General features: G+C 53.0%; 4 protein-coding genes and 1 long non-coding RNA gene across 12 annotated transcripts; 2 read left to right on the forward strand and 3 right to left on the reverse strand.

Moving 5' to 3' along the window:
- Positions 1-27848: 27848 nt before the first annotated feature.
- Positions 27849-36549, reverse strand: LOC111151475 (CDK5 regulatory subunit associated protein 3). 2 transcript variants are annotated; one of them, XM_022509486.1, is made up of 14 exons: positions 36469-36549; positions 35749-35794; positions 33425-33556; positions 33059-33159; positions 32635-32683; positions 31866-32044; positions 31646-31782; positions 31287-31431; positions 30824-30934; positions 30362-30437; positions 29670-29758; positions 28857-29062; positions 28305-28476; positions 27849-28193 (listed from the first exon to the last, which is right to left on the reverse strand). In XM_022509486.1, exons 1-14 carry the CDS (start codon positions 36547-36549, stop codon positions 28128-28130), a joined length of 1590 nt encoding a protein of 529 aa, XP_022365194.1. In that variant the 3' UTR covers positions 27849-28127. The 2 variants fall into 2 exon arrangements, with proteins under 2 accessions (XP_022365194.1, XP_022365195.1); XM_022509487.1 differs by lacking the exon at positions 36469-36549 and adding an exon at positions 36021-36178.
- A 6798-nt stretch (positions 36550-43347) lies between these two features.
- Positions 43348-48211, forward strand: LOC111151212 (proline rich 15 like). The gene is made up of 3 exons (XM_022509009.1): positions 43348-43369; positions 43635-43864; positions 47582-48211. The coding sequence occupies exon 3, from the start codon at positions 47612-47614 to the stop codon at positions 47912-47914; it is 303 nt and encodes a 100-aa protein (XP_022364717.1). The 5' UTR covers positions 43348-43369; positions 43635-43864; positions 47582-47611; the 3' UTR covers positions 47915-48211.
- Positions 48212-50845: 2634 nt separating this feature from the next.
- Positions 50846-58037, reverse strand: LOC111151776 (pyridoxamine 5'-phosphate oxidase). 3 transcript variants are annotated; one of them, XR_002640873.1, is made up of 8 exons: positions 57806-58033; positions 56817-56941; positions 55302-55401; positions 54426-54479; positions 53845-53973; positions 53477-53547; positions 53016-53234; positions 51673-51735 (listed from the first exon to the last, which is right to left on the reverse strand). XR_002640873.1 is itself a non-coding variant. In XM_022509976.1 (7 exons), exons 1-7 carry the CDS (start codon positions 57941-57943, stop codon positions 51660-51662), a joined length of 693 nt encoding a protein of 230 aa, XP_022365684.1. In that variant the 5' UTR covers positions 57944-58037; the 3' UTR covers positions 50846-51659. The 3 variants fall into 3 exon arrangements, 2 of the variants coding, with proteins under 2 accessions (XP_022365684.1, XP_022365683.1); XM_022509976.1 differs by lacking the exon at positions 53016-53234 and having other exon boundaries at positions 50846-51735; positions 57806-58037; XM_022509975.1 differs by lacking the exon at positions 51673-51735 and having other exon boundaries at positions 52419-53234.
- Positions 58038-58217: 180 nt separating this feature from the next.
- On the forward strand, positions 58218-88999 carry LOC111151274. 4 transcript variants are annotated; one of them, XR_002640849.1, is made up of 6 exons: positions 58662-59184; positions 73502-73623; positions 73773-73968; positions 76914-77041; positions 80404-81049; positions 88868-88999. It is a non-coding gene; the product is annotated as an uncharacterized LOC111151274 (long non-coding RNA). The 4 variants fall into 4 exon arrangements; XR_002640851.1 differs by lacking the exon at positions 58662-59184 and adding an exon at positions 58218-58267 and having other exon boundaries at positions 73502-73968; XR_002640848.1 differs by having other exon boundaries at positions 73502-73968.
- Positions 65134-90310, reverse strand: LOC111151273 (Sp2 transcription factor). Of its 2 annotated transcripts, none has more exons than XM_022509152.1 (7): positions 90176-90310; positions 76444-76520; positions 74735-75709; positions 69423-69735; positions 68011-68185; positions 67592-67785; positions 65134-66363 (listed from the first exon to the last, which is right to left on the reverse strand). In XM_022509152.1, the coding sequence occupies exons 2-7, from the start codon at positions 76504-76506 to the stop codon at positions 66263-66265; spliced, it is 1821 nt and encodes a 606-aa protein (XP_022364860.1). In that variant the 5' UTR covers positions 76507-76520; positions 90176-90310; the 3' UTR covers positions 65134-66262. The 2 variants fall into 2 exon arrangements, with proteins under 2 accessions (XP_022364860.1, XP_022364859.1); XM_022509151.1 differs by lacking the exon at positions 90176-90310 and adding an exon at positions 89675-89726.
- Between the last annotated feature and the right edge of the window lie 18956 nt (positions 90311-109266).

A 109266-nucleotide genomic window follows, 5' to 3' on the forward strand; every position in this document is an offset into this window, starting at 1 on the left:
GGCAGAGGCTTAACCCACTGAGCCACCCAGGCGCCCACAAAATTATTTTTTTGCTCCAACCACCTTGGACTTCCAGGTTATGAATTAGCCTGGAAAGTGGAACACACAACCACAGTCTCATATCCCTCTTCCACATGTTTTGCTCTGCTTCCAGGCTGGCCTCACCCCCTAGCTCCTCTGTCCTCTTTTGGCCTGCGGCCTCTGTTATCACCCTGTTTCTCCTGAAGCCAGAGATGTTTGGAAAGGGGTGTTTGGGTCTCCTAATGAAGCCTCCGAGGCTAAAGAAAAAGATTCTCCTCTTTCAGGAGAAAGACCCCAAGGTACCCCAAGGCCCTGAGGCCTTCCAACTGCCTCTTGCCTACCACCAAACCTGGAGAGGAAACAGAATGCTTGGCTTGTGAGACTGCCTGCTGGAAGTGCACGAGAAATTACCCATAAACCTCAGCCTGGGAGCATGAGAAGTGTATTGTGTTTGTGACCGCCATGAAGTCAAAATCACCATGGGCCAAACTCCAGCCAGGCCGCCCCATTTGATTACCAGACCCTGTGTGTCTGCACCCCTCCCTTAGTCTGAGAAAACACGGTTCTGGCACAAGAAGCAGAGCTTGGAGGAAGGTTCTGATGGCTCCAGGAGCCCACCTCACCTCCAGGCTGTGCGGAAGAAATTTCTAGCATGTTCAGAATCAGAATGGAAGAGCCCTGCCCAGGTGGAAGGGGATCTAGGGTTGCCTGTCTTACCTCTCTTGGGGACCTCAGGTGACCCGCCCCAACATAACCAAGAAGGGGGGTTGGGGGGCGGGAGTCTCCAGGGGACAGTACTGGGAGCTGCGCTGCGGGGTGTGGGTGGGGATGGGGGGAGGCCAGGGCCGCCAGAGATGGCTTCAGGTGCACAGAACCTCTTCCCACCTGGGGTCGGCCATTCCTGGACACCGGAGCGCGGGCATCTCTGCCGGTGGGCGGTGGGGGTCGGAGGGGTAGTGCGCGGGGCAGAGGACGGTGGGCTCGGCCGGGCCGCCGGGAAGGGGGAGGGGAGGGGATCTGATTAGGAGCCCGGCCGGCCGTATGGCGAACGCTGCGGAGATGGAGGTAATCACTGAGCGGGCGAGACAGCGTGCTCGGCGACAGCAGGCGGCCCGGCCGTCGCCATGACAACCGCGGCCTCCGGGGCGCGCGGCTCGGCGCAGCTCCGCGTCCGCAGCGGAACATCTGCTTTGCACCGGGCTGCTGGGAGCCGGGGGGGCGCGGGCGCGGCTGCTCCCCCCACCCCGCAAAAGAGAAACAAATTAGGCCAACTGTCCAATGAGGGGCCGCAAATGTATTTATTAATGCGAGGGAAAGGTTGTTCCGGAGCGCAGTTTGATTAATGTTTGAGTCTTCAGGTTGTCAGTCTGGTTTTGTCTCCCGCAAAAGGGGAAGGGGAGGGGTGGGGTGGGGGGCTGGAAGGGGAGTGGGGAGGAGAGAGACAACAAAGCGGGAGGGGATGTTAATAGCCAAATAGGCTCTTTTTCATGTTTCCCTCAGCCTGCCATCCTTGATGGATGGCTCAGACAGAGACCGGAGTGCATCGGGGAGACGCGAGCCCCTCCAGAGAGCTGGGGGAATGGAGGAGAGGGGGGTGGCTGGAGCCTGGCAGGGGTCTGCGGGAAGGGAGCTCCCTGAGGGCTGCAGGGAAAGGAATGGCCCCGGGAAACAGGCAGCTCCCCGGGAAACCGGAGGAAAATTGCACAAACTGTTTACAAGCCTCCCCAGTTTGCAACCGCTGGGCCTGGAGGGACAGCACCGGAAGTCGGAGGGTGAGGGTCTGGATCGCCTCGGGTTGACAGGGAGGGGCGAGAGGCCCTCACCCGTGGGTTTAGGGACAGGTGGAAGGGAGGTGGGCAAAAAACGATGGGTTCCAATCGTCCCCCTTTCTGTCCTCCACTCTTCCCTTTGCTGTCACCCCTCTGCCATATTTCCCATCTTCACTTTTTGCTCCTCTTCCCTTCCTTCTCTTTGTCTCTTCTTCCATTGTTTCTTGCCTCCATCTTCCCCTCCTCTCTTGGTGACATCAGCTGGCTGTGCTAGGGTCTGTCTTGCTGAGATGTCTTCTATGAACACGGGCTGAACAGAGAATGCTTCCTGTTTTCTGTCTTCTTTTTTGGCATCATGGGGAACTGAGGTCCCCATTGGAACCCCAGACTTGACCTCCATAGGGAAGAAACACAACTCTACCCTTTATCTGCCATCCTCACCAGGTGCCCCTAAGCCCTAGGTCACTAGGAATTGGGAGAGGTGGTGGAGGCTGAAAATTACAGATTTCTGGCCAGGCTTGGGATTCAGAAACACAGGAGAGGGTCTCTAAACTTAGACTGCTCTGAGGTCAGAGTCTTCCTCATTACTCACCCTCGCCAAAACACAAAGTAAAAAGAAGAAAGTAGGCCTTTAAAGACCAGGCAAAATTCTAATGTTACTCTGCAGCTCATTTTATCTTCTCACACATAAAAGGATTGAATTCATACTTCCAACCAGCTTTACAAGACTAAAGTCATTAAACACTGGAAAAGCTGCTTCAACAGATCAGAGCCCTACTTTCCTTGGAAAATTTTCATTTATTATCATCAATATCATAATTATTATTATTTAAAGTCTTGGGGGTGGGAGGATTGTCCTCTTCATGGCCATCACATGGTGGTTAAGAGAGGGGCTCTGGAATCAGACCATTTGGATTGATTCCTGGTTTTTCTACTCACTAGCTGGATGATCATGGGCAAATCCCTTAGCTTTCCTCAGCCTCAGTTTCCTTACCAGTAAAATGAGGATTATAATTGTCCCTAGATCACTGGAAGGAACAAATGATATCGTCCATACAAAGTGTATAGTGTTCTGTCTAAAGATTACGTGCTTGATACATGTTGTCTGTTATTATTTCTTGGCGATATACCCTTTTCAAACAAATCCCATGGTCACCAGCCCTGAACATGTATCGTGCTCCAACCACAGAGATGGCATTCCCTTAAATATAAGATGGGAATAGAAATGAACATGATATCTGCTCTTGAAGGGTTTATAGTCTTTCTTTTTTTTTTTTTAAGATTTTATTTATTTATTTGACAGACAGAGATCACAAGTAGGCAGAGAGGCAGGCAGAGAGAGAGAGGAGGAAACAGGCTCCCTGCCGAGCAGAGAGCCCAATGTGGGGCTCGATCCCAGGACCCTGGGATCATGACCTGAGCCAAAGGCAGAGGCTTTAACCCACGAGCCACCCAGGCGCCCCATAGTCTTTCTTATGAGAAAGACTTGTGATCTTTGTTCTGCCTACTTGTGATCTCCGTCTGTCAAATGAATGAAATCTTTAAAAAAAAAAAAAAAGATTTTATTTATTTATTTATTTGACACAGAGAGAGAGAGAGAGATCACAAGTAGGCAGAGAGACAGGCAGAGAGAGAGAGGGGGAAGCAGGCTCCCTGCTGAGCAGAGAGCCCGATGCGGGGCTCCATCCCAGGACCCTGAGATGCGAGGCTTGATCCCAGGACCCTGAGACCATGACCTGAGCCAAAGGCAGAGGCTTAACCCACAGAGTCACCCAGGTGCCCTGATATAGATGTTTTTAAAGGGAAACAAACTAGTGGTAGTACACAGAATGAATTGACAGAAGAGAGACCGGAGACCAGCGGGACAGTAAAGTAGGACCTGGACCAGTGTGAGAAGCATGAAAAGGTTTGGTGACTCTCAGGTGTCGGGAAGACAGGGAGAAAGGGGAGCAATTAAGCCTTGAGCTCCAAGGTAAGGCTTGGAACCTGGGGAGAGGGACGAGAGCTACAGAAACGTTATCTGGTCATCACTAACTTGAGTTCTGGTGGGAGCCTGAGTTGAGCAAATCACTGTGCGGCCTATTGCCACGTCCTTGTTGATAGGATTTCTTGCTCACTGTGCATCCATTACGGAGTGAGCATGGCCGGAAGTCAACGTTATCCATCCTCCATCAGCCTGACACGTGTTGTGAGTTGTTGGGAATCGAGTGCCCCGTACATCTTTGTTCGCCCAGCCTCCCCCCCATGACTGATCTTAGAGGGGGAGGGGTCATTCCATGGCAAATAAAAATAGCCCTTTTAGGGGGGAGGGCTAAACCTGGGGCTTAGCTCCAACAGCCCAATACCTCAACAAATGAACCGAGAAGGATGTGCCTATCATACAGGCCTTGTTCTCCAGAAGTTGAAACTCTTGGACAGTGAGCAGTTTGACTATCATGGAATGAGGCAAATTTAGAAGCAAATTGCCCTGGGCGCCTGGGGGGCTCAGTGGGTTAAGCCTCTGCCTTGGCTCGGGTCATGATCTCAGGGTCCTGGGATCGAGCCCCGCATCGGGCTCTCTGCTCAGCAGGGAGCCTGTTTCCTCCTCTCTCTCTGCCTGCCTCTTTGCCTACTTGTGATCTCTGTCTGTCAAATAAATAAATAAATAAAATCTTAAAAAAAAGAAAAAAGAAGCAAATGCCCTAGGAATCCTAGCTCTCCTTGAGCAGATTCCCTCCGTGATCTCATCAGATGTTTCCATGGCTCCAAAACATTGGCAAAGGCTTCATAGGAAGTACCTATAAAGTCTGTGGCCCATTTTGTTTTGCCGTCCTCAGGGTTTACTGGATCTTCCTCCCTGGAAGGTGGGATGGTTTCACTGTTTTTCGTGGGCTGGTGTTTTTCAAAAAAGTTTCCAAACTGCTTTTAGCAAAGTGCTGAAATAAAGCCATAGCCTCCCATGAAAGAGCTTGACTACTGAATGCCATGCATGGTTCTGGATCAGAGCCTGGACTAGGGGGAATAGCTATAAAGGACCTTTCTGGGAAAGCTGATGGAGTTTGAATAGGGACCACGAGTTCCATAGCGGTCTTGCAGCAATGTTCAATTTCGGGATTTTGTTCATCATCCTGAGGTTGTTTGTGTAAGAGAATGCCTTTATTTTCCGGAACGGAATACTAAAGGGACACTCTGTCTCCAGCTTTCAAAGAGTTCAGGAAAAAAATATGTATGTAAACACGTGGACAGAGAAGGATCAAGCGAATTGAGTTAAATGTAAACAGTGGTGAATCTGGGTGAAGGGTATACGGGAGCCTTCGTACTGCTTTCTGATCATCTTCTGTGGTAGAAATTTACCAAAATGGAAAGTTCTTTTTTTTTTTTAAAGATTTTATTTATTTATTTGACAGAGAGATCACAAGCAGGCAGAGAGGCAGGTAGAGAGAGAGAGGAGGAAGCAGGCTCCCCGCCGAGCAGAGAGCCCGATGCGGGGCTCGATCCCAGGACCCCGAGACCATGACCCGAGCCGAAGGCAGCGGCTCAACCCACTGAGCCACCCAGGCGCCCCCAAAATGGAAAGTTCTTAAAAAACCAAAAATGCAGAGGCACCTGGGTGGCTCAGTGGGTTAAAGCCTCTGCCTTCAGCTCAAGTCATGGCCCCAGGGTCCTGGGATCGAGCCCTGCATTGGGCTCTCTGCTCAGCAGGGAGCCTGCTTCTCCCTCTCTCTCTGCCTGCCTCTCTGCCTACTTGTGATCTCTGTGTGCCAAATAAATAAATAAACTCTTAAAAAAAAAAAAAAAACCTCAGGATGCCCGGGTGGCTCAGTGGGTTAAGCCTTTGCCTTTGGCTCGGGTCGTGATCCCCGGGTCCTGGGATCGAGTCCCCCATGGGGCTCCTTGCACAGCGGGGACCCTGTTTCTCTCTCTGCCTCTGCCTGCCTCTCTGCCTGCTTGTGCTCTTTCTCTGACAAATAAATAAATAAAATCTTTAAAAACAAAAACAAAAACAAAAACAAAACCCAAAAATGCAGCTAGGGCATCCATTTGAAGAAGAGAGATTCATTTTGACCTCAATTTTTTCAAAACAGTCCTCTCAGGAGACACCGTACTCTTCTACACGTTATGGATGGTTCGATGAGGGTGTCAAACCTGGGGAGGCTAGAGAGCTGGTTAGGGTTTGGGTGACGGGCTCAGGATCCAAGACCTTGGTAGGAGGGGCACATTGGCCCAAATAGAATGCAGTGAAACACAGTAAGGTTCCATCAGTGTTAGTTAACTTGAGTTGAGTGAGATGAAATTTAAAAGGGTCAAGTGATATGTTTGATATTTATCACTAAAAGCGTGAACTCAGGAGGGATGGGAAGTCATACTCCCAGACAAGTAAGTTTGGTTGACCGAAACCTTGATATGCCAGTAAGTTACAGAGGCTACTGTGCTCTGTGGTTGCCATAGAAAAGTGATAGATTCTGAGCTGCATTAATACAGATAATTAATAGAGATAATACAGTCTGTATTATCTGTATAATAATAACTGTATACGGATAATACAATCTCTGGAACAGGGGAGGTGAGAGTCTTTCCTCTGTCCATTGCTTTTGGACTTCATCTAAAGCATGCATTTTAGGCCTGGGGCAGTATTTACAAAGAAAGACCTTGCTCATGAAAAGAGGCACAAAGAAAGATATTAGTGAGATTTTGAAATGAGAGCATTTGAGGAATGGCTGAAGAAGTGTAGGATGGTTCAACCCTCCAGGATTCCTCCTGGCTGCCTTCTAGACACTGGATTCGCATCTGAAACTGGGGAGAAGGTTTACACATTCTCCATCACTTCACAAGGTGAAAATAGGACAGAAGGTTGGAAATTACAGGGTGACAATATGAGAAATAATTTTCTAAATATTAAGCCAGTCTGAAAATAGAAAAGGGATACCTAGTGGGATAGTGAGTTCCCTGTCACTGGAGGTACTCAAAGAAGGTATTTGCTAGGTTACTGTAATAAGAATTCTTTTTTTTTTTTAAGATTTTATTTATTTATTTGAGAGAGAGAATGAGAGAGGAGAAGGTCAGAGGGATAAGCAGACTCCCCATGGAGCTGGGAGCCCAATGTGAGACTTGATCCCAGGACTCCAGGATCATGACCCAAGCCGAGGCAATTGTTTAACCAACTGAGCCACCCAGGCGACCATGTAATAAGGATTCTTGCAGCAGGAAGGACCGTGGGTTGAAGAGACCTCTCTGGTCCCTTGAACTCTGAAATTCTAGGCAATCATGTGTCTGCTTGGGAAAAACAACATTCCACCAGCCTCATTACTCTGTGGTCCTTATTGTGTCACGTTTATTGCAACTGCCCGCAAACCCACTGCTTTCATAAGGCTTCGGAAGACTGAACAAGGAGCCTCCTTTCGAGTGTTCTCCGCTTCTCAGTCCTGCCTCTATTCCAATCTCCCATCTGCCTCTTGATTGCCTCTGCCCAGAGCTCTCCGTATCTACTTCCACAATGGGGCTCCCCTTGAGAGAGTTCTGATGGTGAAAATTCTAGGGGATGTACCAGTCTCCCTATGCAGACTAGAGAGCGCACATTTGGCAATTCCTCCAGAGCACAATTCCTGCATTTGAGGAATGTAGTTGGGATCCCGGCACTCCCTGCTGAAGGTGGCAGGAAACAGGGATGGGGGTGTGTGGGTTCTAAACCCCAATTGAAACCAACCTCCGAGGAAGGACTTCAAATCTAGAAAACCAAAGGAAGGTAGAAAACAGAGAGAAGAAATAGGCTCCCCTTCTCTTCCCCCCAATTCTTTTCTGTTTTAATCAAAGGAAGAATGATTAGTCAGCTGAGAACGGACGGGGGAAGAAAGCAGATGAGTTTTATCTGGCTGGGGTCTGCCTGAGCCGCAGCCATGTGACTACCTGGCTGACCTGGGGTCTCCATCATGTCCCTGCCTGTCCACAAGATGGATCAGGCTGCCCTTCTCTCCAACCACCCCCCACCATCATTCCAGGGGAGGAGTGCTAGGATAATTATAGCCTACTTGTTTCTCTCCCTCTCTCCTACTCCTTGGGGTCCTAAGAAAATTTCCTTAACTTTCTCAGGGGACTGAGGAACTTCTCTCACACTGTGGCAAACTAGAATCTGGAAATTTCCCTCCAGCAGAAATAGGGAGGTTCGATTCTCCAAAGTCATCCCTAATTTCCATCCCCTGTTAACTGGGGACCTAGTGCTCTGCCCTTCATCTCGGCAACACAGAGCCTGGCCCCATACACTCAGGCCCTCTCTAGCATCCGCAAGGCTGCTCCCCGTCCCGCGATCTCCCGCAAGCTGCAAAATCTCTCAGAGCGTCAATGAACCCCCTGGTAAAATGGGGAGAATTATACCTACTTCACAGAATTTTTCTAAGGTTCAACGAAATAAAAGACACAAAGCTCTTAGCCAGCGACTGGCAAAGGACAGGCTCAAAACACAGAAGCCATTATTCCTGGGGCTCACCTTCGTCTGTACTTTGTGGACAAAACACAAGGAGCTGATAAAGGTTAGGGAGACACCGCAGGGAAGAGACTCAGAGAAGACAGGTTGAAGGTGTGAGTTCAGTTAAATGCAGGAGGGACGCGTGGGGAGCCCGGGGGGAGCTCAGTGGGCTGAGCGTCCAACTCCTGATCTCGGCTCAGGTCATGATCTCAGGGTCGTGAAATTGAGCCCCACTTGGGCGCTGGGCATGGAGCCTGCTTAACATTCTCCCTCTCTCCTCTCTCCCTCTGCCCCTCCCCCCTTCTTCCCTCAAACAAACAAACAAACAAACAAACGCAGGAGGGATGCAGAGAAGGAGAAAGAAGACTAGAAGAAGAAAGGGAACAGGTAGGCTCTCTGGAGAATGGCCTGCAGAGGACAGAAATTTGGAACGGATGGAAGGAGACAGAGCAGGGGGAAAGGGACAGACAGACAGCAGATGGGAAAGGAAGGTGGAATGGCAAAGATGTGGGGCGGGAAGTGGGGGAGAAACCCCAGCTGGTGTGAGACAGACAAGAGGTGCTGGAGAAGATAGACAGAAGGAAAGGAGCCCACTGAGGAGGGGGCAGTGGTCAAAAGGAGAGAGGGAAGCAGGGGCAGGACAGACAGACTGAGAGCGAGTGGGGAAGAGCATGAGACGGACAGACAGATGGCAGGGACAAGAGGGTGCCCCGGGTTGCCTGCATTCTGCTGTGTTTACCAGCTAATTGAGTTAAATTGTTGTCAGAGATGTAATTAAAGGGTAGAGAGAGCTCTCTGGCAGGCCCGAAACAGATGGAGGGGGCTTTAATTGGTAATTAAATTCTTCCCTGGCAGCTGAGGAAGGAGGTTGTGCTTCAGCCTCACAAGGCCACGGGTGGCCTTCCCCCCCTCTCTTGGCCCCTCTCAGGGGCTTTTTGGGGAGGGGGCTGGGCTCCGCACACCAGCAGCCTGGCAGGCTGGGTAACTGCAGGAGAATCCCAAAGCAGCTCCCCCCCCCTCACCCAGGCAAGCCCACCCCGGGGCCTGCCCCTTCCCGACCTCTCCGCTCCCACCCACCCAGCTAGCATTGACCAGTGGATTCCTTCGTGGCCCTTCGCACGTCACCTGGGATCCCAGGAAAGAATAATGGGCTCACGGGTCGGCTTGCGGAGGGTTAGCTGGTTCCATCGTGGCCCCCCCCCCCCCCCGGGCAGACCCATCTGTTGGCATGGCTCCCGTGAGCCTCTCAGCATCTGCCCCCCTCCCCGCTGCCCTCCCTGCCAGGAGCCACTGTGCTAGAGATGCCATTCTGCCTGGCACATCAGAGTCTGGCGCTGACTCGGCACCCGTCCTCGCTTCCCCCCACCCCTGCCCCCTCCCCCACCCCCCTGCTCCCCAGCAGCGAATGAGACAGGATGGGATCAGCAGCCTTCATGGGCAGGTTGTTTCGACTCTCTGAGATGTGAGCATTTACACTAATCAGCTTTCAACTCCAAATCTCAGTCTGACCCGCATTTCATTGGAGAAGGACCGTGGGGACAGCAGATTGCCCCGAACCCCGGATATTCTCAACTTGTTCCACTTCAGAAAGAGATAAGTACCAAGACAGCCAAGAGGCCAGGCTTTTAAAAGGAAAGCTGAAAGGGAAGATCGGCAGAAAGCAAATCCAAGATGGACATTGTGGAGTTACTGTAAAACGCATGGCTGCCCGTGAGGCCAGAATCCGGGCCGTTCTGAGAAGAGCCAGCTCCGCGCTGGAGGCCTTAGGAAGGGTCCTGGGGAATCGTTCTCCTATTATAGCTCAGCTGATCAGACAAAAGTTCTTTGTCTTGCTGTGGGCTCTGTGGGGCCCAGAGAGTCATGGAGGAGCTTAGAGGGGCTTCTGAGAAGGGCCGGAGGAATGACAGAAAGGTTCAGGAGGCACAAAGCCCCGCTGTGTGGATTTTCACTCGGTTCTTGGAGGTCCACTCTGCTCTTCTTAATTCAGGCCCACGTAGGCTGTTCTCTGGGCCAGGAACTGTGATCCCTGCCCTCCTGTCCTCGTCCCCAGGCTATCCTGAGGCCAGGATCCTGCCCTCCTCTCTTCAGGACTCTAACTCTCACCCCACGGCCCCTGTGCCAGGATCCCCACGTGGCTAGCTCAATTCTGATGCCCTCCCAAGGCTGAAACGCAGAGGCCAAGGACCACTGTTGCTTCACTCACCACTGTCTCCCCAACACCGAATGGAGGACCTGGCACTTACCAGGTGCTGAGTCCATTTTTGTAAACTTAAAAAATAAGCCCAGAACATTCAGCATGGAGGCAAGCTCTGAAAGCTGTCGATAAAATTATGCAGGTGTGAGGGTTACAGATGCAGTAAGGATTGAGGTTAGCTGCAAGGAAGAACTTAAAAAAAAAAAAAGGGGGCGCCTGGGTGGCTCAGTGGGTTAGGCCTCTGCCTTCAGCTCAGATCATGATCCCAGGGTCCTGGGATCGAGCCCCACATTGGGCTCTCTGCTCGGCAGGGAGCCTGCTTCCCCCTTTCTCTCTGCCTGCCTCTCTGCCTACTTGTGATCTCTCTCTCTCTCTCTCTGTCAAATAAATAAATAAAATGCTTTAAAAAAAAAGTCTTTCTATATTTGCTAAGAGAGAATGAGGAAATCTCTTTTAGAAATAGAAAGAAGACCAAAAAAAGAAAGAAATAGAAGAAAAAAAAAAAAGAAGACAAAATCAGGTATGCCTGGCTGGCTCAGTGGGTGGATCCTGCGTTTAACTTGGCATTGGGGGTTTGAGCCCCATGTTGGGCATGGAGATTAAATAGTAAAATAAATTAAATAGTAAAATAGATTGTAAAATAAATTAAAAAGAGTAAAATAGTAAAATAAATTTTAAAATAGTAACATTTATTTATTTATTTAAGATTTTATTTATTTATTTGACAGACAGAGATCACAAGTAGGCAGAGAGGCAGGCAGAGAGAGGGGGAAGCAGGCTGCCCGCCGAGCAGAGAGCCCGATGCGGGTCTTGGACCCAGGACCCTGGGATCATGCCCCCAGCAGAAGGCAGAGGCTTTAACTCACTGAGCCACACAGGCGCCCCAGTGAAATAAATTTAAAAAAAACTTTTTTAAAAGAAAGGAGACAAAGTTGAGTTGATGGCTCCATTTCCACTGCAGGCAGCCAGGAGAGTGAATTTCATGGCTCCCAAGAGCCAGAACCCCTCCCCCAGCGGAGATTTTTAAATTAGTAAATTTAGGGACAGGGGCAAGAAATTGCATTTTTAAAAAAATCTTCCTAGTAATTCTAAAGATTGGCAGATTTAGAAACCACTAGATTAAGTGCCAGGCTTCTCTCAGCTACAAATATTTGTTTTTCTTTCCTTTTGCTTGCTGCTTCCCCCACACGACCCCTGCAAGAATGAATCAGCCCTACTGATTCTAATAAACCTGGAAGAGAGCAAGCCTTGGGAATACTGACTCCTGTATCTCACAGAACCTGGACAAATGTAGGAGTGAAACATGCTTTGCTGAGTGGGTCCTTTCAACCCAAGCCAAATGAGGTTATGATCCCCGGTGACCATCCTCTACTTTCCCTGTTGAAAGGACCAAACTGAAAATGGATATGATTTTAACCCTGGTTTAGCAGCCCTATCCCACAAAACGTTACTGAAATACAAAAAAATGTCAAAGTCAGGGGGTGCCTGGCGGGTTCAGTCTGATGAACACACAGCTCTTGATCTCGGGGTTGTGAGTTCGAGCCCCACATTGGGTGTAGAGATTACTTAAACAAATAAACTAATTAATTAAAAAAATTGTCAGGGCATCTGGGTGGCTCAGTCGGCTGGGTGTCCGACTCTTGATCTCAGCTCAGGTCCGGATCTCGAGGTCATGATCTCTGGAGTCATAGGATCAAGCCCCATGTTGGGGTCTGCGCTAGGCAAGGGAGTCTGCTTGAGGGTGTTCTCTCTCCCTCTCTGGCCACCCCTCCCCTCTCTCCTTCTCCCTCTCTCTCTGGAAGATAAATAAGTCAATCTTTGAAAACATATATTTAAAACAAAATAAAACTTGTCAAAGTCTGGGGCGCCTGGGTGGCTCTGTCAGTTGAGCATTTGCCTTCTGCTCAGGTCATGGTCTCAGGGTCTAGGAATCGAGCCCCTCATCGAGCCCCATGCTCAGTGGGGAGTCTACTTCTCCCTCTGCCTGCCACTCTCCCTGCTTGTGCTCTCTCTCTCAAGTAAATAAATAAAATCTTAAAAAAAAAAAAATGGTCAAGATCAGGGACTGCTGGAGCTGAGGGCTGAGCCCTGCATTTGATTTCCGGTGTCTGCCTCTCCTGTTGGGAATCTGCCCCACTACAGATGTATGAAGTCCACTGGGCTTCCCCCACATGGCTCCCCACATGGGCAGCTCTCTCTCTGCCCAAGTCACATCCCTTCCCCCAGGAGATGGGGGGGCGGGGGTGGACAGTTGTGGCTGGGGAAGCCAGGAAAGGAGATCAGAGGAATTCCCCATTCCTCCACTCCCACCCTCCCCCACATGCAACCTCAGCCTTCTCCTGCCTCCTAGTGGGGAGATGTCCTGGGGTCAGAACATCCCTAAGGGCCTTGCCTTCAGAGTCCCCGGGGCCTTGGGGGGCCCTTGGGGTTAAGGAACTCCCCCGGCCCCTCAAAGAGGACTTGCAGCAAGACAAGGCCGAATTCAGTGGTAAAGCCCAAGTCTTTATTGTTCTGCATTTCCCTTCGGTCTCCTCTTGTGGCCTGTGATTGAGAGCAGCAGAATTTAGAGCTGGAATAAATCTCAGCCTCTCTGCCTGCTTGTGATCTCTCTGTCAAATAAATACATAACATCGGGGCGCCTGGGTGGCTCAGTGAGTTAAAGCCTCTGCCTTTGGCTCCGGTCATGATCCCAGAGTCCTGGGATCGAGCCCCACATCGAGCTCTCTGCCCAGCAAGGAGCCTGCTTCCCTTCCTTTCTCTCTGCCTGCCTCTCTGCCTACTTGTGATCTCTGTCTGTCAAATAAATAAATAAATAATCTTTTTAAAAAAATGCATAAAATCTTAAAAAAAAAAAAAGTGCAGAGTCCTTTGTCCCCCCACGCACCCCGCTGCCGTGTGTGTGTTCGCCATCTCTCAAATAGATAAATAAATAAATAATCTGAAGTATAAGGCAGCTAAGGTCCAGAAAGCTAAAAAAATGGCTGAAGTTCCCACAGCTAACCAGGACTAGACTCCTCCTGACCCCTGACCTCTAGATGCCACACTATGACTCCTGGTCGGTCGAGGCACGAGGCAGCTGGGGGCAGGGGGGACACCCGAAATCATCACAGAGAGAGCCAAGGCCACGGATAATGTTCAAATAAAGGGTCAAAAGGTCTTGCAGCCATTCCTTGCTGGGCACCCACTAGGTGCTTCTCCTTACTCTTCATGGGAGAAAACAACGACCCAAATTATAAAACTTCAGACTCAAACTCAAAGAGCCATCTTTTCTTTCTTTCTCTCTCTCTCTCTCTCTCTCTTTCTTTCTTTTTTTAAAAAATATTTTATTTATTTATTTGATAGAGAGAGAGATCACAAGCAGGCAGAGCAGCAGGCAGAGAGAGGGGGAAGCAGGCTCCCCGCTGAGCAGAGAGCCCGATGCGAGGCTCCATCCCAGGACCCTGAGGTCATCCTGAGTGGAAGGCAGAGGCTTAACCCACTAAGCCACCCCACCTCTTTGGTGCCCCAAAAGCCGTCTTTTCTACCAACCTCATTCACGTTGTCAGGGAGCAATGGCTCCCCATTCCTGGCTAGGATCTCAGGAGGCACCCTCTGCTGCCCCTCCCCCCACCCCAAGTCTATCTCCCAGATCAGCTGGAAGACTGGGGGTGATGCACTCTCCCTCGTGGGGTTGGGGGGGAGGGCAGGCAGGAAGGAGCTGGGAAAGAACAAGCCCTTTCAGAAGATTCCAAGAACGATGATTTCAACGGTTGTTCTATTTTCTACCTGGGTAAGAAGCAAGGAGAGAATGAGGCGGGTGCCAAGTTAACGAGCTTGATCTTCTAGAACCCAGGATCCTGGCTCTGGCTCTGCCACTGACTGGGTGGGCCTATTCTCCTCCCTAGGCATCAGTTTCCCCATCTGTACAGTGAAGTGAGAATTGATGCTTTCCAGAATCTCTTCCTTTTAAAAGTCCATAGATTCCCTAAGGGAAAATATGTAGGTGACCGTCCAACAACGTTTTCCACCACTCCTGCATCCCACTTTCCTGCTTCAGAAGGACCCTTTCCTTGTCCTTCTGAAGATGCTCCCCACTCTAGAGACAATACTTTCTAGAGGCAAGGCCCTCCCTCTGATTTCTCTGCACATGGAGAGGAGCCACGAAGTCTCCCAGGACTGCCTTGGGGCTGCCTCAGGCCAGGCAGCTGGTCTCCTGTTTCCTAGCGATTCTTTGTGTCTGCGTTTCTTCCCAAGGAGCTGGGGTCACAGTGCCAAGGAGAAGGAATGAGCGTGGGGTGGGGGAGGTCATCTTTTTTTCCCCTAGCCTCTGCCCATCTCTCCCTGCTCAGTCTCTCTCCAGGGAGGTGGCAGCCTAATCCCGTGGCCCCCAGCCTGTCCCACAGCTTCTCACTCCACTGTCTTCCCCTCCCCAGAAGGAAAATGGGTCACGCTCAGCAAAGGGCCGTTATTGCCAACCTGGCCCGGCTGCTGCCTGATAGAGCCCAGCCCTTCCCCGCCAGATCTCATTAAGGGGTCGCCACTTGTGCTTCCCAGCCGCCCCCCATCCATCTTTGGCTACGGATGACAGACTGGGCCCGGGGGCTGATGTCCGGCAGGTGACAGGGTTAATGGCAGAAGGGGGCAGAGGGCAGAGGCCAGCCGACTCACAGTGGCAGGAGGGCAGCCTGGGGAGGCCCTGGGTCCATTCCAGCTGGGCAGCCCCTCAAATTACAGCACCTGGGGGAGGGATGACTCCCGGACCCATCCATCCCCGGGGAAGCAAGGTGGGCAGTATCGGGCATCTTGGGAGCAGATGGTAGGAGGAGAGAATGTTAGCCTGGGAAAAAGAGGAGTGAAGAAGCCTGGGGTGGGGGGTGGGGGGATAGGGCTGGAAAGAGAAGGGAAAAAAAATCCCCATAGGATAAAGTAGATAGTCTATAAAAAGCCACTATGTATGTGGGCTCAGTGAAAACAATGACCTCTGGGATCCCTGGATGCTCTTTGGCAAGAAACCCCATCTTGCTGATGTGTTTGAAGTCAGGTGAGTGTTTTGGACCCGGTGCCCATCACTCATTTTGCTTTCCCTCCCAGCTGCCTGTTACAGTAGCCCAGCACCGTGGTTAGGAGCAAGGTTCCAGAGTTAAACAATGTGGGTCCAAATCCTATTCCGGTCCTCCCTCCCTGTGCAAGCCCAGGTAAGTTACTCAGCCTCTCTGAGCCTGATTCTCCCTCTGTGCAATATAACTCTAGAACCACTGGCTCACAGGAGGAGGCAATTACATGATGCTGGTCCACTGTGTGCCTGCGGTAAAGGCCAGGTTCTCCTGGGAGGAGTAGGGCCTGGGTGCTCCTGGGAGAAGCAGCCTCTTTGCACTATTGCATTAACTTTGTGGCTTCCCATCCAGCCCCAGGCTTTTCCCAGGCCTTCTGTCTCAGGACCTCCCCTGGTTTGACCTCCAGCATGTTCATGATCACCCCCAGCTTGCTCTCCTCATTCCCAGAAAGCTGCTAAATGCTGCTGCTTTGGGGGCAACCGCCCCCCTCACCGCTCCCAGAGAGGAGGCCCCACAGTGGCAAGGGTTAGTCCCTCTGGGCCTTTGAAGCCTGCAAAAGGGAGGGGTTGCCCTGTGCTCCTGACCTGGGGGGACCAGGCTCAGCCCCCCACCTCCCACCGTGGGAGGAGAGCCAGGAACAATGGGCGGTGGAGGGCTGGTTCCAACACTGGTCAGCTGGCAGTCAGGCGAGGGGGTGGGGCAGAGGTGGGAGCATGCCCTCCCCAAAGCCAGCAGAAAGTCCTTCAAAAGAGCTGACAGTGGCTGGGGTCTCCCCCCGGGGGCCCCGGATATTGAGGGTATCCTCTGGAGAGGAAGAGAGGGGTCACTGTAATGTCCCCTCCTGGACAGAAGTTGTCCAGAGCCCTCCCAGAGGGATTGCAGGGAGCCCCTCCTCAGTTCCAAAGGCCCCCCTCAAAGTGTACCCCAGTCTCAGGGTGGGTAAAGGAGCCAAGGAGCACTGTTCTGCCCTTCTTCCAGAGCCTGGATGGAGTGGTTCCCCCGGGTGCTGATCGCCTCCATTAGGTCCTCAATCTTGCGAGGATAATGCATGGCCCAGGCTGGGCTAGGGGAGGAGGCCCCACCAGCAGGGTGCCGGGAGGCAGGACGCAGGGGCCTGAGCAGAATACCAAGCAGCCAGCCTGGGCCTGTGTCTGCCCCTGGTGGCCAGCAAACCCGGGCCGGGCCAGGAAAGACATGGTGGGGGGGAGGGCGGCACCCCCCCCGCCCACACACACACCTCCTCTGTGTCCTCTTGCCAACTCCACCACCTCCCTACCGTGGTTGAACTCCCAGAGCCTGTCTCTGGGAGATCTTGCCTCCCAAGGCCGTCGTCCCTGTGTGGTGCCAGGGTCCTGGGTGGCAGGAAAAGTCTTCATCTGACCCACCCAACCAGACCCGAGTCCTGCCCAGCTCAGAGCCTCTGAGGATGACCTAGAAAGACCAAAAGAAAAAACCCCCTTCGTGGGTGTGGGAAGACTCAGAACATAAGAATGTTCTCCCTTCATTATCTATCCACAATTGTCAAATGAAACCAACCCTGATGCGTTCTTCCAAAGTGACTCTTGCTATGATGTGGCCATGCTTGTTGTTAAATTCAGTCCCCTTTGGGACGTTGCTGTCTTTGGTAGCCTTTTTTTTGTTTTGTTTTTTTGCAAAGTTTACTGAGTGATAGTACAGAGCTCCCGAAGAGGGAGGGGACCCGAGACGTTTGCCCTGGCTTTGGCAGCTCTAATCTAAGTTCACTCCAGCCCAACCGCTTCTTTTGCCTTTCGTTGGGAAAGCCCTTTATACCGCTGTGTACTCGAGAGCCCTGTGTGGATGACAGAGCCCTTGCTCTCCTGGGGGCACATCTGGCTGCCACCCCCCCCCAACCCCACCAGGCCGGGTAGGAGCACAGGGGTTACTGCCCCTGGAAGGTAGTGTAGCCTAATGGTTGTGGGCTTGCGCCCTGGATTCAGATGAATCCAGGTCGTAAATCGCATCCCTGTTTTCCAGCTGTGCGGCCTCTGGCAGGCTTCTGCATTTCCAGGAGCCTGAGTTTCCTTACCTACCAAGTGGGGATTAAACTAGTATTATCATACACATCGGTTAGGAGAACTTGTTAAAAGGAGAAAAGTGTTGAGCACAATGCCTGGCACACCATAAATACTTAAAAATGACAAAGGGGAAACAAAATCTTAAGAATCTCTATTTGGGGGGAGCCTGGATGGCTCAGTCGTTAAGCGTCTGCCTTCAGCTGGGGTCGTGATCCCAGGGTCCTGGGATCAAGCCCTTCAACATGCTCCCTGTTCAGCAGGAGGCCTGCTTCTCCCTCTCCCACTCCCTCTGCTTATGTTCCCTCTCTCACTGTCTCTCTGTCAAATACATAAATAAAATATTTTAAAAATAAATAAAAGAATCTCTATTTTGTAGGAGAAGAAGAGGAGGTCCTGGAAGGTAAGAGGTTGGGCCGGGTTATGGAACTAGAGGATATTCCAGCGCTTTCTCGACCCCCACACCCGACAGGCATCGCCCTACCCCACCCCCATTGTTCCTTCTCACTCTCCAGTCTCATCTCCCAGCCTCACCCCCCAGAGCTGGGGTAGCAGCCGGAGCTCCAGCCTCTGAGCTCTCCGGGCATGTGAATGGCTGTTTCCTCCTTCCTGTGGGGACTGAGTGGAGATGTTCGCCGTTATGGGAGCAGGAGTCAGAATGAATCAGAATTCAAAGTTCATAATTCAACAGTGATCAGATGTAAGGGAGGTGCCCGGACAGTTATATTAATAACCGTGCCATTAAAAACTCGTAAGTGATGTTCTCATAAAGCCTGTGTTGTTTGGGGTGGTTGGCTTTGTTTATTTATTTATTTTTCCCTTCAGGAGCAAACTGGGCCACAGAGGAAAAACATTAAATTATCTCTTGAAATGATTCCGGTAATAAGTCAGGCAGGTTAGGAGAGCTCCCGCCAGACCTCCCTCGACCTTTCTGAACCCCTTTCACTTGGCCTTGTTTTATAAGAGGCCAATGACTCCCTTCTGGGTTAGCCGTGTCCCTTGTTTAGAAGCTGCTGTCTATACGGGCAAAATGTGAGGTTTTTCATCAGCCAAGCAAGTAAGAGGGATCATATATTATTCCTTGCAAGAAATCAGAATGTGCCGGGTGACACGGAAAAGAGAGGGGACTTGTAGGGACAAAGGCTTTGAATATTTGACATAAGTACTGTTCTGGAAATCAGGCCCACAGAGACCCGATGATCCCAACATCGATAATAAGCACAGCTAATGTTTATATTGCATGAACACCGAGCCAGGTCCCCTTCTGAGCCCCTTTCGTGTGTGAACATACTGGATCTTCCTCAGAACCTGGGCAGTGGCTACTAGCTTCATGCCCACTGAAGGGAGGAGGAAAAGGGGGTGTCCCTGCTGGTCCGTGGTGAAGCCAGGATCCAGTCCCAGCCATTCCGACTTTCCTGCCTATGTTCCCACCTGCTACACTGCCTCGAATATTCTTTGTTGGGGGTGGTGCCTTCCCCACCTTGAACTCTGAGATGGGGAGGCCTTGACCTGAGCTAAGGAGATGACACCTGGAGCCTGGTTCTCCTTCCTGCCTGAGACAGTCCGGCTACGGTATCCCGGGTACCTGCCAGGAGCCAGGAGCTCTGCTCAGAAACCTGTTCCCTGCTCCGTGCGTGATCGCACTTGCTATGCTCCCCACCAGTGAGGCTAGTGCTATTTTCTGTCATTCCCACTCTGCAGATGAGCACAGCGAGGCCCAGAAGTATCTAGCAAGCAAGGACCCAAGTCTCACAACCAGGGCTGATTCGGCCTGCCCTGCTGCCCGCGAACGGCTTCTCCCACTTCCCACGCCAGGATTTCTAGGATTCTAATACTCTGGGACCAGGTCTGAGCAAGCCCCGTTGCCAGGAGTTTAGCCCATTTCCAAGATGCTTAGATGTCCAGGGGGGTCCTAGGCCAGGCGACCCAGCCCAGCCGGAGACAGGACAGACAGGAAAGGGTAGGGAGTCTTTCAATTTTACATTAAAAGAGAAGATCCCCTCCCCCTCCCCTCCCTCTTCTCCCCCTCCCCCTGCCTCAGTAACCTTCCAATCACATCAGAGACCTGAGAAGGAGCCTGACCTCTGTCCTCAGGGGAGGTCAGCCGGGGTGACCCTGCTTGTGTGCAAGGTCCTGTGGGAGAGGCCCAGCTGCAGGCCCCCGAGGGCTGGAAGAGCACCCGGAAACGGGCTCGGGGTCACCGAGGGCGGCCGGTCGGAGGGAGGGGCGTCCCTGGTCCTTTGTGAGCTGATGGGCAGGGGGAGATTAGTTCCACAGGCAGCCCCAGCGTCTCCAGAGAAAGGAGCTATTGTGGAGCGACTCAAAATACAGGGCACGGTCCCTCCCACCTCCCCTTTTATCGCCATGGAGATGGGGGGGGTGTTAAGAGAGCAAAAGACGGAGGGAAAATGCGAGGCAGGTGAAGCCAGGGGAGGAGTGAGCCAGAGGGGGTGGCACTAGAAGGCAGCCAGAGGGAAGGGGATGGCTCTGTGCCTTTCTCACCCGGAGGGGCTCTCGGGTTCACATCTCTCCTCCCCACATCCCCCCCCCCCCCCCCCCCCGAGAGCTACTAGCGCAAAGAAGGCCTGGCCCACTACCCGGCAGCTGGCCCTACGACCTTGGGGGTGTGAGGGGTCTGACCATCTGGGAGTAAATTGCAAGATGGCCGCATGGAAAGCAGCTGGTGAACAGCTGCTAGGCCTTGTCCTGCTTCTGGACATACCGAAGGCCCCAAACCATTGAATCTCAGTGTCATGGACCCCATCTCCCAGCCTCTGCAGTAGCCCCACCAGACACCAATCCAGTGTCCACCCAAGGTCCTTAGTGGCGGTGACTTTCTCGCCTGGGCCCTGTGGGCAGCTCTGGTTGTCAGAAAGGGCTTCCTTACGTTAGGTAGAAACCTGTCTTCCTCTTAGCTCCACACACAGACCTAGGTCTGCTCTCCGGGACAGCACCACAAAATAAGGTAGGCTTTTAGTAAATCCTGGAGAAAGAGAAGATAACAATCAGACACTTCTGGACTTGAGATATTTGGGAAAAGCTGCTGAGAAGGTAACTTTGTTAGAAACACAGTCCATAGTTTAAAAACTGTTCCAAGCTAAAGGGAACTGCTGGCAGGGAGGCGAATCCGGCCATTGCACACTGGGTGGGCAGAAGACAGAGCATCTCAAGATGTCAAGGTCCTGGGCGTCGCCCTGATGCCAACACAGAAGGTCACGGACGGAGCCTTCAGTGCGTTTCAGCAAACTAGGCATTTGGTGACTACCCAGCCCAATGGACAGAGATGAGGGCCAGAGTCAGAGCCTGGTCTTCGGCTGTTTGGGTCCGCTCCAACCTGGAGAAACCCCCTCCATCCAACAGGACCTTCTTAAGAAGAAGGTCGTGTGCTCTTATCAAATACACAGAAAGGAAGAGGCCTTCCTGTTTGGGGCCAGCAGCCCCCAGGCAGAAAGAGTTGTGGTCCCAGAGTTTGGAGAGACCCAAGGATTCAGGACTGAATGGGGTCTTCCAATGAGCAACCTGCACTCTGGGGAGCCCACCCGGAAGGCCTCAGGTCCACTTCTGGACCCCCAACAAGGCTCTTCTTACCAAAGTGGGTCGGCCCTGAGGCTTCCCGGGACAGAGAAGGCAAAAGAGGGACAGGAGGCGACCTGCACTGTGGAGGGAGAACCTAGGCCTGTTTTGTTACCTTTTCCTTCCTCCCCCGACCTCACTGCCTGGGAAGGCCTCGGGAGCGGGCTGCACAGGCAGACACAGAACAGGAGCAGATCAAGCACACCAGGCACCAGAGAAAAGCTGAGGCTTGGGGTCACCCTAACAAAGGCCACAGTCCATGCTCAGGAGCGGTTGTTTCAAAATACCAGGCCTCAGCAGATGCTGAAGACGGCCTTGCGGCTGCCTGGGAGAGAACAAGACTAGTCCATGGCTGCCCGTTTGAACGGTGCCAGGGCCTCAGCTGTCAGGCAAGGCAGGCGTACCTGCTGTCGTCTCGTCCCTTCAGCACCGGGGCTCCTGCCCAAATGCTCCTGTCCAGATTGTATTTATGACTATTTTAAGAAGGAGTGACAGAGCCTTTTAATATCCCTGACAGCCTGGGATGTTTTAATAGATGGCGGAGCTGGGCCGCAGGAGTTAAGGAAAAGGGGCCGAGTCGCTGGGTGAGCTGTCAGGCCTGGTTTCGATGACAGACCCACTGATCCACTCTCCGACAGAATAAAATACGGGGCAGCGTCTCTCCTCGGCCCCGTCAGGCTGACAGACAGTCTGTCACCGTTGTATGTCATCTTTCACCTCCTAATCACTCAGGGTTAGGGGGCCTGCATTTAACGGGGAGGCCCTGCAGGATTTCCACCCAGCCTGCCTCGGGAGCATCGGGCCTCTGCTGCAGCGGCCCCCAAGTTCCAGCTGGCCTTCTCCAATGTTCTCCATTTCAAGCACAACTTTCCTACTTACCGAGTTCCGCCCCACTTGTTACTGTTTCTTGGAGGTGATTATAGGTCTTAGAAAATGGCTCAGTCATCACCTGTGAAAACAGATGGGCTGGGAGGTGGAGATGGTTCCACAACAGTGTGGAAGTATTGGGGACACCTGGGGGGCTCAGTCGGTGGAGCGTCGGCTTTTGGCTCAGGTCATGATCCCGGGGTCCTGGGATCGAGTCCTGCATTGGGCACCTTGCTCAGTGCAGAGCCTGGTTCTCCCTCTGCCTGCCACTCCCCCTGCTTGTGGGCTCTCTCTGACAAATAAATAAATAAGATCTTTAAAAAAACAAAAAAGCAATGTGGAAGTATTTAGTGCCAATGAATTGTACACTCAAAAAGGGTTAGCGTAGGGACGCCTGGGTGGCTCAGTCATTAAGTGTCTGCCTTTGGCTCAGGTCATGATCCCAGGGTCCTGGGATTGAGCCTCACATTGGGCTCCCTGCTCGGTGGAGAGTCTGCTTCTCCCTCTGCCACTCACCCTGCTTGTGCTCGCTCGCTCTCTCTCTCTCGCTGTCAAATAAATAAAAAAAAGGTTAATGTGGTAAACGGAGTGTTAGGAGCTGGGTCATGTTATCTAAACACATACACATACACACACACAGAGTAAGAAACAAAGAGATTCTGTGGATTTCTGGGCCCTTCTAATTTGGGTGTCCCCCCGTGTGTGCCTATAACCTGTATAACCTGTTGTCAGACTATTCCCAGGTTCCCATGAAAACACTCTGCTCCCACCTCCTGCTTCTTTACCTCTTTCCCCATTCCCTGAGCTCATCAGCCTCAAGGTCAGTTTTGGAGTCCAGCATCTAGAGGTTCCTTATACACGTGTTTCTGGGACAGGGTTTGGGGCTGGAAATGTTTGTGGCTAAAGCCTCTTTGGTCATATCAGTGAGGCCTAAGGGATGCTCTCACCTTTTTGGGGGGTGGGGGTCGGGGAAGAAGGGCAGGAAATCCCACGGTCACCACCTGCTCTTTCTGGAGTGGCTGAAAAACCCCCAAAGAGACCACACAGTCCTCCTCCCCACACATTAAGTTTATCTGCCCCCGCCCCCAACCCCAGCCATTAGGGCTTCCTCCTTCCTCTGGACCCCACTGACAATGCCAACCGCGCCGATGGTTAAGGGGCCGCACTCATGCTCCTCCGTCCCAGTCCCTAGGGCCTCCGGAGCAGACCAGAGCTTCCCTCCACCCTCCCCCGGCCCAGGGCTCTGCGTTCGAGTCCTCTGCCAGGAGAGAGTTAAGGGCTTGGGTTTAATTTGCCCGTTAATCACAGTTAAAAGAAGTAATGAGCGTCTCCCCAAAGCCTGGGTGTTTCTCTGCAGATTAAGCAGCAATTTGCATACCCCTTTATTCATTCCCACCTTCCCCTGTGGGCACCTTGTCCTTTACGACACAGCCGAGCGCAGCCCGCGGCGGGAGCGCTTTGACAAATGGCTTTGCCGCACGTGGTCTGGGTGAGCGGGAGGGAGGGGCAGGCTGGGAGGGAGAGGGCAGCTCCCGACAGTAATGGATAGCTGGGCCGTTAAATAGTGCAGAACTTTTTATTAGACACACAGGAGAAGTTTAAATATTCAAACTGGTTTTCTTTGAAGCCTGGGGAATGAGAGGAGGGTGGCAGGCAGGAGAAATAAGAGTTTACTCAGGGCCAGTTTACAGGGGTGTGGGGGGCGGGCTGCTCATCAGCTGAGAGGAAGGGCACCTGGAGGACAGGCGGGTGTGTGGTCAGCTGGCACCCCGGCTTCCACAGTCCTGCAGCGGGCCTGACACCCTCCTGACACCCTCCTGCTGGGCTCCGGGATCTGCCAGGCAGGACGGCTGCAGGGGGCCTGATCCCGCAGTGGGCAGAGCAGCTCTTGAGCGGCCTTCAGTAGTGGGAGCTGACCTTGGCTTCAGAGCAGACTGGGGTCTGGGAAGCAACGGTGTCTGCAGGAGGATGGGTCCACAGCCCTCTGACTAAGCAGGAAGAGAGGAGGGAGGGAGCCCAGGAGAAGCTCAGGGCAGGTGCTCTCCCTGGAAAGTGTGTAAGAGGATTTAAGTTTGACCGCCAGCCCATTTTAAAAGCCTACTTAAACCTAATTTTCTTCCCAACTTCTAGTGTTTTGTGGGACTCTTCCTTTTTGCTAAACCGTGAGCCCCAGGACTGTAATATTTTAGAGGTCAAAGTAGCTTTAGAGATCACTGAGACAATTGAATTTCGGAGAAGTTAATTTTGGGATTCCAAAGGGGACACAGAAGTGAGCAAGACCCGGTCCCTATCCTCAGGCAGCTCAGTCTGGAGCGCAGCTGCAGGACCGCACTGTGACCCCATGACAGGGGAGGGGAGTCTCCTCACGGCTTCAGGGATGCTGAGGAGCGGGTCCTTCTGTTGAGGCCTGGAAATGACCACAGAGATGTATTTGGGCCTTATCTGAGCAGGGGCAGGAAGGCTAAGAGGGAACCAAGAAGAGGACGGGGGAGCCATGTGGGTCTGGTGTCGTGGGTGGATGCCCAGGCTGGAACGGATGGAGATCTGGTTACGGAGGCCTGGCCTCCTACTCCAGGAGCTTAGGGAGCTAAGGGGGCAGGGGAATGGATGATGAGGAGGACAAAGCAAGGGCTGGGAGCCTGCTGGTGGACAGAGGTAGGAGATATCAGAGAGGGATGGAGAGTGGAATGGAGAAGACAATGGGTTTGGTTCGGGACATCTGGGACACACAGAGCCAGGACCCAAACACAAGTTTCTGACTTCAGTCCCGGTGATTTCCAGTCCATCCCCTATCATAACAGCTAACATCGGGATCTGACCGGGCCGGGGACATCTGGGTGCTGTACACACTGGCCGCAGCTCCCTACCCTGAGCCTCGTAATATCTCTGTCCTCATCTTACAGGTGAAGGAAATGAGGCACAGAGACGTCCAGGGACTTGGCCAAGATCACATTGTGGCAAGAACAGAGCCAGGACGTGACCCAGCCGTTCAGATCTTTGCTGGCTTCCTTCCTAACCTACTACCATGATCGGATTTTGTATGTGTGTGTACAGGAGTGCAGAGAGAATGGGCAGCAATTAAAAGAAATAAAGAAATAAAGATTAGTGATAGGACAAGCAGGTGTTGATGAGGAGGCAGGGAAGAGCCACAGGACCTGTGTTTCTAGCAGGGAAACTGAAGCAATGTCTGGGAATTAACAAGGGAGAGAGAGTGGGGAGTGGGGAGGCACGTGCGGGAGAGGGGGCAGGACTCATGTGGGCCTGGCCACAATTAGCTCCCACTCCTAGAGGCCTGGGATGTGCTCTCCTTTGGTCCCCAGCTCCAGACTAGATCTCCGAAGCAGGTAATTCTTTCAGTGGGTGAGGTCTCCCGTCTTGATGACACAGATAATCCCTGCCCACGCCGGCCAGGGGAAACTAGTTCTAGAATCGTAGGACCCCCATCTCCTCGGCAAGCCCTCAGTGGGTGGCCAGAAGCCAGAGGGACAGTTGTCAGCACTCCATGTAGCTCATGGTCATGGCCAGCCATCAGGGGCTGTGGAGCCAAGGGATCCTACTTCTGCTAATGACAAGAAGAGACGCACTTTGAGAGGCCTTGGGGGTCTGCATGGGAGGAAAGCCTTCACGTGAGCAGAGAGATGGTAAGGGGGCTTGGGCAGCTGGAGTTAGCAGCGGGGTGGGGGGAGGGTCTGGAAAAACGGACTCAGCCTCTTTGTCTGAACCAGGGTGACTGGTCAGGTGAGTGGTGAGAGTCTGAAATCTGAAATCTCTCTGGAAAAATGTGGCCTAAAAGTGAATGCGAGAGTTGGGTGCGCTCTTGGCAAAACAAGCCACATCGAACCAAGGGTGAATCTCGGCCCACCTCCTGCCACTGTCCCAGAACACTATTCTGCAGCTCCAGAAACCTGATGGCTCAGGACTTGGTCTTCAAGCTCCACAAAGAGCCTCTCGCTGTTCCCTTCCAGGAAGGCAAGTCAGACTGGGATGAAGGGTCCTTAACCACTGCTTCCCAAACCCAAACTAAGAGCTCCCGTTTGTCCAGGAGCGCGGACTCTGGGCTGGGCACCGTTCCGAGACCTCTGTGTTTGTTCATCCTCACAACGGATTCTGTCAGGCCATCCAGAGAATGGCAAGCGGGACCCCAACTGCAGTCAGAGTGACACGAGGGGAAATCTGGGAGCCCACCTGTGAGAGACAGTGCTGTCCTCCCATAGGGTCCAAGCGACAGGGTTGGCGGGGAAGAGATCTTCAGCGTCTCGGCATGGTCGAGAAAGCGGGCCCCGGGAAGCGAAGGCCAGGCCAAAGGCAACTGCAGCTCAAGGTTCTGGACAATGAGCCTCACGTTACGGGGTGAAGGCTTTTAGGAAACAATGGTCATCAGGGTAGAGTAGGCCTTCGTTTTACCACATAAGCAGTGGACCAGGCCTAATCCTTCAGAGAGAACAGTCCCCTAACCACAGCACTTAGCAACGTGCCCCAAACCTGAGAAAACCCTCTGAACCCACACCCTCTCCTGCAAAGATGGCCAAACCTTGGTCTGTAGGACTTCCTGCCCTTACCCCGGGCAGGGCAGAGCGGGCAGGAGAGGGGCTCCTCTGGAAGGGCAGGAGCGGGAACTTTGAGGCCTGAACCCAGCCGGCTGTGGTCACACGGTCCACAGGGCTTCTCCCCCAGCTCGGTGCCTGGAAGCATCACCCGTGTAGCAGCTGGCGACTGGACAGGGACCCAGAGCGGGTGAGGGTAGCCAGCCTCGGTGAGCTGATGGCTGCTGCGAGAGGCAGGCCGGGAGGCCAGTGGGGCCATCAGCTGAGCAAGTGGGGTGAGAGGCAGCAGCCATCCTCTCAGAGGGACAGGGACTAAGAGACTCGGATGGCTCCCGAGGCCACACGGCTTCAAGGCAATGGAGGGCCGGCCGCAGCCCACTCGGTCCCCTTTATGTCCTTCGATGCTAAGGACAGTTTTACCTCGACATTCTGCACCCATGTTTCTCCTTTTCCAATTCCTAGACTAATTTCAGCCCCCAATCCCTCCAAAAGGAGGTGAACAGGCAAAGACTGGGGGGAAGCGATGGGCTGACATTAATTGATAGGAGCGGCTCCGAGCAGTTCATGCTGCCTTATCTCTCTCTCCTCCGGATAGCGTGTGTCCGCCGGAGTCCGCAGGGTCGGTGATTAATAGGGGCGATCACTCACTGTCCGGGACGGCTGAAAGGCAGCAGGGAGGGGGCGGCCCTCCCCAGAACTGAGATAACAAGCAGCAGGAATAATGAGTGGTGTCACTCCACTTTTCATTTTGATGGAAAGTCATTACGGGAGTCAACGCCAGCGACAAAGAACCATGAATCAACTGCTCTGCTATGAAATTAAAATCGAATTGCCGGCCACCCCCAGCCCCTACCTTCCTGGGAAATGGGGATGGGTAAGTGGCTTGGGAGAGGGGTGCTGTCCTGGGCGGGGCTCTGCCCAATCACCACGCAGGCAGTTATGGGTAGCGAGTGGACAGGCGGCTGGTGAAGGTGACAACTCCTGTCTCCACCTTGTTTATCAGACCCTTCCTCCCCAAACCACATTTTCCCTCTGCCTGGAGGTAAGCTGTGATTAAAAGGAAAATACAGCTTTGCAGGCTCCAACAAGGCTGCCACTTGACGGGTCCCCTTGGGCTTCTGGCCTGAGTGGGGCTGTCTCGCCTGGCCACGGAGAGAAAGGGGCCCAGCCGTCTCAGCTACCCCAGCCCCCGTTGCTGAGCCACTTTAGATACTCAACTGGGGCCCTTCCTGTCACCAGAAGGCAAGGGGGATGTCCTGACCCTGGGGCTCCATAGGAAAAGCCAATGGCCTTGGGAGCCCACTGGATCACGGACCCCTGGCAAACAGGCGCACAGCCCTGACTCAAGGCCCCGAGCAGCAGAAACTGTCAGCAGTGAAGCAAGAGTCTCTTCCTTTTTTATTGAGTCCAGCTAGATGATGAGTGGGCCCAAAACTATGGTTCCAGGCTGACGGGCCATAGGGCCCATCAAGACAGCTCATTGCCAGACAGTGCAGTGGGTGTCAAGGTCACCATCTAGGGATGGCTCCCTCCTGCGGCTTCCTGGCCTCCAGTTGCCTGGTCTCTGGCCAGGAAGGGCCCTGCCCATCGGCCCTGGCTTCCCACCCTCCTTCCTGAAGGCTGGGAAGATGGGCCAGTAGAAACATTGAGAATATCACAGAGAGGTTCCCATCAGGTTCACGGGGCGCCCATTGTACCTCTTGGAAATGTCAGCTTCAATCTGAAAGACAGGGACACCCCATGGGCAGGACGCAAAGGCAAAGGTGCCTCCTTCTGTAGAGATGGGGTGGGGGGGTCCTCCCCCTTGGCAGGTTTGGCCTCCCCATCTCACCAGCTTCTGCAGCTCCCTGGTCTTCTCCAGCAGCAGGTCTAGCTTGGGCTCCAGGGCCGCCTGCTCCTGAAGTGCTTCCTGCTGCTTCTGCACCATCAGCTCCTTCTTCAAAGCCAGCAGCTGGGACTGCTTCAGCTTCTGCTGCAGAAACTCAGTCACACGGTCCACATACCTGCGCAAGGCACCAAGGTAAGTGTCTGGTGCAGCGGAGGAACCTGGGCAGCCCCACTCAGTTGCTGGGAAAGGGGAGGCTGAGGAAATCAGATCCTAATGGGCCTCTCAGCCGCCACGCCCTTTGCTCCCTCTCTGCAAGGCATGTGGCCCCCAGGTCCCCTGTCCTATTTGGGAAGCAGAGCCTGCCCGCACACCTCAGACCACCTCGTCCTGCCCCAAGAGAACCCTTGATCCCAACTGTGACAGAGATGCTAGGGGAGGCAGAGAAGAGCTCTGAGGGGTTGCGAAAAAGGAGAACACAAGGAGTCAGGGCTGCTCAAGATGGCGGCACCCCACCTCATGCTCCCGAACAGCCCATCAACACCGGGAAAGCCAGACCTTGGTGAAGCCAGGATCATAAACAGGTGTTGCATTCGAAGACTGGTGAGCCGGCCAATCAGATCCTGCAGCGCCGACACCATGGTAAGCATCTTCTCTTTGGTCTGGCCCTGCAAGATGGCGGGAGCCAGCTGGAACTGGCTCATGGACAAGATGTCCGCCTCCTCACTCATCTCCACGGCTCTCTGGGACAAGAAGATCTCGAGCTGAGGGCAGAAGAGGATCTGGTTGAAACCCAAGAAGAGAATTCAGAGCCTGAGCCCTCAGACTGCTCCAAATATAAGAATGAGATGGGAGGGTTGGATGCCGGGTGATGAGAGATTATTTCCTCTGAATACTTTTACTGCTAGAGACTTACCAACTACAACATGAGAACCCGAGGCAGCCTCCACTGCCACTCTTCTGTCCCCTCCTGCTATCTCAGCCCCCCACCTCCAGCCCTGATACCTCTCCTTCCTCTCTGCGTGCGGCTCAGATAAACTAAGAGCACAGAAACTTGATGGGTTCTCTCTGCGAGAGGAATGATTCAGCAAACAGGAACCCATGTCTGAGCTGGATCCCTGATTAAGAAAGCGCTAGAAGAATCTGGGAACCAGCCACATATCTTGTCACTCTTATTCTACCAGAGAAACGTGATCCCTTTGTCCTCCTCGCCCTGGAGGCTAAGAGGGGCTTCCCTGGGCAGAGAGAGAAAGAACAGGAGAGGACTGCGAATTCCACTCCACGACGCCCTCACCAGCCAGCAGGACCCTGGGAAGGGAACAGACGGAGATGAACACAAACAGGAAGCCCTCTCCCAGAGGATGAAGGTACCTCCATGAGCTCATCAATGAACTGATTCCGGATCTCAGGGTATTCAAGAAGTGTTAGAGCATCTGGGCCCCTAGCAACACCTTCTGGAGCTGCCGGGAAGAGAGACGGAGACGTGATAAAGTTGCTGGGGACCAGAAAAAAAGAACCTCAAGTTTGAGAGGTTCTGATGGGTTCATCTGGACACAAACTCAATGCACTAAAGCTAACTGCTGACTCATCCCAGAGGGCCAGGGGGGAAGGGTTACCCTCTCCATAGATCCAGCCTGATTCAGATACTAGGACCAAACGCCAGTCTGGGAGGACCATTAAGCTGGCTTCAAGGCCTGGAGGGGTCCCCTCTGCTCCAGCAGGCCACGAAGTGTCATCCTGCACCGCCCTCTAGTGGCTCAGATCGCTGCTACAGCCACTTTGCTGCTGGGCAGGGGAGTCAGGTCAGACCTCCAAGGCCACTGGCCCTCCTGGAACTTCCCACCAGAAAAGATGACCCGTTTTCGCTATCTCAAAAGTTGTGAGCTTCCAGACTTGACTTTAAGAACTTCTCTCCATCCCCCTACTCTCACACCATCATCATGATTTTGAGAAAACAGCTGGATGTGTGAGCAGCCCAATCTTGGCAATGCACTATTTATTTCTGGAGACATGGGGACCTCTGAGCACCCACTTGGGCCAGGACTCCAGGGACGTGCGCTTACCCTGGGTTCCGGCTTCCAGCACCGTGATCTGCAAAGCGGCGTCGTCTCCCCAGTCTATCCCATCACCCCCAGCTTCCTGGGTGGAAAGCAAAGAACCCCAGCAGGGTTGCAAGAATCTTCCCCATCAAAGGCAGCCAGAATAAACCAAAGCCCTAGGTAAGTTCAATGCCTGCACATTTCAACTGTGTGAAGGACGTGCCGCCCTGAGGTCGGCGGCAAAGATGCTACCCTCGTCCTTGCTTGGAGAGTTACCACCGGCTTTTCCCCCCACACCTTGCCCCCAGATACCAGGAGAAAAGGGATCAAACCTCTGATACATCCCTGTGGGAGCTCTGTCTCCCCTTGGACTTCACCTCATCGGAGGGCTATGGACTTTGAGTCACGTCTTTAAAGACAGATACCACTTCTCTCACCCCCAAAGCAGAGATCACAGAAAGTCCTCAGAGAAGAAGGCTTCCTAACCTTTGAGTCTGATTCCAGGGAGATGCCCCAGTCAATCCCAGCAGCCTGGGCAGAGATGCCAGAGTCAGTCCCTTCAGAAGCCACCTCTACTCCAAAGTCACCCCAGTCGATCTAGAAGGGAAAAAAAGTGTTAGCTCCCAGAAAGTGGGTGAAAGAAAAGGGGCATGCCTCCCCAGAGGCCTCAGGCGCCCCTCTAGGGGGCACCGGCACACTGTGTCAAAGGCACCCCAAAAGACAGCCCATCTTCAGAGAGTTCACAGAACTGCAGGATTCCTAGTTCAAAGCCAAGCTCTTCCATACTCTGGGCTCCAGAAAGTTGGAAAAAAGGAGAACCCTCTCGGCCCTTCTAGCTCTGGGCTCTCTCACCAGAATCCCTCTTTCTTCCTTCTGGGGCTCTGCACTCAGGCGGAGGGGGAGTGGGGTGCAGGGGCCAAGGCAGCAGCTCTCGCCAGGCTTGTCTTACCGTGTCTTCTTCCACCAGCTCAGGCGGCTCCTCAAGGTGCGGCCGCTCGACCACGGAGGGCTCGGTCCCTGTCCTCCACTCGTACACCGTGGAGTTCCCCTGCCTCTGCACGTAGCGCAGCATGGGCAGTACCTGCTCCTCAGGGCTGCAACGGAGCGGCAGACTGAGCCTCCCGCCGGGCCCGAGGGAAGCCCATGCCAGGCTCCCCTCCGGACAGATGCCCAAGGCTCCCACAGGTGCACACGTGTGAACTCAAACTCAAATGGGATGTGGGAAAAACATAAGCACAGAAGACAGAACAGCCAAGGAACACAGGTCAGCTGTCCCCTCCCTGCTGGAGAGACACTGAGGTCCCTTACCTTTCACACACAAAGCCCACGCAGGCCTGGTACAGGTCGATGGCTTCACCCAGGGCCTGAGCCCCTGCCCCGATCTCGGCCAGCTGATTCGGCAGCTCCTTCACTAGGGCCAGCAGTTCTCTTCGGACGTTGTCTCCCTGGCAAGGGGGAGAAGAGGTGGCCTGAGACAAGACAGGTGGGAGGCGGAGAAGCTGGGCTTGGGGCCCCCCACGAGGCTCACCGTGACGCCGTACTGCTTGCACGAGTAGTAGAACTGCTCCCGCATCTCGGCTGCCCCCGCCTGGCCCTCCTCCTCCTTGCGGCTGTACTCTTGCTGCAGCTGCTGGCACCTGGCGATCTGCTTCTTCAGCGAGGGGATCTCATAGCTGACATTCCGAACCAGGAGGCTGGAGAGTTCCACTGAGGAGGGCCCGGGAAATTCACCCCAGATGCCCAGGCCTCGAGGCAAGCATGCCCCTGGGACACGCTTGGCCTCCCAGCTCCTCCCCTCCCAGCCAGGGCACCTCACATAGTCATTTAACCTCTCTGATCCAGTCCTCCTCTCTAACACTGGGGTAAAAGTATTTACCATGAGGATTAAGAGAGAGAATGCACCTAAAACATGAGTAGAATTCCTTGCATTTAGTACATGCTCGGTAAGTATGAACTATTATTATTAGGACTTTTAGAAAACATACTCCAACGTACAACGCACCCTGTAATTACTCTCTCCGGCACCCGATGTGGACCCCGGGTGACCCATGCCTCTTCTGCAGACAGAATCAGTCACCAAGAGGTTGGCGGGGGAGGACCAAAACACATGCCTACTACCTGCCTGGTCTTCCTCCTCCTCCCAACACCCTTTGGGGAATTTCTTTGCCAACCTGGCAAACATTTATACCCCAGCCTCTTTCCCCACATGGACCGTGCTTCCTGGAAGCCTAGCATCTCAGAACTTGGGGAGTGGGCTGCCCCATGGATGCCGGGCCTCCCAGGCTGGGCAATTTTACCTAGGTAGGTGTTGTCCTTCTCATACAGGGCTACGATCTCCTGCCAATCCTGGGTAAGGACAGAAACAGAAGTGAGCTGGAGCAGCGCTCAGCAACCACATCTCAGCTCAAGTCACAAACAGGGGAAGCTCCCCCAGCCTTCACATCACATGAGACCCAGAGCCCTTGTCCTCCTTCATTGCATTGGCTGGACCACCCACGTCATTTTAAGAATGTGGCACAAATGAGCGCTCCCCAAAGTAGCAGGCCTGAAAATGTAAACCCAGGGGTAGGGTCTATTTTTGCTCTAAACTTTGGGGATGGCGAGAAAGCTCAGGAAATAGTCTATGTAAGCTTCTGCAGTGGACCCTTAATAAGACCAAAGGCTCGGACCCTGGAGACAGGATGTTTCCAGGTGTAACTCACCAGCTTGACCCACACTTGCCTTCATTCGCTGTGAAGAGTACCGGCCAAAAATATTTTTTGTGGAAGCTTCAGTGCCTTTGAGAAGGTCCACGATCCTCAGGCAGTGGAAGTAGTGAATGTCTGGAAAGGAAGGAAGAGCAAAGACTTTGGGAATTATAGTATCTTCCCCACCTACCTTGGGCACATGGCTGACTGGTGAATAGGTGGAGAATTTTAGCATGTACAGCTCTCCCCTTCAGCATGCTGTGCTGGAAGAAGCCAGCATCTGTATCCCCAAGAGAAATCTCTAGGGGTCAGCCCTATGGCTAAACAAGGGAACAGCTCAGCTGATATACGGGGCTTCAGGGAAGAGGGGGCTCCAGCAGGGTAGCCCAGGGGCACTTACAGGATCCAGAGAGCAGCTGGGCGATCTCCTCACTCTCTGGCATGTCCTGGATGGCAGCGTTGATCTTCTCTCGGATGCTCAATACCAGATTCTGCCATTTCAGACTGCAGTGCCTTCTGTCGACCAGCCAGTCTATGTGGGGAAACCCCCAAATCACAGCATTTCCATTCACACAGCCAGAAGTCCATCACTAACTCAAGGGAAATGGGCTAAGACACCGGCTGAAAGCTGTACGCCTATTGGTTAAGGTGTGGGGCTTGTGGGGATAAAGAGGGGCTCAAAGGGACCCTTGGGGTTAAAGAGACTCCATCACAGTGTTTGACTTTTACAGAGCAACTGCTTCTGCACAGGGATAACGAAAAACTTTAAATTTGGTCCTGACATCAAAGCGCCACTTTTGACCACTCTGAATTCTCCATAATATTTTTGCTTCCATGGGTAATTATATCTTTCGTACTGACAGAGGATGCTTTTCAACTTCCACTTCCTCGGGGCTGGGATTAACCATGACAATGGAAAATACAAGATGATTATGCCAAGTACCAGATGAATGAACAACGGCAAAGCCCCTAATACCCACAGCGCCCTAAGGACGAGATACCACTGTTCGACTCTCAACAGTGAAGTACCACCTACCACGAGAATACCAGCTCGACTGACCTCCTGGTCTCTGGGCCCAGATCTGTTTATAGCAGAGGGTGTGGGCGGATGAGAGCCATGCACATTTCCTCCATAGGAAGGAGCTGAGAGCTAGGCTTTGTGTTCAGATGGTCCTGCCTTCCAATTATCAACTTTTAAAAAAAGATTTATTTGTGGGGTGGGGTGGGGAAGAGGATGCGAACATGGGTTGGGGGCACAGGGAGAGAACTTCAAGCAGACTCCCCGCTGAGCACAGAGCCCATCGTGGGGCTCAATCCCACAACCCTGAGATCATGACCCCGGCCCAAATCAAGAGTTGGACCTTTAACCAACTGGGCCACCCAGGTGCCCCTAATTATCAAGTTTCTTAAGCAAGTCTCTCAGCCATGTTGTGCGTCAGTTTCCCCACATATAAAATGGGGATAATAAGATACTGAACTAAAGAGGGAATGAAGGTAAAACACTGTGTCTGGCACATGGCAAAGATTCCATAAATACTAGTAAAAATCTTCGTTTTTACAATGTCAAGTGCCCAAAACAACACCTGGGAGAGCAAACCCTAACAAATGGTATGGTACTTTCCATAACCAATGAGCAGCTCATACACTAGGAGTGCGCCTGTGCTGAAGAACTGGGACAAATCTGCAATGACATTGAAGAAGCTCCACTTAGTGGCCACTGCACAGGACTGGCTATATGGCTCACAGTGGTGAATTCAGAACCTTGTCCTTGTTAATACACCTGCCAACTAGTCAAACACAGGGGTCCCACCGTAGTTACCGGTTATATTCCCTCTGCTGTATTCCTTTAAAATCTTCAGAAAGAAAAGTTCTGTACATGTCCTAGAACTAAAAGGGGATGAGGTAGTCAAACAGATGTCATCTTAATGACAAAACTGGCATCAAATTGATCAGTGCAACGAGCATTTTAAAATCCACTAGTTGGGGGCGTCTGGGTGGCTCAGTGGGTTAAGCCTCTGCCGTCAGCTCGGGTCATGATCCCAGGGTCCTGGGATCCAGCCCCGTGTCGGGCTCTCTGCTCAGCAGGGAGCCTGCTTCCTCCCCTCTCTCTCTGCCTGCTGCTCTGCCTACTTGTGATCTCTGTCAAATAAACATATAAAAATCTTAAAAAAAAAAATCCACTAGTTGTCCACTTGCCCTGGAAGGGTCATGATGAAGAGATCCTTGCCTGGCTCTAAACTGAGGAGGTATTTAGATCAGATACAGACAGCAGGGAGATGGCCTGGCCATTCATTCCCAACTGGGCCTATGTCCTTCTTCCTCCTAAAATCAAAGGAAGATGGAAGGTTTTCAAAAGAAAGGAGGGGAAGTTTTTTTTCATACAAAAAGTGTAGACACTGGAACCTGACTCAAGCTCCAATTTCCTATCTGCCACTTAGTAGCTGCCCATCTTTAAAATAAGCCATTACTCTGCACCTGAATGATTTGACAACACGTGCCACGAATGTTACACAGTCGAGGACGCAGGTCAAGTACAGACTCTATGTATGGTTCCTTCCTGCTCCTTCAAGCGTGGCAGGTAACCACAGCTGGGAGCATAGGTCACGGCGAATGGTCAGCACCTCAACAGGGACCTTGGGGTGTCAGGGCTTCCAGCTGTTGGTGACAGAGAGCAAAGGGCAGGTCCTCCCCCGACAGCTGGGAGCGCGGGGCGTTCCCTCCTACCGAGCAGCTTGCTGGTCTGGATGTCGATGGGCACGTGCTGATGGTCCTGGAGGGAAACACCGCGGGGAACCGGGCGTGAGCGCAGGAAGGGGGCGTGCCACCCGCGTGCTCATTTCAGGGGCTCAACCGTCACCCTGTGGGGCCAGAACGATGGGCCGGAGAGATGGCCGCGCCCGGGAGGGAGGCCGGGGATGCGGGCGAAGAACCGACGGGCTGAATCAGTCCAAGGACCCCCACCCGTCCCCCATTTCCCCCAGCTCCTGTCCCCACACCTGCATCTTTCCTCCACTTCCGCTTCCGGCCGGCGACTCAGGCCCGCCCCACCTACAACCAATCCGGCGCTGGTCTGGTTGAGCCTCAGTTTAGGCACAGAACCGGCCTCCTCCGGCCACGTCGCCACTTTCCTCCGAGCCAATCGGGATACGCGCTCCACCCCTGGCCTCAAGCCCCACCCACCCCGGGGCTCCGAATGGCTGAGCCCGGGAGGGGCGGGAGAATGGGAGACAGCCAATGGGAGACGCGAGGCGGGCTCAGGGCCGAAGAGGGGCGGGGGCGCAGAGAAAAGGCTGCAGGGGCGGCGAGGTGGCGGCTGGCGGCGCGGGAGAGCTGGTCCCGGCCGCTTCCGGCCAGGTGGGCTCGGAGCCTTCGGTGCAGGGATCACCGGTCTCGCAGAGAGAGTCCTAGTGCCGACTCTGGCCACCTGGAGGCCGTTGGAAATGCCTCCTTCTGGCCTTGCCTCACTTTACCGTCTGTCGTAGTTTGTAGGTCTCTTGTGGTACTTGTCACACTTTGCCTTCCCATTCAGTTTATCTGATAGACGTGTGTTGAGCACCTGCTCCGTGGTGGGTGATTAGGGAAGGAGAAGGAGGCATCCCAAAGATAACCCCTAAATTGAGCCTCAAAGGAAGAGCTGCAGAAAAGGGGGTATGCGGGGAAGGGTGTCCCAGGTGGAGGAAACTACACAAAGCTTTGGAGGCCACAAACAGCAAGAGGGGTGCAAGGAACAGGCAGCCAGGGCTGGAAACGTAATTGGTGGGGCCCCGCGCAAAATGAAAGTGCAGGGCCCCTTTTTTTAAAAAATGGACGAATTTCAAGAGGGCACTTGCGCAAGTCTCACACTGCTGATGCCGGGGGCGGTGATGGGTAGCCAGCTTATGTGCAGTAAAGGCTTGAGGCAAGGAATGGCCAGTGGGGAGACTGTAAAGGTGGAAAAGTGTTATCATAGGGAGGAGCCTCATTAAGTAACCTGGACTTCACCCCTGCAGACGGAGAGGAGGGAGGTTTGCAGGGCTTGAAACAGGGAGGGCCCTGTTCCAACTGACTGCAAGGAGAGTGGATTCATGGGTGATAAGACTGGAGACAGGAAGACTGTCAGGAGGTTATTATGCAGAGGTTAAGGCTGGACCTGGGACAAGACCTGAGGAAGAGGGGAAGGCTAGACTTGATTTTAGAGGAAAACTGACAGAACTTGGCCATCAAGTGGCCATGTGGATGGGGGAGATAGATAGCAATGATGAAACGTAGGTGGTTGGATTGGGAGGGCCACCGCCTGCGACAGGGATGCAGGCATTGGGAGGAGGGCATCTTGGCTTTGAACTTACCCGGTTAGTGGTGCTGGGAGGCCCCCATGTGAAAAGTAGGCAGGAGACACTTGGGTCTATAGCTTTGGAGTTCAGGGGAGCGCTGGGGCTACGGATACAGCTTTGGAGAGTCGCAGGCTGACCAATTTGTAATCCGAGCAGTGGCTGAAGCTTCGGGAGGATGTGAGACTGGGCAAGAAATGGCTAGAGCGGGGAGACTGGGTGGGCCAAGGAGAGCCAGGGCTGAGTGTGCCATTTGGGGCCCCTCCCTTTCGGGGATATTAGCTCCTCCCCAAGGCTCCACCTAGTTTTTTCTAAAGGACCCCCCCCCAGACACCCTACCCCCTCCACCCCCCACCCTCCGCCCCAGGCCCCAGCACAGCACTTGGGACCCAATAACTTTTTTATTGAGCTGCGTGGTGTGGTACAGCAATCAGAAGACCTAGATTTCTGCCCAGTGAGATCTTGGACTATTTCCATAACCTCTCTGCCAGCCAGATTCCTCAACATGGAGATAGCGTCCATCCCAATTATCTTTGTATTTCTGTTTATAGGCTTAAATAAATAAACTAGATGTATATAACTCTTTACAGTTTGCAACATGCTTTAATATATCTCTCGTTCTTTGTAGACTCCTGTGTGTGTGTGTATGTGTGTGCTTGTGAGAGAGAGAGAAACATTAGTCATCATTATTATAAAATGGGTTGAAAGATTTCCCTGGAAATGGCTCATAGGGCAGAACCAGGGGCCTCTTCAGGGCTCTCTCAGGGGACTTTGGCTCCCATCTCAGCGGCCTGACTCAGGCTGGAAGAATTTCTGGGGCTCCCCTGCGATTAAATGCACACTTGCTGGGCTCCAGCTCTGTGTTCCCGGCTCCCTGGGACATGCCAAGAAGCATGGCCCTGCCCCAGCCTCAAGGTGCATCCTTCCTCCTTGAACCAACTGGTGGGGCAGAGCAGGGTAGGGTGAGTTGGTGGAGGCAGGGACCACCAGCATGTCACCCCACCCATAATGCCTCAGGGGGTGACTCATGTGGAACAGAAGGAGGTTTGAGAAGAGCTGTGCCTCGCTGCTGACCTCAGCGCAGGGTGGATGCCCCAGACAGCATACCCTGTGGACTCTGGGCAGCAATCTGCAGTGTTTGTCCTTTTCCAAGGCCAGAGGGAACCTCAGGGGGCCTATGGGCAGAGAAGCACGTAAGTGGTCTGCTCTCCAGGGCGTCCGGTCCTTGGGACTGCCAGCGGTTGGAAGGTGGTGTGTGGGGCGCTTCTGCCTATGAGTCTCACAATTCTCTGTGGATTTAGCAGATGGGACCTAGGTATTGGGCAGCACGTTGAGGGAACTGGAGAAGGACACAGCAGGCCTGTGCCAGCTTTGAACAGGAAAGCACAGAGCCCAGGTGTGTGTGTGTGGGCTGCCTGACTGTCCTTTGTTGCTGTTGTTAGCTTCCTTGGGAAGTGACAACCGTGTGCCACGTGACTTACAAGCCTTATCTCATTTGATCCTTCCAACAACCGTATAATGTGGGTACTACTGTGAGACAGAATTTAATTTTTTTATTATTTTTTAAGATTTTATTTATTTATTTGACAGATCACAAGTAGGAAGAGAGGCAGGCAGAGAGAGGGAAGCAGGCTCCTCGCCAAGCAGAGAGCCCGACGCGGGGCTTGATCCCAGGATTCTGGGATCACAACCTGAGCTGAAGGCAGAGGCTTAACTCACTGATCCACCCAAGTGCCCCATGTGAGCCAGAATTTAAAAGGTAAGGGAGGGGGCGCCTGGGTGGCTCAGTGGGTTAAAGCCTCTGCCTTCAGCACGGGTCATGATCCCGGGATCCTAGGATCGAGCCCCACATTGGGCCCTCTGCTCAGCAGGGAGCCTGCTTCCTCCTCTCTCTCTGTCTGCCTCTCTGCCTACTTTGTGATCTCTGTCTGTCAAATAAATAAATAAAATCTTAAAAATAAATAAATAAATAAATAAATAAATAAATAAATAAAAGGTAAGGGAGCCAAAGCTAATTTCAGTGACTTGTCCAAGATCATACAGCTGGTAGTCAGTGAGGCTGGGATTCAAACCCAGGCCTGTTTGGCTTCCCAGCCTGCCTTCTGGTTCTCTGTGGGATGTGGCTTCTCCCTCAGCCCTACCCACCCCCTTCACTGGGCTCAGCCACCTCAGCACCGGTGTTGGGTCTCTCCTCCTTCCTCTTCAGCCTGATTCCCACTTTCTCCCCAGTCGTTGTGCCAGATACTTGGACTCCACCACCCCAACCACAGTCCCTGTTCGTTTCCAAAGTTCTTTCTCATCAGCCCTCACTCTGGGCAAAAACACCCATTACTTATCGTCCTACAATAGCCATAAAAAGGCTTGCTTACCCTTGACATTCAAATAATCCATTTCTTTTATCCAACATTGGTTATTACTTTATCGTCTGTGTTTCTGTGTGTTTGCTCACAGCCATACTGACTGTGGTGTGTGAGCACACGCGTGCGCGTGCGCGTGTGTGTGTGTGTGTGATTTATCTGCCTGCTGGGCTGAGACCCTGGGAACTCAGCAGCCTCGGCTGAGCTTCCTGGTGTTTGTAATGTGGTTTCTGGGTAGTTTTTCTTCAGTCTGTCTCCGTGTCTAGTCTGTGAGGACCTTGCAGGCAGGGAGCACCGGTGTGCGCATGCCCACAATGCCAGCACCTGTAGGACACCCGACACTGAACACCAGGTGCTTTAATGGGTCCTCATAAAGGAAGGAATAAGAGGTGTGGTGTGTGCAGACAGGCAGTTAGTAATGAGTGGGACCCGGGATCACTCGGTCTGGGGGGAGGGCTGCACCTTCCCCAGCTCTTTTCTGCATCCCTTCTTCGACAGCTCAGGACCCAGAACCAGCCCCCCTGAACTGCTTGAAACTGTAATCCAATGGGGCCCTGTGTTTCCGCGCCACAGTAGGGCACCAAGGCCCTCGGGACTCCCTAGGTGTATTTTACTTGCTTCACTCAACGAGGACAGCTTTCTGAAGATAGGCACGTTGCATGTTTGCACGTCAAGTATCATGCTTGAGCCTAGTTTTAGGGAGGTGCATTTATTTATTTATTTTTAAAGATTTTATCTATTTATTTTAGAGACAGCATGTGCACGTGAGGGCATGCTGGGGGAAGGGGAGAGCAGGAGGAGAGGGAAGGAGAGAGAATCTCAAGCAGACCCTGCGCGGAGCATGGAGTCCAACACGGGCCCAATCCCATGACCCCGAGACCGCAACCTGAGCTGAAATCAGAAGTTGGCCGCTCAACTGACAGAGCCACCCAGGCGCCCCAAAGGAGGTGCATTTATTTATTTTTTTTAAAGATTTTATTTATTTATTTCACAGACAGAAATCACAAGTAGGCAGAGAAGCAGGCAGAGAGAGAGGGGAAAGCAGACTCCCTGCTGAGCAGAGAGCCCGATGCGGGGCTCGATCCCAGGACCCCGGGATCATGACCTGAGCCGAAGGCAGAGGCTTTAACCCACTGAGCCACTCAGGCGCCCCAAGGAGGTGCATTTAAACATTAACAAAATTATAAAGCAATAAAGCGGCCTGCTTAAAAGACATTCACAGTTTATAGCCTTATCTTACACTCCCCTCCCAACACCGCTCTTCCGAGAAATAAATCTGCGGAAGGCCAAGGTTGGGAGTGACTTCCTAGGCTGGTCCCCCTCAGCAGGGGTGGGCCCGAGCCTCCACATCCCGCACCTGTTTCCGGTGGCCTTCTCCAGTGGCTGGCCACAGGTGGGTATCCACCGAGTTCTGCCCACTGCAGTTCGCACTGGGATGCCTTCTCCAGGGAGAAAAGCCCAGATTTGGGGGTCAAGGGGAAAGGGAATGACTGCCTCTACTAGGAGCCCTTCTAGTACACATGGAATTGGGGCTATGACCCTTGGTTACTGCACCCCAGGCTGGGGCCCATCCCACCATCCCTCCAGTCTCACAGGGAGTGTGAGATAAGGCTATAAACTGCGAATAAGGCTGGGATGAATGTTTAACCTTTCCTGGTGTCTTCTAACTGGGCAGCCGCTCTCAAAGAGATGCAGCTTTTAGATAAAGTGGCAGATCTAGAAATCTGTGGGCACCTTCCTGGGACAACCATGTATACTTATTTATTTTAAGATTTTTTTTTTTTTTTTTTTTTTAATAATCTTCACATCCCGTGTGGGACTCCAGCCCACAACCCCGAGAGGAAGAGTTGCATGTTCCACTGACTGAGCCAGCCAGGAGCTCCAGCTGTGCAGGCTTCGTACTAGAGGCAGGAGGACCTTGCAAAATCATATCCGCAATTCACATAAACCCCCAAGAAGATGAGCGTGAGCAGCAAGCCTGTCGTAGCTGAAATCACAAGTAAAATAAACGGGTTTTCTCTCACCTGACCTCCAGGAAGGTTGGTGGGAAGAGTGGGACATGGGCAACAGGCTAGATTAAGAATTTCTTAGTGTGGGGTGCTGGGTGGCTCAGTGGGTTAAGCCTTTGCCTTCGCCTCAGGTCATGATCTCAGGGTCCTGGGATCGAGCCCCGCATTGGGCTCTTTGCTCCGCGGGGAGCCTGCTTCTCCCTCTCTCTCTGCCTGCCTCTCTGCCTACTTGTGATCTCTCTCTCTGTCAAATAAATTAAAAAAAAAAAAACTTAAAAAAAAAGCTCTTAAAAAAAGAATTTCTTAGGGTAAAGACAGGACTTCTATTTCTCATTTGTGTTGTGTTGTAAAGCTTGAATCAAATCACTATTATATCAGTGGTAGATAATTCTTGGCTCAAGGAGCTAAAATTCTCTAACAGAGCCAAATATATGACTAGATCATTACAATACTATATATGTATATATGTGTGCACATACACATATATAATTAATTCTGGTGAATATCACGTTAAATAGAAGCATATGAGCAAATTCTGTAGGACCAAAACAATTCCTGGTGGCATAGGAGGCATTGTAATCAATTTGGGTCTTGAGGGATGAATAGGAGTTTGTCTTAGTTTACCCAGGAGGCTGTTCCTGACCAAGGGTACAGCATGCACTCTTCATCTAACCCTCCTGGGCAGGTTCTGTGCCCAGGAAGGTAGGCAGAGAAAAGGACTAGTGAGAGTATTCATGGAGGGGTGGGAGAGGCCCATCCTAAGAGGGCCAGGCCCCAGGGGTTCCACTGTGGGCCATGGGGGAGGGTGCCTTGAAGGACTGTCCACTCGAGGCAGGGGGCTGTTTCGGAAGGAGGGGAGTACGAACTCACAAGGCCATGAAAAACTGAACGGAGTAGAAGCAGGGTTGGAAATGGTAGGGCAGGTTTGAGAGTTGGTTAGTTTGGGAGTTGATTGCGGGGAGGAGGAGCCCAAGGAAACGGAGAATTGTCTGCCTTTCCTCCACCCAGGGCCCTGTTCAGAGCCTGGTATATACCTACTCAGTCCTTGGAGGAAGGTAGCTGCGCAGGTGGATTGAGCATCGAAGCTGGGCAGCCCCAGGACAGGAAGCTACAGGGCCCCTGACTGTGCAGCAGATTTTCCCAATCTCCAGGGATGTAGGCACAGAATGAGATGCAAAGGGCAGCCTGGGCTGGTGGTCAGTGATCAGGAGGGTGTGTGCACACACTCTGCATTCTTACCTTACCCTCTCTCGCCACCTCACAAATACAAATGCCCCCATGCCCCTCTACCCATGTTCTGCCCCCATGCCCCTCTGCCCATGTGGTTGGGTCTGAAGAGGCTGGTGAGGCAGGGCCAGTGACCACCCCACCCCCCATCTTGAGAAGGGGCCCTTCAGGTCAGGAGGGAAGCGCAGCCCCCCACCCTGTGCCCGCCTGAGGAGCATTGAGCTTTGGGGTGGAGCGGACAGCCTGGGAACCGGTCTGCCAACCAGTTTAACCAGGGACTGGTTTCGACTCGGGAGTTCAAAGGAGCTGGGGTGTACCCCTTCCCGTCCCGTCCCGCCTGGCCAAAGGGAGCAGCGGCGCTTAACCCTTTCCGGGTTTGCCTGGGGCAACATCCAGGCACGGTCCGTGCTGCAGAGGGTCTAAGCTTCTTGGAGGCATGAAAGGGGTGAGGGTGACCTTGGCGACGGTTGGTGGGGGGGGGGGGATGCAGCTAGGCCCATGAGAATGGGGAAACAGGAGAGAGGCTCCCTTGTTTCTCCTGCCCCAGACTTCCCTTGGGGTTTCCTTTTCCTGCCGAGGTGATCCCTGGAGGACCCTGGCTTCTGGGTGGGTACAGGGGAACTGGGATTGGATTTCTGGGGTAATGAATATTCATCAGCCAGATCCGGCCTCTGCTTCTGTTTACTTAGCCGGGAGGGGCTGGGTTTCAGGTTCACCTTGACTCCTGGAGCCGCAGTGGGGCAGGTACCCGCCACTGCACCTGTTTCTCTGGCACCTGCCGCACAGCTGCTCCCACCCAGATCTCCTCGCTGGAGCCTTGCCTGGCGTGGAACCCTGGAGGCACCCCTACCTCTCCCAGCCTCCCACCCGGGCAGCTGCCACACTCAGCTCCTTCTCTAAGGAAGGTTTCACCTCCAGCCCGGAGCAGTCAGGATTACAGGTACAGGCAGAGGGAGAGCGGGTGGGGAAACCAAGGCATAGAGCACAGTCAGGGCACCCAGTTCTGCCTCCGTGGCTGACAAGCCTAACTGGGAATGAAAACCCAGGCAGGCCGGCTCCCATCTCTCCCTAGGTGGGCAGGCAGAAGTCAGACTCATCCCACTGGCTCTTGGAGTCATTCCAGGCCTCCAGCAGAGCTCTTTCTGGGAAAGTTTTAGTCCGGAACTGTTCTCCGTTAACGCTTGCTAAGCAGGAGCCTAGCCACCAGCCTGGAGGGTGTTTCTGGCTATCTGGTGGGGATCTCCCTGTTCCTCTCCAGGGTACCCCAGTCTTATCCAGAATGGAGAAGTGCCATCAGGGCCCCTGTGGAGGGATATGGGGGGGGTGTTTCTGGGTGCGGTCTTAAAGCCCCGAGTGCCTCCTCAACTCCCCTCCACCCCTCCACCTCCCACAGTCAATGGTTAACTCGTTCCAGCCCAGAAGGGGCCTGGGCCAGTCTGAGCAAGGTCCTTAGAGCAGTTCACAGAACTCAGTCAGGGTGGTGGGGCCTGTCCTGGGCTGGCCACATGCATGCCCGAGGGCTGGCGGTCCTAGGGGAGGGGGGCAGGCTATCCCCGCAGGCCGTCTGTGGGCTCTGAAGCCTTGCAAAGGGCAGAAGTGTAGCCGGCACCCTCTGGGCTGATTCCTATCATCTCCTGGATTGCAGGGCCCCAGGGCAATGGCCCAGCCCTCAGCTTGGCCAGCTAAGGGCCCTGCGTGCAGGCTGATTGCGGGGGGCCACCACATGTCACTAAATGCTGGATCCGCCTGAGATCCTAAGTACACCTCCAGCCCCCAGCCCCCTCCAGCTTTCTTTCTTTTTTTTTTTTTTTAAATTTTTTTTTTTTAAAGATTTTATTTATTTATTTGTCAGAGAGAGAGAGAGGGAGAGAGAGCAAGCACAGGCAGACAGAATGGCAGGCAGAGGCAGAGGGAGAAGCAGGCTCCCTGATGAGCAAGGAGCCCGATGTGGGACTCGATCCCAGGACGCTGGGATCATGACCTGAGCCGAAGGCAGCTGCTTAACCAACTGAGCCACCCAGGTGTCCCCCCCTCCAGCTTTCTGTGAATCAGCATGGCCATGCCACAATAGCTGTATTGCTCTTTCAAACTTTCCATAGCTTTTGATATCACATCACTTTTTTGATGTAAAGCAAATCAGATGTTATACTGCTCTGGGGTGGCTCACTACTGAAAAGGATCTTATGGTTTGGTTATTTTGTAAAACAAAGAATGGTCCTCCAATTGATCTGTTCTGTTCAGACTTCCATTGTCGGTCCTGCTGAAAAGGGGCAGATACTTCTTACCGGTGCTTATCTGTCCTCTCGGGCAGAAGAGACCACAAACGGCATCTTAGACCAGAGTTCAAGGCCAAGAGATGCCTTTGTGCGGTGGTGGAAACCCCAGGGCAGGGTCTGAGGGCTACTCCGGTTTCTCCAAGGTTTATTGCTAAGTTCCCGGTGATTCTGTCACTTGCTTCATTCCAACGAGAGAGAGTTAAGCCCCACGGGAGCCGACTGGCAGGAACTGCTAGAGCAGGTGTGTTTTAGCCGCAGGGGCAGAAGCGCTGCCCCCCCAAGGGGGTGGGCAGTCAGATGGTTACTGCCTGGCTCACTAGCTGGGTCCTCCACTCCCTGAGTTCCTCCCATCCAACCTCGGATGGGCGGTGGTGGGGTCATGGGCCCTGCCCCAGACCAGGCGGCGACTGGGGCACCCACAGGCCAAGCAAGTGCCACCCCCAACTCCTTCCAGAAACCCATTCTGGAACACCAAGTTCTGTGCAAGGTTGTGCTAAGCCCGGGTGAGGCAAGCTGCCAAAGCAAACCTCTCAGGCCTCCCCTTCATGTGCTTGCCTCTCCAGAGTGCCCTGGAAGTGTTTACCCGGCCACTCTCACCCCCTCCTTCACTTTCTAAGTGGGAACTGCACGAGATCTCCCCTGGGCTTCTCCTGCTACTTGAACTCAGCCAGAGGGACAGAGCAATGTAGGATCTGCTTCCCAGACAAAGAGGCAGGAAGGAGTCCGTCAGGCATGCGCTCTGGGCGTGGGGCTGAGTATATGGGAGGAAAGGGGACAACAGCAACAAGGGGCCCACGGAGGCAGGCATTCAACCCATTCCAAGCCTAGGTCAACCTCTTGTTTCCATTTTCCCCCAAATTTGATTTGCTCTCCCTCTTAAAAAAAAAAAAAGAAAAAAGAAAAAACAAAATAAAAACCACGCTTATTATGGAATATCTAGAAATCAGAAATAAACCGGGAGAAAATATCCTCTATTCCTTCTCCATAAAGAAAACCACTGTTCATCATTTGTCATATTTCTTTCTGGTCTTCTCAGAAAATGTGGTTAAGACCATTGGTTTCTAAAAGGAGGTGATCTATTCATCTGTGCTCGGCCCACCTGACCATCTAGCTTTCTGGAGTATAGTGGCTACTGCTCCACCCCAGGACCCTTCTCAGCCACATGCAGGGTCCTGAGAACCAGCCCACCACCCTCTCCAGGCCCGAGATGCCTCGATTTCTCATCCCTCTGCCTGCCCTTCGCTGCTCGGAGCTCCTCCAATCTGCCGTCTCCTTCCTCCGTCTTAAACGCACCCCCTGGCAACCATGTCCAGGCAGCCGTGTCTCCCAGAACTCCCACTAGCTCAGAGAGCAACTTTGTGGAAATGAGTAAAAGATGAGGCCACCTCCGTGTCAGGCCACTTCACGGCAGGGCACATGGCTTGTCAGTGGAGAAGCCTGGATGTCAGCCCCGAAGTCCCATCCCCGCTGGGTTCCTTGTGAAGAGTCGGCCTGTGATAAGTATATCTCACGGGCACCTTGTGACCCCAAAAACGTCCCTCCAATTTTCAGCTCTCCTGCAAAAACTCCTGTGTTCATGGAAGCTGGGTGGGGAAAGGAGCTGTCCCTCAGTGATTATTACTATTACCATGTGTTATTTTGCAGAGCACGCCTCCCTCAGAGGGCGGGGATTCACCTTAGAGCTAAAGGTTAGCGCTGGAAGGGACAGGTGAGGACCCTGAGGTCCAGAGAAGTATCTTGCCAGAGGTCACAAGGCTGGTGCAGTCCCAGGACTCCTCTCCCCACCCCCTACCCTGCCCTGAGGCTCCTCCCACTTAGGAAAAAAAAACCCACAACGACTCCACTCCTGTCGGTCCCCACTGGGAAGTCCAAATTACTCTCCAAATCATAAATCCTATTTATTTTGTAATGAATTCTAATCAGAATGCACAGGGTGTTTCTGTCCATCCAATGCCTGCCACCCATTCCCCAGACCCCTCTCTCTTCTGGTATCGTAGCGCTTATCTGAACCCTGGGTTCGTTGGGCTCCACCTTCAATCCTTTCAGGCCTGGACTCTTTTTTTTTTTTTTTTTTAAGATTTTATTTATTTATTTGACAGACAAAGATCACAAGTAGGCAGAGAGGCAGGCAGAGAGAGGAGGAAGCAGGCTCCCTGCTGAGCAGAGAGCCCGATGCGGGTCTCAAGCGGGTCTCGATCCCAGAACCCTGGGATCATGACCCGAGCTGAAGGCAGAGGCTTTAACCCACTGAGCCACCTCCTCAGGCCTCCTTCAGGCCTGGACTCTTAAAACAGCCCATGATTAGGAGCTAGAAACTGTTGCTCCAAGGCACCTCCCTTCTCCCCACTGACCCCTTTCACTGTCCCACCGTGTTCCTGCAGAAAGCCCCACCCTCGGCTCCAGGGACGGCCATGACCGAAGTTGGCTGGTGGAAGCTGACCTTCCTCCGGAAAAAGAAATCTGCTCCGAAGGTGCTGTATGAGATCCCCGACACCTACGCTCCAACGGAGGGCAGTGCCGAGCCCCCTCGGCCTGAGGGGGGGGACCCCAATGGCAACTATAACACCCGCCTGGAGAAGATCGTGGACAAGAACACAAAGGGCAAGCACGTCAAAGTCTCCAATTCAGGCCGCTTCAAGGAGAAGAAGAAAGTTCGGGCCACGTTGGCAGAGAACCCCAACCTCTTTGATGACAGTGATGGCAAAGGACAGTGAAGGAGGCCAAGGAGGACCCTAATACCTCCCTACTCCTGCCGTCAGCCGGACCTGCGACAGGAGCTGGCCACGCTGGCCTCCTTGGCCACAGCTGATTCCGTGGGGCCCTTGATGCCTGCTGGCAGGCAGGATCTGGTTTTAGGTTTTTATTTATGTGCCCCAGCTTTCTGGAAGGTCTGGGTTCTCCCAAGGTCGTCCCACGTCCCCAGCACATACAAAGGCACTCCAGTCCAAGGATGAGAAGTCCCACGCAGAAGGACAGCCCTCCTCAGAGCCGTGGCAGTGCCGGCAGGGAGGTGGGCATGGCGAGGGGCGGAGAGAGGGGGCGGACAGACTTCTCCTCCTCCGGTGGCACAGGGTCAAGGGTGAGTTTCGATTGCTGCTCCCTCTACTTTCTCTACCCACAGCTGTTCCCTGGACCAATTCTAAGCGTGACTTTTCCAGAAGCCACATGATGGGGTGGTTTTCTGGAGCTGGAGGAGGCGGAGACCCTGAACTTGAGCTCGCCTCCTCCCACATGAGGGAAACTTCCTGGAACTTTGCCCCTAGGTGTGCAAGGAGAGGAGGACACTGGCACTCTCCTGGGGGGGCAGGTTGCTGCAGAAGACCAGGTGAGGGACCCCACAGTTTCCTGCACACATCCTCAAAGGGACAGTGCACTGGCTCATGGGTCCAAATTCAGGGAGCGGCTAGGGAGGCTCTGATAGACCTAAAAGCAGCCAGCTCTCTTCTCCCCTCCTAATGGTATTTAAGAAGGACAAGCCCCAGAGATGAGTCCTGGAGCCTTGAATTTTGTTTAAAAAAATAATTGTAGGTGTCTCTCTTTGCAATAAACAATGCTGCAAAAGCAGAGAATCTATTTATGCTTTTGTCTTACATTTCCTGAGGACTGTTTCTCATGCCTTTACTCCCTGCATTTAAGTGAAGTGCTTAGCGTTCCTTTCAAGCGTCAGGAAGGGTCTCCAGGGGGCGCCTGGCTGGATCAGTCGACAGAGCACCTGACTCTTGGTCTGGGGGTTATAAGTTCGAGCCCCATGTTGGGTCTATAGAATACTTAAAAATAAGATCTTTTTTATTAAAGATAAAGGGGTCCTCAGTATGAAAATATAGCAAAGGTAGGGGCTAGTTTCAGCTAAGTGGTCAACAGAGAGAACATCAGGGACTTCAAGAGAGTAGAGGAGACCTTTGGTGACCCCACAGTTGTGGGGGTTTGGTTTAGGGTCAGGACTCAAATTCTCGTTCCACCATTTAGTCACTGGGTGATTTGGGGAATACTTTTTAAAAAATGCTCTCTAAACCTCAGGTTTCTCTCCTGTAATCATATCTTTTTTGGGGGAATGGTCAATATTAAATGCTCCCTAAGTAGTCCTATAGTAGGTGCTCGGTTAATATGGGTGTCCTCCCCCTTCCTTTATTAAGGAGCTCCACCATAGCCCACAGCTTCTGGTTAAGGAAGAGGAAAGAGTGTGCTCCCTGTGCTGTTAGATCCAGATCTTTCTCAGGCCCCAGGAGCTGGGAGCTAGAAAAAATTGGACACATCTCTGGAGCTCTTGGTGGGAACAGGGAGAAACCAAGGTGGCCACTAAATAATGTGGTCATGCAGCTTCCAGGTCAGTTCCTTGCGGGCGGTCGGGCCGCTCCACCCCAGGGAGTGTTGCTCAGGAAATTTATTACCAAAACAAACAGAACCATACAAGGGGGCCTTTGTTGGGTGGCCTCACCCAGGCTAGGGGGGACTGTGAGGATGAGTGACACCAGGAGCTGGAGGGAGGGAAGGTGGGCTGGTTCAGGTAAGCTGCTGTTCCCCAGGCCTCTTTTCCTATCCCTCCCACCTCGTAGAACTTCTAGGGTCCTTCCAATTACCCAATCCGTGAAGTGTCCCATGGAGGACCTGACTTCCCCCTACTCTAGTCCTGTCCACTGTGAATAGCCAGTGTTTACTAAGAGTTTATAGTGGACCAGGCCCTGTGGCAAGTACTCCGTGAGGTTCCTCGGTCAGTCCCCTCATCACCTTGAGACAGGTGCTGTCATTATCCCCATTTTCCAGCTGAGTTAGTTGAGGCGGAGAAGTGAAGGCACTTGCTTGCCATGGTGGAGCCGGGACTGAAGTCCGAGCTGGTGTGTGCCCATGACTGCGGCCCACGGCCCCCTCCATGCTTGATCTGCCTCTGCTCGGGGGATGGGAAACTGAGGCTCAGAGCAAAAAAAGGAGTCCAGTCACCTTCTGCAGAAGGGGAGGTAGGGTGGCAGAGGGTAATGGCCTGGGTTTTAGAATCCTGATTCTGGCACCAGTAGGGGAGAGCTAACCAGCTCAGAGGCTGAGTGTCCTCTGAGACATCAGACCACTTCCGCCCATCCTGAGATTGCTTGAGGGAGGGGGGTTTAGGGATGAGCCTGGGCCCTGGGCCCCCCGGCCCGGCTTCTATCCAATAATGACACCACATGGCCACTATTACCCTGGTGCGTGAGATCCTGCTCTAGTCTCTGATGTCCGCAGGAACCTTCCATGGAAACCCCAGTTACCCCTAAGCTGGGGGGCAGGGGGTAGGTGTGTGCTAAAAGCCAAAGGGAAATCTGGCTGGCCAGGGAGTCAGAGGGAGGCAGCTGCAAACTTCCACAAGGCCAGAGGAGGAACTGAGAGTGCAAATATGGGCAGGAGCTGTGAGAGGCTATGGGTTATCGACCACAGTTTCACTGGGACACGACCCAATGGGGGGAAGGGGGAGGCAGGAGGGGCAGGCTCCAACTGGCCTGCACTGCCCAGGAGGGGTCAACCTTGGGCGGTGGGCTCCCCCTGCTGGCCATCCAACCACTATGGAGAGGAGGAGTTGAGCCGGGAGGGGGGCCCTTAAGCCCCCAACTCCCTCCTTCCTAGGCTGGTGGTGGGGGATGCGAGGATGTGGCTGGGCCAGCCTGAACATTAATATCACACACGGCTGAACAAGTTTTATTACAGACTTGGCACAGTGATTGTCAAAGAACAGGAGAGGAACAGCTGAACCCAGGCTCAGATAGGGGGTGGGGGATACAGAGCTCCTAGTAATGGGACAAGGCAGAGAAGGGCACCCCAGCACCATCTCCTTTGGTGGCCATAGGGTTAGCATCGTGCCTTCCCACACTCAGGCTTAAGAGGGGGATCAACCCCCCACAGGGGCCCCTTGGGAGGAGCCCATGAATGGCAGACACCAAACCAGCGCGCACGCCCACACAGGAATGAAACAGTTTACAGAGCTGGTGAGTTCCATGCCAACGTGCAAAATAACAGTTCTCAGATTCTGGCTTAGTCACAGCAAACATTTACCCAGCCTGGCTCCCCTCCACAGCCTGGAGGCCATTCGTTCAAGTTGTCCTTGGTCACCAGACTTGTGCTCAAGAAGTGTGCAAACACAGTTCAGCGCGGGCCTCAGTCCAGGCCTGATGAGGAATCCCATGGTGAGGGTGGGAGGTCATTGCTTTGTGGAGGTGGGGGACACTGAAACCGGTCACCTGGGGTGGGGGCTTATTAAATGCAGGACGGGATTCATGGGTGGGCTGAGGGTGGGCTCCTAAATGGTGGTGCTGCTGGTCCGTGGATCACATGGAGTAGCAAGGATCTAAACTCGGGGGTCTCAACTTTTGGCTGCACAGAAGTCCCTGGGGAGCTTTTATGTTCCCCAAAGTTCAGACCTCACTCAGACCAGTGAAACCATGTGTGACAAACGCTTCCTGGGTAATTCCAGCAGGGATGGAAACCCGTGTCTAGGAGTCATCCCCCGCAGAGGAGGGGAGCAGCTGAAGGGGATCCATGAGTACCGAAATGTATCTCTGTAACAATTCTATACCTGGAAAATGAAACAGATATCTGTGTATGTGCGCGCGCGTGTGCGCGCACACACACGTATTGTTCTCAGAAACGAATATGGAAAGTAAAGCTTGACTGAAATCTGCCTGGCTCGTAGGTATAAGTCATGAAGCCCTTCTATAAAACTCCTGACTCCCTGGGATCGAATACTTCTAGAGACACTTGCTACCTAACTAGGTAGCCCACTCCCGATTACTCGATCATGGTTGTCTCAAGTCTCTCCCCCAACTGAGAGGAAACCTACGTCCGTGCAACTCCCACCTCTGGGTCCTCTGGAGCTCCAGAGAATACATTTAATCTCTTTTCCGCGCTGTTGCGCTTCTGATAAGGGGAAGCAGTTATCAGTAGGGTACAGGGCTATAAAAATATCCTATTAGTAAGTTAATGAAGTTTCTTTTAGTTGCAAGCAACAGAAATTGATTCTGGCTAGTTTAAGCCAAAAACTTCCTTTTAGAAAAAACAAAACGAGGGGCGCCTGGGTGGCTCAGTGGGTTAAGCCGCTGCCTTCGGCTCAGGTCATGATCTCAGGGTCCTGGGATCGAGTCCCGCATCAGGCTCTCTGCTCAGCAGGGAGCCTGCTTCCCTCTCTCTCTCTCTCTCTCTGCCTGCCTCTCTGTCTACTTGTGATCTCTGTCAAATAAATAAATAAAATCTTTAAAAAAAAAAACAAAAAAAAAACCGAAACAAACAAAAAAAGGGATAATGGGTGTTTTCAGGCAGGAGGAGTTAACACAGCCCACACGTGGGGAGGCGGGATCCAAGGGTCACTCAGGGAATGACAAGAGAAGTGGCTGGAAACTGTTGCTTCTTGGCTGCCATTAAGGACTTGCTAAAATGCCTCTCACGCTCTGGATCTCTCCCTGTCAAATTTCAAATTGTTGACAAGAAAAAAAAAAACAACAGATTGTCTACACTGCCTTGGATGCTTAGGCTGGAACCAGGCCGATCCCGGCGGTATGACCCAGTCACACCCTAACAGGGCAGCAGGACCCCAGGTCCCTGGAAAAGGGAACCACACCAGCTACTACCTCTAGAGGGAGCTATTCCAATAAATCATATTCAAGGTCAAGAAAATAATTATGGGATTTTTTTTTCCCCATTTGTGATTCTCTCTGCCACTGTTTACGCTCCACTAGACTACCTACTTGAGAGCCAACTAAAGATACAGAATTTGGAGCTTGAACTCTGAAGAGCTTTAAATATAAGGAGTGGGGGAGGGAAATGGGTTGAGTCTAGAAGGTCACGCCCACCATCCCATACCCTCTCTTAGCACCCAGCGCCAGCTCCAGCAGGCGCCAGCAGACTTCGAGTCAGGGTGCGAGCCTCTCGTATAGCCAGTCTTCCTCCCCACGGTGGGTCATGGGCCCCAAAGGGGAGTCTCCTGTCGGCAGGCCCCGCCGGAAGAGGATCCGGTCATGCAGACGGTTGGTTTGGCCCTGCCAGAACTCCATCACTCGCGGGTACAGGATGTAGCCACCCCTTCAAGGAGAAGCAGCGGGTTTGGTGCTCTGTGCAATTTTCCAGCAGGACACCGCCCCCACCCTTGGGGTCCCCATCCCAGCCCATCCCAGGGCCCCTTGATGGAAGTCGGAAGGATGAATCTGATGATGTTTGGGTGGTGGGGAGGCAGGGAGTAGGTCTGTAATGCCACAGATAGAGCGGTTTTGAGTAAACATGAAGGTTCTGTGCCCCGGCCTGGACGGCCACCAGCTATCACTCACCAGTACTTCGGCTTTGGCACCTCTTGCTCTTGGTAGAGCTGCTCCAGTTCCTCATTCTTCTTTCTCAGATACTGTCCAGGGGAAGGAAACACAGTAAGGCCTGGACTGAGTCAGTGATTCACTTACTAACCGTTTACTAAGTACGTGCCTTGGCCCAGGGGACGCAGGTGATCAAGAGAGGCTGGCCTCTCTCCTCTCGGAGCACAGTCAGAGGGTCAGACAAAGGAAGTCCATTTCCCCCACTTCCCCAAGGAGACCACCCCTTCATTTTGCTGGAGAGGGTGGGCCCTGGCACTTCTAGTGGACAGCCGCTGGGGGATGAGCTAAGGCCCCTGCCACCCAGAGAACCAAGGAGGAACCCAACTCACCTCCCGATCGGGGATCACAGAACTCTGGTTACTGACCACAGCCCCGATTTGGCTGCTCTTAGGGCGGGAGTGGAAGTAGCACTCAGCCTCCTCTTCGGGCAGCTTCTTCACGGAGCCCTCCACACGCACCTGCTCAGAGACTGCCCTGGCTAGATGGCATTCATCGCCATCTGCCCTCCCCACCAACACAGGTCCCCTTCCTCTCTTTCTTCCCTTCTCCACCGCCCCACCACTGCCGGCTCCAACTAGGCCAGCTCATTAAGAGAGACAGGAAGGGGACGCCTGGGTGGCTTAGTTGGTTAAGCGGCTGCCTTCGGCTCAGGTCATGATCCCAGCGTCCTGGGATCGAGTCCCACATCGGGCTCCTTGCTCATCAGGGAGCCTGCTTCTCCCTCTGCCTCTGCCTGCCATTCTGTCTGCCTGTGCTTGCTCTCTCTCCCTCTCTCTCTCTCTGACAAATAAATAAATTAAAAAAATCTTTAAAAAAAAAAAAAGAGAGAGAGACTGGTCTGCCTGGCCTGATGCCCTCCACTGGGCTCCTCCGTAGCAAGCCCCAGGTTGTCCCGGGAATGCTCACTCACCTGACGGTTGAGGGGCTCCCAGTAGAAGACAAGGGAAGCAAAGGGATTGGAGTCCTGGAAATGAAAGAGAACTCACAGTCGGCCATCCGAACAGCAGGGAGAACACCTCCACCATGCAGAAAGGAGGCAGGAAGCCTGCAGCGTGCAGACCCATGGGGCAGGTATTCACTGGCACATCTCATCTAAACCCTCATAGGTAGGCCTGCTTTTCCAGGGGTGGAGACAGACTCAGACAGGTTAAGGAACCTGCCCAAGCTCACATAGGAAGTGCTAGAGCCGCACTGCGAACCTGAGCCAGATGGACTCCAGAGTGAGGCTCTGCCATTTCTCTCATCCATAGATGTGCAAGTCGCAGAAATGCATCTATGGGCGCCATGGGCTTGGGGAGTCCTTTGGATTCATGAGTCGAACACACAAAAAGGATCAACTCTGGGCTTGACACCAGGAGAGGCGCAGAGGGAACACCGGGCGTACAATGAATGCAGCCTCTGTCCCCACAGAGCTTCCTGGGTGTTTAGTGGAGGAGACAAATCTCAATCACATAACCAAACAAAGGCACAGTTATCAATGGAAAACAAGGCAGCAAGTAAAGTTACAAGTTACCAAGAGGGTGAACAGCTGATGTGGCATGGGGATCGAGGACTTTCCCAAGGAGGTTACACGGGAGCTGAGAGCCAAAGGGACAGGAGCTACTTAGGGAAGCAGATGACAGAGATGGGGTGGTCAGAGAGAGCACTCCTTCACAGCAGAGAGAAGGGCAAGTGCCAAGGCCCGCAGGCTGGACGGCGCCTGAGCATAGCCAGCAAGCAGGATGTGGTGGGGGTGGCACCGGAGGGTGATGAAGGAAGCCAGGGCTGGCCCCTGCGGGCCCCTCACCAGCTCTTTTCCCTTCCGACTCTCGAAGTTAGTGAAGAAGCGGAAGCCATCCTTGCCAAAGCCCTTCAGCAGCACCATGCGGGCAGAGGGTTTTCCGTCTCTGGGCAAAGACCAGAGTGTGTGGTCAGAGCCCATGTCATTGTCCTTGCTACCACCCCTCTCCCCAGGTGCTCCCCTGCACTCCCCATGCCTCTGCCTTCTTATTCTGCACTGTCAGGGGATGCCAGCCACCCATGGCCACCCCACCCCCACCCTGAGGATCTGTCCTAGAGGTATGGGCAGGACACTGCTGCCTGGGACTTGTCATAGACTGAACTGTGTCTCCCTAAAATTCTATGTTGAAGCCCCCAAAGTGGCTCTATTTGGAGACAGAGCTTTTAGAGAGATAATTAAGATTAAATGAGGTCATAAAGGTAAGACTCTAATCCAATAGGCCTGGTGTCCAGAAAGATCTCTGTCTCTCTCTCTCTCCTTCTCCCTCCCTTCCTCCCTCCCATCCCCTGCATGTACCATGGAAAGGCCATGCAAGGACACAGCAAAAAGGTGGCCATCTACAAGCCAGAAAGAGAGGCCTCCCAAGGAACCCATCCTGACAGCACCTTGATCTTGGACTTCTAGCTCTCAGAGCTGTGAGGAAATAAATCTCTGCTGGTTACACTTACCAGTCAGTGGTATTTTATTACCTAGCAGGTTAACAAGGCTCTTGGGGCAGTGACCAACAATGACACAACCAGTTAGGGCTTAGCGATCACAGAAAGGGCAGTTACATTAGGACCTCTGCTCAGACTCTGGGGAATATCCTGGGGCACAGTACCAGAGCCCTGCCTTCAAGGCCTTACACTTTTTTTTTTTAAAGATTTTATTTATTTGAGAGAGAGAGAGAGAGTATGAGCTGGGGGGCTGGGGAGGAGCAGAGGGAAAGGGAGAAGCAGACTCCCCACTGAGCAGCAACCCTGGCGGCTCAATCCCAGAACCCTGAGATCATGCCATGAGCTGAAACCAAGAGTCAGATGCTTCCCCAATGAGCCACCCAGGCGCCTCAAGACCTTACACTTTAAAGCGTGGGGACAAGAGTTGAATAACAGGCTAATGTAAGAGGTGTCTCAAGGTTATATGACTGATTGTCAAATACATAATACAACCAAGCACTACGCTAGATTTCAGGAGAGGTAGAGAGCTTTATGGAGAAGTTCCAGGAGATGTAGCTTTTAAAGGACAGGTGGGAATTGAGTAAATGGGGAGATAAGGGAGACATGGGTGTTGGGGGTGAGAGCAACAGGGGCAGAGATGAATGAGGGACTACATTTTTATTACTGAAATGGAATTAAGTAAAGTCTGATCTTTGTTTACAGGTAAGGACACAAAGGCCCAGAGAGGACAACTAACTTGCCTGAGGTCACACAGCATGTTAGTAACACAGCTATAAACATAAATTTGCATTCCACCAAGTTGAGAGCTTCCTAGTTTCTTACTTCACCTGTACCCACCCACAGACGGGCCCACGGCTATGCCCACCTGGTGCAGGTAGCCAGACACATGGCATTGGCTTCCCCTATGTCAGGACACTGAACGGCCTCCTCAAACCAGGCAGCAAACTGCTTCATGGGGTCCAGGGAAGTCAGCTGAGTTTCCTCAAATGCCTGGGAAAGGAGAGTTTTATTTAATGAACACATATAACTCTTACTGTGTATGTGGTACTGTTCCAGGCACTGTTGGTAACAAAAAACAGTACCCAGGAAATAGGTTCTGCTAGCTCCATTGTACAGGTGAGGACAGAGGCATAAAAAACATGGCGTAACTCGCCAGGTCCCACAGCAGTGATGGATGAATCAGAGTTTCATGTCATGAGCATCAAACCTATCACCTGGGGAGCATAAAAGAAAAAAGCCATATCCCTGGTCTCCACCCCCACAAATTCTCCGTAGGTCTGAGGTTCGGTGAAAAACTGCATGTTTAACAACTATTTCTGGAAATGCTCACACGCAACTAGATTTAGAAACTGCAGCTCTGGGCCTCAATTCTAAAACAGTTGGTTTCTCCTTCAAGGAGGGAAAAGGAAAAGAACTTCTCCAAAAGGGAAGGAAAGGTACTGACGGCAGTGAGATCTAGGCGCTCTCTCCTCCCTTCCGTCCGTGAGTCACTACCCCTCCCCCATGTGTTACTTATCAAATATTTAGAAGCTGATTATCACTGTTCTAAGCACTTTGCAAATATCAAAGTCCACAACATCCCTGCGAGTTAGGTACTCACTTCCCAGGTGAGGAAACTGAGGCCCAGAGAGGTTGTTAGTGACGCACTCGTGAGTGGCAGGATCCCACCCCGGGGCCTCTCCAGAGCTGGCGTTCTCACCCGCGGCAACTCGCAGCCTCTCTTCATCCTTGTTCCCCAGAGCCCCTTACACCCCTGGTTGTCTTGGAACCCCCTTCTCCTACGGGGGTGACCCCAATCCCACCCCGTGAGGCTCCTCCCCCGCCCTGCGGGAGGTCTTGCCTCGGTGGCCGCACCTCTCGGTCCCCGCGGTAACTCTTGCGCATCGGGCCCAGGTCCATGCTGACACCGCCACCGTATAGGTGGTGGAGGTAGCGGGGCCACTCGGCAGGTCGCCCGAACGTCACGGTGACGCCTCGCAATCCGCACGTCATGAGGCCGCCAGCCACGTGACCCACCGTCGCCCAGCGCTGGGTTCCGTTGGATTCGGAACCAATTTCTCAGCCCGGGAGTTTACCCAGGGGACGGAAGAATTCCCCTGCTAACATGTCCTAAGTCCTCGGAGCCAATGGGAGCTCGGGGTCGGAGGAGGGAGACAGGCGCGGAGAGACCATTGGTTGGAGTTTTCCGGGAGCGAGGCCAATTAGAGCGAGAATAGAGGAACCCAGCGGCCAATGGGTGGCGCCTCCGGGGGCGGGAGCAGAGAGACAAGGAAATGCTGTCACCGCCGTTAACACGCACGTGGAGGTTTGTTAAAGGTATAGGGACTGCAGCCGCCCAGGCGGGGGGCGGGGAATGAGTCGCTGGGGGCTTGAGGGGAGTGGTCAATGTTAAGTGGCTGGCCCCTAGCAGGTGCCTGGAGGAGAGCCTAGTGCAGGAAGTAGCCCCCTGGGGGGAGAAGCCGGTGGGCTGGGAAAGGACAAATGGAAAACAAATTAGGGGCCAATCTCTGAGGCAAGGTGATGGGGAGACACAGAAGGTGGGGGAGTCCGGTTGGGGGAAGAAATTGGGGCTGGAGAGTGGGAGAGGTTGAAGTGAGTTGTGGATCACAGAGGAATAGGGGCTGTGTATTGTGCGTGAGGGTATGGGGGGGGTTCTCTGGGGGGGGGGGGGGGGAGATGCAGCAGGGTCAGGAAGAGATTTTGGGGTGGGAAGAAAGCCTGCTGAGTGGAAAGGGGAAAAGGGAAATTTGAGATCAAGCCATCCCAGACCAGAGCCATCTTCCTTGTCCAGCTCTGAACTCCCTCTCTCTGCCTCATTTCTTTAACCCCGGGTCAGAGCATGCTGCTCCCTTTGCTCATGATTTCTCCTTTCCTGGTGCAGCGGAGTTCACACTAGCTGGTGTTCTGGTAGATGGAAAGGTTGCCTCTCCTGGGCTTCCCTCATTTTAGCCGGGTTCCCCCCTTCTTCACGTTTTGCCCTTCCTAGGTAGTTGGAGTCTAGTTCCTAGGTAATGCCAGCCATAGCTGAGGGCCAGGGGAGCAGGTGGCTGTGCAAAGCCACTTCCAGCCTGTGGACAAGGGGCTGAGACACGGAAAATCTACCAGTGCCCATTCCGGCTTAGGCCTGGCTGGGGCAGCCTTGGGTCAAGTCCTCTCTGTAGTCCCGGTTTCCACCAACATCAGGAAGGGGAGCCGCAAGAACCATCTAGGCAGGCGCCCGGGGACTGTGTCAGGTAAGGGGAACGTCCTGCCCTGCCCAGGTCTTTGCATTACCAGGTGGCAAGCTTCATAAAGCCCTACATTAGATACCTATCATCTTTTATTATACAGATGTAGCTTGAGCCAAATGGAATCTGGAAGACCAATTTGCTACAATGAAATAATACATGTCTCAAGGCTTAATGATGTTGATCTGTGGATTCTCTACTGGTTGGAATTTTTTTTGCCGCATCGTTTTCCTCCATCTACATGACTGAGAGTTGTCTGGACTGACTTTGTTGTCTTTCCACATGGGAGCATTGCTGTTCTTGGCTCCTCCCAAGCCCCTGCACTTGGACCTGTGTAAGCGTGATTAGTGCCCTTCAATACAGATGATTTGTGCATGGGGCCACACTCTTAGCACTCCTGGGCTATGCTACTCTGGATTTGGGAGACTAGGGCACCAGACTAAGATTATTTGAATAGTTTAAATAGCTTAAAAGCCAAGCGCTCAGTTAGGTATTTATTCATTCCATAGACATTTGTTAAAGACTTTTTTTTTTTTTTTTTAGGATTTTATTTATTTGTCAGAGAGAGAGAGAGCACAAGCAGGGGGAGCAGCAGGCAGAGGGAAAAGCAGGCCCCATGCTGAGCAGGGAGCCTGATGTGGGACTCGATCCCAGGATTCTGGGATCATGACCTGAGCTGAAGGCAGACACTTCAGCCACCCAGGCGTCCCTGTTAAAGACACGACAACGACGACTACTACTACTACTTCTCCTCCTCCTCCTCCTTCTTCTTTTTCTTCTTCTTCTTTTATCGGGCACTGAGCTAGGTCTGAGAATACTAAGATGAAGAAGGTGACATGCTTCCTGCCCACAAGGGGTCTGTAGTCTACAGGGGAAGCAGATCTGAAGGCTGGTGGGTGACAGGTACTTAAGCAGATACTTATGTGAGGAAAAGGGGAGCAGAGAGAAAAGGTGTCACCAGGAGTCAGACAGGAAGCCTTCATAAAGGAAGGAGACATTTGATTTGTCTTATTGAGTAAGTGTTTGCCAGACGGATAATGGAATGGGCATGCCAGGAAGAGGGAACAGTGTGAATAAAGGCACGGTGTGTTGGAAATGTGGAACAACAGCCGGGCTCTCCGAGAGCAAGATAATGAGGTGGGCAGCAGGTTCGACTAACAGGCAGGGCTGGTGATCCGACAGAGGGAAAGGGCCAGGCTTTTAGACAACAATTCTGGCTTTTTTTTTTTTTTTTTTTTAATCCTTCTTGCTGTTGTCAAACCAGAGTATCTAATTTCTGTTTTTTTAAGACCAGATGGACAGAAAAAGTACTAGATTCCAACAGCCTCTCCCATCCTCGGCGATTAGCAAGGAAGTTTGCCGTTTGTTGCCTTTCTAGATTTTTCCCTCCTGCCTTGAAAATAATAAGTAGGCTTGTGTTGTGCTTTTCTGCCTAGTGGGATTTGGTGTCTGGATCACAAAGCAGCCCCACAGCTCAAAAGAGAGAGGGGACGGCCTTACTGCTACCGCTGAAACCCCAATAGGGGTTTTGTCTGGGTGGGAGAAATGAATGTTTTATTGTTCCTGCTTTTTCTTAAACACTTTGCCACCCTCCTCCCTCCCCCAACTTTGTAAAATTATTAATCTTTTCTTTTTTTTTTTTTTTTAAGATTTTATTTATTTATTTGTCAGAGAGAGAGGGAGAGAGAGCAAGCACAGGCAGACAGAATGGCAGGAAGAGACAGAGGGAGAAGCAGGCTCCCTGATGAGCAAGGAGCCCGATGTGGGACTTGATCCCAGGACGCTAGGATCATGACCTGAGCCGAAGGCAGCTGCTTAACCAACTGAGCCACCCAGGCGTCCCTTATTAATCTTTTCTTGAGAGAGTCTTAAGTATATAGAAAATGAGTGGTAATGCTTCATCGTACAGAAGAGGCACCCTGGTTTCTCAGTATGAAACGAAAGGGCTGTGTTGTGGGGTTGGGGACTGTGCCTCGCCTGTCTTCTTCCCATGTTTTTGCCTTTATGTTCTTAAGTCACCTTTTTGTCTAATTGTTTGGGTGAATTCTGTATTTCACTTGGATCTTAGTGACTGTGTCTGGGGACCTGGCTCTGGTGACTGAGTGGCTGGTGGGTCAGGGAGTGAAAGGCAGGGACACAGAGACATCAAGCGACCCTGCAGAAGCTGGGAGCCGGGAGCCTGGTGCAGGAGTCTGGGATGGGGCCCCAGGCGAGGCTATCACTCATGGGGATAAGCTGAGGCGCCATGGGTGGGACTGTTTGTTGAAGTGAGGCATGTTGGAGGAGGAGGTTTGGGGGAAAGAGGAAGCCGATCAGACCTGCTGAGTGTGAGGGTTTATGGGACACGCCTGTTTGGCCAGGTTTGATCATTGGGTCTAGAGCTTAGGGGAGAGGTCTAGGCTGATGAGACTGGGTTGGGCGTCGCTAGCTCCGGAGGTGGCACCCGAAGCCATGCGGGTGGATGAGAATGTCTGAGAAGAGGGCCTGGGAGAATTAAGGAGGATGAGGGGCAGGGAGGGACGAGGCCCAGGAAGATGGCAGTGATGCCAGTGAAATGCAACCTTCCAGGAGGCCAACGGCAGGCCAGAGGGGTGTGCTGGGGGCCCGAGGCTCAGGCACTCTTGAGCCCAGCCTTGGGGTGCACTCAGGACACACAGAAGGGGGGGTACTTGGTGCTCTGCTGGCAGCCACCTGAGCCCCGAGTAGTATGGTTGTTGGGGGGCCCAAAAGGGAGCCGGGTCCTCAGAGGCTTGCAGTGGGATCTAGAGGAGGCTGACCCTTCCCTGAGTGGCCTGCTTGTGGTTGTGTGGTCCGCCCCTCTCACGACCCCTGTGTGTGCTCATGGATCACTTCCCAAATGCATCCTTTCGTTCGTTTTCCGCCCCAGCCCTCATTAGAAGCGTCTTCCTGGGAGGGACCACATCCCTCACTGTCTCTGGCTCCTTCTCAAAATCCCTGCCAGGAAACGCTATTCTATAATGTTTATGCATAAACTGCCTTCGTTAAGCTTCTCTGTACCTGGGTGCCAGGCATGGTGAGTGGGCCTGGGGGCCCGGTGGGGGCCGGGCTGAGTGTTTCCGTGGGCTGGAGGGATGTAACGCTTTCCAAGGCTGAGTGAGGCATTAGGGCATCAGTCCAGTCCCAGCCCTGGCTGCGTTGGTAACTGGGGCCACAGGCAGAGGGAGAGGGCCTGATGGTAGGTTCCTAGGCAGGACCCCAGGAATATGACCTGGCGGCTCCTTAGGCTTCCTTTGAGAAATCCTGGTCGGTCCTGGCTTTTGGCCTGACCCCTGGTCACTTCGCCTTTCCTCTCACCGGTGCCTGTGATGAGACAGTGTTTAACTCCCCTGATTCAAGCCCTGATTCTCGGCCCTGTACCACCATGCTTTGCTTTATTTTCAGCCAGCCCTGTTCTGTAGGCCATCTTCCCAGGCTCACTTCCTGCCCCTTCCTCTCCCTCTTCCACTCTTCCACTAGGAAATCCAGCTGCCTGCAACCTTTCCCAGCAGGACTGCAGGCCCTCTAGTGACTTCATCCCAGCCCCAAAGACCTTGGTCAGGTCACAAGAGGTCTCCCAAGGCAGTGAATCACCGCATGAGGGTCCCTGGAATCCCCCGCCGTGTAGACCTCAGTCACGCTCCGTCAGCCACGGGCGCCTGCTGCGTCCAGGTACCTGAGGGGCTGCGTGTGGCTCCCGGTCAGACTTAAGTGTGGGGCCTCAACCGGCTCTGGGAAGGTGATTATAAAGACGGACTGAGGAGTTTGAAAGAAGCCTGAGCTCTCTTTGCTGCCTTAGTAGTTTGTTTGTTTTTTAAAGGTGTTTTGCCTGGAATGGCCTTCAGGAGGGAGGATCTCAGAAAGGAGGGACCGGGCCCCCTTTCCTTCCAGGCTTGTAATCCTAGTATCTGCGGTCAAAGAACGACAGTGCTGGGACGCCTGGGTAGCTTAGTCAGTTGAGCGGCTGCCTTTGGCTCAGGTTATGATCCTAGCGTGCTGGGATTGAGTCCCACACCGGGCTCCTTGCTTGGTGGGAAGCCTGCTTCTCCCTCTGCCTCTGCCTACCTGTTTTCTCTCTCTCTGACAAATAAATAAATAAAATCTTAAAAAAAAAAAAGAGCCACAGGGCTGAGCATCACTGAGCAGACAGGAGGGAGTGGTGTGTGGTGGCCTTGGGGCAGATGACCCTGAGGAGGGAAGGGGGCAGAGGATGGTATTGGGCAGGATGGCCCCCCACTCTTGAGCTGCTGGGGGTGGCCCGCTCCCAGATTTTCAACCAGGGCCTACCAGATGTCCTGGGGACACCTCTGGCCTGGGGTGAGCCGGGGCTGCATGATACCGTCAACAGCCCCCTGCGCCCCCCTGCCCAGCAATTCTCCAGTAAACCAGGGCTGGATTAAGGCAGAGGAGGGCCCACTTGCCACCAGTGTCCCTTCTTCGCCCGTGCCATCACCCACGCCGGGCAGAATGCGCTCTCCCACTCCCTGTCTGCCTCTGGCACCCCACGGGAGGCAGAGATAGTCAGGCCTAAGTTTTGAACCTGAGTATCTCACCGGAGAGGGGAAATCCTGAGTGCCAACAGGCATTTCTGCACGTTGGGGCCTGGCACCCTCATCACCCAAGGTTGCCCAGGAGTCGGGGGAGTTTCCGTACAGGAAGCATAAAAGCATGTGACTTGGAAAAAAGCACGCTCTTAGGAAAGGATCATTTTTTGTGCAGAAGAGCAAAGCTAAGGGGGCCATGGGGCAAAAAGTGGGCAATGTGTTAATATTCCCCTTCCCTCCACCAAACCCATCTCAGAACACAGCAAGACACTTTTCCAGAAGGGAGAGACACTCCTCACGTCTCCCCCCTGCCTGTGCAGCAATGAGACGGAGGCCGGATGGAAGCTGGTTGCGGGGCCGCGGTGCCAGGGGAGAAGCACTGTTGGGCTGTGTCTCCCAAAGGGCTTGTGTGCAATGATCAGGGGCAGAGAACCTGTGACCTGAGGTCATAACCTTTTTATTTCTGTAGACATGAGGGTGGACTGGCTCTGAGGAAAAGCTCTTTGGTTGCCAAGGCAGGCCGCCAGTGACAGAGGACAAACAGGGAGGGAGCAGAGAGCTCAGCACCCAGCCCGGCAGGGCCTGGCACAAGAGCCTGGACCCTCGCTGTATCCCTTTGAGGTGAAGAGGAGCGATTGTTAGGAGAAAGCACACACTGTTCCGTGTGACTCACTTCTCCCTTCAGCCCAGATGCTCTTCTGGGCCCGCTGGGTTTAAACACGTGCACCGACGTTCTTCTCAGAGCTCTGTGCACCACCACTGCACCCCACCCCACCCCACCCAAAAGCCCCACCAAAATCGCAGAGCTGCGGCACTTGTGCTGCCCTCTCTGGGCTGGAGGACGGAAGGAAAACACAATCCGTGCCTGGGGTCCTCTCCTGGGTAAAGCTGGGTGCCCAGCTCTCCACCCTGGGAATGGAACTGCCTTTCCTCCAGACTCTCCAGCCTCCTGGAGGTGACGAAGCCGAGGGCCCTCTGGCTCTCTCCCTCCCACAGTTCTCGCTACCAGGTTTGGAGGCTGAAGCCTTCCTCCCAGGACCAGGGAGCTGAGCAGAGGAACTCACTTGCCCCAAAGGCAGGCAGTGCTGGGGCTTGGGTCTGCCGGCAGAGCAGGTGCCCACTCCCATTCCTGCAAAATGGGCTTGCAGAGCGGGAACGCCAGCACGGGGCCCTGCCCCAAGGTTGGATCCAGGTGCTCTAGGGGCTCGTGCCAACGCCCGGGTGGGGGTGGGGGTGTCCGTGTGGCTGCTGCCCTTTTTGGGCTGTGGCCTGCATCTGCTGAGGTCAGGAGGGCCAGGTCCTGCCTTGGTCCCCATGTGGATTGCTGGGGGAGGCCGGGGCTCCCTCTTCTGGAGTCCCCCTCTCCAAGCTCTCCCAGGGGAGGGGTAAAGGAAGCTACACTGCCAGGTTGCAGATTTTGCCTCAGGCAACTAAATTTATTAGCAAGAAAAAATTTTCGTCAGCCCAGTGCTGACCAACAAAGTACATCGTTAATAAAGGATAACAAATCTGTCACTTAATTCATAAAACATACCTCAAGCAGTTACAACTAAAAATAAAGTTGGATTTTTGTTTAATTTAAAAGCCTCAAAAATAACAAGCAATATGTTTTTAAACATGTAGTAGACACAATTGTCCATTATACAATATACACTGTACACAAGGAGGGCTGGGGCCGGCAGGGGTGGGATGAGGGGGAGAGGGAAGAGGATCAGGAGGTGAAGGTGTTTTTATCTGAATCCAGATTCGAGTTGAAATGCTGTGTCATTTAGAAAAGAGAATTGCTAGAGTGAGAAAAAAATCCGTATGCTCTTCATTGCCCCCCAAACCCTAAACTGAAGCAGGCGTGGGGGAGGTGAGTAACGAGGACAGGAGGAAGGGAGCAATTAAATAAAACTTTAAAGCACGCACAATACACAGTGTTCATCATCTGAAGTAGAGTATAAGGCAACGTTCTCCATAGAAAAAGAGGGCATCGGTGGGTAGCTTGACTTTTTAAATAGAAAGTTGGAATGTGCTGGAGGAGAGCTGTGGCAGGGCTGGGCATGTGGAGTGGAGGCAGCCCCGTGAGCCTCTCCGGGGGAGGGGTAGTGCCAGTGGTGCCCTGGGTGCAGGGTCCCAGGGCATCCTAGGTGGTTGGCGGGGCTGGGGAGGGGTGGGGGGGGGGAGAGAGAGAGACATGGCACAATGCGACTCCGGCAGTGTTGGGGGGAGAGCACTGGGGGACTCACTTTGCTCCTCGACGGAGTGAAATTCATGTTTTTCCTTTGGAAATAAGGGTTCCCACTCGTCCTGGTTTAGAACGTCTCATTGGGCACGGCCAACGTCCACGGTCTGGGCAGGCCGGGAGCTTGAGGTGAGAGGGGAGGGCCAGGGCGGAGCCAAGGGGCTTGAGAGGGAGGCGAGTGCGGGGCAGCGGAGCCCCTTCCTGGGGGGACAATCGCAGAACAGAAGGGAGGGGCCCAGGGCAGCCCGGGGACCTCCTTTCCACCAGGGGCCCAGGCAGGACGCAGATGAGGGACTGAATCCCGGCTAGGTTGGCCTTACAAGTTCTTTGTGACCAGGTGGGTCTTGTAATGCTTGGTGAGATGGTCACTTCTCATGAAGCGCTTCTGACACTGGGCGCACTCGAAACGTTTGTCCCCTGGGAAGACAAGACGCATATCACTCAGAGCCCACGTGCAGACACGGTCCCAGCAGACAAGGGAGTGTGTGTGCGGTGTGAGGGGCACCCTGTAAAGCTGGCCTGGACACCCTGTTCCACCCACCTCCTGCTTACCCAGTTGCTCCCTAGGGTCTACTCCCCCAAACCCTTTGGGAGTTCTCATTTCTCTGTGCCCCCGAGTGACGTCACTTCCGCATCTCCTTTGACGTCATTTTCCGCATCACCCCTCCTCCTCTGCCTGAAGCTGCTGGTCCCTGCACCTAGGGAAGGCTGTCATCTGCTTCCTTCTGATCTCCATCCCTGTGACTAACCCCGGCTCCCTGTCTTCCCCTCCCAGGAAAGCCCCATTCCTCGCTGACCTGCCAGCTGCTGTTCTGAGTGTTGACTCTTTGGCCCCTGCGGGGCGGGGCGGGGTGGGGGCAGATGGGCCCCCCGCCCATCAGCCAGGGGCTATAGTTTTGGGTTGTGTGCCCCATCCCCATCCCCAGGACAGCAGTCCCAGGACAAGGGTCTGCTCACGGAGGCCCTCGCTCTAGCAGTGGTTCTCAAAGTGTGTACTGGGGGCCGCCGGAGATACCGGCAGCGGTGTTTGGTGGGAGATGGACGAACATTTTTCTGTTTTATAGTCCTGTATTTATTTGCCAGGGCATTAAAACATATGACTATGGTATCAAGCCCGCGGGATCAAACACATGGCACTGGACACACATGAGTACAAATAGTGAAACAATACACAGGAAATCATTTGGTAAATAACAGAGGAAAGGCAGTGTGGAAAAGTGACCCGGAGTGTGGACCTGGGAACCAGAGGGCCTGGGTTGAACCTAGCTCCATCAGTCACTGGCTGGGTGATGCGGCCACCTCTCTAGACCTCACTAGAATGGATTCAATCAAAGAGCCCTCCCCACAGAGTCATTCTGAGGGTTAAATGAGTTCACGGTTTATAAGCACCGTACAATGCTTGCCCTCTATGTCAGGGCTTGTTGAGTAACTATGCGGCGAAGTCTAGGACGCTGGGGCAGGTAAATGGCCTCCACTTGGGAAACACTGCCATTGAGGGCTGGCTTGAAAGAATTTCCTGGGTCATCCTTGCCTCCCCCCCCAACCCCGCGAGAAGAGTCTGCAGGTTGCGCTCAGTGGGGAGCCCGATGGCAAGGCCAGGAGCCGGGGTGCTGCTGAGGGCAGCGAGGGGGTGCGGCCGGCTCACCTGTGTGCGTGCGGGCGTGCCGCTGCAGCTCGTCGCTCCTGGTGAACCTCTTCCCACAGAAGAACCAGTTGCAGACAAAGGGCCGCTCGCCGGTGTGCAGGCGCACGTGGGCCCGCAGCAAGGACGTCTTCCGGAAAGTCTTGCCACAGTCGGGGATATGGCACACGTGCTTCTTCTTGCCCTGCTCTCCAGACCTGGGAATTGGGTTGAGGGGAGGGCCCGGAGGGAGCGGGTAGCCGAGAAAGGGAGGAGGTAGAAGATGGAGCCAGGACAGGATGGAGAACAGATGCAGAGGTCAGCTTCAAGGGCACGGGAAGGGTAAGGAGGACAGCCCCTTTCCATCTGTGTCCCAGAGGAGGGTTGAGGGAACGGGGCACGTGCCATGCTGGTGGTCTGGACTACCCCCGCCCCCACGTTACCTCTTGTCCCCATCCTTGCAGTTGGGACACGTGCAGGCCATGCGGCGCCGCTTCTCCCCGGGCTGGGCCTCCCCCGCCAGGGCTTGCTCCATCTGCAGCTGGATCTGCGTGGGGCTCAGCCCACTGATGGTCAGGTTGTTCCCGGAGACGTTCTGCACCGTCAGCTGCTGCTGCCCTGTCGGGTGGGGTGGGGGGCGTGGAGTTGAGGGTATGGAAGCCAGACACCCATCTGCCCGCGATAAAGGGCATCGTGGGGGCAATTCCTATTTTTGAGAGGTTCTACTGTGCCACATACGGTTTTTGAGGCTTTAGATGTATTAACTTGCTTAACCTTCACAACTCCGTAAATCAAACACCATTATCCCTTGTTTACAGCTGAGGAACCTGAGGCTCAATAACTTATCAAGGTCAGAGCTAATCATTGGTAGGACTTGGATCTGAACCCAGGCGGTTGATGTCAGTCGGTGTCCCGGGTCACTACCCTGCCCGGTGACTTCAGTGCGGAAAGCTCCTGTCTTGGCTTGGCTTGGAGTGTTTCTTCGGAAACTCCTCCAAGCTCAGGCCCTCTTCAGACACCAACTCTGCTCCCAGGAAGGTCTCCAGGGATTTTTGGTACTAAGAGTGAGAAACCAGGACAAAATCAAGTCCTTTCCACTTGCATAAGGCCATTCCCAAGCAGGGGGAGTGTGACTGACCTAACACTGGTGTCTCTCCGAGTGGAGGCATCCCATGCCCCTAACCCAGACGCACAACGTATAAGTGCACACACTTACACGATGTGTAAGTAAACGCATTTGTAAGGATGGAGAGAGGAGATGCGGAGAGCTCCCACTACCTTGAAAAGTGCTCTTTGCCCAGTTAAAGAACACCCAGCTAAAGCGCAAGGAACCATTTTTGCTCCGTAACTACAATGTTCCCTTGCTTATGTGCAAGGCGCTTTTGCACTGTAAATACTATCAAGTGTTACTACCGAACCGAACTGCAGGACAAGCCATTCCCACTGCTGGAGACTCCATCCTCTCCTTCCCACCTTAACTCAAGGCTGTCTCCTTCTAAAAGCCTTCTTTCAAGTTCCTTTACCTGGAACCTCCCCTGACCACCTCTCTCGGGTCTGTACCAAACCAATCTGCATGGGCAGGTTAGCTGGAGAGCTTTCCTGAGTACATCTTACTTCTCCATTATACTCAAGACCTTCAGCTGTCAGGTGGGGCCAACGTGTGTCTTAAACAATTTTACTGGGGTCCTTACAGTTTTAAGGACCAAGCAGACATACTCTTAAACTAGAAGGGGCCAGGCAAATGATGGGTAGTGTCCTCGCTATGGTGACTGGGAACCCCAGGCTGGCCCAAAGTTCTCATGGGCGGGGCACATGAGCCAGCTGCCCACACCCTGACTCAGGGGCCCCCCCTCACCGCCGGTGTTGGTGATGGTGACAGGCACGCCCTGGACCTGGACCCCGTTGATGTTGATGGTCTGCATGGCCTGGGCCGCTGCTGCCAGCTGTGCTGCGTTCAGGCTGATGATGCTCCCAGCGGGGGCGATCTTTGGCAGGGGGCGCTCTTTCCGGAGAATTGCGGCCGAGTGCTTTTTGCTGGTCCCGCTCAGATGGGGAGCACGGGATGCCGGGCTGCTACAGGTGGTGGCAGAGGTGGCTGCAGCTGTTGTCGGGGTGCTGTCCTGGACAAGGACTGTCTGCACCTCACCGGAAGGCGTACGGATGTAGACCTGGAAGAGCGGGAACAAAAGGGTCAGCGCCCCAGGACAGACTGGGCCTCCCACTCCTCCAGTACCTTTGAATGCAGTGTCACCCCCCCCCCAGCACCACCCAAGAGAGAAGTGGGGGAGCCTCTCGGTCCACCCAAGTCTCTTCTGACTGGCCCAGACCTACATTCACGCTGCTGATGGGATCCCCGTACTGAGGTAGCAAATGCTGATTGTTGACTGGAAACCAAACATTGAATTTACTTAGCATGGAAAGATACAATGCCAGCACTCAGAATTAGAGAATTAGAAGACAGTGAAATGGTAATGTCACAAAAGATGCACCGTGAATGACCACCAAATGAAAACAGCTCTTAGAAGGTACGATCAATGAGAAACAGTTGTCCTCCACCTCAGATTGGCAGAGATGGAAAAAGAAAATATAATGTTCACTGTTGGCGAGACAGCAGGGAAACAGGCACTCACTCTTCCATCAGGAGCAGAAGTGTGAGGTGGTCTGGGCTCGCTGGAGGGAAATTTGGGAATGTGTCTCAAAAGGCGTCAAGGTATGCATGTTAGAGCCTGAATGGGACGAAGAGGGCTTTTGTGCGGCAGTGATGACAGCGGCCGGGCACGAGTGGGCCGAGGACATGTCCATGTGGGAGAGCTGAGATCCAGAAAGGAATATATGGAGGCCAAAGGAAGCAAGGTTTCTTACCGTCAGAGAAGAAGTATACAAATATGGAAAGGGAGAAACTAGAATGAAGTGTGTGGCACTAGAAAGGTATTAGAGATATTGTGGAAACTTGTGGGTTTCAATATGGAAAGAGAGATATAAATGTGTGTGTATATGTAGGTGTACATGTATGTGTCCACACCTGTATCCACCCACCCAGGCCTTATGTATGTACATATATGTGCATGTGTATGTGTATTAGTTCTTGGCTGTGTCAGCTGAGAAGGGCTGGGAGCAGCAACACCCCAGGGGCAATGAGCTCGCCCAGCGCTCGGGTCTTTGCTTCTAAATATCATGCTCCACTAAAAGGAACCAAGGCTCCTTGGAGAAAAGAGCTCATGCCAGGTTTGGGGGCAGAGAGAGTACAAGAAAAGCCTGGAACACCTGTGGTACCAACAAGTAAGAAGGTCCTCAAGGAACGGGGATAACACAGGAAAAGGACACAAGAGCCAGCTTGAGGAGGCGCCCACTAGTGGGTCAAATGGGGATAACCGGAACATCAAAATCGTAATACTAACGGATTACAACCCACCGAATAAAATGGAAACCTAACACTCCCTGTTAACCTAAATAAACAAATGGAGAAGAGAAAGACAGACTTAAACGACTGTCATCCCACTCTCCAAGAAGAACGGTCGATCCCAGGGCTGGGGCTAAGAGATACAAGGAGCGAAGCACTGACGCCTGCCACAACAGGGATGAACCTTGAAAACACTATTACTAAGTGAAAGAAGTCAGTTGCAAAGGATCACCTACTGTCAGATTCCGTTTAAAAGAAATGTCCAGAATAGGTATATGCACAGAGACCAAAAAATGGATCCGTGGGTGCCAGGGGAGCTGGGGGGTGGGGAAGGGAAATGAGGAAGGACGACTAAAGGTACAGGGTTTCTTCTAGGGTGATGAAAATGTTCTCAAATTAGACAGCAGGGATGGGTGTACAACACTGTGAATATACTAAAACCCACTGACTTGTACACTTTAAAAGGGTAAATTTCATAGCATGTGAGTATCTCAAAGCTGATTTAACGAACAATGACAAGAAAAGGTGGGAGTAGGCCGGGGAATACAGAGGCCAACCTCGAAGCCCTCCAAATGGCTGAAGCCGGAACAATGTGAACAACAAAATAAATAACATGGTCCTGGGTTAGAACGCAAGGTATAAAATAAATACACATGAGCCCCTACTGCTATAAATAAATGACTGAAAAAGTAAACTGAGCAAGGAAGAAAAAACCTTCTCATGATAGAAGAATTCCAAGTAATATGACGTACTTTGTCTTTCAGGATGGAGAGTTCAATCCCCAGCCCTGAAGATGGGACTTAGCAACGCCCTTCCAAAGAACAGAGAAAGAGAAAAGTACAACTCTCAACAAAGATCAACCTGGCAAACATGGCCTTAACCAGCGCTGAAGGTTAACATCAGGGACAGGGTGTCACCAGGACATCATGGATAGCACGTGCCCCTCATATAACATGGGAGGGCCATTTCACCTCTGTAGCATACTTTCTGAAAGCCCATGACCCCGGAGTGGGGGAGAGTCTGTAGGATACTTGGCCAATACACCGCACGACTGTCAAAATCATGGAAAACAAGGACCAAAAGCTATCACCTGAGGTAACTGGGGAGACATGTGATATGTGGACCAGGTCCTGGAACAGAAAGAGGACATAAATGGAAAAGCTGGTGACATCTAAATCAAGCGTGGAATAGATTAACAGTTATGGTTAACAGCCATGTGCCAATTTCAGCGTCTTCATTTCGACAAAGGTACCTGGTCACGTACGATGATTAACAATGGGGAAACCAAGAGAGAGGGGAAACACACGGTCTGCACTACCTCTGCACCCCTTCTGTAAATGGAAAGTTCTTCTAAAATGAAACATTAACTTTAAGAAAATCTCTATCACAAGAGAAGATACTAAAAACAAGTGGGAAAAAGTCTGATGAAGAATGGGATAGTCACATCATGTCAAAGTACCTCCCTACAAAACACTAGTTCATTACAAAGAAAAGAAGGTGCAGAAATCTGGCGAACATCACTTTGTCATCAGTACTGAGACAAACCGAAATCACGTACCCCTTTAGGTACAGTGAGAACGCAGTATCCTGTCTGCGATATTTCCAAAAAACAAAACAAGACAAAACAAAAAAACCACAACCCACATGTCATGAGGAAACATCATATAACCTAAACTGAGGAACATATTCCAAATAATTGGCCTGTGGCCTTCAAAAGTGTCAAGGTTGTGCCGATCAAGTGAAGACTGGGGAACGAAAGACACTGGCATGTTTCATTGCCGGCTTCCTAGGTCTGATGGTTGTACTGTTGTCATGGAGAATGTCCTTGCATGTAATGAGGAGACACGTTCTATAAAACATTTGCAAGTCACAGGGATTATGGTGGTAACTTACACTCAGATGATCCAGGAGCAAAGTTATTTGTTAAAAAAAAAAACCAAAACCCTGCTATGATTTCGATTAGGGTTATTTTTAATTCCTGGGTCATCTGGGACTGTGTTTCTCAGTTAAAAGCAAAGAAACAAACGTCCTGTTATCCCTTAATGAACAGATCAATCTCATTGTGCCTTTTTTGCACATCACTGCTATTTTCTGTGTATCTGAAGTTTTTGTCACTAGAACATTTTTTGTTCATAATATAGAGCAGGGGTCAGCAGACTTTTTCTATAAAGGGCAGGCAGTAAATATTTTAAACTCTGTGGGTCACGATGAGGTCTCTGCCTTGTGGTGCGAATGCAGCACACACGGGCATTCCAACGTCTGCATTCCAGTTTCGCTTTATTTACAAAAGCAGAAGCGTGGGCCAGGTCTGACCTCAGGCTGTGGACTGCCCCTCTCGGATACAGAATATAATGCCTTTCCAAAACATGTGCATAGGCTTTGCCCCACTCTGAGGAATTTAGTTAGCTGTAAGGTTATTAACTGTAGTATCACTTGTGTGATATACAGCACTTCAGGATATTAGAAAGCTGTGTCATCTTTACGAAATAATGTCATAGGTAAAACTTTCTGTGTATGTATGATTATTTCCTTAGGAAGACCTGGGTTTAAGCCCTGCCTCCATCAATCTCAAGATGCGGGACCTCAGGGAAGGGAGGAGAGGTACCACGAAGGATATGCACGGAAGCCGCCATCACCCGAGTTCCTCATCTGTCAGGTATGCCTGGTAATGGAACCTCACAGGAATTCTAGTAAGCAAATTAAACAATTTAAAGAAAATCACTTGGCAATATATAATATGCCAGGAGTGAGGAGGCATTCCAGGCCAGGCCTCATTTTCCTCCTCTGTGACTTCCTTGTCCACAGCTCAATCTCATTTCCACCCAGAAGAGGACACAACTCCCCACTGTCACTCACCGTGATGCTTCAGTTCTCTCTCCAAACAACTGGATTATAAATTCCTCAATGGCAGGAGCTATGTCCTTATATTTTAAAAGATCCTTAACAACCACCACCACCACTACCACCACCTTGTCCTCAACTTTAACTCTAGCGAAAAACAGTAAGTCAACGTAAAAAGTGGAAAAGAGCGTGGGGGTTGAAGTCAGAAATTTGAGTTGAATCCTGGCTTTTGTCATCCGTGCCCCATAAGCTCTTGGATACTTCCTGAGTTCCAGGTTCTTCATCTGCAACATGGGCATCACCTCTGGCATTTACTAGGCATACACAAAGAATAAAACCGCCTCACAGAGCCAAATAGGTTCTAGAGTAATCCAGCACCTTCATCTAAGCCCCCAATAAGAATATTCTTACTGAACTGTTAACATCCCAGATGAATCTAGCGTAAGTGTTCCTGCCATCAAGCTGGGCTGTGTCTTCCTATTTTTTTCCTTGCCATTAACAATGACCGGAATCTGTCTCCTTTGTTTTCTTGCTTTAAATCAAATTCTACAGTTCTGCCTGAGATTTGTTTCATTCTTGCTACCGTTCTGAGTCTGTAGTTCTATCGTAAAAAGCAGATTTTATTATTAAAATGTATGTATCTGCCCCCACCCACCCTCCAAAAAAGACTTCCCCCCAAAAAGAAAAAGCGGACCGCAATACAGGTGTAGAGGGACGTCTCATGTGATTTCTAAGGATGAGCTGTCTAGAACCGTCTGAACCGAAGAGACCCAGTATGTCGGCGGAAATGGCCCCTCACCGCCCACCCCAGACGTCACAGACTCCCAGCACTCAGGTCAACCTGGATGCATCCACAACCTGTTCTGAGCAAGCCCAGGGGGAACACAGTATGAGCGGGAGGCAGGCGCAGAGGGTGCGTGTGGTACCTGAGTAGGCGTGGGCTCAGCCGCCTGGATCTGAAAGTTCTGGGAGGGCTTCTGGGGGACGGTGGGGAGGGTGGCAGATGCCGCCTGCACCACCCGCAGGGCCTGCTGGGGGATCTGCACCACCTGCTGCTGCTCCGCCTTGGGGGGCACCACCTGCACCTGCTGGACCACGGCTGGCTGGCCACCCCCGGGGCTCTGAACAATAAGCAGGTTGTTTCCCGCCTGGATGATGTTGTCCGCGGTGGTCTCGATCAGCACCGTCTCCACCTGCTCGGCCACGGCCACGGGGGGCTGGGAGGCAGGGAGACTCTTCTTCCTGGCTTTCTTGTTAGTCTTAGACAGCGGGGTGGGGGGGCTCTCCGTGAGGAGCTGAGTGGTGGCCCCGGAGTCGCTGGTGTTCACAAGGCTGTTGACGGGGAGAGTGAGTGTCACGTTGCCGCCGCCGCCCGTCAGCTTCACCACATTGGCCCCGCTCTGCACAGGGGCGGTGGTCGTACTCGACTTCTGGACGGGGGCTGGCTTGATGGGGACGGGCTTGTGACTGGATGGTGAGGGGGTGATGATGGCTTGGCTGGTGCCGGGGATGATCTGGATCTGGTTGGTGAGACCGGGCTGGACCTGGATGGTCTGGGAGTTGCTCGCCTGTATCTGCGGGACCGCCTGGTACTGGATATTGGCACTCGATCGGGTCCCTTTGTTGATCACAGTGGGGTTCTGGATAGCGAACACCAGCTGCCCCCCAGGGTAGGACGCACTCAGTTGTGACCCCTGAATCTGGAGGATATTTCCTTTGGAGGACAAGATTCCAAAGCTATTCTTGCCAGGACTGAGAGGGAGAGGGGCAGGTTTGATGGGGACGAGTTTCCGTGGCGTAGGCTGGGGGGGAGCAGGAGGCGTCACCGCAGCTTCCACTGCCGGGGGGCCGATTTTGCTACATGTTGCGGCCAGCAGGGCTAGAGGAGATGGCTGGGAATCCTGCGGGAGAACAAGCGGAGGAGAAGTGAGCCATGAACCTGCTGCCCAGCCACCCCCTCTGCCCTTCACAGTCCTCTCCTCTCGGCAGACTCTTCGCCGCCTCTGTGGCAGGCACAGTGCCGCCATCATTCCCTTCCCTGCTGGCTCCTCTTTCTCTGAGGGAGAGAGGGTAGGCAATGTCTTTCTCAGGAAGAACTCTCCAGAAGGCCCCGTGACAGGGTGAACGAACACCCTTACTTCCCACCAACCTTGTGTTTCAGGGGGTCATGGAATTATCCTCAGCTCTCAGGGAGAGGTCCGTTGGCCCATCACAGGGGTTAAGGGGCCCCCAATTCCTCAGCTGAGGAAGGACTGAATGGGGACAGAGGGAAAGAGGACAGGACAGGTCACGGGAAGAATAAACACTTTAGTAAAGTGGGGAGGCTGCTCTTTCGAGGCGACCAGGACAGAGCCTCTGGAGTGTAGGGACACAGCCTCTATTTCCCTTTTATGGTCAGTGGGTCTGGTGGAAGGGACCTTGAGTTGAATCCGGCTTTGCCCCTTGACTCAGCCGTGCCACCTCTGGTAAGTGGCCCTGGCTTCTCAGCTCAGAAACAGGAGACAACCCAGCCTTCCCGGTTCAGGGTGTCTACAGCAAGCCAGGACAGAGTTTCCAGCTGTGGTTTGCTGTCACCTTCAGTGAGTGCCTCCAGGCTGATGCCACCCCCAGCCCTCCGTGCCGGCTGCCCGCTCACCTGGGTGGTGGAGGCGGCGGGCTGCAGGTAGTCACTGGGACTGACAGCGGCAGTGGCAGCCATGCTGGTCTGTGGATCTGTTGGAAGAAAAGACGGACTAATGCACACGATGCACCCACGGAACCCAGGCCCACTGGCCTCAGATCCCCTCTGTGCCTCTCTCTGCTGCTGCTTCTCTGAGAGGTTAACCTTTCCTCACACCTCCCATCTTGTTCAGTGGATGACCTCTGCCCTCCAATGACCTGTCTGACCCGGGCTGTGAGGGCAGCTGGTCCCGTCCCCAGCCATCACGAAGCCTGGGAGAACGCAAACATCCCAGACTTTGCCAAGACCAGCTTCAGTGACCTAAGGGAGCTGTCTCTGCGGGGTACTGCTGACTCTCTCTAGCTAGGTCGGAATCCTTATTTGGTGCAGCAACTCCGGTTAATCCTCTAGTTCTAACCCAAGCTTCTTGCTCACTTCTGCTCTAGCCAGAAGCCAAGCCAGCCTGGGAAAGAAGCGTCTCTCAGCCAGGATCCCTGACAAGGACACGCCTGCTCCGTGGGGAAGTCTTAGGTACTATGCACTTGGCCTTCACCACAAAAGCCCCGCGGCCCAGGTAACGATCTTCAGCACATGGGTAACCACTTTAAGTGAATTTACGTAGGATAACAGGTACGGCCCCCAAAGGCTTCACCAAGACTAGAACTGAATATAATGACAAGAATGAAAATAGAGTAAATTCTATTTTTGTTAAATGTGTACATATTTCTAGATGTGAACACGGCAGGAAAAGTCTTTGAAAATGCTGAACTGCTAAAACCCATTATTTTGTGGGGGTAGAATTTTGCTTGACTTAAGAATTTTTTATCCTGGTTTTTCTGGATTTTCTCATTTTCCCACCATCAATATACTCTATTCTGCCTTTTTTTTTTTTAATAAAGAAAAATAAAGAATGTTGAGGAAGTAATGAAGGGAATCTCTACTCTGAACTTAAATCTGATATAAGAGAAATAGAAGTAAAATGGAAATCCTGAGAATTTGGGGGCAGAATCTATGCCATCTTGTAGCTCATCAATCATCAGGCAGTGAGACTTGCATCCGAAACCTTCGGAAAGTAGCTTTCGGGAAGTACAGAAAACAAGGTTATTATTTCAGAGAAATAAACTGTGTGAGAAGCCGAAGGGCAGCTCTAGACAAAATCGTATAGGGAAGATCCTGAAATATGACAGACACTGATCCTTGGCAAATCCGAGAACGCATGAGCAAACAGCACACTACAAATCCTGGAGGAAACAATGACCGTAAGGAATAAGTACGGGGCTGCGAAAGCGGAGTCACGCTGTGTCTTGGGGTTTTGTGTATGGGGTTTCGCGTGGATGTCAAGGGGAAGGTACAGACCGTGGTCTTTATTTCAACAAGGCATCTGAATGAAATCTTCATAATATTCTTAAAAGAACGCAAAGGGACAAAACTGCAGGCAGGATGGTCTCATTTGGGGGTTAAGCCCGATGTGCCTCCCCCTAAAAGGGCTGAGATTGGTGCGTGCTGAGGGACCTGCCGCTGCCAGGGCAGCCAGGGCGTCTCAAGACTGTGGAGGGCATCCCAGGGCGAGGGTCTGCAGCTTCTCCTTGGAGCCGCGTGCTTTTTCTGCCAGAATGTTTTCTTCTTGTGTTATCACCTTGATGGGCATCTTTTAAAGACGAACATCCGCTGGGTGACTGCTCTTTACCAAGCTTTGCGTGTTTTGGGGCCGGAGTGTGTGTGTGTGTGTGTGTATTTACAACTGTACTGGTGCCAAGTGGCACCACTGACTGCGTGGGCTAATTAAGACAACTTAATTCTGCATGTTTAACTCATGCTATATTTGTGCAAAGTGAGGGATGATGGCTCTCAAGAAGCGTGGCAGGGGTGTGCTGCTTGGCACGGGACACTGCAGGGTAGGTGTGCGAGAAACTCAAGCAGCCTGAGTGTCAAGTCGGCCGTGCTGATGCTGACAACAGTGATCCGGATTCATTCAAATGTCACCCGCCCAGAATGGGGCTGTTGCTGGGACTTTTCCTGGCTTATCTGGTAGTTCTTTAATTTTATAGCAGCTGGGTCAAGGAGCTGATAAACAGATTTGCGTGCATAATTAAGTAAAGTTGCAGCATTATAATGGAAACGATCTAAGTTGACTCAAAAATAGTTTTCCTTTAGAGCCATGGCGTTCCAACCATTTAGACCATGAACCACACTTATAAAAACAGTTTACAACCACACTTATAAAAACAGTTTACGTGAGGACCCAGTGTGTGCACACCCACACGCGTCCTGTCCTGGGCTCACGCGGTGAGTCTCCTGAAATACAATCTGCTCTTACTATGTGTGATGGGCTTCGGTATTTTTCTACTCTACTTCGTTTTTTTAAATGCTGGTAGTGACTCACTCAATTGGTTCTGTGCCCTAGAGAATGGAAAATGCGGCTTTAGAGTAGCCGATCCACTACCCAAGCTTGGAAAACCAGGCGAAGACCAAGCAAAGTTCAACTCGCAGATGTCACAAAACAGAGAAGGATGATAGTAAGAACACTGGCTGTCTGTATGAGGGTTCTGAGAGATCTTTAAAAACTAGTAGGTGCAGTGCTTTGGAGCACAAAGCTCTAGACCTAAATGAGAGTTGGGCCATTCCGTCATCCGTGGGGTGGCTGGGGCACCCCTCTCAGGCTGTGCCATCTACAGGACAGAGGGAACAGCACCCTCCTGGGATCCTGGCAGGTATCAATAATTACTACAGAGGCAGCGAGCACACGGTGGGTGATCACTAAATAGTGGTTTAAACTTTGAAGTTGAGTACATCCTGCACTTGGGGTAAAAAAAAAAAACCTTGCATACATATAGGACGGAACAACAGAGCTTAATAGTGGTTCTGTGAAAAAGCCCCAGTGGGTTTGACTCAAAGCTAAACGCGAGACAAGAGAATCTAGATGTGGCTGCCAAAACTCTACTGTAATTTTGGGATTGCATTCCCAGAAAGTTCAATCATGGAGGAATAAAAAAATCGTCCTAGTGTGTTCTGCACATTTGGGTCACATCTGGAGTGTCAGGTTTCGTTCTGAGGGATATTTTGAAAGGGGCATTTTCAATTGGAGCTTGTTCAGAGGACAGCAGCAATGGTGTGCCAGGACTAGTGACACCCACCAGGGCATTCATCCCATCGCTGGTTCAAAGACTTCATGAAGGGTGGAGACGTCAAGAAGGCAGACTCTGAGGTGCCTGGCTGGCCCAGCAGAGAGTGGGTGTGACTTCTGATCTCGGGGCTGTGAGTCTGAGCCCCATGTTGGATGCAGAGTCTGCTTTAAAAAGGTAGACTGCAGGGGTGCCTGGGTGGCTCAGTGGGTTAAAGCCTCTGCCTTCCGCCCGGGTTATGATCCCAGGGTCCTGGGATCAAGCCCCGTGGGCTCTCTGCTCAGCGGGGAGCCTGCTTCCCTTCCTCTCTCTCTGTCTGCCTCTTTGCCTACTTGGGATCTCTGTCAAATAAATAAGTAAAATCTTAAAAAAAAAAAAAAGGCAGATTGCAGACTAACAGAAGGGAGAACTTTGAAAAAATGTCATCAGTTGCCTTTTGAGGTCATGTTCTCCCTTTTCTGGTATCGTTTAGACAGAGGCAGGATGTGTGTTTCTGCTGGAGATGGGGAGGTCTAGATGGGGTGGGAAGCAGAACTAGATGATCTTTAAGATTTTTTTTTTAATTCTCAGACCATGTTGCTGTTAAAAGCACAAGCTGAGTTAGTTGCGGCCAAGTCTGGGAAGGGAAGCCAGGGGCTCTCCCAGGAGGCACCCCTGGACTCGGGTTCCCCTTAGCTAAAATGGGGGACTGACCCTCCTGCAGATACCTTCCGCTAAGGAAACAGAAGGGCACAGAGCAGGGTGCGATGAAATGAAAACGGGCCTCATGGTTCTTACTCAACTTCCTTTCCCATCTTCCTCTCTCCCCCTGTAGGCGTCCTTACCCTGGACTCAAAATCAGTTTGGAGATGGGGCTGGGATCAGAGCGATTCTTCAGTTAGGAAGTTAAAGCAGCATTTACTGAAGCAAGCGGCCAGAACTGCTGGGGCTGACATTGTACCTTTTCTGTTTGGTTTCATTTTCCTCCCCAGCCGGCTCCTGAAAGAACCCTCTTGCTCTCAAACCAATGTTTGTAAGTATCTCTCCGAGTGTCCCTCTGAGCTTTGCGGCCCCTGGGCTGCGGCTTGGGCAACCAAAGCAGAGACTGATCTCCCTGTCATTGCAGAATTATATCCGGGGATTAACCATGAAAGGGAAAAAAGCAGCATTTCCAGTTGGGTGTTTGAAAATGAAAAGTGGTTCAGAAGGAGCGCAGATAGGTAACTGCAAGACTGTGATCAAAGGCACTTTGAACCTCATTAATTTGGAACTTTGTATTTAAACGTGTAATTTGGACATAAATTGTGCTTAAATTTGTCTTCGTACTATTCACAGCGAGGCTAACTAGTGTATGAAAACTGCAAAGGGACCCCTGGGCATCATCGCGCAATTGTTTTATGCCACTTCTACTATTTTAACCGTTACTATATTTGCTTTTAACAGTTTATATCCGGTCACCAAAACCTACATTTAGCAACACGGTAAGTGGGATTTACTGAGTATTCTTGAAAGAAAAGCTGCACTCCTTTCAGAGCTCAGTCATTCGGACTTTTCATTAATTCAGAGTGGCTAAAACTTTCCCAACAGTCCCTTGGCTGGTGAAGATTTACCATGACTTATTACAAAAGTAAGAGTAGCTCTCTTTGGCTCCAAGGAAACTTCCAGGGGCATCAAGCAAGGCTTCCAGGGGGTTTGGGGGTGGGGTCTAGGGTCTGATGGCACCACCCACCTTTTCTTCCCCCATACTGGAAGCCAGTTTAGTTCCAATACCGGCAGAAAAGGCATCCTCTCCGCCACCCCAAGCCTGTGGCTTTTTGTGGACGGATCATCCATCTCCACCACCATCCCCTCCAGCTACAGCCAGTTCTTCCCCTCCCTCCCTGGCCAACTTGGTGGAAAAGCTGCCAGCACTTTACCGCTGCCCTCCTTCCTCACTTGCTCATTTCCCAGAGCAGCGGCTCCTGCCGACCTGGCTCCTGCCCAGGTCACCAAGACCCAACAGAACCTCTTTACCAGTTCTTGACCCTTTGACTATTTCCTCCTCAAAATTCCCACGGTCTTCTCTTATCTCTCCAGCCTCCTCTTCCCCTTGTGGGCTCGTCTTCCTTCTGCCATCCTTCAATACTGCTGTTCCTCAACACCCCTCCTTCTCACCCAATACCCGTTCCACGAGTGACCATGCCCACGCACAAGGCTTCAGGTACTGTCCACAGACTGAGGACTCCTGGGTCTGTGTGTGGCCCCCGTCTCCCGAGTGGCAGTCAGGGACATCCAGCCCTCTGGGGGCTTTCTGCTTGGATGCCACAGGACTGCCCCCACTGGGCCGCCACCTTTGCCCATTCTCTCCCCTGCCTTCTCATCCCCAGCCTCCACAGGCCTCTTCCAGATCCTTGCAGTTGGCATTTCTGCTGCTGTCCTTTCCTTTCTCTAACTAATACCTACCCACCCTTCGGGTCTCAGGCTGGTTTGTTCCCACCGAAATTTTTGGAGAGCCCACTCGAATGCACTTTGTCATTTACTCAGACCCCTGAGGGGAGGTTAAGCCCTCTGATAACCCTCCCCACCCTTGAAATAATCACGGGCTTAAAGTCTATCGATGTTCACAGGAGGGTGCCCAGGATGGGCCCGGCCAGTTTTCCAGCACTGCTGTGTGGGTGCCCAGCACCCAACCCAACGGCCGTTCAGCGCCGGCAGGCTGGATGAGCCTTTGGTTCAACCAGCCTCTCTCTGGTATTTCTAATCACAAGGAAACCTGAACGTCATCCTCATCGCTAGTGACTCATCAAGTCCTCATGACTCTACCTCCTAAATATAAACCTCTTTCCAATCCACTCACAGCTCTCCATCCCCTTTGCCATTACCCTGGCACTAACCACCTTCTGCTTGGCCTGGAATATGGCCCAAGGCCTTCAATATGGGTTCCCAGGCTCAGGCCTTGCCCACTGTAATCCAGCCTCCACTAGCAGTGTCAGAAGAAATCTTTAAAATGCAAATCCCATCCAGCCACTCCCCTGATTATACCCTTCAATAGCTTCCAGAAGATCTTATGATAAGCTTGTAAAGCCAAAACAATCTGCCCTTCCCCCCTCTACCTCTCCTTTATCTTGTGCTCTTCCAACTCTCCCCACAGGCACGTCAGTGTTTTCTATCTCTGGAACTGTAACATGCCCTCTCTCACCTGGAGCCCAAGTCTGCGCTCCCTTATTTATCTAGCCATCTGTGGTCCTTAGAGCTTGGTTTATAACTCAGGTAAAACCCTTCCTGACCTCTTCCCTCCCAGCCCCCAAGTCTGGGTCAGGTGCCCCTGTTCTATGCCAGCGTATAGGCCTCACAGCCCCCTTCACAGCATTCACCCCAGTCACAGAGCAGGGAGTGGTATCTGTCCTACAGATCTTCCCCTGGGCCGGCTGGGAGCACCAGTAACAGGAAGAGGCCTCAGACAGGATGCTGAAGCCCTGGCCATCAGACTGGGGGCCATTCCAGTGGCCTTTCACTTGGGAGCACTACTCCTGAGATGCAGGAAATGAGAGAAGGGGTCCTAAGAAATACCACAATAGGCTTTAGGAAGCTCTTTTCCCTCTGGAGAGAACTCCGGTCAAACGCCATAGCCAGACCTCGGGGGTACTGCCTTTTTTTTTTTTTTTTTTTCCTTTGCCTCATGGGTTCCTACCATGGCTTTCTTGGCCATGCGCTATGGTATTTCCCCTGGAGGAATTTCACTCTGCACAAACAGCCCTTCTGCTGGCTATTTTGGTCAGCTCAGCTGGGCCGGAAGCCAACAGAAGAGTTTCTAAGCCCAGTCTCTCCCAGTTGCCTGGCCTGGAAGAATTCAGAGCCGGTAAGGGAAAAGCAAGCTGAGGCTGGTTTAAGAGAACAAAGTTGGAGCTCCAAAGGCGTTTCTAAATGAGCTAAGAGAAGTGGCCTCCTGGAGGGAGCAACACTGGTAGTTAAAGACTCAAAAGTGCTGAGAAGCAAGTCTCTAGCATAATAACCACACAGAAGAGCTCAGTAAGAGTAAAAGGAACTTCACTGACTTCCAATTCAGGAGGACAGCTGTAAGTGGCTGCTTGCTAATGCCTCAGGCCAGAGGAGGAAGGTGGAAAAGATCTTGTCACCACCCAGACACCTCAGGAGCCATAGTGTCTTCCCTGTGCTCAACTTTGACCCCAGCCTCAGTCCAGGACCCTTATGGGGGCCCACAATTTCATTAAGAAGCTAAAATTCCCTACATCAGCTAAGTTCCATTATTCCTCTCCTTTGCAAGCAAAATCCCTTTCCAGTTACCCATAATTGCTGTCCCGAATTCTTCTCCTGCCACTCCTGGAACTGCTCCAGGTTTCGCCACATAAACGGCTCATGCGACCAGTGACCTCACGCTGCTAAGTCTAACAGTTAATTCTTGGGCCTCATTCTATGTGTTGATCTGACTGCGGACCCCTCTTTTTGAAACTTTCTTCACTTGGCTTCTAGGACCCACTTGCCAGGTTGGCCTCTCTAGCTATTTCTTCAAAGATTCCTTTGCTGGGTCCTCCTCTCCTCAAATTCTAATTGGTTGCGTGGCCCCAGGGTGCCGTCTCAGCATTTACTTTCCTTCTGTCTACACCTGTTTCCTAGGTGATTTCATCTAGCTTCACAGCTTTAAAAAAACCAACAATACATAGGTTCTATACAGTGATGACTTCCAAATTTATACCTGCAGACTTGTAAATCCAACTGCCTACTGACATCTCCACGTGGACATGTTAACAAGCATCTCAAATCTAGCCCCTGATACCGTCCTAATTCCGTGTCTCCTTCAAACTTCCCCATGCGGTGGCTGGAATTCCGTCCTTCCAGCAGTTTGGTGCTAAAAACCCTGAAAGTCATCCCTGCCCCTTCTTTTTTTCCCCCACACACTACATCTGACAGTCAGCAGACCCTTTTGGTTCTACCTTCAAAATATATTCAGAATCTGACTGCTCTCGCCACCACCTCTTGTTATCACCCAGATTCAGGTCTTTGCATCATGTCTCCCCTGGTTAAGGGCAAAACCCTCCTAGCTAGGCTTCTGACTATTGTTCCCATCAGCCTATTCTCGACATGCAATCAGAATGAGACCCATCCACACGTCATGGTACTCTTCTGCTCAGAGCTCCACCAACAGCATCCCCTCTCCCATTCAAAGTTCGAACCGAAGTCCCCACCGTGACACATAACGGCCCTACGTGACCTGTCTCTTGTCACCCCTCTGACCTATCCGTCACTCCCCTTCACTGCTTCAGCCATGCTCGCCTCCCTGTGGTTTCCCAACATGCCAGGTCTGGCCCCTTCTCAGGGCCTTTGCACTTGCTATTCTCCTTCACCCTCTGCCCCCTACCCCGGACTGAGCATGGCTGACTCTCTCCCTTGTCTGGTTTTACTCCCATGTCACCTCCTCACTGAAACTTTCCCTGACCACCCTATGAAAATCGCACCCTTTCACATTCTTCTGTCCTCTGTTCTGTTCTCCTTAGCACCTCCCATCATCTCATACCGAGCAGTTACTTACTTCGTGGCCCACTGAGATGTCGGCTTCCCAAAGCCAGGGATTTCCCTTTGCTTTACCTACTGATGTGTCCCTCCCACCCAGCACACAGTCGGTGCTTAGTATATTCTCTTTGAATGGATTAATGAATGAAACCTCCAGGCTGCAGAGTGGGACAGCCTCAGTGGAGTTTAAGAACCACAAGAGAAAACCCACAGATGTGCGTGTCCTGGCACAAGGCTGGGATCCACCTGCCAGCTCAGCTCAGCTGACGCAGGCCCAGATGAAACTGTCAAGCTGCCAGTCACCTCACGAGGGGACAAGTGCCTGTGTGCAGACAAGCACCGGCCAGTCCTGCTCCTGGACAAATATCTCCAAGCCCACACCTCCTCACCACACACCAGGCACCACATTTCAATGATTCTTTTGATTTAAATACATGGCTGGGGCGGGGGGGGGGGGTGGTGTTCTTTTCCGAATGAGTTCAGATAATTACAGCACCTGCTCTATGAAATCCTCTCCTCCAAACGTCTGTCATTTGCTGGTTTGCATCCTGCCTGGGTCATACCCAGCGGTCCTAGAAGGGGCTCTGGAGAAGTGAGTGTGGGGACCCAGGGCAGCGAGGTCAGTGGTGGAAAGTCCACTCTGACAGAGCAGCCCCAGGAAATGGTGCAAAGAATACTGACCTCACAACTGTCTTGGGGAAGGGGAAAAAAAAGAAAGCAAGATACAGTTTTTCCCCCCTAGAAGTGCATTCTGTACAAACACGTTTTCTCTGCTTTAGCACATTTATTTGAGTCACTCCTGAATTCATCCCGGGCGCAGATTGGTTCTGAGTTGAGGGCTGACTTCATTTCCCTGGGGAAGAGAGAGCCGCCTTACCATTTACTGTTCTGAAGGCTCAGAAAGGTTTCAGTCTGTGTTGAGGCCAATCTGAGAAGACTTCGGTTAGACACGGACCAGGGGCAAAAATATTCCCCTTCCAATCACATGGCCCTGCCTGCTGTCTCTGAGAAGCCGCTTTGTGATTCCACGAGCCTCAGAGGAGAGGTAACAAATACCCCGAAGAGGAAGTTCTAGAAAGAGGACATTTGGCAGGGTGCAGGCCAGTGCCTGCTGCTGGCTCCTGGGCCGCATTCACCCCAGAGCTGAGATGAAAGAGGCCACCTAACGGCCTAAAGCATGGCGTAACAACAAATCGGCATCTCAGAGCCCTCAGAATCAAAACACCAGTCATCCAAGCTACACCAAGGCACTGCGATGCAGTGAGGCTCCTGGCCAGGTAGAGTACGTGATTCTGAGGCTGAAATAAACTGCAGCGAAGGGAATGAGGTCTCCAGAGGAAGCATTCAAACAGGGGGGGCCTGCGCGCAGGCTCTTCCCGTGACACGAACAGCCGTGACATCTCAGCACGACTCGGAGTGGTTCATGGGTGCAGACTGAGCAACCTCTAAACTGGACACTCAGCCTCTTCCCTCTCTCTTGCTCCTGAGCAGAGCTCGTCTCCCCAGAGCCCGCCCTGATGAGAAGCACAGTAATCCCCCCCACCCCGTGTCCGTGGTGGCCTGGGAGCACTCAGAAAGAGCACTTCCTACACACGTGGTCGACGCCGTGGCTTCCCCCCAGCAGCGAGTGCAGGCTGCCTTGCTCCTGGGTTCTCTTTCCAGCATCCCTTAAGGCAACAGAAAAATCAGTTTTCCATTCTGGAATCCTGTCAACTAGAACAAATCTACCAGTACCACCTAGAGGCATCTCTTCTAGGGCGATCTCTAATCCCTTCCCTACTTAGGCTGACAATGCCTTTGAGTTGGTAGTGTTGCATGTTTTTACCTTCTTAATTCATAGCAAAAAACAAATAACCAAAAACATCAACAAATGCATTCCATCATGAGGTCCATTTCTCAGTCCAGCTTGTATTAATTTGGTCCAGCATGTAGGCCCACTTTTCCTAGCTTAGAACTTACTAGAAGTTCCCTAATCCAGTTAAGCTACCCAAAGGAACAGATGTATCACCCAATAAACTCATAAGAAAGTACTGGAGTTTCTCCAAATAGATTTTACTTCAAGTCTTCAGCCCTCAAGGTTTCAGCTGGACCACATATAACGATTTAATCTCAGAAGTGTTCACGTCTCTACACTTTCTAATACTCTATACATGCTTTAAAGCAGTGTTTCTCTGTATCTTTCATTCTGTGGCCATTGCCCATCCCCTCCAAAATAATTACATTTTTCAATCCTTGGAAACAAGGCTTCCAATGCGTGTGTAAACAGAGAATAGAGGGAGCGAAGATTAGTCAATAAAAGAACATGCTACATGTCCATCATAGAAATGGGGTGACAAAGTCTAGAAGATTGCTGAACTCAAGCCAATACCAGGCTCTACTGATTGGCAGCAACAAGTTTAGAATGTCTTCGTAAGGGCCCTGGATGGGCAATACTTGCTTAAAGCAGACTCGAATTATCACATGCCTACAGCAAAGGACGGTTCAGGCTACAGGGACTCTCCAGCTTCTCCAGAGGGCTACTACTAATCAACAGAAGGAGGAAGTTGAGGCCAAGATATCCAAATGAACCACCCTATCTGCTGTTTATGCCCTGAAGCTCCTTGACCCAGATAATTTGCCAAAATCTTTTCACAGCTTCCTCTCTCCTCTGACAGGCCTCCAGAGGCCCAAACTAATAGAAAAACCAGCCAACCAACCAACTAACCAAGCAACCTGGCCAGTCCCATGTGCTGTCAACACTGATGCAAACTCTTCCTCCAGGGGCCAGTTCTCCCTACTGGGCAGTCAGCTGAGGATCTGATTATGAACTAACTCCACTTGGGACTCCTTGACAAAGACACTGTGTCTTTAGCTCAAGGGGTTCATAAAACTACGTCATACCAGCTTTTTTTTTTTTCCTTGTTGCTGCTTTCAAATGAAGAGGTTAAGCCTCTGTACAACCAAGTGGAAGAACCAGAATTAGAAAACTTACCAATTGCCCCAGCCAATGAGAATCCATTTCCAACAGGTATTAATGCCTGTTAGAAGCCACTGGAACATTGACATCATCAGCCCAACTGCAAGGTTGTCTGACAGATTCGCCCCCTTCATCACACACAAGAATTTAAAACAATATAAGACACTGCAGTTACATTCATTATTGCAGACAACACGTATCTTTGTGTTATTAATCAAAATTACTTCTATGGTGTGGACTCTACCACTGTTCCTCTAACAGCCTCTCTGTGAACTGACCAACACCCTAAACATCTTACCCAAAACACAACTCAACATCTAGTCCTCCATTATGATACTGAATGCCTTCTGGGTTAGAGCATGCAAGTTTTAGCTAGTGCATGCTAGTGTACCTTGAAACACTCATCACTTGTAAATCATCCTTTAAAATCAGTGTAACGGGGGACCATGAGCCAATTCATTGCTTAAAGCAGATCTCTAGCTCCTCCCTCCTTTTCTCTAGGAATCAACAAGTGAACAAGAAGTAAACTCAAGAAAAACAAACTTTGGGAGAATGTGCACTGAGAAAAGCCAGAGGGAGTCCCTCTAGACCAAGTTAATTAAGAAACAAACATGAGGATATACTGGAATAAAAAACAAGGAATGCACTGAAGACAGGCTTCTCAATTGCCCAGAAAAGACACAGTTCTTTTTGAACTAATTAGAAAGCCACTGGGAACATAAGCCAAGAAGCAGGATAGGAGGCTGAAAACCATTAAGTCAGCAATGGGGATGGAGGTAGGGTGGAGGAAAAAAGTAAGTATCTGTTTTATTTTATTTCTCTTGTCATCCCTTAGGTTTGCACCTGGCTTTTGGAAATCAGCAGTCCCCCCACGGAGCATCAGCTAACAGGCTGGGAACTCTTTGTCAACAAGTTCTTAAACGGCCCACAATTAGGCTAAGAGCTTGCATTATTTAGCTGGTGCTCAAAGACTCAACTAAAAACATTAAACGGAGGTTTCTGCCCACTCCGCAATCTAAGGCGAGAAGTCATCTGTCCTAGGGGGTGCTGTCGTGTCCTGACACCATCTCTCCATTGGTGCACATCGGGAACCAGGTTGGGTTCTATGCCCAGGAGTGCCCATGTGGTTGGCGCCGTCTGCATTTCAAGCATTCCCTTGCCTCTCTCTGCACTCGGAAGGGCCCTGATCGCTGGTGGGCACCCGGAGTCAGAGTGCAGAAGGGTCCCCCCAACACACGGCAAGGACTACGAGCGTCCGCCACCTCCTCGGGGGGGACCCAGGCTACGTCCACGGGCCGGGCAGCACTCGAGGCGGGTCGGCAACCGGGCGGAGGGGATGGCAGGCCCGCCCGGTTGCCCGCACCTCTCGCCAGCCCCCGGAAGCGCCACCCTCCCGCCCAGCGGGCTCCGAGGGGGCGGGGAGTCGAACGCCCCCTTCCGGGTGCCTCCGCCCGGCTGGCCAGCCCCGCTCCTCCTCCGGGCGGGAATCCTCCCTCCCCCGCCCCTCCCGGAGCCGGGCCCCGGGGCCAGGCCCGGCCCCAGGGGGGAACCCCCAGCCCCGGCTCCCCGTCCCTGCGGCCTCTGCCCGTCTTCCCGACCCTTGGGGGCCGGGAAGACCCCGCCGGCAGCGGCCAGGACCCACCGCTCATTACGACATCTTCCTCCCTGGCCTCCGCCGCCTCCGCCGCCACCGAGAGCCTGACACCGCCCGCCCAGCACCCGCCAATCCCGGAGCCCGCCACCGCCCGAGCGACGGCAGCGTTCGCCAATAAGAGTTCAGTACATTGGGGACCGACAGCACCAATAACCAATCAAAGAGGAGCGTCTAGAGCGACGTTGGTTTAGCCAATCGACCCGTGAAATGTCACTGATGGACGCTAGAAGGCACTAACCGGAAACCTACTGAAGAGTGAACGACATGTTCGCCAGCCAATTGGCGGGAGGCAAAGTCCCGCCCACCAGGTGGTTGATGGACAGCAAGAGGAAGCTAGATGAGGAGGGGCTTAGCCGAGGAGTGGTTTTGTATTGGTCTCGGTTGACCTTCCACCCACCTCGAACCCAAAAGATGAGTGATAGATCTCCCCTAAAGCCAATCAGAAGTCCTTAGGGTGAGGCCCAGAAATACCCTATAAATAGTACGTACGCTATAGCTCAGTTCAGTGTCCCCCTGGTGTGGCAGGGGCGTGCTGTGCTTCAGCCGGTCAAGCCCCGTACCTGGTGAGTGGAAAGCCACCAGTCATTTATTTAGTCCCTCGCTTTTCAGCGCCTCAGGGGAGGGAACTGAGCCCCAGGCGACTTTGTGCGGTCCAGCATCGGAGTCCAACAATAGCGGGAGTTGGTGCTACGTGACACTTCTGAGACAAGGGATTATTTCGCCGTCTCCCTTCCAGCGCCTGGTTATCCTCACCTGGTGCCTGCAGCGACCCGCCCCCCACAACGGGCTGTCCCCCCAAATCTCCTGAAGCTTTTAGAAGGGAGATTCCCGGGGCTGCCTCTGACAATCCGATTTTGTTCGCCTGGGGCAGGAATCTGCGTTCGGACCAGCGCCTCGGGTGGACTGAATTGGTCCCATTCCACTTAAAGCCCTTGAACGAGGTGCTGTGTGAGTACACACAGCGCTTGGACGGCGCTGCCTGGCATCATGTAGAAGGAATGCACTCAGGCTTCGGACCAGAGTGGGTTCGAAATTGACACCTGCCGGAGGGGCAGGGTGCTGAAACTCCCCGCGCCTTCCGTCCTCATCCGTACAGTGAGGCTCATCGCACCTACACCTCAGAGCAGCGGCTTCTCTCTATCTCTCTCTTTAAAATCATAAGCCACAGCGAGAAATGCATTTGAATCCTGATACAGTACACTTAACACTCCTGCGAGAATGTATAACAAAGTTTCCGCAAACAATACTAAACCTTCTTACCGGTGGTGCGCTGATATTTTCTATCCTGTTGTTCTTCCCGTCCTCCCTCCTTCCCTTTTCTGCCTGCCCGCTTTTTCTTGATCATGACCAGCAATTGAAAAACGCTGTCCTAAAGGGTTGGAGTGATAAAATACAGAGCCAATGCCCTGTACATCGGGATTGGTGAATAAATGTTAATATCCTCTTCAGTCTACTCCTCCCAGCCTTAGCCTTTGAAAAACAAGGCTCTAGAAGCTATCACTCCTCTACTTAAAATTCTTCATTGGCTCCCTATGCCTTTGGTTTTTTTAAAGATTTTTATTCATTTATTGGGAGAGAGGGGGGCAGAAATATTGAGAGAGAGCACAAGCAGGGAGGAGAGGGAGAAGCAGACACCCTGCTGAGCAGGGAGCCATCCGTGGGGCTCAATCCTGAACCCTAGAATCATGACCTGAGCAGACGGCAGATGCAGATGCTTAACCGACTGAGCCACCCAGGTGCCCCTCCCTATGCCTTTCTGGATAAAAAGCCCAAACTCCTTTCTGGAAGGCAAACCAAATTTTTCACACTCATTTTTGGATCTTTCCTCCCCCTCCCTATTACTCCCTTTCTACAAATCCTATCCTTTTGTCTCAAGGAAAAATTCCACATTTCTTCAATACTTCTTCTATTTCCCTTCCTACTTTATTCTTCCTTTCTCCTGGTAAATTCCTATACATCCTTCAAGACCCTGCTCAAAGTCTGAGCACCTAACTCCTGCTGAGCCATAGCAGATCTGGGGCTTCACTCGCTAACCCCGCACTTCCGCCTTCACTTCTGATTTCCCTGCTGCACTGTGCGTTGCAGTGGAAGGTTTGAAGCCTGTACAGGAGGACTGGCAGGAAATATATGTGGAGTTAAAGAATGAATATTTGCATACAATTACATCTACCTAGGACTTGTTTATGTAGACCATACAGTACGTTCCCATGTCATTTTTCAAGTTAAGATTGCTTCACTGTCAGGCCAAGGACTCCACCCCCGTTCAGTGACTCAGCTATGTTAGGGTGCAGGGAGTTTGGGGGGGGGCGGTGAGGTTGAATATCCTGCTGGGCCACTGCCAAACCTTTTGTGGGACAAAAGCTGGGGCAGCTGTGCTTCTCACCCCAGAGGCCCCATCATGAAGACAGCAGAAGTGGGTGGGGGGAGGGTGCATACGTGTGGGTGGGGGAACAGGGTGCAAAAACAGAGAACTTGGCAGCCGTTTTGAGCTACTTGAATTGTTCTTCCCTTTTAAAGACCGCCATTGCCTTGTGTTTTTCTTTCTTTCTAGGCTCTCTTCCTCCTTTTTTACCAGAGGCACAGCCGAGGAAGGGGGCACTTTCTAAGGACAGAAACCCCTTTTACTTTTGTCAGGATCGTCAAGAGTCTTTGAGCCTCACTTACAACCTCCCAAAACCACCATACAACTTCTCTTCCCACGGGTCGCTGTTTTCAAGATGGCGCCCGTCCTCATGGGCGGAAGGAGGCCTGGCGGGCAGCCTCCAATGTCCACTTTCTCCCTGGCCGCACTTCCGACTCACTTGAGAGCTAGTCATAAATTCTGAAGTCCAGGACACATCCCAGATGGAGAAAATCAGAATCTCCAGGGGGTGGGACCCCAGTGACCATATGGAGTAGTTAGTTCCTCGGGTGACCCGGTAGGCAGCCAATGTCTCTGCAGCCCAAAGCCGTCTTTTCACTGTGGGCGCCCAAGTGAAAAATTATGAACAGTCTCACCTCCCCCCTCCTCCACCTCTTTGTCTTTCCCTCCCCCAGCGTCCTGAATTTCTCCCCGGGCCCCCCTACCTGCCTTGGTCTTCAGGGAGCCAGGGCTCACAGGTGGTTCTGGCTGTGTCTCACCCACCGTGGGCCTGGGGGCAGGTTCTTTCTCTGTCTCTCTCTGATGTTTCCTTTCTTGTTTCCAGCTACTCTCAGCCTCTTCTTGTTCTCTTCCTTTCTCATTTATGCCAGTCCTTAAAGCCCTACGTTTGTCTTGTTCACCCCACACCTCACCCCACCCGGCAGCACACTGCTTGCTGTAGGGTAGGGGAGCAGTAGATGTTTGTTGACCGACTAAACGACTGCATCCTTTTAATACTTTCTTGCAGACTTCCCATCTCTGCCAGGCCCAGCTTCCTCCACCTCCATTTCACTTCTCCTTCCCTGTCTCCCTTGTCAGCACCTTCCCTCTTGTTTCTTCCCTGCTATTCCTGCTTCCTGAAACCCTCCTTGGCCTTCTCTTTTGCATGTAGTTGCCCCCATCTCATTCATTAGGGCACCCATCCCCAAGGATGGGCAAGAGCACCAGAGGAAGGGTGGGAGGCATAACTGCAGTTTCTGCCCTTAGGAAGCTCTAGATTCCTTCTGGGGGCCTTCTGTGAAAGGAATGGTGCAGCAGGTATTGGATGTCCAGAAGCTAGAAGAACGTCAGTGTCCCACCCTTGACTGACTGTTGGTCCTTACTCGTTGCTACAAACCAAGCTTTATTGTTTATTTTTGAACGGTTACAGCCAGTTCAGCCTTCAAAAGCTGGCTCGTTCTCCCTTAAGGATCTTCCCAGTAGCCTCTGCTTCTCCTGTTTCCCTCGTCTGGTTTTCTACATTCTTGTCCTTTCTCTCTCCACCTACAGAGAAATCAAAGTTGCAGGCTTGTCGAACCATTCCCGCCACTCCTATTTGCCTGAGAAATGTGGGACGAACAACTAGTTTAAGTGAATCCTCATTACTTTTTTTTTTCTCCCCGGCCCATCTATGATTTCAATGATCGAAGTTTCCTTAGTCTTCTATGAGCACGAAACATTGACAGAGGCTGTAAAGTGTTATCTCCCTATTACAGTATGGCGGCTACCCCATCCCGTACCCCAGGAGCACACACACAGCCATCCCTTTCTCCACTGCCCAGGGATGCCACTCCTGACCCATGCCCTGACTTGTCATCTCCCTCTGTCCCCTGGTTCCCCTGCCAGACCCGATGGCTGCCCACCAACTGCCATGGAATCTTCTAGCAAGAACATTCCACCCATCCTTCCCCACAGAGTTCTTCCTTCTTACCTGGTTCTTTCTACCTCCTAATCCCCTCAGGATGAGGTCTGTGGAGCCTCAGAAAGGTCAGTTGCTTCCCTCCCCCCTCCTCCCCACTCCCTTCCTGGGGAGCAGCCCTTGGGTAGAAGGCACCTGCGCCTTCGCAACCATCGTTTGTGGCCACTAGGGGGCATCCAAGGCATTTCTAGAAGCAGATGCTGGTGTTTTGTTTTGTTTTGCTTTGTTTTAACCTTATTGGAAGGGAAAGGCAAACATAGAAATTGAGTTTAGCAAGCATGCATTGAGTGCCTACTGTTTGCCAGGCCCACGCCTTGCTTCACCTGGAAAGAGGATATGTTCTAGCCTCCACAAAGACTTCGCAGAGCCATTTGCCTCTTCAAGGAATCAGTTTCTACCAAACGCCTCATCTTCCAATGACTGGTAACATTCTCCCATCTCTGCCTCAGCCTCTCACATGCGCTCAACTCCTCCCCACCCCTCCTGATGCAACGACCACCTCTCCTTGTCTGCTTCTCAGAGTCCAGGCTTCCTATGGCAGACTGGAGACTTTCCTAGGCACAAAGTGAATTTCCCCAGGTGTGCCCTGTCTCCCTCTCTCTTCTGGGTCCCTGACCCCCTCCTGTAAAAGCCCCATCTCTCTGGCCATCACTAGCCGCCTCCGGGTTCTCCAGATGCCCTGAGTGTGGAGGATGTGGGTTCAGTGAGGCCGTTGGCTGGGATGCTGGGCTCAGGAGCATCACTTCTTCACCTGGAAGCGCCGCCCCAGCCAGCAGAGACTCAGGAAGTGGGCGATGGTGGTGGCGATGACAGTAACCATGATAATAGTAATAATACATTGGGACCCACAAAATGGCTGCAAAATACCCTCTAATGATCACTTGTATTTATAGATCTCCTTCCCTTCCTAGACACTTCAGAGCCATTGCCCAATTAACCCTCCTAGCTTCCCTGGGAGGGACAATTAACCCCATATTTTATGGCCAGGGGAAACCGAGGCTCTAAGAAGGTGGTAGAGTTGGCTGAGGTCACACAGTGCATCAGCGGGAGCAGAATTTGTGGAGTGGCACTCTCTCCTTGCTTCACTCTAGATCCAGACCCACCTAAGTGTGTGTGCCCACGTACATACTCGCAAGCACGCGTGCACGCACGCACACTTGCGCACCCACTCACCATCCATCCCTCCGCCTTGGGAGAAGCTGGACCTGAGACAAAGGATTGCTGCCCCGGGGTGACAAGGAGGGAGTCCGTAACCACGGAGGAGGGCTTCTCTGGGCCAGCCGAGGCTCTGGGGAAATCCCTGTTCTGTTGGTTACACCTCGGGTCTGCCAGGGTGCTGGTCAAGGAGCCAGGCTCCCCAGACTTCAGGACACGTGAGGGAAGAAATGGTGGGTGTCTGAGTGCCTACACATGTCCCCAGGAATAGTGCCAGACACGCATTCACCCTGTGAACCCCACTCACTTCTTCCAGCCGTGGTATTGGGGGTGGCAGTGTGATTCCAGAAAGGAGAAGAGACTTAGCCACCCTAGAGGAGGGAGGCCCCCCAAAACTGGAATGGCACTTATATGGCCTACAGAAGAAGACAGTGCTGACAGGAGCAAGGGGAGGCGGGGAGAGATGGTGGCGGGCGCAGGACTGACTCTCCGTTTCAAGTTCTCACCAAGGAAGAATAAAAGAAATAAGGAGGGGGCGCCTGGGTGGCTCAGTCTGTAAAGCGGCCGCCTTCTGCTCGGGTCATGATCCCAGGGTCCTGGGATCAAGTCCTGCATCCAGCTTCCTGCTCAGCGGGAAACTGGCTTCTACCTCTCCCTCTGCCTACTTGTGCTCTCTATCTCTCTGTCAAATAAATCTTTTAAAAAATTTAAAAATAAAGGGGCGCCTGGGTGGCTCAGTGGGTTAAAGCCTCTGCCTTCGGCTCAGGTCATAATCCCCGGGTCCTGGGTTTGAGCCCCGCATCGGGCTCTCTGCTCAGCGGGGAGCCTTCTTCCTCCTCTCTCTCTGCCTGCCTCTCTGCCTACTTGTGGTCTCTCTCTCTCTGTCAAATAAATAAATAAAATCTTAAAAAAAATTTTTTAATAAAAATAAATAAATAAAAATAAAAGAAATAAGGAGATGCTTGCTTTCTAATCTGAACTCAGACATGGAAGGGGGAATGTGCTTTTTTTTTTCTCCCGCAGCAGGAGGGAACGTGGTTATCTAAACGAAAAGCTTCCCGGCTACACAAAATAGTGTCCCAGAGCAGGTGGCAGAAGAAGGCAATGAAGTAAAAGTGGGATGATGTTTGGCTGATCTCTGCACCGTTCCAGTTGGGTTGGACACTGGGATGGGGAGTCATACCTCTGTGGGTGGGTCCCTGCTTGGGGAGAGCAGCTGTGGAAACCACACTGACCACAGCCATGGCCTTGCCTGGATTCTTCATGTCCCTGATCCTTGACTGGGCACCCCCCTCCCAGCTCCACTCCTGACTCTCAGCTACCCCCTGACCCCGGCCGCCAGGGCCTGGGTCTGGCCCTCCCACGTCTCCTGCTTCCCCGGCTCCACACTGCTGAGCCTTTACCAGGGCTCCCAGCTGGGTCCCACCTTTGATCTGGCTTCAAAAAATAAAAAGCAGTACCAGGAGAGTAATTTTCCCCGACCTGCTGGGGAGGAAGGCAGGCTGGAGGCAGGTCCTGACCAGCCCGGCCCACTCCTCCTTGAGCCTGGAGTCTGAAGCTGGTGGCAGGAGGGGGGTGGGGAGAGGGTTGGGGACCCAGGGAGCAAAGCCATTTTCCTCTCTGATTTCGTCTCCCTCCCTACTAGAACACTGACCTCAAGTGAGTCTTCCTCCCCTTCCCCGCGTGCCAATCAGCAGAAGGAAGGAGAAAGGAGAGTATAGCTGCGCTCCCAATCCACCAGCCATCCAGCACTGGGCTGCCCACCCCAACCTCTTCCCTGCTGGGCTGGGTTAGAGCAGAGCCTGGCCTGGAAGGGCAGTTCTTCTGTCCTCTTCCCCACTTGTGCCCCTGGCCTGTTCCCCGGGGGAGTGCTGACCGGCCACTCAGGGTGGGGCCTGGTCATGGGCAAGTCTGTGCCCACCCGGCTGGGCACCCGAGACATGACTCAGTTGGCTGTCTCAGCGCCAGCTCTGGTCTTGGGAGGCTGGACTGGGGAGTGGGGAGGGGAAGGCTAGACTGGAGAGAGGGTGGGTCAGCCTTTTATGGAGTTTCCTCCCCATCCCTCTGCCTCTAGTACTGCAAGCAGCTGGCCCAGGATTTCCATCTTCCGGCAACCCCCACCCTCCTGCCCAGTTCAAAGACTCTAGCTCCTCACCTGTCCTGGGATGCTTCCCTGGGGCCCTTTTAAGTGGTTAGCGGCGCACCCCTCCTCCAACTCGCTGAGGTTCAGGGCTGCTCCATGAAGGTGTAGGAGACATGGGGGGACTTAGGGTGATGGGGTGCAGAGTCCAGAGTCTTGGAGGAAGCGGAAACGTACCCTTAAACCCGTTGAGCTGCCCCCAGTGATGTCAAGCCCTCGACACAGGGCCATTGACTACTAGATAATTCTTTCCTGGACGGGGAGATGAGCCTGGGGTCAGGCCCAAGGGAAACTCTGCACCTGAGTTAGGTGGGTAAGGGCTGAGGGCAGGGGCTGGGCTGGTCACCTCCAGCTCAGCCTTTGGCACATTGGCTTAAACGAAAGATGGCCACCAGGCGCAGGGGCATGGAGCTCTCTGTGTTCTCCCATCCTGATTGTGCCATTCCTGTCTCCCTTCCCGGAAGACTCCTACCCCACAAACATACTCTGAAAGTGTTCCTGAAATCTTGGGACTCTTCCAGAATTGGCCAGAACCCACCCTCCCCTCCTGCCCCCACTTCGTGGGAAAGGGGGCCGTGGGACCATGAGCGAGCGTTCCTACCTCCAGAAGGAGGACCGTTCTGGAAGCCCTCCCCCCGCCAACTCCCCACCTGGCCCCAGGCACCTCTCCCTGACCTGGGGGCAGAAAGGAGAGTCTGGGGTGGGGGAGGAAGTTGGGAGTCACCTAGTCTCCAGGTGGGCGGGGTCCCCACGGCGATAACTATCTTTCTGGCAGCTCCAACCTGTTCTATCGGTGAGTAATTTTTTTTTCCTAGAGGAGAAAGGTGAAGGCCTTGGTGGGGAGTTATTCTGGCTCTGAAGTGTCCTTGCAGCTCCCCAGGCCCCCTCCAGGCCTTGTGCAAGAGCCGTAAATCTCTCACCACCCACAGGCCTGGGGGTGCCTGCCGCTCAGCTTTCAAGTCGGGAGGTTTTTATGCGTTTGCTCCTCTGTTGGGCTCCACAGCTCCTGCCTGGGGCCTCTCCCCAGCCTGTAAAAATCCAGTCCCATAAATCTCAGCTGCCCCCCTAGGGGCCAAGCAGCGTTCCTCCCACTCCACCCCCACCCATAAGCCTCTCAATCCCCCCACCCCAAGAGATGGCAGCCAGCAGACCAGGGGCAGGAAAAAGAGGCAAAAGGAGTTCTGAGGGCAGCAGTTAGGTGAGTGGTTTTCTGGAGAGTGCCACTTGGCCACACAGCATTTGCCTTGCCTGGCTGGATTTGAACCTTGTAACTGAATGGGGTGTTTCGACAGCATCCAGCGCCAGAAGGGGGCTTTTGCAGGTCTCTGGTGGGGAGGCCTCTTGGCCTCCTCTGCCTGCCGGCATCCACCTGAGCCTCCTGAGACAGGTGGCTGTCTGTCTGCCAACCCCCCGGGGGCTGTCGGAGGTGGCAGGCAGCCCAGGGACTGTGCCGCTTTCCTGGATCAAAATGGGGAGTTGAAGAATGGGCAAGGGGGTAATGGTGCCTGAGACACGGAGGGCCACACACGACTTTCACGGTCCAGTAGCTTCAGTAATAACACACAATTCTTAACCTCCCAGTCTGATGGGGGGCAATGGACAGTCAGCCGATGGGACAGAGAGGAGGGCCTCAGGCGGCAGGACCTGGGGTGTCTCAGGGCTCGGGGAAGGCGGGGGAGGGATGGGCTTGTGCCTGGGAATTGGTGTCTGGGGAAAAATGACAAGGGGAGAGGGGCAGGAAGCAGGGCGGCTGGTTATACTGGAGGGAACAGTCTGCTGGAAGGTTCCCCTGGGGGGACAGGATGCCGGGGACAGAGCAGGTTTGCCAGGAAAGTGAGGATCCCGTGCGGGGCTCTGCCCTTCCTGGAATGAGCACTGGGAAGGGAAGAGCCACCCTCCTCCAAGCACTTCACATGCACATAGCCCCACTTTATAGATAAGGAAGACAAGGCTTAGCAACTTTAAGAAACTTGCCCAGAATCAACCATTGAATAATGAAACTGTTAGTGCTAGATAATGGAGTTAAAAGCTCCAGAGCTAACGCTCTCATATCAGCCTCCTAATGCAGAAGTAGAAGGAGGGCACTGTCGCACAGGGCAGAGGGTGTCCCCTGCACCACCTCCCAACTCCCACAGAGGCCAGCAGGCTTGTTGTCCTCTTTACTCAGGGAAAGAGCAGTTCTGGTCCTCTCTGGGGGCCCTCTGCCTCCTGGGGCACACCCACCTTGGAAGCAGCATCAGGGACTAGCAACCCACAACCACTGGGTGCCCTGCTTCCGCTAGCACCAGCCACCACCAGGAAGCTGGGCACTCGCAAAAGTGAAACTGACTCGGCTGGTTTCCCGCCCCCGCGGAGGGAAATGGGGAGCAGCCTCGGCTGGACAACAACCAATTAGGCACTTTTTATTGCCCACACTGTCATAATCCTCCGAGCTTGGCCCCGATGAAGAGGAAATGGGATGGCAAGGAATTCCAAGATGCCTTCAGAGTTCACGTCAGCCATCCCCTTGCTTCTAGGTGGGGGCCCCCTCCCCATGCCATCCGGAGAATTTTCCCTCCAAGTGAGGTCCTCAGTCCTGGAAGTCAGCAGGGCTTTGTGTCCAACCGAGTCGTTCAGTCTCCGAAAGGGGGTGTTCTCTTGTCCTTTGCTCCAGCAACTCAGGGAAGAGGAATTCCACGCCTGTTTCTTCCCAGGACAGGGGCAGCAGGAGCTCCTTTCTAGGACAGAGACGTGGTCGTGGAGGCCTCTGGTGGATGCTCCCCAGGATGTGGGCATCAGGGGTCAGGGGAATTGCTGACTTTTCCTTAGTACCCTCAGACTCCTCTCTCAGACTGGCAGCTCCCAGAGGACAGTGGACTTGTCTCTTCCATCAGATTGAAAATTCCTCAAGAAGCTATCTTTGCCAGAGAAAGTCTCGTTTGGACTCTGCCCTTTGCCTCAGTTGCCCAGAGCAGAGCTTTGTCCACAGTAGGTCACTCTCGCTGTCCATACAACGACTGTGGCTCTGGCCCACAGCGGGCAGCCTTCTGGGCAGGAAGTGTAACCTCCGTCTGTCACAGTCTTCATTTCCACATCTGTAAAATGGGGGTAATAATAAGACCCACCTAAGCTATAGTTGTGAAGATCACAAAGAAAATGTTAGCACCTGGCCCATACTCAGGGCTCAGAAAATGAAAGCTCTTGTTAGCTTTGGGGACAGCTGGCACAAGGAAGACAGCAGCTTTCCGCCCGTCAGAAATCAGGATGGAATTCTAGCAGCCCAGGCTTAAATAGGGAAGGCCAGAAGCCAGCCAGCCTGGCAGCTCTGTGGGGATCTCTGGCTGAGACTCAGGTGGACGGGTCAGGTCCCTTCTCTCTAGGAGAGAGCAAGGAGAGCTGCCATCAGCATGGGCCACCTCAGGGACCCGGAACAAAGAGGGCTGCCATGAAGGGGGATGTCAAGTTAGGACCCTGCTGTCAAGGAAAGTGGAGAGAAGGGTTGTGCGCTTCATTCCCTTAGAAGACCATGGCAGCCTCTTTGCCAGGGTGTTGGGGGTCTCAAACCCAATGGAGATGTTTATCCAGCACAGTGGAGGGTTGGGCATGGATGGACACAGTCACCTCTCCCAGACCATGGGTCCCAAAATCACCTGAAAGAGGGGAGGGGACAGAAGAACGTGAAAACATACTCAAGTGAGCACGCATTCATCTTCCCTTTCATGGGTAGACACACGCCTGGGTTCAGAGTGGACCACAAGCTGCTTTATATATCCATACTGCCTGTCCTCAAAGAGAAGGGGGTCTCAGGCTTGGCAGCTGCTTCAAGGAAGGAGAGGCACTGCCTCCCCAGCTGATTCTGCCCTGAGGAAGGACCCTGGGTGGGGCTGAGCAGGCTGACACTGGCAAGGAACCAGGGCCCTCAGGCAGGCCGGACAGGCAAATGGGAGGAGGACGGAGCACCACGGAGCACCACGCCATTACAAGAGCTGGGACAGACTCTACCTTCCTCAGTCTTGGGCCTGGAGGGGAAACAAGTAGGATAGGGAGCTGGGGCTGGAGGAAGGCTCTGAGGCTCTTGGGAGAAACTTGGGGGGGTGGGAGGGGGCAGAGCGCTCTCTCTTCTTCCTTTCTTCTTTTCAGTTTCAACTTAAGAGTTTCCACAGTGGGAAACTTTCGCCCTTTGCTCCCTGGGCTTACCTTTGCAGGGACTTGTTTACTGAGTAGAGAACTGAACGCCCCTTCCGTCCTCCCTCCTCGCCCACCAGTGGGCAGGGGGGGCCTGTGACCAGTACTGGAAGTGGGTCCAGAAGGCCACCGCTTCAGGGAGCTGTTGGTCAGATAGGGGAGACACAGTTCTTGACCACAAAGATTTCCCAGACTGACGGGGGAGATAGAGCACATCCCTGATTCATCAAGAGTCCAGAAACAAGGACGGGCAGCAGACAGATGCAATTCTTGAGGTGGGGCTCAGGGGCTGGGAAGACGCTCTGGGGAGCGGGCTGAGGGCAGTCAGTGGGGAGAAGCTCCTAGAAGAGAACGTGGAGGAGACTTAGGGGGAGGGTCCCATGAATGCCATTTATCCTTAAGCCAAGCCCGCCCGTTTATCCAAAAAGGAAACTGCCTGGGACTTCACAGGAAATGTTCATCTGAGCCAGGATTCAAAGTTGTTCCTTTTCCCCAGGGGGAGGAGGGCGCTAGGAGAAGGTGGGAGGTGGGGAGGGCTGAGGGACAGACGGGGGACAGACTGAAAGGGGAGGGGGAGGGGAAGCATGCCATTTTGGTGAAGTTCCTCCCTGGCCCATGGATGAACCAAAGTCACTTAAATGAAAAAGACAGAGAGGCGAGTTGAACAGGTCCCTGTCTGGCCGCTGTGAGTCAGGGAGCCGGTCCTCTGATCCTATGAGCCAAATCCCTGAATCTCCGGGGCTTTCAAGGCTCCTCGGGTCCAGCCTCAAAGCCACCGCCAGGTAGGGATCTGCCCCCTGCCTGACCTCCCTCTTTTCCTGCCCTTTCGCTGCTCTCTGACCTCCGACCCTGGGACCTCCCTGGAAGGCTGAGTTACTTCTCCCCCTACCCAGATTTGGGGTAGACTTGGACAAAAGGGACAGAACGAAGGGGCTGTGTAGCCGGGCACAGGACAGGGAGCTGGAGAAATCCATGTTTCTCAGCCGATGGGAGCCCTGGCTGCTGCTGGAGCCCACTCTGGTAGCCACAGGGGAATTGGCCTATCAAAAAGGATGCCAGCATGCGTGCTTCAGGGTGGGAGGGGGAGAAGGAGGAACTAACGTGGGTCCCCAGAGCCCCCTCTGTGTGGGTGCTAACTGCCATTAGAGGGAATTCCTTAGAGGGGCACACTGCAGGGGCCCAGGAACCTTCGGCTCTGGGTCTGACCCTCTAGGGACCTCAGGGAACTCCCCGATCAGCCCCTGCTCTGGGGAGGTCCATGTGGGACCAACCTGGAGGTTTCCCTTCAGGCTCTTCCCAAGTCGAGACCCTTGAACTGTCCTACTTCTTGGTGGGAAGGACCCTCTGGGGGGCACTGAGCCCATCCTCCTGTCCCAGGGGAACCCTCATGGGGGGTGGGTCTCCTTGCTGAGCCAGCGGTTCCTGATGGCCCATGAAAACAGGGTGGGACGTTGGGGAAGGGTAAGGAGTGGACCGTGTGTTCCCTGTATTGTTGGGGGAGAGCCCCCCGGACACTGTCTTCCAGCCCCTGGGAGCTGGCACACGGGCCTGTGCCTGACTGGCTGGGGAAGGCTTGGAGCCTGGCTGAGCCCCAGTCTCAGGAGGGAGGGAAGAGGGTAGTGAGGGGGTGGGATGCCTCTTCCGCCCTGTAGATTAGGGACTCTGAGACAGGAGAGGGCCTGTCACTGGGCCCATAAATAAAGCAGCTGAGTCTTTCCCTCCATCTGTGTTTATCTGTCTGGCCTCGGGTTTCCGGGAGAGGAGATGTCTCAGCAGCCCCAGCAGCAAACCCTGGGCGCTGGTGGGGAGGAGGGCAGCTTCCTTGCCTTCGCCTGGCTCTCACCCTCTGTTTCTCTGTCTCAAATCCCTGCCTCATGGTCCCTCTCTCTGCAACCTGGACACTGAGTCCAGCAGCCCCTCTGAGACCAAGCAGGCAGGGTGGGGGATGTGGTGGGAGGGTCTCTGACAGTTCTGCTGTCCCTCCCCATGGGTATGCACCCTCTATGGGCTGTGGAGGAGGGCCCCTGGGGCCCCCAGGGAGGTGAGGGGCAGGAATCAATAGGGTGATGGGCAGGGGTGGGGTGGGGTCTGAGTGTGTGAACTCCCAGTCTGTGAGGGGCAGCCTCAGAAGAGGAAGGCAGGCCTGATCCTTAGTGATGAGAGGAGACCCTGCTCTCTCCTTCCACACCCGCAGACTCTCCTCTCAGCACCCTCCTCCCCTCCCTGCTTCCCTGGGGTTCTGTGAGAGCTCCAGGCCATTCCCACAACCCAGGACATGTCACTAGGGCTTTTCCAGTGTGGGTACCCAGACCACCTGCACCAACGTCGCTGTCAAAGACAAGGGAAAACGCTTCTCTAAAGGCATGTTCCTGGGCCCCATAGACTTGCTGAACAGAGAGGAACCTTTCATTTTGTTCACTTTAAGGATTTCATTTATTTCACACACACACACACACACACACACACACACACACACACACACACACAGCATGTGTGTGCACAAGCATGGGGAGCAGCGGGCAGAAGGAGAGGGAGAAGCAGGCTCCTCACTGAGGAGAGAGCCTGATGCTGGGTTTGATCCCAGGACCCAAGATCATGGCCTGAGTGGAAGGCAGACGCTTAACTGACTGAGCCACCCAGGCATCCCGGGACCTTTCATTTTAATGAGTGTCCCAAATGATGAGCTTGAGAACTGCCCCCTTGTGCTGTCTGAGGTCTGGCTCTCTTGCTCTCCACCACAACCCCAGCACCCAGCTTGGTGCCCAGAACAGAGTAAGTGTTCAATAAACATCCACCGATTGAATGCATTTCTAGATGGTGACTACCCCTCCTTTCAGGTGGGGCCTTCTTCCCTGGCTTCTCCAAAGACCCCAAATCTCCCTGGAGGAGTGGGGGAGGGTCCCCAAGTTCCTGCTCTCAGAGGAGGTGGTGATACCAGAAGATGTCAGCCAGACACCCCCCCTCCCATAGTGTCACAGGACTGTAAGTGGAACACATCTGTATATATCATTCTCATCACAGGGATTTTAGGCCGCTGGGGAGCTCTCACTAGGGCAGGTGAGGCCTCCCAGCTCTCCTCGGAGTCCACAGGAGCCACAGCCTCCAGCACCCATCCTCGGGGAGCAAGAAGGGGCAGGAGGCCGGGAAGGGGAAAATCGTAGAGAAGGAAAAGGACCAAAACTGTGAATGAAGAGCCACAGCTAAATGAGGTCTGGGGGGAGAGGAGAGCACACCTGTTGCACAACTCAGGCCAGCGGTTCCCGGAATTTTCCAAGGGACTAGGCATCCCAGCCAGGAATGCCTGAATAAGTCCCTTCTCTTCTCTAAGCCTCAGTTTCCCTGAGCGTCAAATGACCATCTCTGGAAAGGAAGGTGAGGCTCCTCCAGATGAAGGGTCCTCTCCCTTGGGGCAGGGCCACTCGGGTCGCTGCCTCTGCGCAGCTGGCTTACTCGGTGCAGTAAATGAATTTGCACTCATTTGCTTCCTGGACCAAAAAAAAAAAAAAAGTAGTCTGCAGATGAATAGAAAGCGGTAGGGTTCCAAGGTGAGGAGGCTCCCCAAGGTGGGGACTGGGATGTGGAGGAGGGAAGCTCGGGAGGCCTGGCCTCCTGCAGCTAGCAGGGGCCCCTCTGGCAGACTCCAAGAGCCTTTCCAGCTCCAGAGTGGAGAGGGCACTCTAGGCCTTGAGGGGCTGCAGGGTTGCAGACGCCAGGCCGTCTGGCAGGGGAGAGAGCAAGGGACCCAGGCATTCTGGGGGGGGAGGGGGTAGTGAGGGGGCCCTGAGGGTGAAGGGCAACTGCGAAGGGCTCTCAGGCCTCCCAGGGAGCCTGGAGCCAGCCCCAGGAATGTACCAGTAAGGCAGATGGCAAATACTTGCCCTGAGGCCCTCTCTAAGGAGGCAGGAGGCTGAGAGAGGAGGAGGAGGAGGAGGACAGGGATGAGGCAGAGTGCAAGGAGCCTAGTTTCCTGAGGAAGGAGGAGGCAGACCCACTCCCCGGGCAGGAGAGGGTGATGGCGAAAGTGGCCACCCTGGCTGTGGTCTGGGGTTGAAGGGGAAACTGAGAAATGAGAAATCAGCCAGGAGATACCTGGGAAAGGCAGGCTAGCTGGGTCCTTCCCCACTATCAAATGGCTCCAGCCAAATCCAGGAGGGGGGCAGATAGAGGAGGCAGCGTCCTCCACCCTAGGGAAAAGTCCTAATCTGATGGCAGAGACACAGTCCCACCCAGATGGGGCCTCTCTGTCCCACTGACACAACCCAGGTCCTTGGGAAGTCCTTAGTCTCATGGAGGACACAAAATCCTTGCCTCATCCTGGGGTCAGGGGCAGGGGGGTGGAGATGCACAATGGAACACTACACATATCTTCAAATTACTTAGAAACTCAGCAACACAGCACAAGGGCACACACAGGCGACAGCTGTGAATGCTGAGCCTTTCCTAGATGGAGGGGACCCCAACATAAAGGAGCAATTAATTTAGCAGAATGACTCAGAAGAGGCTCCCTCAAGTGGATTTTGAGTGAGATTTTGAAGATGCAGAAAGACAGGGCTTAGGGGTTCATCCTTGGTTGGCCTGGGACTGCAAGTGTAGAGCTGGTGAGGACAAAGAAGGGGACAGTTGGCTCAGGGGCCTCTGGCCAGCGACACTGGATGGCAGTGGTGCATAAAGAGGACTCCAGGTCTGGAAGAGCCTCCCCCCCCCCAGAGATGATCATTTGACATTCAGGGAAACTGAGGCTTAGAGAAGAGAAGTGACAGGATTGGGGTGAGCCAGCAAGTTAGGGGCAGAGCTGAGACCAGAGAGCAGATTTTAGGGTTCCTAGTCCTGTGCTCTTTCTCCTCCCCCAGTTACCATGCTGACAACCTGCGGCCAGCCGTTGGCAGAAGGTTCCAGGAGCCATCCTCCAGGTGTTTTGTTAGTAAGAGGGGAAAGTACCTAAATCTCTTAAGGCCTCTTTTTCTCCATCTGTACTTTGGGCTCTCTCATCAAGGAGGGGGAAGTCCTTTGCAGGAAGCTTCCACAGGATTCCAGGGTATTGGTAGGACTTGCTAACAGTTGTCCTGAAGCAAACATGGGTGGCCAGAGAGGGAGGCCAGACGCTGGAGTACCCTCAGCCTCAGGGGCGTGCTCTGCAGCCACAGGGGCCTGATCTGATGATTTTTGAGGGGGGGCGGGGAAGAGGACCAATTTGCATTTGATTTGCATATCAATTGCGTGAATTCCAGGCCTGGCCACGTGCTCGGGAATCTCCCTGGCTCCGGCTCCCTCCGCTGTGGTTTCCCCACCTGCCTGAGAGCCTCCTGGTTGCCAGTTGTGTGGCCACAGCTGGGGAAGGGGCGGGGGGGGGGGGGTTCGGACGTTGGCCACTGGCTTCCCCGGGACCAACAAAGCAGCGCCTTCCACGCCCCAAGCTGGCGCCCCGGGCCCTCCCGGCCTCACTCCTATGGGGTGCCCAGGAGGCCTCCCCCGACGCCCTGCGGGAGGCTCCAGGCTGGCTGAGGGACGGCTCTAATCACGCCCAGGGCCTCCTAGCGCTCTGCCTTCCTAAACGTGGACCCCCCTCTGAGGGGTACCCAGCGGGAGTCCCTCGGGCCCTCCCCAGCTCACTGGGGAGAGCGGCCCCTGCACCCCCACCCCAGCGCCCTCAGCAGAGGCCGGGTGCTCAGCGGCAGTGGGCCGGCGAAGGGCTGTCCCCTCCCACTGGAGCCAAATAATTGCCTCCTGCTTTGTTGTGTGGTGTCTGGGGCCCGGGGCCTCTCATTTGTGGGGACGTGCTGTGGCGAGAGCCTCCCTGCGTAATTACCCCCTCCCCATCGCCGCCGCCGCCGCCACTGAGCCTCCTGCGTCCGCTGGGCCTTACTCACCCCGCCGGCCTGCAGCTCCCCCCACGGCCCAGACGCAGGGAACTCCCCTCCCGGGTCCCAAACTGTCCTCTTCCGGCAAGCCACCGCTTGGACTCTCCCTATGCGCCCCGCCCCCCCAAAACCGGGGTGGGCAGAAGTAGAGCCGATGGGGGTCTGTCTCCCCGAAGGGACCTGAAAGAATCTTTCTGGTCTGAATACAACCCCCCCCCCCGCCCCCGCCGACAACACGGTCCTCAGCCCGGGAACCAGACCCAGGATTGGGCTCCGGGCACGCGCCTCGCGTTGCGCAACATCTGGACAGGCGTTGCACCTGTCGGGACTTGTTCCCAGTTAGGGTTGGAGCTACCTGCGACCCTGATACCTGGGAGAAAACACTCCACTCTAGCCACTCTAGCTGCTGCTGCTTTTTGTTTGTTTGTTTCCTATCCCTACTTCTCTGTCACCTGTTTACCTATTTGTTATAAAAGAAGAGAGAGCCACCCTTCGAACTAGCATGGGAGCCTGAGACACACCCACGCACCAAGGAAGGAACAGAGACACTCCCCAAGATAAAGGGGGAGACTCCAGCAAAGAAACTGAGACCCAGGCCGGGGGGACTGGGGGGGGTGGTGTGGGGGTGGGTGGGAAGCCTGAGCCACCAGCCAGAGGCGCACAGAGGCAAAAGGAGGGAGGAATGGAGAGGTTTCCATTTCTCTCAAGTGGAAACTCAAAAAGAAATAGAATGGACAAACAGATATAGCGAAGCTCTGGTTTCTTGTTATATTTTATTAAATCTTGGGTAACTCTTGGAGACTAGACCACTGAAGTTGCGTAAAGGCTGGACTTGGAGGGGAGGAGGGAGGACAGACAGGAAGAAGCCAAGATAGATTAGGAAGGGAGCAACTATCACAAAGGTTTGTACACAGCAAGCGCTCAATCATATTGATGGCCGGGGGACCCCTCTCTTCTGAGGCCAGGACAATTGAAAATTTAAATGGCAACCATGCCCCCCTCCCCCAATCTGGCTGGCTCAGTTGGAAGAACATGTCACTCTTGATCTCCCAGTGGTGACTTCAAGCCCCACGTTGGTGGAGATTACTTAAATAAATAAAGTTTAAAACAATAAATAAGTGGCAGCAAGAGGGATGTAGGATGGACTTCTCCAGAGGAGGGACTTTCCAAGCATAAGAGCCATTCACGAAACAATAAATGTTTTTAGAGCCCCTACTATGTACCAGACACTGTTCTGGGTGCTTCAGAGGCAATCAGTGAACAAAACGAACAGAGATCCTTGGGAAGAGTTGAGGAGGTTATGGACTCTGCCCGACGGCAGGTAGGTCAGAAGAACACAAATCCCTCTTCTCTGCACGCTGTAGGGGAGTTACTCAGAAAAGATGAGTTCTGAGAGTTCTGAGATCTGCCAGAAAATTAGAGAAGGTGAGCTGTAGGTTTGATGACAGAGACAGCCAAACTGGTGGAGACCAGGTCGCCAGTGGAACACCCCCTGAGTTCAGAACAGGAAAGGGTGGGCCCCTCCTGAGGTCACATAAAACAGGCAGAGTTTCAGTATCTGGTATGACCGTCGCAGTGGAACATCATGGAGCCTAGGATGCTGTAAGGAGATCTCATCTCTAGGCAGGTCAGTATTCAAAGCAACCTTCATCCTTCTCCTGGTTCTATTCTCACTCTCTCCAGGGATTTCTTCACATCCCTGTTATCAGGAAGCTGTCCCTGAAGGTCCAGCTCCAAGCCCTTTCCCTCAGTGGTAGTGGAGGCATGCAGTGTTTTCTGCCCTTTTCCAGGGTAGAAGGACAAAGGAACAAGGATGTCATTTGATGAGGTGGGGACCAAAGGCTCCTTCACAAACACCCCTCCACCTCTCCCCAGCTGCCTCTTTTAAGCCCTGAAGCAGAGGAGGGAGATGAAAGGGACAGAGACGACCATGGGTGGGGTGGCGGGGGGGTGGGGGGTAGGGGG

Source organism: Enhydra lutris, unplaced genomic scaffold (genome assembly GCF_002288905.1).
Source record: "Enhydra lutris kenyoni isolate GAN:26980312 unplaced genomic scaffold, ASM228890v2 scaffoldscaffold26, whole genome shotgun sequence".
NCBI classification, from domain to species: Eukaryota; Metazoa; Chordata; class Mammalia; order Carnivora; family Mustelidae; genus Enhydra; species Enhydra lutris.

Bases quoted from the DNA above. Each gene is read 5' to 3' on its own strand.
- LOC111151475 (XM_022509486.1), bottom strand. From the start codon at position 36,549: ATGGGAAGGCAAAGTGTGACAAGTACCACAAGAGACCTACAAACTACG. The intron at 32,045-32,634 runs GTAAAATTGCCC...GGCCCTCCTCAG, and splicing joins GAAGGACAACACCTACCTAG to TGGAACTCTCCAGCCTCCTG. The intron at 28,194-28,304 runs GTGAGATGGGGA...CCTGTCTTTCAG, and splicing joins CCAGGGAGCTGCAGAAGCTG to ATTGAAGCTGACATTTCCAA.
- LOC111151212 (XM_022509009.1), top strand. From the start codon at position 47,612: ATGACCGAAGTTGGCTGGTGGAAGCTGACCTTCCTCCGGAAAAAGAAA.
- LOC111151776 (XM_022509975.1), bottom strand. From the start codon at position 57,943: ATGACGTGCGGATTGCGAGGCGTCACCGTGACGTTCGGGCGACCTGCC. The intron at 53,974-54,425 runs GTGAGTGAGCAT...GTCTCTGAGCAG, and splicing joins GGGAGCCCCTCAACCGTCAG to GTGCGTGTGGAGGGCTCCGT. The intron at 53,235-53,476 runs GTGAGTGATAGC...TTCTCCTTGAAG, and splicing joins GTGCCAAAGCCGAAGTACTG to GGGTGGCTACATCCTGTACC.
- LOC111151273 (XM_022509151.1), bottom strand. The intron at 75,710-76,443 runs GTGAGCGGGCAG...GTTCTCCCGCAG, and splicing joins CCGCCGCCTCCACCACCCAG to GATTCCCAGCCATCTCCTCT. The intron at 67,786-68,010 runs GTAACGTGGGGG...CCCAATTCCCAG, and splicing joins TGCAAGGATGGGGACAAGAG to GTCTGGAGAGCAGGGCAAGA.